Here is a 122,857-nt window from a genome sequence, read left to right on the forward strand (position 1 = left end):
CTGAACAAATTCTGAATTCCTGTTTCTTTTGGTCAAATGTCAGGCATGGGCAGCCAATTTGTGAAAGACTTGGGCCAAAGTCCTTCCCGAGACGACCCCACAAGATGGTGGAAATAATCGGCACAATGTCATTGGAATTTGTCGGCAAGATGTGAGTGACCACAACAGCTAAAGCATGATTTTGATTAAATTTTTGATAAAATGCTTTGTCAGACTAGAGGGGAGGGGAGGAATGGTCAAGAGCATGCAAATGATGACAGATGGCAGACACTTAAATGAGGTCCACATTTGGGTCATGCCCTCACTCCAAACTGTGGTGCTGACATGGCATGGCATTCTAAAAACATGATTGAGACTGCAGATCTCCATCTGTGGGTGGATGCAATGCATACTGTTCACCAATTGGGTGGCAAACACAAGTCGGTGCAGAATGTAATTCATCATATAGACAGTATTGGAAATAATTATGGAACCAGGAAAAAAGGGGTATAAAATGCAAATAACATTTGATAGAATCGTATCTCGTATATAAAAATGAAATCTTCCATAGTACAGCCAGGTGGTGATATCATCCATGGTGACTGCTTGTCATGCAAAAAATTATAAAATGCTACAACTGCAGGACAATAATAGTTTAGGCAGTGATATCATTGTAGTTTGTTGAATGTGTGGTGAATACCATGGCTCATGGGATGAAGGAAATATCACATGACAAGAGTATAGCAATCAAAGTCTTAGCTAGTGAAGGCGACTTCATGTGGCAGATTACAGCTCTACGTTACATTTCAGTAGGAGCTACCTACAAAACTCTGAGCAGGATATGCCAAACTGGTATTGTTGACAACAGAAACAGTCCAAGAAGAAAGCACAATCTCTCTAAAAGTGATGTTCCGTACCTCGTTATGTTTTGTCTACGTGATAGACAATGATCCAATAAAGAACAGGTGTTAATGGTTCTTCAAGAACAGTAAGATGAACATGAATGCAAAGTGGTTTCAATAGAAGTATAAATGGCTGAATACCAGAGCTGACTTTACCCCTCCCTTTGCCTAATGCCTGTATTTAAACCATCAAAGATACCTGCCAAAATTATTGTGGGAATAGGTGGTCCTGCTGACCAAAGACTTCTTGCACGATGCTCTTTCCTGCTTCCTGTAGTGGCATAGCCTTAGCTGCAATGTTGCCAAAAAGCATAGAGAATCCCATTGCTCATTTCAACCACCTTTGTTTATTTGCCATAGACTAATCAAGACTGTAAAATGAGATGCTCCTTCTGTTACAAGTTGATACTGTGCTAGGTTTAACAAGAAAAAGTGCAAGTAATTCGATATATTTCTAACCATGTCCAACAATTTGCACTTTCATCGAAAAATATTAATATGAGTTCCCCCACAATGAACTTTGACACAGGAGGAGACCATTAGGCTCATCAAAGCCTGCACTATTACTGTATTACCAACTTATGGTTGTCCATGCTCTAAAGAGGCAGCACGAACCATTTTTACAAGTGTTTGGTGTGACTCAACTGGGTTCAAACCGCTGACGTTCTGGACTTGGAGCAGGTGCTCTAACTATTACCCACCGAGTCTGATAAGAATAATGGGAGTTGTCAGGGACCGACTACAGATAACCTCCTATTTGCATTCTTCCTCTTTCAATCAATTATTAACCTCTGCCATCGAAGATCGGGGGTTACTGTTTTCACCCCTTTCTGTTTGTTTGTTTGTTTGTTTGTGAACAGTATTACGGAAAAACTCCTCGACGGATTTCGACGAAACTTGGGGGGGGGGATTAGATATAGTCCAAGAATCATGCCATTAGATTTTGGACTTAGTCCAAAATCCAATATGCCGCCATAGCGGCCATTTTGAAAAAAGATTTGATTTTTTTTTTTTTGCATTTCTGCATGTTCTAAGTGATTTCCAACCCCCCCCCCCCAAAAAAAATTGTTTTGCAACTTTTTTTTCAACAAAATTTCGATTTTTTTTTTTTTTTTTGCATTTTTACATGTTATAAGTGATTTCCAACAAAAAACATGCCAAAATTATAATTGCGGCTGATTTTGGAACTTCAGGTGGATATACCCACGTAAAATCAATTTCTGTCTCAAGGAATCTATTCATGACGAATGAATTGAGTATGTAAAAGTTAAAAGTAAAAGGGAAAGTTGCAAACTATAACTCTGTGAGCACTGTTGACGTCAAATTGAATGAATAGGATATCAGGTTCACTTGAGTGACCTAGCAGTATCGGCGACGGAGATTTTGCACTCTACCGAGTGCTCCCCCTCTAGTTTTCATTCTTTTTTTTATAAAACATTGCATTTTGCATGAGACAATTCAGATATTAATATACAGTGCATTAAAAAAAGAAAAGAAAAGGACTTCTTGAGGAAAATGGAAACCAAGGTGTCTCCACTATAAACCATTTTAGACAGAGCAATCTGTTTCAATCGACAGAATCCCTCTGGAATTGGTGGCCTGCTGTTGGGAAGTAAGGCTGCATGTAATGTTTTTGGCAACACAAGTTTTTTTTTAACTCCACATTCAGGAGGGACAATGCTGAATTACAGCAAAGGGATTGCATGTGTTGCACCAAGAGGAACAAAAGACTCTCAAGTCGGGTTTTTGTCAGATTTGTTTTCAGATCTTCACTCGACAATATCCGACTTCAAGACCATGAAATACAATTTCTTTTTTTTCAATTTCATAAAAACATTTATTTCCATAGTTGCCAATATAAGTACAGTAAATCAAAAATATATGAAAGTAATATTTCTGGAACTTGGTGAACTCAGAAGGATACAATCAAAATAACAGATACAGAGGCAAATATGGAGGCATATTTAGAAGCCAAGGCTTGTATATCTTGATATACAAGCTCACTATGGACAAACAATATAAATGACAAATGATAAATTGGACCAAAACTAATGAATGGCAAAGAATTAAGGAAAAATGGTCAAGAATACTGTGAATAACAATAACAAAAATAAACATATGAAAAAACAATGAAATAAAAATAAGGTGAAGAGTTGCAAGAGTGAATAACAAATTGATGTGCAAGAAAGAAAACTTTCAATAATACGAAATCAAATTTTGTTGATAAAAAGACAAACTAAACCGACCTACAGATGACTGTGCCTTTACTACTTCATTAATACTATTCCAAAGACGTGGTCCATAATAATGTATTCATTAATAGAGTATGACTCGGTCATCCCAGCAAGCAAGGAGACTGCTTCGGCAGCACCAACGCTCTGTACAGAGTATGGTCCCAATGGAATAGAGTATGATTTGCGAGTAAAAGGTAGAAAGAAGTTATCTTATGATCTCGTGAAATGAGTGTGGATGTAATGGACTGTTGTAAAGTAAGATGAAAAGCCTTGTGGAAGAAGATTATTGATATGCTTGTACATAAATATCCCTGCATGTAATTTATTAATGTCATAAAGTGTTGATGTGTTAAGTTGAGTGAAAAGAGGTGCAGTGTGGTCCCGTGGATGAGAAAGTGTACAGATCCTTCTGGCACGCTTTTAAATAATTGAGAGTGAGTGTAGTGGATTGTTACGAGAGCATGCCCAGACAATCATACAATAGTTGAGGTAAGGGATAATTAAGGTGTTATACAGGGAGAATGAAATACAAGGAGGAAGGAAAGTTCGGAATTTAGACAGTATGCCTGTGTTTCGAGAAACAATCTTAGCAGTCGATGAAATGTAATTAGTCCAGCGAAGTTTGCCATCCAAGGTCCAGCTAAGTTTGGTTTTATTGGGGTTTATCGAAAGTTTGTTTGATTTAAACCAGGATGAAATTTTAATGAGCTCACGATGAAGAGTACTGATTAAAGAGTCATAACTAGGATTGGAATCGATGATAGTTGTACCACCAAAGAGAAAAAAAAAACAGACAATAAAGAACAACAAGTATGCAGATCATTAACATATAATAGGAAGAGAAGAGGTCCAAGTGTAGATCCTTGGAGAACTACATGGCTGATAGCTCTCCATGAAGAATTGGAGTTCTCCATAAGGAATAGACAAAAATTTTAGAAAAACACAGAAGAACAGATGGGTCTGTAATTGTGAATGGTCTGTTGATTGTTACTTTTGAAAATGAGAGTAACTTTAGCAACCTTCAGGATTCAGATGAACAGGACCATTCACAGATTCAGATTAAGAGGAACAGGACCAGTAAGGAAAGATATATTGAATATGTGAGCAATAAAAGATATTACAGACTTTATTACAGAAGAACGGATTTCATAAAAGCCACAATGAGTGCACTATTGAGCTCACTGCAATCTCAATTATTTCAAAATAATTTGTTGGTACAAGGAAAAAAAGATGATGTATTTGAGTAGTGCAAATACTCCTTGAAGTGCATGTTAGTTGGTGAAATTTTATCAGCTGGTGATGCACCGATGTTAGTAAGATAAGAATTGAAGGAATTAGCAATATCCCCAGGATTGGAGCAAGCCTCCGACCCATTGGAGAAATTTTCCGTAATATCCGCTTTATTACCTTTGCCAATTTTATTAATTTCATGCCAAGTAGTCTTCATGTTATTTTTATTCATATTAAACTTATTGATGTAATTTTTTTTTTGCAAGTCAGATGGTAGCGGTTAATCACTATTATAATACCAAGCTTGCACACTAAAAACTCGGCTCGCCGTCACACGATCCCTATGAAATTGCTGTGGCACTTAGCGGACATGCCGACAATGTTTGGGAAGTCTTGTTGTTCAATAGTACCACTTGCATTTTGCACAATGTGTATTTTTGTCATTCCCCGTGTACGGTCTGTCGTCTGCTACCAGCTATGTTCTACTGCTATCCCGTGCATGTGCATGGGTATCGCTAGTAGATTATGGTAACTCTTATAATGTCACCCATTATTCTCAGAGGGATTATGAAAGAAGTGCCGATACAGCCTATTTTTGTAATTACAGGAGTTGATAATAGATTAGGTGAGCCGTGGATGATTGGTCTTTCCTCTTCCACTCCTTTCAGTAAAAAGTGGGAAATGACAATTGTAAGAGTTAATGAGAAGAGAAGGAAAAGTATCGCAAGCAGAGTTAGCTTGATGGGATTTATAGACTTCCCCCCAATCCATGGATTTGATATCTGCAGTAAAAGAACACAAATTGTGAAAGTGATACCCCTAGTGACATAACTCTTTTGGACAGAAGTAGAATTTAGAAAACATGAAGGGGTAATCTGAAATAGAGGTGAATGATCAGAAATGTCAGTATTGAGGATACCTACATAAATATAATTATTGTTGTGGGTCAGTATATTTTCAATTAGAGTCGTACTTTGAGGGGTAATGCGAGTTGGCTCTTCAATCAGCGGATTATATCCATATGAGTAAAAAGTATTAACAAAGTCGTCAGTGGGTTGATTATTAGAACAATTAAGCAAGTTGAAATTAAAATCTCCCATTAAATAACAGTTTCCTTTCTCGAGCAATAACATCATGACAAAAATCAAGACATCATTGAAAATATTCAGGATGAGAACCAGGAGCTCTACAAATGTTACCTACAATCAAATTATAGGAAAGCTCACAAGCAATTTCAATAAATACTATTTCATAGCTGTCAGAAGATGGCAATTGTTAGACAGGAAGTTTTTGCCTCACTGATTGGCTCTGGTTTAGCCAGCATTGCACTCTCTGTTCTGCTCAACAGTGATATAAATGCACACTGAGGGCATGATCCCGAGCTGAGTTAATCAAGTTAATAAAATTAGGTAACACTGTAAATTTGACTTGGGGATCCTGTTCCAAATTAATTCAGTTCAGCCAAGCATCCACAGTTGATTAATAACCCTTCAGGCTGCAGAGATATCCGCGGCCGGTGGCATCAGGATTAGAGGGTGAGTTATCCACAGCCGGGTCCAGTGACCAGCCTGTGGGCTTCATCCGCACTCGAACCCTGCCCATAATAATATAATATTGTTGCATCAATATCTCAAATAATGAGTTTGTCGCGGCAGGAGGTTAAAATCCTGTGATGTACCGAACAGGATAAACTCCTGTGGAGACGTTCCGAATTAATGGCAGGTTTGTGCGCATGGGTCGTGAGGAGCGACACGAAAACCTGAGCTCTTTTAAAACCAACGGGTTTATTCCTGAACCATAAACAAATAAAAAGAACCAGGGAATTGTGAAATCACGATGGAAGAGAAGACGGCAGGTTGGGAGGGAAGGAAGGAAACACAATTCATAAAGAATTATATACACTGATGTAAAAAGGAATCTGAAGAAACGAAGGCGCGTTACTTCAGACTCAAACACAGATGGGAAAGGGACAAAACCTGGGGACTCAGCTCTGGTGGCCGTGGGGGGGGGGCAGAGGGGAAGATGCTTGCAGAGCAGCCACGAGCAGACGATAAGGAGGGATGAGGAGTACGATGAGCAAGATGATGGGTTGCAGGTAGCAGGAAGATGAACAAGCACAGGACAGGGCAAAGGCATGCAAAACAGGATGATCCTCTTTGAAGCTCTCTTTCACTCTTTTCCTCCCTTGAGTTAGCTCTCTCAGCTTTCATTCTCCTCACCAGGTTTTTCTCCTCAGACTCGCTCAGAACTCTGTGATCCTCAGTCACACATTATCCTCAGCACTCAGCTCTTTGTCATGTTCGTCATTCTCTGCAGACCAACCGCTTCCTTCTTTGCTCCTCCCTCTCCTCTCCGGTCAACCATCCAGGCTCCTCCCTTTGGGAGGCATTCGTAGCTCCGCCCCTCTTTTCCTCTCTTTCCAAGTCTCCCGGCGCCCCCGGTAGACATTTACATGAAGGTTATATGTACAATTTGCTTCACCATAATCCCTAACTAATTATTACCATGCACCACCCCCTGCATGGTGCACATTTAAACAAGACGATTCTTAAGCTGACGTGTCCCTTCTTATTACATTGAGATGGGGCAAACTACTCGTACATGGACCATGCTACTCCATACATTTCTATCTATTCTATGGTCGTATCTAATGCCCCCCCCCCCCCGACACACACAAATGTAACACACACACACACATATATATATGTATACCAGTGGGGTGTGTTTTCACATTGTATAAGCATATGAATTGTGCTTCCCCACTGTCCATTGTCTCGCATTGCTCACCTGCATTTTTTACCCTGTGGGGTGGAAGATCCCACGGGGTCGAAACACCACTCGTGTTCTCTCTTTTCTTGTGTACAATCCATTTGAATGTCTATTTCTCCATTATTTGTGAACAGAATTCGATGAAAATTGACAGGCATATACTTGACACACATGCGCAGGCAGAAACTGAGCCCAAAGTGAGATTGCGGCCCCTCGGGCTGAGGAACGGCCCAATTTGGCCCATTTTCTTAAAATTGTTATTTATCGGTTATTAGTGGACGGAACCGAACCAAACTTGACAGGTATATTCTAGAGACCATTCCCCATGCAATAACTGAGCCCAAAGTGTGATTCCGGCCCATTGGGCCAAGAAACGTCCCTTTTGGCTCATTTTCTTAAAATTATTTTTAAAATTAAATTAAATGCGTTAGGTGATGCCCAATGCAAAATTAAGTCGCAAATGTTGATATGAAACTAGCCTCACTCTTGTGAGGTGTTCTAGTTTCTGTTTTCTGATGCGATGAAAATCTTACCAAGTTTCAAAACTATCTGTTGTTCATGTTATCGCTCACCTGAGAGTTGTATGAATGAACTCCCATGGGGTATGTTTGCAATTCGAACTTGTTTTTTCATTTCGTTAATGTGTCCGACGATTCTGTGACTTTTTTCTGGTGTACCAGCTTCGATATCCATCAGCACTCAAAATTTTTGCTTTCTACGTCACCCAGAAGGTACCGATCTTTAATATCGGTCAGTGAGTCTGGTTAGAAAGAGCTTTACATAACCATATATACTGGATGATCAAAAAAAAGGTTCATACCATTTACTCACATACAGTATGTGAGGTTGACTGTATACTGGGCGTAGTGGTGTACGCCGGTAATCCGGCTACTCGGAGGCTTGGGTTGGAGGATCGCTTGATGATGGGAGCTCTGCACTGGGCTGTGCTATGAGAGGGTGTAGGGTAGTCCAGAATCATGGCGAAACCCATTCCTTATCCCTCTGTCACAAGAGGCGACCAGGGTTGCGTCAGGAAGGGTATCCGGCGTAAAACCTGTGCCAAATCAGTATGCGGATCATAAGGGATGATCCGCTGTGGCGACCCTTAACGGGAGCAGCCGAAAGATGAACAACAACAACAACAACATGTGAGGTTGACTGTTAAACGGTGCTGAAATGTATATTTAATTTGTAATGAACATGAAGATATTAGATTATTTCAGCATGTATTTTAAGGATGCAAATGTTCAAAATGCCCACCACCAGCTTCAATGCACCCTTGAGAATGATGCGCAACAACCAACACACATGCGCACATGTTGCTGGTGAAATAGCAGCACAAGATAATTCAATATCATGCCTTAACTCTGCCAGTGTTGTTGGCTTTGTCATGTACACAGTGACCTTCATAGTACTCCACAAGTGAAAAACTAAGGGTGTTGTATCAGGAGAATGGAAAGGTACTCTACACTTCCTTTGCGTCTGACTGATCTTCCAGGTAAATGAGTATCGAAATAACCTCACAGCATGGTGATAATGCAATGGTGCTCCATATTGTTGAAATAATAATCTTCCTCGGTCGGTGTCAATCTTATCAATGCAAGACGTAATGTTTTCCTGAAACATTTGTAAGTAAGAAAGACCAGCAACAGTCCCTCAAAAGAAACAAGGAGCCGATACTCTAGGTCCCTCGCCTTTTGGGTGGTTTGAGGAATAGATCTGTGCAATGTGAAGGCTAAATCTTTCTGTGTAATATGAAAGCTAAAATAATGAAAGCTGAAATTAAGCCAAGCTCCAGAGATGGTTCAAGCCAGTGTGACCACTCCTTGGCTTTTTTTCACAAGATCTTGGCTATTCGTTGTTCACCTTGGCGTCTTGGTTTTCTATAGGTTTTCTTGGCGTATAGGTTTTCTATTATCATCGCTTCTCCGAAACCTTGTGAATTCTTGGCTTTTTTCATTGGCTCACCTTGGCATTTCTGAAAATGAGGAGTGGTCACACTGGTTCAAGCATCACACTGTTAACACCCCCCCCCAAGAACATTTTTGTAGATTGACAGCGCCATCAAATTTGAACGTCCGACCACACCATCGAGTGAGAAAAGGATTCATTGTCATCTTGCATATGTGAAGAACATTCACCGAATTCAACACGACCGATTATTTGGATCGTCTTCACTCAACGTGTGCACCAGTCTCTGTGTGTACGGCGTTTTTAGAAAACACATTAAAACTTGTAAAACTGTGGCAGCACTTGCTTCATCAGTAAGTTGATGTTCTGCGAGGTTCATCAGAGCGGCCCTTGTGCACATCTTTCACTGCACCGTCTGCCTCAAACTTATTACATACATAAGCTTGAAATGGTTACATGTGTTGGAGGCTTAATTTCAAAATCATATCTCTCATGTCTTTGCACCTCTTTAACGTTCTTCGTTTTCGAATAACATTTCAAAATCCACTGAAAGTCAAATGCGATTCCGCCATTTTGAATTTGTACCCTTATTGCAATGCGTGAATTTATGACAACACTAACACTGTTTATTTGTACTGTATTATTACACTATCCTACCGTAAGGCAATTCGCTGCATGTGTCAATATGTATGTATGTATATATGTATGTATGTACATACATCTGAAAATCGTAGAAAAAAACAGGGCTGGGCCAATCACCAAATTTTACATTCGTGTTGGTAGTACCCAGGGTCAGTTCATGGGCACAAATATAAACATCCCTCACCACCCCCCCCCCTCCTCACATGAAGGTGGTGGCAGGGTTGCCAGATTTTAAAAGTGCAATATTGTAATGGAACATCAAAATTATCGTGTTTTCAGAAAAAAAAATTATTGTACATTAAAAAGGGACCTCCTTTATGGGCCGTCGTCATTTACAACCTCATTGCAAGCATGAATACCGCAAGCTGTGAAGTTCAGAGTACTGTTCGGTGGCTTATCGCTTTCCAAGCCAGTCATTCCTTAACAACCGCTTTGCAAGCCGCTCAGCGAACGGAACAAGTGATGAAGAGAGGTGCTTCGTTATTTTAGCAAATAATGGCTGCTGTAGTCGGATTCAAAACGATACAACCAGTGAAATGTTCAGGGGCATATCCTTGAGTGTATGCTGATTATATTATTAAAATGTGCATTTCATACTTTAATTTTTACTCCACTTTTTGTCTTCAAGATTTATAAACATGCAGACCCACTGCCACTCCTCCCCCCACCCCCCAAACCATTCTCAAAATGCACCATGGTGGGGTCCAAATATAAGCTTGGCAGGGGGCTCCTCTTCCTGACTCCCCATTTGCGAGTCCCCTACCGGTTACACTAGAGGGGACTCTTGGTGTGCCCTCAGGCTGTCCGTCAGTCTGTCCGACCCACCTACCTGTGGTTTTTCAGAATTTATCCCATCAATCTTGCTTCATCCATTATTACGAAGGGTGCTCTCAATTTACAAAAGACTTTAAGTACCCTTTAATATATTTAACTGAAACGACCACACCATCAAGATGAAAGGTGTACACAGCTATATTATGATAAGTTACAGAACAAGTTCGAGTTTCAGGGTGTTTCGTCAATTTTTCAGAGTTATGCCCTTTTTAAACTTAGAAAATATCACATATTGTACATCAGTCAGTGTTCAGCTGCCCTCACTCCACCCCACTGCTTTATACCCATTGGTTGGACAGCTGGCCTGACTCCACCCCAATATAATCATGCACCGCCATTGCATGAAGCAGCACAGACCGGCAGGTGTCAGGCCTGGGTGTTCGTCCATGCCCCAGTGCAATTGGAATGATCCCAGGTATATAACCACGATGTATTATATATGCACATAAGCCGTACATATGTTTTTGCTTCATGGATGTGCATCGGGTTATTAATATAATAGCATCAAAAATACTTTGTTTGCAACATTGCTGAACAATGATTTCAGACCAGGCACTCCACCTAAGACATGCTGCTTCTGCTCACCCAACAATGGATAGCTGCCTTCATTATCAGAGAAGAGACCAAGGCCATCTTTTTGGACATATCTTGTGCTTTTGATGCAATCTGGCATCCTTCCTTGCTCTCCAAACTGTCTGCCGATGGAATCCAAGGCCAACTCCGCTTGTGGCTTCCTTACTTCCTCTACTCTCGTAGCCAACATGTGACACTCAACGGAATCCTTTCCTCTCCTCAGACCTTGACAAAATCAGAAGATGGGTCAAACTCTTGGAATATGTCTTTAAATATTGACAAATCTCACACTCTCACTATCTCTCTCCAAAAATACCATCTGAAAAATCCTCCGATCTACTTTCTTAACAATCCTCTTAAGGAAGTTCAGTTATTCAAACTCCTGGTCTCACTATCAGCCATGATCTTTCTTGGGCAAACCACATTTCAAAGTTGGCCTACAAAGCCAGCTGCAGACTGGGCATCTTCCATTGTACAAAGTCCTTCCTTGGCACACCTGAACTCGTATCCACCTACATGGCCTTCATCTGCAGCTTTATGGAGTACTGTTCTCCCCTCTGGGCTGGCTCTCCTGCCTCACATATTGCTCAGCTTGAGGCTTTGGAAACCAAGGTGTTCAAGATAATTAGAATCTCCCATGATGAAGCTGAGTCTATCACTACACCATCACAGATGGCTTGGTTGTCTCTCTGTCTTCTACTGTCTCCTTTCTGGTCTTGCACCATCTGCTCCTTCCATGCTTTATCCACCCGATGTTTCTGCAGGGTACATGCAGTCCACCATCAACCTCCTTCTAATGGAACTCCAAAAATCCAGAATCGCTGCTCACCTCTACTCATTCGTTCCAATGTGTTTCTGCCTGTTTAACCAACTTCCACATTCTCTTAAATCTCATTCTTCCATCCAGCTCCTCAAGACAGCTTGTTCACCACCATCTCAGATCATCCAAAATCCAAAACCATGATTTTTTCTGCCCTCTTTAACCCACCCCAATCTGTCCTACTTCAAAATTTCCAGTTTTCCCTCTTGAGAGATTCCTTCTGTATCCATCTTGTCCTCCCTATGCATCCTCTCCTGCCCCTAATTTCTCCCCACCCCCATTGTTTGTCCAAGTGTGCCTCTATCTTGACCTTCAACTTGGATGTTTGTGTTTTCCCCCTCTCTCAACCGTTCTTTTTATCCTGTTGTGTCCTAATCCATTCAGTGTACTAATTTTAGCTCTTCCATGAGCCTCGACTTTATATACAAAAAAAGAAACTGCGTCGGATTTTCAGAATGTCATAACAAAAGCCTAAGGAGGAGAAATTTCAGGAAACCGTTTCCAAGTGATGACATTTGTTCAAACAAAAGATCAAAAAATGTATTCCAAAGGCTTCCTGATTTAATCTACTGTGTTGTAATGAAATCAGAGTTTAAGTTTAATGGTGTCGGAGACTCATAGATCTATGAGACGAATGGAACCTGAGAAGGCAGGATAGCCATTGATGGAAATTCAGACCATGTTTGAAGGACAAATGACTTACCCGAGAAGATCAATCGAAAGATAAAGAGATGATAGGTTTTTTTTTTGTATTTCAACAAAATGTAAACTTTTTGGACATTTTATTACAGTAATTGTTAAAATTCAAATTTTGTCCTTATTTTGACAGCTTTGCAAAGGGCACAATGCAAACAGTTTCCCATTTCCTTGAAAAAATTCACAAATATTTTGTAGTTTTATGGCCAGCTCAGGTGGTGGTGTGATCAACAATGAGCAGCTTTCCTGGTCAGGGTTCAGTATAATAAAATTAGATTTTTATTTATTTATTTATCAACATTGACCCTTTATGTACTAATCCAATTCTTGTTATTCCCATGTTGTCACTTAACTTCTGAAAAGTCAAATTTCCTTGTGAATGGTTAATCCACTCCATATACCAAAGATATGTCGTGGCTTGTTCGGTCTCTGGTTTCTCTGTCTTGCTGTGTGAGTTTTAATTTGCTTTGCAAGTTTTATGGCAGACAAGCCTTTAATTTTTTTTGAGGGCAATAATACAGAAAAAAACCTTTGAGAAGATTTTCCCAAAGATAGAAGATAGCCTCTGGAGGATTGTGTGTGTGTGTGTGTGTGTGTGTGTGTGTGTGTGTGTGTGTGTGTTTCACCAGCTGTTGAGATTGTTATCAGGGGTGTTACTTTCCTTGTTGCTGACCCTCCAATCAACTGTGATCCACCTTCTTTTGTGGAAACACGGGCTGCGGTGAACCGGTTGAAATGGGATAAAGCTCGTGTGATCTGTGGGACCCATGATGAACTTCTCAAGGCTGGTGGAAATGCTGTACTCATGCCGTTGCATGCAGTTCTGTGCTCTGTCTGGAACACAGGCATCATCCCAACTGACTGCAGGATGGGCCCTGTTGTCCCTCTCTGGAAATGGAAGTGTAATCGCCAAGACTGCAACAACTACCGAGGGGTGACGCTGCTCTCAGTGCTGGGCTAGGTCTTTGCTTGGACAATTCTTGATAGGGTTCGCCACCATCTGCTTGAGCACCAGCATCCAGAGCAGTCAAGCTTTACACCAAAGAGGTCAACGATTGACCGTATCCTTGCTCTTCGTGTCCTCACCGAATGCAGATGAGAGTTTTGGCAGGGGCTGCTTGCAGCTTATGTTGATCTCTGTAAAGTGTTTGATTCAGTGAATTGGGATGCCCTCTGTAGGATTCTTGGCCTTCGTGAGGTACACCAAAACTGATCGATCTGATGTCTGAACTCTACTCTGGTACTGAGAGTGCTGTGAAGTGTGGTGGTACCATCTCTGACTTATTTCCAGTTGTTACTGGAGTTCGTCAGGGGTGTGTAATGGCTCCCACACTTTTATTCACTTGTATGGACTGGATTCTGGGGAAGATGTTGGCGAGATCAAGCTGCAGTGCATCGTTTGGAAATGTCAAGATCTCTGACCTTGATTTCGCAGATGATAGTCATCTCTGTGGAGACTCTGGATATCCTTTTGGGGGCCCTCAAAGTGCTGAATGAGGAGTCTGAGCTGCCTGGATTAAAGGTTTCCTTAGTCAAAACTAAGATCCAGGCTTTCAATGACATCTTGGGTGCTACTATCCTGTCTGTACCTGTTTGTGTTGAGGTCGTGGAGAGATTCACTTACCTTGGTAGTGATATTCATGTCTCTGCTGGCTGTGAGCCAGAGGTCAATACACGTCTGGGTCAGGCCTGGGGGGTCATCAATTCACTGGATCTTGGGGTGTAGCACTGCCGGTACCTATGCAGGAGGACGAAAGTCTGAGTCTTCAGGTCCTTGGTACTTCCAGTCTTGCTCTACGGATGTGAGACTTGGACTCCAACCAGGGATTTGGGATGGGGACTTAATTATTTTGGTACCAGGTCTCTTCGGAGAATCCTTGGCTCTTGCTGGTCAGACTGTGTCCAATGAGCAGTTGCTAATAGAGACTGAAATGAGACTTGTTACTTGCATCGTCCATGAGCATCAACTGCAGCTATATGGACATGTGGCTGATTATCCTGACGTTGGTCCTGCTCACCAGATTATCTCAGCGAGGGAGCCTCATGAGTGGAGAAGGACAATGGGCTGACCACGTGCCTCGTGGTTGGAGTAGGTTGATCAACATCTCAAGGAGATGGGGATGGGCCAGGCATTTGCCTGGGGGAATGGCCAGATGGAGGCCCCTGGAGTATCGGTGAAAGTGGACACACAAAGACGCACTGCTCCGGCACATGCTCTCATACCTGACTGGACCTGACCTGACCTGGGCTACCATGCTGGAGTCTTAGTTCGCCATTTTGTTCGGCCTGTTCAACAATGCCTTGAGTTGGAATGGATCACAATGGTTTTTTGACAATTTTTTTTTTGTATACCTTGGTTGAGGCTCGTATGAGAGCTAACACACAACTCACAGCAAGGAGGCATGAGACAAGAGGGGCGGGAGTGGAAGGGACAAAACAGTGGGGAACAGACACATTAGGTGAACTGTGGAAGGGAGAGGGATGGGGATGGGACGGGGAACATGGCAAAGAGAAGATGGACATTACAGGGACTTTCAGGAAGGAAAGCAGGAGAATTGAAGGAAGTGGGCTTGGGTGGATTATCGGGGGTAGAAAAGATCGAGGATTTGGATGGGGGAAGATAAGAGGTGGTGGTGAACAGCTGTTTTGAAAGCCTGGAGGGAAGAATGGGAAAGAATAGAGTGAGGAAGTTTATTCCAAAGGCGGGAATAAAGAGGAATGAAAGAGTGAAGATGAGCAGTGATTCGTGATTTTGGTAGTTTTACCAGAAGGGGGTTGTTGGCGGACCTTGAGCGCCCTGTGGAAATGTGGTGGGGACAAATCGCAGAGATAGCAGGAGGGGCAAGGCTGGAGAGTAGTCGGTAGAAGACAGAAAGACCACCGACCAACCTGCGGTGATTGAGTGAGAGGCCCAAAGACTCAGCTTCATTGCGGGAGATGCCGATGATCTTAAATGCCCTGGTTTCGACAGCGTGAAGCCGAGAAAGGTGGGAGGCAGGAGCACCAGCCCAGAGGGGAGAGCAGTACTCCATCAGGCTACAGACAAAAGCTTTGTAAGTGGTCAGGAGCTCAAGAGGGCCGAGGAAGGACTTAGCACGATGGAGGATTCCCAGTCGGCGACTGGCTTTTGAGGCGAGGTTGGAAATGTGACTTTCCCAGGAAAGGTCATGGCAGATAGTGAGACCCAGAAGCTTGAAAGAAAAGACTTCTTCAAGAGGATTGTTGAGAAAGTGGATGGGGGGGTTTTGTAAATGGTCCTTTCGAAGAGACATAGTGAGAGTGTGAGATTTGTCTGGATTGAAAGACATGTTCCACGTGTTGGACCAGTTTGTGATTTTATCCAGATCTGCAGTGAGCGAAGAAGCTGCTGCTTGCCGGTCTGAGGCATGACAGATGGTACGGCAGAGGGTGGAGTCGTCGGCAAAGAGAAATAGAGGATTTTCCAGAGAGTCCGAGAGATCATTGATGAAAACCAGAAAAAGAACAGGGCCCAGAACGCTACCTTGAGGAACTCCAGCCTGCACAGGAAGAGGGGATGAAAGAACTCCATTTAGGGCCACACGTTGACTGCGACGGGAGAGGAAGTCTGCGAGCCATGAGTGGAGATGGCCTTGAACAACTTTATTAGAACACATAGAACACAGAGAACAATAAAGAACACAACTTTATTATTTCCACTTTCCTCACTCATATTGGAGGAGGACCATTGGCCTCCTCCACTCACGAGGCTCCCTCACTGAGAGAATCTACATACCTACGAATCGCTGTATACATCACTTTTGTAAGTGTTATCGACTATAAATGGATGGTGTGTGTGTGTGTGTGTGTGTGTGTGTGTGTGTGTGTGTGTGTGTGTGTGTGTGTGTGTGTGTGATTGTGTGTGTTTGGACGTCCCTTTGTGTGTGTGATGCATACTTTTTGTCAATTTATTATCTTCGTCTATTCATTATTTACGCACTTTTGGAAAGTACCTTTTGAGCCTTTAGACTGCTGAGACACCTTTGCACCTTGATGACCCTTTTAGACCCCAAAGACTCCAACACCCTGTGGGGGAAAAATTTATATTAATGTATTTTAAATTGTAACAAATGGAGTTTCAGAAATGTAACTTTTATGCTGCAAATTGAATTGGCTGTCATTTCTGGCCAAAAGACTTTTGCCCGAAATGATAAGAAATGTGTTGTTCTGGAGCAGAGTGACCGAGCTGATAAATGAACCTTTGCTTAGAAAATGTACGAAGTGGCTTTTTGTCTAAAGGACACGTCTACAGTCTGGGTGAATATCCCCCAACCTCTCTCTCATGGAAGTATAAAATGTTTTGAAAGGCACATTTTCGGAGTACGAGCACGTGAGGAAGTATAGTTTCTCAGTGGCTCGTACTCCTTGGAACTGACCAAGTACCAAGTTAGAATAAAACTCTCTGATGTAATGTAGAAGTGAATTGAATCGGGTTGGTCTAACTGTTAACTAAAGTAAGAATAAAAGAAATAGAACCAAATAATATTGCAAACAAATGGGGATTTTTAAGTTCATTGTACAAGGGTGAGAAGTGTATGGTGTATAATTAGGAAATAAATTGTTTCACAAGGAAGGACTTGTGTGGAAATCAGTTTTATCAGTGTCGATAGGGTTTTTTGTAGGATTTTATAATCAAATCGGACAAACGTTAAACTCTGTCAGAAGTCAAATAGGATTCCACAATCGGCCAGTTAGAATCCTTCAGGAGGACAACGATCACAACAAGGTGGGTTAAAAAAATCCACATCAAATACCCCAAGACCCCCAAAGATCCCAAAGCCTCTCTCTCTCTCTCTCTCTCTCTCTCTCTCTCTCTCTCTCTCTCTCATTCTCTCATCTCTCTCTCCCTCTCTCTCTCTCTCTCTCTCTCTCTCTCTCTCTCTCTCTCTCTCTCTCTCTCTCTCTCTCTCTCTCTCTCTCTCTCTCTCTCTCTCTCTCTCTCTCTCTCTCTCTCTCTCTCTCTGTATCTCTCTCTCTGTATCTCTCTCTCTCTCTCTCTCTCTTTCTTTCTCTCTCTCTCTCTTTCTTTCTCTCTCTCTCTCTCTCTCTCTCTCTCTCTCTCTCTCTCTCTCTCTCTCTCTCTCTCTCTCTCTCTCTCTCTTTCTTTATCTCTCTCTGTCTCTCTCTCTCTCTCTCTCTCTCTCTCTCTCTCTCTTTCTTTCTCTCTCTCTCTCTCTCTTTTTCTCTCTGTCTTTTTCTCTCTCTTTCTCTCTTTCTCTCTCTCTCTCTTTTTCTTTCTCTCTTTCTCTCTCTCTCTCTCTCTCTCTCTCTCTCTCTCTCTCTCTCTCTCTCTCTCTCTCTCTCTCTCTCTCTCTCTCTCTGTCTGTCTGTCTGTCTGTCTGTCTGTCTGTCTCTCTGTCTCTGTCTCTGTCTCTCTCTCCCATCCTTGCTATAACACCTCCCAATACAGTGCAGTACCCTTCTCCCGCATCGCCTATCCGGGCAGTGTTCATCTCTGGATGCATATGGGCAGGGTTTGTCTCCATACAGTTTGGATCTGGACACATCCAGGTTGTATTTATGTCTGGAAGGGAGTTTGTCTATGGACTTGTCCAGATGGGACTTTGTCTCCAGGCCATGTTTATATTATGACCAGTAGAAAATGAATTTCAGACATTATTTTGTTTCCATCTTCACTGTTATTCTATGCAGAATCATTTTGATGAGACGGTAAATCGCAATTAATGCTCCACCACACGTCTGCCTTCCCTTCTTCTCACCTCACACAGTCTTGCCTCCCCCCACCCCTCCTCACTCCCCCTCCCTCCTCCCCTTCTCGCTCCCCCTCCCTCCTCCCCTTCTCGCTCCCCTCCTTCATCTCTCCTTTCCCCTCCACCTCTTCAATCTCTCTGCTCTCCTTTCCCCTCCATCTCTTCACTCTACCACTCTTTCTCCCCTCTCTCCCTCTTCACCACCCCTGTCTCCCGCTTCCCCACACCTGTCTCCCTCTACCCCACATCTCTCTCCCTCTTTACCAAGACTCTCTTCCTCCCTCTCTCCAACCCCAGTCTCCCTCGTTCACACCCATCTCCCTCCCTCTTCCCCACACCTGTCTCCCTGTTTCTGACCCTCTCTCCCTCCCTCTATCCAACCCCTATCTCCCTCTTCCCCACTGCTCTCTCCCTCTTCCCCACTCCTCTCTCCCTGTCTCCCTCTTCCCCACCACTTTTTCCCTCTTCCCCACCCCTCTCTCCCTCTTTCCCACCCTCCCTCACTCTTCCCCACCCCTCTCTCCCTCTTCACCACCCCTCTCTCCCTCTTCTCCTCCCCTCTCTCCCTCTTCTCCTCCCCTCTCTCCCTCTTCCCCAAACTCTCTCCCTCTTCCCCTCCCCTCTCTCCCTCTTCCCCACCCCTCTCTCCTTCTTCTACAACCCTCCTTCCCTCTTCCCCACCCCTCTCTCCTTCTTCTACAACCCTCCTTTCCTCTTCCCCACCCTCCCTCCCTCTTCCCCACCCCTCTCTCCCTCTTCCCCACCCCTCTATCCCTCTTCCCCTCACCTCTTTTCCTCTTCTCCAACCCTCCTTCCCTCTCCCCCATCCCTCTCTCCCTTTTCCCCACCCCTTTTTCCCTCTTCCCCACCCCTCTCTCCGTCTTCCCCAATCCTCCCTCCCTCTTCCCTACCCATCTCTCCCTGTTTCGCTCTTCCACACCCCTTTTCCCCTCTTCCCCACCCCTTTTTCCCTCTTCCCCACCCGTTTTTTCCTCTTTCCCACCCCTCCCTCCCTCTTTCCCACTCTCTCTCCCTCTTCCCCACTCTCTCTCCCTCTTTCCCAACCCTCTCTCCTTCTTCCCTACACCTCTCTCCTTCTTCCCCACCCGTCTCTCCATCTTCCCCATTCCTGCTGCCCTCTTCCACACCCCTCCCTCCCTCCCTCTTCCCCACCACTTTTTCCCTCTTCCCCACCCCTCCCTCACTCATCCCCACCCCTCTCTCCCTCTTCCCCACCCCTCTCTCCCTCTTCCCCACCCCTCTCTCCCTCTTCCCCACCCCTCCCTCCCTCTTCCCCACCCCTCCCTCCCTCTTCCCCACCCCTCCCTCTTCCACAACCCTCCCTCCCTCTTCCCCACCCCTCTCTCCCTCTTCCCCACCCCTCTCTCCCTCTTCCCCACCCCTCTCTCCCTCTTCCCCACCCTCCCTCCCTCTTCCCCACCCCTCCCTCCCTCTTCCCCACCCCTCCCTCTTCCACACCCCTCCCTCCCTCTTCCCCACAACTTTTTCCCTCTTTCCCACCCCTCTCTCACTCTTCCCCACCCTCCCTCAATCTTCCCCACCCCTCCCTCACTCTTCCCCACCCCTCGCTCACTCTCACCCACCCCTCTCTCCCTCTTCCCCACCCTCTCTCCCTTTTCCCCACACCTTTTTCCCTCTTCCCCACCCCTCTCTCCCTCTTCCACAATCCTCCCTCCCCTTCCCTACCCATCTCTCCCAGTTTCGCTCTTCCCCACCCCTTTTCCCCTCTTCCCCACCCCTTTTTCCCTCTTCCCCAACCCTTTTTTCCTCTTTCCCACCCATCCCTCCCTCTTCCCCACTCTCTCTCCCTCTTCCCCACTCCTCCCTCCCTCTTCCCCAACCCTCTCTCCTTCTTCCCCACACCTCTTTCCTTCTTCCCCACCCCTCTCTCCATCTTCCCCATTCCTCCTTCCCTCTTCCACACCCCTCCCTCCCTCTTCCCCACTACTTTTTCCCTCTTCCCCACCCCTCCCTCACTCTTCCTCACCCCTCTCTCCCTCTTTCCCACCACTCTCTCTCCCTCTTCCCCACCCCTCTCTCGATCTTCCCCTCCCCTCTCTCCCTCTTCCCCACCCCTCCCTCCCTCTTCCTCTTCCCCACCCCTCCCTCCCTCTTCCCCACCCCTCTCTCCCTCTCTCCAACCCCTCTCTCCCTCTTCCCCCACCCCCTTTTTCCCTCTTCTCCACCCCTCTCTCCCTCTTCCCCCACCCCTTTTTCCCTCTTCTCCACTTCTCTCTCCCTCTTCCCCCACCCTTTTTCCCTCTTCTCCACCCCTCTCTCCATCTTACCCACTCCTCCCTCCATCTTCTCCACCCTCTCTCCCTCTTTCTCACCCCTCCCTCGCTCTTCCCCACCCCTCTCTCCCTCTTCCCCACCCCTCTTTCCCTCTTCCCCACCCCTCTCTCCCTCTTCCCCACCCCTCTCTCCCTCTTTCCCACCCTCTCTCCCTCTTTTCCACCCCTCTCTCGATCTTCCCCACTCTCTCTCCCTCTTCCCCACCCCTTTTTCCCTCTTCCCCACCCCTCTCTCCCTCTTCCCCACCCCTCTCTCCCTCTTCCCCACCCCTCTCTCCCTCTTCCCCACCCGTCTCTCCCTCTTCCCCACCCCTCTCTCCCTCTTCCCCACCCCTCTCTCCCTCTTTCCCACCCCTCTATCCCTCTTTCCCACCCCTCTCTAGATCTTCCCCACCCTCTCTCCCTCTTCCCCACCCCTTTTTCCCTCTTTCCCACCGCTCTCTCGCTCTTTCCCACCCCTCTCTCCCTCTTTCCCACCCCCTCTCCCTCTACCTCACCCCTCTCTCCCTCTTCCCCACTCCTCTTTCCCTCTTCCCAACCCCTCTCTCCATCTTCTTCACCCCTCTCTCCCTCTTTCTCACCCCTCCCTCACTCTTCCCCAACCCTCTCTCCCTCTTCCGCACCCCTTTTTCCCTCTTCCCCACCCCTCTCTCCCTCTTTCCCACCCCTCTCTCGATCTTACCCACCCCTTATTCCCTCTTCCCCACCCCTTATTCCCTCTTCCCCACCCCTTTTCCCCTCTTCCCCACCCCTCGCTCACTCTTCCCCACCCCTCTCTCCCTCTTCCCCACCCTCTCTCTCTTCACCACTCTCTCGATCTTCCCCACCCCTCTCTCCCTCTTCCCCACACCTCTCCCACTCTTCCCCACACCTCCCCCTCTTCCCGACCCCTCTCTCCCTCTTCCTCACCCCTCTCTCCCTCTTCCCCACCCCTTCCTCCTTCTTCACCACCCCTCTCTCCCTTTTCCCCACCCCTCTCTCCCTCTTCTACAACCCTCCTTCCCTCTTCCCCACTCCTCTCTCCCTCTTCCCCACCACTTTTTCTCTCTTCCCCACCCCTCTCTCCCTCTTCCACACTCCTCTCTCGATCTTCCCCACCCCTCTCTCCCTCTTCCCCACCCCTCCCCTCCTCTTCCCCACACCTCTCCCTCTTCACCTCCCCTCTTTCCCTCTTCCCCACTCCTCTCTCCCTCTTCTCCAACCCTCCTTCCCTCTTCCCCACCCCTCTCTCCCTCTTCCCCACCCCTCTCTCCAGCTTCCCCACCCTCCCTCCCTCTTCCCCATTCCTCCCTCCCTCTTCCCTACCCCTCTCTCCCTGTCTCCCTCTCCCCCTCCCCTCTTTCCCTCTTCCCCACCCCTCTCTCCAGCTTCCCCACCCCTCCCTCCCTCTTCCATATTCCTCCCTCCTTCTTCCCTACCCCTCTCTCCCTATCTCCCTCTTCCCCTCCCCTCTTTCCCTCTTCCCCTCCCCTCTTTCCCTCTTCCCCACCCCTCTTTCCCTCTTCCCCACCCCTCTCTCCAGCTTCCCCACCCCTCCCTCCCTCTTCCCCATTCCTCCCTCCCTCTTCCCTACCCCTCTCTCCCTGTCTCCCTCTTCCCCTCCCTCTTTCCCTCTTCCCCACCCCTCTCTCCAGCTTCCCCACCCCTCCCTCCCTCTTCCATATTCCTCCCTCCTTCTTCCCTACCCCCTCTCTCCCTGTCTCCCTCTTCCCCTCCCCTCTTTCCCTCTTCCCCACCCCCTCTCTCCAGCTTCCCCACCCCTCCCTCCCTCTTCCATATTCCTCCCTCCTTCTTCCCTACCCCTCTCTCCCTGTCTCCCTCTTCCCCTCCCCTCTTTCCCTCTTCCCCCCCCCTCTCTCCCTCTTCCCCACCCCTCTTTCCCTCTTCCCCACCCCTCTCTCCCTCTTCCCCCCTCTTTTTCTTCCTCCCCCCTTTGGTATTACCATCAGCGAAGAAACGTGTGATATTTGCTCGTAATCTATAAAACAGAGACACACCTTCCTTTGATATTCCACTCCTTCTTGCTCTTCTGAAACCTGCTTGCTCAATGGGAATTTTTTACATAATGAACCTTTCTATCCCTTCAGTGTCGAGTAATTTTTTGAAATACTGTATGTTGATGGCATGTGAAATCAAGGCAATGGTTTGGTTGCTTGAACAATGTCTTGCATCCCCTTTCTTTGTCAATGGTATGCAGACCAATTGCTTCCATATTTTAGGCCATACAATCCTGCTCCAATTCTCTATGCAGATAGCTGTTGAAATTTTGATTGCCTCCTCCCCAACTACCTTAAATCTTTAAATAGCAGAATGAAAGTACCTTATTTGGCTTGTCCTAACAGTATTTTTTTTGTGTACAAAATCCAATGATTTAAATTGCTGTTACAAGGTCAGTATGAAAATAGAACACTTCTACAATGAAGGTAACCAAAATAAGAGGGTTGGCAGGATAGCCTCGAGGTATGTTCACTTGCCTATTACCTGTCGAGCCTGGGTTTCAATCTCCACCTGGCTGGAATCTGTCACTGTTTTGCATTCAAGGTGAGGCATTGTTGTGTGTGCAGTCTATCGGAAGGTAGTTAAAACGGAGGACCCTTATGTCAGCACTATTGGTTGGTAAAAATTAAAGATCCCTTGGCATATTTTGTGAAGAGTAGGCAAGTTATCGGTGATACCCTGGCAAAAATTATAAATTCCTCCCTAAAATGCATGTAGCAAGTGGTCTCGTCTTAATGGAGGTTCCTTGATCACAGGTTACATTGCTTGCTGTCTCAGAGTGTGGTTGCTGTCTGGGCAGCAGCTTTTACACCATAAACAAATTTACTAAGCATTTTTTTTATTTTATTGTGAAGGGCAACCAATTCTAATTCCAACAAAATATGATGTATAAATTAACATGGAAAGACAGCTATGCTTGGTCAAGATCATGACAATACAAGAGGAAATAATTGTGTGGTCCCTTTCTAGTTGAAAGGCATCAGGTATAAAAAAAAAAAAAAAACGTATTCAACTTCGTGTGAACAACACTATAATTTTTCAATCTCATTTGCAGAATGGAATTGGTGTGTTCTTTGAAAGAGGTGACACCGACAATAGATTCAGTTGTATAATTTGTTTCAACATATGGGAAAATAAAACTTAGCAAGAATAGCTCCAACTCGATTAGCAAATGAACTGGGCACAAGATCATTCGATAACAGTGAGAACAGTAGAAAATGAGGACAAAAATTAACTGGAATGGCAATCCGAAGAGAGCACACACCTCCACCAAGTGAACAGTTTATGGTTTGTGTCCACTGATGGGCCGGATCTGGATCCAGACCCGAACCAAAATCGAATACGCTTGTTCTTGTCACCTAATTAACTCACGTACCTCGTTTTTTTTCATAATCCATCCACAACTTTTTGAAATATCATGCTACATATTATGGTTTTTGGCCCATCTCTCAATGATGAAGAATCCCCTAAAAAAAAAAAATATTATCGTATCCGGATTTTGATATTCACCAAAATCGAATAACTTCTACCTTGATAGATTACCCGACGTGCCCACCAAATTTCGTCTGAAAAGGTGCACAACTTTTGGAGATATCCTGTTCACAGCCAAACAGACAGGGATGAAAACATAACCTCCATCCACCTTCGGTGGTGCAGCCGTGGAGGTAATAACACCAACAGAATATTGATGAATTGAGCTTTGTGAAAACAGAGGCAGTGATGCCATGATGTGAATTGTTGAAACAAAGCAAAGAAGTCTGATGATCAAAACGGTCTGTTTATTTATTTTTTGAGATGAAACTGGTTTTACACTTGGTTACATTGACCCTTGGCCAAAATAAAATTCATTAGGACAGCGTAAAAATAGTTAACTTCAATTGTCAAGAGTAAATCGAAACGAAGAGGTGACAAGGGAGGTTTGATTGTATGCATGGCATGTTCCTTGCTGGCAGTGTCAACATTCTGGCTCACCTTCCATATCGAGGGAGACCACGCTTTCACTGATGGATCATGCAGAAAGATGTGGATTGCTTCGTCGTTTGGATTTAAGTGGGATTGGAAGTAATTTATTCAGCCTTCAGTCCTGCTGTTTCTTTGTCATCCTGGCCATCTAGTTTGCATATGTAATTTGCTATTATGTGCAAAACCATTTTCTGTATACCAACCAGCCTTTCCTCCACTGAATCACATTCCTGACAAATGTCTGTCCTTGAATCGACCTTATCTACAAACACCTTTCACTATACACTTTCTTCATGATATATACTGTGCCGATAGCATTATTACAGCTGAACCTCTCGTCTTTTGTTCAGCCTGGATGGCAAATAATTTATGCTTAATAATCTACCAGATCTCCGAACTTTCTGGTGATTCAACAAATGTCAAAGCAAAAGGATCAGAATAGAAGGATAACCTGTCTGATAACGTGCTTGCAATTAAGCTGTCTCGTCTATGTATGGTTGCTAACTGAATGGGTTGGGTGTTAAATTTGGTGTCTCATCTTCAGGTGTGAGTTGATAGACATTAAATATCCCAGGATGTCATTTGTGAAGAGGAATCCAGTTGTCTCTGGCACCCTGAACAAATTACAAATTTCTGCTCTGACCTACAGGGGTCATTGCATCAGGGGCACAGCCACGCTGCTAGAAAATGATGCTACCTGCAGCCATGTGCTGCATACAAAATAATAACACAGCAGGGTCAGCCCTAACTTAAAAGTACCAGCGTAATGATTAGAGCATCCACTACGAGTCTGGGAGGTCAGTCGTTCGAACCCCAGCTGAGTCATACCAAAGACTTTAAAAATGGTTCGTGCTGCTTCCTTTCTGGATGCTCGGCATAAAAAAAAAATAGGGCATGGACAAACAACCATAAGTTGGTAATAATAGTGCTGTTTTTTTTTAATGGGACTAATGGACTCCTCCTGCTCAAAGTTCCGTGCAAGGGAACTCATATTATTCTCATACAGAGCAAACAGAGAGTGCTGAATTTCAGTGTGAGCCATCCTTTGAATCCTGTTGTTGTCAAGCCCATTGTCCCATCTGAATTTTTGCTGTGTTTGTTAAAGATCCTATGACATCTGTTGCCAGACTATAGGGCATTGTGTGTGAGTTCCTGGCCAAATTCCTTTCCTTTGGTCACTGTATGATTATCGCTGCATGAGTTGGAGTGGAGGGTAGAGGTGGTATTGTGATCTCCATATATGGTAGAACCAGGGATGGCTAGCTTTATTTTCAATGTTATATGGACATGTTTATTGTCAATTTCCTAATGACTTGGGAAGGCCCAAAGTGGTGGAAATGACTTGAAGCTCGAGAACCACTGAATGAAGCTCGAGAACCGGTTAACTGAATGATTCTGCAGTTCTACAGGATGGTATTTGTGGTTGGGCGCTATTCGTTTGCTCGCTTTGTCCGGCTGTGCCTTCCAGTTGTTTCCGTCCCTGTTGGTGGTGTATGATGTGTGAGGGTGTCTCCGATCTCCACAGCGGAACGACACTCTCTGCTCTTTGCATGCTGTGCTTTTGGTGTCCGTCTGTGTCGTCTGTTTGGTGTCGTATCTGGGGCTCGGGTCTTGCCAGAGTCGTGTGCAGACAAGAGAGGTGACATGGTTTTGGCTTCGCTGCTGAGCAAGAAAGGGAGGTATGGGTGGGTCAGGTTGGGATGCATCCTCACTGATATGCTGCATAATGGAATACCTATGATGGTTGCCAGGGGTGAAGCTGGGACGAATCTTTGTCAAACTTTCACCCACATCCAACACACACACAATTCTTCCCCCACACCCAACACACTCAAAAATTCCCCATCACCTCACCCACCCAGAGCCTCACCCTGCCGCTGCAAAGTCTCCTCCCACCATCCTGCACCATCCCAATGTCTCCTCCTCGCTATCTCTAATTGTGTGGACCTCAAGCATCTGAGGTCTCCACCCTAACCTGACAGATCTCTCAATCCAGGCTGCTACCAACAAACCAGACATCATCTGTTTCACAGAATCTTTCCTCTCACAGGACTTCTCTGACTCCTTAGTGTCTCTCCCCAGTGATCGTCTAATCCAATTTGATAGGCCTGAACCACAGCCTGGTGGCGGAGTTGCATTTTACATCAATAATTCAATTTCTCGCTGCCCTTGCACTGATCTTACACCTCCAAACCCCCAGGAGTACCTCTGGCTGCGACTTGCCCTCTGCTCCTTCCTCTTGTTCAACTGTGTGTTGCATCATCATCCTAACAGTGATGACTCCATCTACATTTCTCTCTCAGACAACATGGACAAACTTATAACCACTCATCCCAACTCTCCTTTCCTCATATGTGGCGAATTTAATTGTCACCATGCAACTTGGCTGGGTGTCGGTACCTCTCTCAGCAGCCATGACACTTCAGCAAAGGACTTCTGTGACTCAGTGGGACTGACTCGATCCTGTGACTCCATGGGACTGACTCGATCTGTAAACTTTCCAACTCAGATTTCTCCCAATGACAATTCCTCCCTTATGGACTTGGTGATGACTAACTTTCCAGCTCATGTCTCATGCTCTTCCTCTGATCCAATTGGTTCATCTGATCATTTGCTTGTAAAAGTCAACATCTCTGGCTATTCTCATGGAGCTGCCTGAATGCCAACAAGTCCAGCATTTCACTCAAGCAGATTGGCAGGGACTGGAAGCAGCCATCTCTCTTCAGGACTGGTCTCCCACATCTACTGCTCCTGATGTTGATTCAGCCTGGGAATTCTTCCACAGAATCTTGCTCTCTCTCATGCACAGATCCATCCCATCTCATCTTCAACTAGAAGGGCACTCCGTAGAACGCATACCTCCGCCACGTGATACCTGATCCACGAGAACATATCGGGCCCGATACATTTTTGAAATATCATGCTATCTAGTACGACATCGTTTTTGGCCCTTTCTCTCAATGGTGAAGAATCACTTTTAAAATTAAATAATTCTCGTATCCAGATCCGGATTCAGATCTTCACCACAAATCAAATCAATTCGTCCTCGTCACACACCGAACTTGACTCCATAGTCAGGAGGCCCAATGCAGAATAGTGTACGACCCTGCTGATTCCGTGTTAGAATAGTGCAACAGGTGTAAATTGACTGTCCAGACACACAGAAACGTGAATCAACTTGTTGCCAACTCTGGATATGGATAGCATGGCTGCCATGACAGTTTACAAAATGGTCGCCATTAAATACACTTTTCGTCATATTTCAGCCGCAAATTGACATGAAATTACAAAATTAGGGTCGATTTCCATGTTTTTGAGCATGCCTGAGCTGATGGGAGTATAGAAAAAAACATTGCTCCATCCATTTTCTAAAAATAATATGACTTGTTTTTCACTATATTATTTTTAAAGAAATGTATAGGCTCGAATTAGAATGTCTGATTATACAAACCACAATCAATGAATTTTACAACTTTGCTATAAAATGAACCTAAACTACATAACTGTGTGTTTTTCTGTTACCCAGGACTAACTGAAAAATGAAAGCCGCAAGATTTCTCACAGGGGGTTCAAGGGATCGAGAAGAAGAAGAGCATGTAGACTGGAATAAATGCTTTATTTGCCAGGACAGTTCAAAAACTAACAAGTCAACGCCACTTCGAAAGACTACAATCGTTGGTGTGAAAACTGTAGCTGAATGTTGCAAAGAAAGAGAGAAATATAATGACGCTAAATATGTTGACTCATTCTCAAGAATCAGAAAATATTCTGTACCGGAGCACGTCGAAAAGATTCAATGGCACAAATTCTGCTATAGTGACTTTACTCACGCACAAAAATAGACAGACTGAAGTCAAGGATTCAGCCACAATCTGTGACTTACGCAGAAGAGATACCCACAACATCAGGTTCCTCAGAGAAATACCATGTCCCAAAGTCACTAAGATCCGCGCACAGCGCTATGGATTGGTCAAAATGCGCTTTCTGCCAGACTGACATTCCTGGAAAAGCTGGTGTCCTGACAAATGTTGAATTTGATCACACATCATCCAGGATGCTTAGTTTGGCCCAATTTGACCCCACCATGCGTCACAGGTTTGCAGGTGTTTCAGACTTGATGGCAGCTGAAGGTAAATATCACCTCAAGTGTTATGTTTCTTTTTGCAGAAAGTATAAAAAGGAGAGTGGAGAGAAAAACCAGTCTCCTGAAAGCATCTGTTTCAGAAATGTGATGAACCAGCTTGAGAAAGAGCTGCAGAAGGGACATGTGTTTACCCTGAAAAACATCTGGGAACACTACAGCATGCTGTTATTGAATGATTTTGGAATTGAGGCTGGAGCCTACAAAAGCTACAATTTCAAGCAGAAAGTGGAGGTTCACTTTGGTAGTGACAAGGTGACATTCGTGCAGCCATTGGATGTCACAAAACCCCTCATAGTTGCGTCCTCAACTGTGACAAAGTTTGCCATGAGAACCGCCGTGAATGATTTATCTGAAGAAGGTGAAAGTTCTGAAGAAGATGAATTGGCCCAGTGCAGTCTGCCTCATCATGAGAACGAAATCCTTAGCTGGATCTTCAGAGTGGGCATAAAGATTTACAGTGACGTAAAACACTCTCCAGGGCATAGCATTATCGGTGGACTGAACACAGAAAATGCAGAGCGAATTGTACCTGAAACCCTGTACATGCTTGTAAAGCTTCTTTGTGGTGGTGACAGCACTGACAAGATGGACAATGAAGAAGCGGATGAGACAGATACCAAGAACAAAGTTCTGAGCATCTGCCAAGACATTATTCATGTGGCTTCAGGACACTGATGTCCTCATTCTCCTTGTTGCCTATCAGCCGCATCTCAGTCCCTTTCTCTGGATGAATGCAGGGACACCCAAAAAGCAACACTACATTCCCATTGACTCCATCAATATCCCAGATTCGCAGAGGGAGTCACTTCTGGCATTTCATGCAGTGACAGGTTCAGACAGCACAAGCCAGTTTGCTGGAATTGCGAAGCGCTCTGCATGGGCTGTCTTTCAAAACAACTCCCACCTGTTAAATAACCTAGGCAAAGAGGAAATTCCTGATGAGAGTGTGATTGCAGATGCTGAGTCATTTGTCTGCAGGCTTTATGACCCTCATGGCCAAGATAACTCAATTCAGCGAGTAAGATGTGATCTGTTTCTCAGTCTGACCAAAGCTATTGAGAATCTGCCTCCAACTCGCGATGCTCTGATTCTACACATCAAGCGAGCGCACTACCAGACTTTTGTGTGGAGAAGAGCCTTGGAATCTGAACCACATCTACCTGCACCTGAGAACTGTGGGTGGGAACAGGTCGTCAAAGATGGCAACGAGACATTTCAGCCGCGACTCATGACTGCACAGCCTATTACTGCTTACTGTGTAGAACTGACGACATGCAAATGCTGTGGGTCATGCTCAACTCGACGGTGCAAATGTACACGGAATGGACTGCCTTGCACGAAAGCATGTGGATGCAAAGCCCTTTGTAGGAACCCGTTCAGTGTACAAGCCGATCAATAGCTCTGAAAATTGTACTTGGGTGTTCTCACAACACTTTTCTCTTCTGCAAAGCAACGTAATTTTGTGTTAGAAAGAATCTGACAGCTGTTGAAATAACATTTGACTGACTATAAACCCATCTCCATCAATAGTGCTAAACATTTTCTTTTTCACATTTGTTGCTCGTATGTGCATTTTCAATTTCGTCTTTAAGTTGTCAATTATGTGAAAAGTTGTGATCCAGTACAAAAATAAAGCACAAAATAGTGTTCCTCGTGTCAGATTACATAGTATTTCACATTCATGACAAATTCTGGCTAGTACAATTTGCAGTAAGAAAAAGACTAAATCTGATGGTGGCCATTTTGATTACTGTCATGGCGGCCATAATATTCAGATGCAGACTTGGCAACAAGTGGAACGAGACTTGGTCATGCCTAGACTCTTCAAAAACACCAGTTGCACCATTCTAACATGAAATCAGCAGCGAACCTATTTTCTAGGCTAGCTACAGATTTTGGCTTCGAGACTACCAAAGTTTCCTCCGGATCCGTCCACAACTTTTTGAGATATCCTGCACACAAATAGACAAACAGAGACAAACAGACAGAAATGGGTGAAAACACAACCTCCTTCACTTTTGGTGGCAGAGGTAATTGTCCTACTCTTATTCCCCTCCCATGGTACACTGAATTCTGTGGTGAGGAGGTTGCTCTGAAACAACTGGCCTTCTCTTACTGGAAGGCAAATGCAACCAAAGGCAATCTCTGCGTTCCAAAAAGTCCACAATAAGTCTTTGTCCACTCTCAGGAAAGCCAGAAAATAACATCTGTCCAACCTCAAGAATGAAATTTCAAATTTGTCTCACTCCTCTAAAATCAAGCATCGCCTTGATAAGTCTGTCTCTGGGGTATGCTCCCCTTCATCCCTTCCCTCTCTTCAAATGGCTCCACAGCTGACTGCTCGTGAGAAGGCTGAATGCATCAGTTCTGTGTTTGCTTTAAAATCTTGTGTCCCCAACACCTCACTCTTGTTTCCCTTCACTGTTGTTCCCAACTGCTACTGGACTCTGTCTTTTGCACATGAAAAGGTGGAAAAGGTTCTTTCACTCCTCGACTCTTATTGTGCTCCTGGACCAGATGGCATCAGCTCACGTGTCCTAAAAACCTGCAATGTTGCTCTTGCTCATCCTCTCTCTCTCTCTCTCTCTCTCTCTCTCTCTCTCTCTCTCTCTCTCTCTCTCTCTCTCTCTCTCTCTCTCTGCTCTTTTCACACTGTCATTTGTGCTAGGTCATCTCCTATCTGCTTGAAAATCTGATGTCACTGCACTACGTAAAAAAAGGTCCAAAACTGATCCCCTTAACTACAGATATATCAGCTTACTTCCAATCATCAGCAAGGTCATGGAATCCATCATCGCAGTTTGTATAAAATCTTTCCTTTTCTCCAACAACCTCATATCAGATCATGAATTTGGTTTCAGACCAGGTCACTCCACCTTGGACATGCTTATACTCACCCATGAATGGATGGAGGCCCTCAATGTCAGAAATGAGATCAGGGCTGTCTCTCTGGACATATCTCGTGCTTTTGATACAGTCTGGCGTCCTGCCTTGTTCTTCAAACTGTCTGCCTATGGCATCCAAGGTCAACTCCACACATGGCTTTCTGACTTCTTCGACTGTTGTAGCCAACGTGTGGCACTCAAAGGAATCCTGTCATCTCCTCTCCCTGTCATGACTGGAGAGCCCCAAGGCAGTGTTCTGGCCCCAGTCCTATTCCTGATCTTCATAAATGATCTCTCTGACTCTGGAAAATCCTCTTTCTGTAGATATTTTCTGATGACTCCACCCTCTGCCGTGACATCCCTCATCTTTCAGAAGGGCATGCTGTAGCCTCTTCCCTCTCTTCAACCTTGAAAAGAAATCAAAAACTGGTCAAACACCTGGAATGTGTCTTTCAATCGTAACAAATATCACACTCTCATTATCTCTCTCCAAATGGACCATCTGACAAATTTATCTACTTTCTTAACAATCCTCTTAAGGAAGTTCAATCATTGAAACTCCTGGGTGTTGCTATCAGCCATGATCTTTTTTGGGGGGCAAACCGCATTTCAACGTTGGCCTTCAAAGCCAGTTGCTGACTGGGCATCCTCTGTCATACAAATTCCTTCCTCGGCAAACCTGAACTCCTATCCACCCACAAGGCTTTCATCCGCAGCTTTATGGCGAAGGCTGTCCCTTCTCGGCTGGCTCCCCTGCCTCACGTGTTGCTCCGCGTGATTCTCTGGAATCCAAGGCCTTTAAGATTATTGGATTCTCCCAACATGAATCTCCGTCGATGGGTACATCATTTTGCCATCACAGACAGGTTGGTGGTCTCTGTCTTCTACCACCTTCTTTCTGGTCTTGCACCCTTTCAGTGATTTGTGTCGACCCCCCCCCACCCCCACCCAGGAATCTGTGGGGTGCACATGGTCCACAAGCAACCCCGCTCTAGTGAAACTCCCAAGATGCACAATCACTGCTCTCCTCCACTCATTTGTTCCTCTTTTTTCCCTCCTGTCGAACCAACTTCCACATTCTCTTCAATCTCACTCTTCCCTCTAGGTCTGAGACAGGATCGCCAGCCCAGAGGGAAGAGCAGTACTCCATCAAGCTGTGGATGAAGGCCTCATGGGGTGGATGGGAGTTCAGGTGTGCCAAGGAAGGACTTTGTACGTCGCAAGATGCCCAGTCGGTGACTGGCTTTAGAGGCCAACTTTGACATGTCGTTTGCCCAAGAAAGGTTATGGCTGATCGTGAGACCCAGGAGTTTGAATGACTGAACTTCCTGTGGAAGATTGTTGAGAAAGTAGATAGGAGGGGATTGCCATACGGTCCTTTTGGAGAGAGATAATGAGTGTGAGATTCGGCATGATTGGAAGACATATTCCAAGTGGTTAATCAGTTTGTGTTTTTTGTCAAGGACTGATGAGAGGGAAGAGGCAGCTCTCTGCCTCTCTGAAGGATGAGGGATGTCACGGCAGACAGTAGAGTCATCATAAAATAGATGAAGGGGTTTTTTTTCCTTCTAGATTGTCAAAGAGATCATTGATGAAGATTATGAATAGCACTGGACCCAAAACACTGCATTAGGGCAGTCCATCCTTGACGGTGAGAGAGGATGAGTGGATCCCATTTGGGGTGGTGGCTCGGAGAATAGAGGAAGTCAGTAAGACGTGTGGAGGTGGTTGTGGATGCCATAGGCAGAGAATTTCGAGAGTAAGCAGTTTGCCCGACTATCAAATGCTCGAGATATCTACAGAGAGACTTCTTGATCTGATGTATAACATTGAAGACCTCCGTCCATTGTTGGGAGAGCATAATCAGCATGCACAGGGTAGCGTGAGCAGGTCTGAATCTGAACTGATTGTTTGAGATTAGACCATTATAGAAAAGGAAGGATTTGATGTTGACTGTGATGATGGATTCCTGACCTTGCTGATGGGAAGTAAGCTGACAAGTCTGTAGTTAAGTCGATCAGTTTTTGCACCATGTTTTAGTCATGTAGTTATGTTGGTTGACTTCCAAACAGATGGTAGATGACTAAACGAAAGGGTGAACAGAGCCAAATTGTCGGATGAACAGAGCAGACAGAGAATGTGCAAGGGTAGCAGAGCAGGTTTTAGGATACGTGTGCCGATGCCACCCGAGCCAGTTGCAGAATCAGAGTTGAGGGTTGTGTGGCTAAAAAAAATTAATTTGGCTAAAATTAAATCACACTGCAATTTGTTTGTGATATTTGCCCGTCTCACGTGTGTTTTACTGTGATTACCAACTAACTTTTGGAATCCTGATATTACAACATTGTATCATACCTCGGCATATCTTTGGTTGCGGAGGTGGTGGTAGTGGGGAGAATTTCATTGATCTGGAATCCCCACATCATACCACATGATCGTACTGTAATGTTTCCAATTATGAGAGCACAATTCAATGCTTCGGCCTTCATTGAAATATTAAACCTTCTGTTTCTCCAACCATGTTACAATCCTACTCTAGTATTTGTATGAATCAAAAAAACGTTTAGAGAGAAAAAAAACATACATGTGTTTGGCCTTTTTCTAGCCCATGTTTTATCACCACCCAGCTTGTAGGATTGAAAATGGCACAATGTTGCATGAGTCACGCCTCGTACATATAGAGGTCATGCATTCAAATAACTCTGAAACTTCAAAACTTATTTGGTCTTTCATCTGCATCAAACTTCTTTCCTACTAAAAAACAGAGCATTGAGAAGTTTCAAATTTGCTTGTGGATTTGAGGATTGTCTTGCCTGCTGTGAGAGAAAAAAAAACAGACATAGGATTATGTATGCCGTCAGCCAAACCAACGTGTCGTGTCGTGTCGCTTTTAAGTACTTTGCAATCTGTTGTATTGCAGAAGTGGTCCATATTAAGGTGGGGGGAGTTTATGCTAAGAAAAGTGGCAAATATTGAGAGGTACCAGAAGATTGAGTGAAAAAGGTACTTCCTTGTCTGAATTTCTTAGTGTATGCAGTCGGACTATATATATATATATATATATATATATATATATATATATATATATATATATATATATATATATATATATATATATATATATATATGTATGAAGATAGAAGGTCTATTGGCAGAAGAAAAATCAAAGTGAGCATTTGTCCAATGATAGATATTGATTTGAAAGGGACACTCAAGTGTTCTTTACAATGTCAAGACTCATATAAAAGTAATGTTAACTGCAGCGTTTTCTAGTGCTGGAAAGGAATACCATGAGAAAAATAAATTTCTTCTTTAAGCCAAAATGTTCATCAACTTAAACACTTAGGAGGTTTGTCAAACTCTTGTGCATGTATAAACTTGGACAACCCTGTCATATATAAAGTTTTTAGAGTTACTTGGACAACCCTGTCGTACATAAAATGTTAACTTTGTGCTTCACAAGCAGGGTGTCACATCAACGAGTGTAGCATCCTTCAGAGAGATGTTAAGTCGTGGGTGTCTCATCCGCTTCCCCTTACGATGCTTTGAGAAAGGACAAAGGCAAAGTTGTCCCAGAACTTTGGTCAAATTCCCAATTTGTACCTGAACACGTACAGCACCTTGCGGCAGAGTGACAAACTTTCCAGGGTTGGTCCTCAGCTTGTCCTGGTCATCCTGCTCCGCTCCATAATGAGGATGGGCTCGAGACTGGCTTTGAGGATAATAATTGAGCAAAACAGACAAACAGACAAAGAGGCCATTGTGTAAGAGAAGGTAGATAGGAATGTCCTCCTTTAGTCCTGATTCTTGTTGCTGGCTTTGCAATGACTCCCATGAAATCTGGGGGTGAATAGCATCAATGTTTACGTACTGATCTTCTTAGTCGAGTCTCAAGGATGGTGCTGTGAGTAGCCTTTGTCAAAAGCAATTGTCAATTCGTCAAAAGCAAGAAGCCTATTGTTTTTGAGGTCAAAAGGTCAAAGGTTTCTATGGAACTTGTCAGATTTCTAAAATCCTCAATTTTCATCAAATTAACTTGAAATTTGAAGAGAATGAATATTTCAGCTCACTGAATTCAACCACCGGTTATTTTTGAAGTTAACATAGACCAAAAGGTCAACATAGACCAAAGGTCAACAACTTAGGTGGAATTTCTGAAATCCTCAATTTTCATCCCATTGACTGGAAATTTGAATAGCATTTGCATAGCAGGTCACCGAACTCAACAATCCAGTATTTTTGAGGTCAACATAAGCCAAAAGGTCAACAAAGGCCAAAAAGTCGACAGTCATTTCTAAAAGTTAATTTTCATCCATTTGTTTTGAAATTTGAAGAGGATTTGTGTATTTTGTCAATGAATTCAACCACCAATTAGTTTTATGGATTTAGAAAGTATGATGCTGAACATCACATCTTTCTTGTTAGTTTGTTTGGTTGTGAACAAAATATCTCAAAAGATTATGGATGGATTTGGGAAAATTTTGTGGAGAGCTTGCGTACATGTGACAAGGATGAAATGATTCGATTTTGTTGAGGATCTGAATCTGGATTCAGATCCGAGAATTTTAAGTGATTTTTTTTTTTACCATTGAGAGAGGGATACAACAACATATAGGAGGATATCTCAAAAAGTTGTGGACATATATGGACAAAACTTAGTGGGCAGGGTGGGTATATAACATGGACGAAATTATTCGATTTTGGTGAAGATCCAAATCTCGATCCAGATCCGAGAATTAAAAAAAAAAATGATTTGTCACCATTGAGTGATAGGGCTAAAATGACATGTAGCATGATATCTCAAAAAGTTGTGCACGGATTCTGGCAAAACTTGGTGGAGGAGTTGGTTGTGTGAGAAGAACAAGCCGATTAAGTTTTAGTTCAGGTCCGAATCCCGATCTGGCCGATCAGTGGGATACAAAACGTTAACTAATCAGCCTGACGGACGTATGCTCTCCACTGAGTGCCCTTCAGTTTGAAATGGTTTCATGAGATGGTGTAAATCAAATAATACTGCCATTTTGTCTGGTTCTCGATATGCCCCAATGCTGAGAGCACGAGCACCAAATTTAATTTGTTGAGATTGCGTAAAATGGCACAATATTTTTGGCCAATACTGCTAAAATGGAGGTTGATGCAATTGGCAAGAAGGCAATTTGTGTTCTACAGCGTTGAAGTAGATAATTCAATTGAAATAAAATAAAGTTTTTAAAGACTGTATAAAACAGACAAAACAAACATTTTTTTGGAAGTTTACCGCGATCGATGCACCATCTTTTACACCACCTTAAACGAGTTATTTGCGCTTCTTGTTGGGTGGTCGCTAGACTACCGTTATTCTCAGGTTTTCCGTCTGTCTGTTTGTTTGTATGTAATGGACAGCTCTGGAGGCCATAGGAGTCAACCGATTTTGATGAAACTTGACTGGTAGGTTCATACCAGGATCTAGTTGCATTCTTTTGAGCACCGTTGCTATGGACGCCACCGTTGCACAGCAATGGGACTTTGAAATTTTTGAAAAAAATCCGGATTTTTTTTTTTTTCGAAAATCAAAAATCAGCTTCTGCGCTTTTATGTGCACTATAATCAACCTCTTTGTCAAAATTTTTTAGCCCGATCCGTCAAAAACTGTATGACTAGTATGCAATTATATAGCGACCACCCATGTCGCCTACCGGCTTGTTTGTGTCCTTTATGACGTCCCGACAAACAATAAGTTTCCTGATTGGAATTATTTAATTTTGTTTGACATACAGGCAGACAGAATAAAAAAAATATTACGTTTCTCCTCTGTACGCAAGCGCGATTGGGACGAGATTCCGTACTATTTGCCAAATTCAGAGCCAAAGTACTGCTGAATTACAGGTTCATGTTCTGATTCGTGCTCTCAGTGTTCAAAATGAAATTTAGTAATTCTCTGATCATATATGGATGTCTGCAGACAAACACACCAACAAATTGAACCAAAATGCTGAACCCTATTTTTTCGTTTCCCATGCGGGGTTAAAAAACATCCTCATCACAGAGACAAGTCACGAGTTGTCATGATTTATTACATAAGTACTAATATTTCTTTTAATAGCCTCCAATTTTTCCCACCTTCATGTGGAATCTTCCGGGGAATGTTATTTGCCCAAGTCTTTCACAAACTGGCTGCCCAGACTTAAGGTTTGACTGAAGGTGACCGGAATTTGCAAAAGACACTGTGGTTCATTAACGTCCACCCAAGACTAGTGCTCGCAGACCCCTCCTCCAGCTTAGCATGCATCCGAGGCATGGTACACACAATGATTAATTGTCCTGTATGCAAAACAGAAGGATGACAGTTTATGGCTGGGTCGAGATTCAAACCGAGGTATGAGAGCTCAGAGGTTGAGTGCGCATACCCCTGGGCTATCCTGCCAGTTCATATGTTGAAGTAAACAAATCAGCAATAAGTTTTTCGACTGAGCATTCAACTTCTCTGAACTCGAGCCACATGTAATAGTTCTCAGTGGAAAATTATATCATAACTGCCAAGCTTTGTCTCATTTTCTACTTTATATTGTCAACACGAGAAAGGAGAAAGGGGAATTGGAAGGGTAAAAGGTTCTCTTCGGCAGTGCCATTCTCCATTTATACTGTATTGGAATGGACATAATTTCAACTTCCCCTTCCCAAAAGCAATTTTCATATTTTTCATCACGATTTTCTCCAACCCGACAATTGCAAGGCACTATTTGAGTGATGGAGTGAGAAATTGTAAAATAACCAAAAGGCAAATTTTGAAACTTCACCAGCATCCCATTTGCAGTATTACACAGCATAGCTATATTGTACGACAATATATAATTTTAGAGGAAAAGGGGGGGGGCATGTTTTTATTATTCTCATAAATATTATGGATTTTTTGATGTCTCCCCTCATTCCACCCATCCACACCATTGTGCCCCTTCCTTTCCATTACTGCATTTTCTTCTCAACCTCTTTTCCCTTCTCTTTCCATTTTTCCCACATTTTTTTTTTAAACAAATATTACAAACACAGTACTCTCTGGCTGAATGTTACAGAGGTAGCACACTTTCTGTATACTTTTGAGGTGTCTGGTCTGGATTTGATTCTAATCCTGACTATAAACTGACATATTGGCAAATCACATATATGGCATTGCATCACAATATGTGCCATCACTCAGAAGGGCATTAATCCAGGTCCGAGCATTAATTGGTGGAAGGTAAAGATTAAAGATCCCGAGTTCAAGATTCTCGAAGAGTCGGTGAGTTATTGCTGGCACTCTGAACAATTATCAAATCCCTGCTCTGACCATGTCTCATCGAATGTCAGGCTGGCCACCTGATTTGTCAAAGGCTTGGGCCAACCCACCCTCCCTCCCCACTTCTCTTCAGATAAGTGCATAATAAGGATTAATTGTGGCCATGAAAAAAGTAGTTGTAGTAGTAGTAGTGGTCATAGTGTGCAGATATGCAACGATGATATGCAAATAGTGGGTATGGTTACATACCGGTAATTGTTTTAAGATATGTAATTTGTACATTTTTTTCATCAGTATTCCAAATATCTATCTATAATTCCAGCAATCTCTGTGCGTCTGTCTGTCTGTCTGTCTGTCTGTGACCGCTGTTTCTCGACAACCACTGGTCCGATCTAATTGAAATTTGCCAGGTATATTTCTGGGGACCTGAGCACGTGCCTTTTTAAGGTTTGGTATTAATCGGACAAGTGGTTCCCAAGTTATGGCCATTTATTTACCAAAACCAATGACAGGACACGGTGCTATGACGTCACAATTGACGTCACAATTTTTTTTGTTTTGTTTTTTTTTGCACGTACGGGCACGTACTAGTAATACAAAAGAGTTCATCGAACACCTTACCCCATATTGTCATGAGCAACAAACACATGGGTTGGGACTATGAGCGGCAAATTTGATTGGTCATGATGACGTAAATTGCTGTAATCTTTTATCCGAGTACTGTTAAATGAATGGAAGGGTTTTGAAAGTGCCAAGATTTTGAAATTTGTGTTCTCCAGTGTTCAAGTATATAATTCAATCGAAATAAAATAAGTATATTAAAGGTCGTAGAAAAATTGTTTTCCAGAAGTTTACCACTGTTGATGAAGCATTTTTTACACCACCTTATTTAACACGTTACAAGAAGTGAACCAATTGCTTAACCGCACTTTTCCCTTTGTGTACACAGGGTAATAAACCGGATTATTGCCTCCACTCAATGACAACCTGCTCCACAAGGCAGAGGGAGGAGACCAAAGATCTATTTGAACAACTAGTAACTAATTATTGAGATTTAACTGGGATATAAACTTCCATAATTTAATGATACTAGTGCGTGCCGAGTACGTGCATGGTCGTACATGTGTGCCCATATGTGCGTGTCCTGTCCTGTCATTGGTTTGATAAATAAATGGCCATAACTTGGAAAACAGCTGAAAGGGATGAAGAAGAACGATATCAAACCTTGAAAAGGCACATACTCAGGTCCTCAGCGTCAATTGTGACGTCATATCAAACGGAGAAGAAGAACTGCGACGTCAATTGTGATGTCATAGCACCGTGTCCTGTTTTTGGTTTGGTAAATAAATGGCCATAACTTGGGAACCACTTGTCCGATTAATATCAAACCTTGAAAAGGAACATCCTCGGGTCCCCAGCAATATTCCTAGCAAGTTTCAATTAGATCGGACGAGTGGTTGGCGAGAAACAGCGGTCACAGACAGACAGACAGACACACAGAGATTGCTGGAATTATAGATAGATTAACTGAAAGAGCAGCAACATCACAAAATGCATCTCAATGATGCTGATCATCCTGCAGCTGCTTGACCCTGTAACTTCGTGTCACAAGGTAAAGCTTTTAATCCAACCTCCATGCAAATTTTATAGAAATTGAATTCTGTTCTGTTCTTGCATATGGCAGATTGACTGCCGGGTAGCTATCATTTCTTGGAGCGCAGCTGTGCCGCTGTAGCTGTGTCCCTCCACCAGTACACTGGTACTCATTTCACTGACCTCGGAAAGATGACAGGCTGAGTCACCCCCACCTGGTGTTAATAATGCAGCAGCCAACGGGGCTCAAACTCAGGACCCTAAGATCCTAAGCGACCTGAACCACTAAGCCAACACCAGGCTTGAAATTGAATTTATATAATGTAGCAACTGTATCAGCAGCAAAATGCTGCAATGCAGCAGCATGGTCCAATAGGCTTCTAATTTTAAGAAACTATGCCACATTTCCTCTGGATGCATAAACAGCGGGATCTCCAGGCCACCCTGTGCATTGCAGACAATCATTTGCACAGCCACAGGTTTAAACACAGGCCATTCTAGGCCACAAATAACCACCCACCAGCAGGATTTGAGACGACCAGAGCAAAAACACAAAGTCGACTGGGATCATGCAGAACACAAAGTTATTGCTAACAGTCAGGGCACTATTTTGACTCTAAGGATAGCGAACAAACAGCACACAGCCCAAGGGAGCAAATAAATGGCAGGCTTCCTCCATTTATTAAAATGTTTCTTTTCTCACCACTGATTTGAATTTTTCCCAGCTCATCTTGCAACTTGTTTGGCATGATGTCAACAAAGTCGTTATATCTGCAGCTATACTGTGTTCCCTTACGACAGCATCTTACCTGTCGGATACGGTGTTTAAATATTCTTCGCTCGGAGATGTTGAACATCGTCTCACCACACCCTTTGTAGCTTATGGAGATACTATTTCGTTTAGGATTCAGTCCCTGACAATCAAACCTGAAACTTGTAAAATAAAACGTCCATGGTTTCAAAGCTAAGCCATTACGAGGATGACTTAGAAGAAGCAGCAGTGGAGCACTTTCCATGCTGTGCCAAGAATAGCCTTGTGGACAACATGACGTCGTCCAACCTCTTGGTAAGCCATTGTCAAATTGGGACCAAATTCAGAATCTCATTTATACAACAGTAGTTAAAAAAAAAAAAAAAAAACTAATATATAAAATCAGCATGTTGCATTTTTGAAGAAACATTGAATTTTTACAAACGATTTCTAATTTTTGTTTTGGATGTGCTTGTTAAAGTAAAAACATTACAATGGATCAAGCATCCAGAAAGTGATAAAAAAATTTGAAGACAATTAAATATTTTTATTGTCATCCAGTGGTTTGAATCGACGCGTTGCCTCAAACTGACCATAATGATCAACCGTTTTGGGATCCTCCGTACTCGGTTAAATGTCCAAGGCCTGATACCATACCGATTGGTAGGGATTTTAGTGGTCTTAACGATCTTAAACCACGGCTATCTAAGGGTCCTGAGTTAAAATCCCACTCAGCTGTTGAATTAATACCAGGTGGGGTTGACTCTGCCTGTCAACCTTCCGAGGTCGGCAAAATGAGTTCCAGCTTGCTGGTCTCCTGTATCGGAGTGGTGACCCGTCTAGGACTGTGTACAATAGCCAAGGAGACTGCTTAGGCAGCACCAACGCTCTGCACAGAGAATGGTCCCAACAGATGGATGGAATGATCTTAGGGTCTAACGGGGTCTACAGGAACTTTGGGAGGTTTGAAGGGTTATTATAGGGTCTATAAAGTCGTAGGTTCTTAAGTGTCTCGGGGTTCTAAAGATTCTAAGGGTTCTGAAGGATCTTTGGGGTATAAAGGGTCAAAGGGTCTACTTGGTCCATAAGGTCAATGGATATAAGTGCTCTAAAAGTTCTAAAGGTTTCAAACAAGGTCTATTGGGTCTAAAAGTCAAAGAGACAAGGGATCTAAAGGGTGTTAAGGTCTTCAGGAGTTAAAGGGGGTATGAAGATATTAAAAGGTCTAAAGGAGTCTCAAAGGTCAATGGGGTATGAAAAATGTAAGAGCTCAAAAGGTCTAAAATAATGTCTAAAAGGTATGCTCCAATAGTCCGTAATTAATAGACTTGATTAATAGACATAGTCAAGGTCCAATAATAAGTAATTAATAGACATACGGACGAACTCACGTTCAAAGAGTATGTATTTAATAGACATACTCACATGTCGTCCAAGGCTTCATCTTGGCGAGGGTTCACCATTATTCATGGTTTTTCATTTTTGTATAAGTAGATGTCGAGTGAATCGGATGAAAATTGACGTTTTATGTAACCTTGATCTTTGACCTTTTAACTTAATGACCTCTTACACAAAAGTCTTCCAGCTTGTCACTACCTCCACCATACCAGGTGGTTAAGTTTCATGGAGATCAATGGAAAAATGTGACCTGTAGGCGATTGACATACAAACCACCAGACAGAGTAACAGACGAGACCAACTAAGATAATTGTGAATCTTCTTCGCGAGTAATGATGTGACCACCTACCAAACATAAACCCTTACCCACTATCATGCATATGCATCAATGAAGCAACAATCAATCTGGAATTCCTTAAATACCTCCGCCTTCGGGCCCACTGACACACTACAGGGGACAGGCATTAGACTATTAGAGACTGACGAGACAAGAAATGTCAGGCTGTGCTGGTATGGAAGAGCTGGTAATAAGCAGGGCGACAGACTCGTTGTGTCGCCTCCAGGCCCAGTTCGAGTGCCGGCGCAGGGATCAAAGGAAAGGAGGAGGAGGAGGAGGAGGAGGAGGAGGAGAGGCATGGCTTGTTGGGTGGGGGTGTGACATCATGCAGTAACTTTGCAGATTTTTCACCCTCCTTTGGAGACTGTTCCCAGCATTGCCAATCTCCCCCCACCCCCTGGCTGTGCGCACTTTTATCTTTGCCACCAAGCACACGGCGCTGAGGTACCATGCCACTCCTTTCTCGCTCACCATTGGCTTGAAGGCCTGTTTGATGGGTGGGGGACTGCCCATCACCTAGTTGTCATTTGATGGTCCCTCCTCCTCTCGTCTTGAGCCATCTGAGGCCTTATTTTTCCAACCAGCGAGAGCCTCAAGGCTCAACAAAGCACTTTTAAAAGAACATTAATGACAGACTAGCAGGGGTACCCGGCATTGCCTGGTGCTGTTCTCATGCTGTTGGCATTGTGAAGGAATCAAATTTTGTTTTTTTTCTATTTTTTGTGGGGGGCCTACAACACTTCCTTACACCCACTATGGAACAGGGTCAGGGATCATTTAATGTTACCTTTCACATAGCTACAAAGGCTAAGCACTTTAGAGTGATAAAGAAAATCCCCAAAAAGGCAACTTCTTTTTCAAAATTTTCAAAAAAACTTTTTGCCAAAAACACTCGCCGGTACTTGCTGATGAACGAACCTCTGAAAATTTGACCAAGATCCGGTTGTCTATCTCTGAGGAAATGGGGGCATACAGACACACAAACAGACAGACAAACATCTCTCTTATTGTATCGCCAAGGCATTTTTACCCGTCGCTTTGCTGACGGATTTAATAAAAAGACAGCTCGGTGCTTCACGAACATTCTGCTCAATGCACTATAATTTGCCTGAGTTCATCTTCCATGTGCTGCTTGGAAATCAGCTGACATCTTCATCAACCATCCTTGCCTGTTGTATATATATATTTTGTATAGTGCGAGCAAAAACGACTTCCACTTCACTACGAAGCACTGCGCTGGATGCTTTGGTTTGAACCTCCACTTAAAATGAGTGAAATTAACATTTTGAAACTTCTAAATTAAACAGTTTGAAAAGAAGGAATCATCAGGAGGAACCTGGATAGGATTCAGGTGTCAGCCACTACTCCACAACCCTCAAACCCATCCAGGCGCAGCCAAATGAGCCTTACAGAAAAATTTCTGCAAGAATTCTCTTCTCCTGAGAGAGATAACGAGAGGAATAGAGAGTAAAAGAGATGAAAGAGAAGAAAAAGCCAGATTAAGAATGAATGAAGAGAATGATGAACCAGAGAGTTGGTGTCAAAGCCACCCAATGCTCACCTGTTTATACATTTATCGTTTTTAAAAGACTAGTCTAATAATATTTTTTATAAAGCATTGCAGTGAAGTCTGATCCAAATAATTTTAAAGCAATATATGTATTTGTATATTGTAATCAGAAAACTAGTACACATATTAAATGAATGGCAAGCGTCTAGTGTAAACAGGCGAGCATTGGGTGGCTTTGACACCATCTTAGGTTGAAATTAAATATATATATATTTTTAATAATTTGTTAATTTCAACTTCACTACACCAATAGTATACCCCAAAGGAACCTCCATGCCAAATATCAGCATCCTCGTACACATATTAAATGAATGGCAAGCTTCTAAAAAATAACTTGCACCAAAAACTTTAACGTTGATGTGCTACAAAAAAGTTAAGTTCAAAACAGGTCAAACAATTAAAACATTTGAAATTCTTTTTTAATTTCAACTTCACTCCATCAATAATACACCCCAAAGGAACCTCCTTTTCAAATATCAACATCCGAGTACACATTAATGAATGGCAAGCTTCTAAATAACTTGCACCAAAAACTTTAACATTTTCACGCTCACGCTGACGCTGATGCTGATGCTCACGCTGACGCTGACGCTCATGCTCACGCCGGGGGTATCGCTATAGCTCTCTGTTCTTCGAACAGGCAAGCTGAAAAAATGAAAAAGAGAATTATGAGGAAAAGAAAATGAATAAAGAATTGTGAAAATACAAAATGAGAAAGAAGTGTGAAAGCAACAAAGAACAAAGATGTTGGGAAGAACCCGGACAGATATATTTCAGCAGATACTCCCCAGGCTCGAACACAGCAACCTGTACAAGAGGTCCATCAGTGGGGAAGCACACTCTGCAAGGCATCAGGATATGGTAGAAACAAAATGAAATGGAAGACCAAGAAGGAACCCAAGGAAGTAAAGAGCAAACACGGAGTCATCAGGACGAACCTAGATTGGAGAAACCTTACTTAGGAAACATGCATAATTTGGTTGGATTTGGTTAAGTAGTATTTTATTTTCGTTTTTGAAGGCAGACATGGATATTTTTGGATATTTTGGATATCAGCAAATGGATATTTTTGAAGCATATATAAATACACAATTTCAATTTTTAAGTGCAGAGTACAGAGGGTAAAACAGTAAATAAAAGTTTCATAGGGATGGCGGTTTTAAGACGCAGACACTGGGGATATGGAGACGTCATCTGTCGAGACATATTATAAGCGACACATTTCTAATATCACGATGAATCACTTCATGCTGACTCAAGACATTCATTAAGGAAATATATGCTCCATATGAAGCATGATTAACCCTCTAGGAGCCATTTCCGCAACAATACATTATAAAACATCATAACAAGTATTATAGGTGGAGATTACGATTAATCTCATGTTAATGTTAACGTCTTGTATTTTTTTTAATCTCATGAAATAGTCGCACGGTACGGTATTGCAAAAATATTCCATAAAATTGAAGTCTGTAATGGACATTTAGCTAAATTATGCTTGTAGTACAACACTCTTTAAGGACTCATCACACCTACAGGATTCACGAATGACAGATTCCACAATTGTGAAAGACATAAAAGTTAAATGAAAACTTGGAGAACAAGGGTGCACGATGGTATGTGAAAAGAAAGTAGAAACATACAATACGAGGGCATTTGACCCATTTCACCTTTGTCAAGTTGACATCTCATTTAATTGATATATCTGTTCACTCTTAAATGGTAATGAACCGAACACCAGCATTGCACGTGTTTCACACTACATGTGCTACCATACCCGATCAGTAAACATCCCCCAATTGGATAGGGGAAGGCTTATCGTTGTTGTAGGGTTTGTTTCTACAATTAGTGCCCCCTATTTTTAGCTCACCTGGAACGTAGTTTTGGAGAGCTTATGGAATGGCGTGTCGTCTTTCCGTCCGTCCGTCCGTCCACAAATACTTGCAACTACTCTGAAACTATACGTACGATTTTAATGAAACTTGACCACAACCTTCATCACCCATGATGTACCAAAGTTTGTTCATGGCATGAAAATATTTGGGCCCTAACAGGGTCTACGGGTGTTTCCCTCCAAAATAGCTATTTGCTTTCGTCTCCGAACACATGCAATTTCGATGAAACTTGACCACAACCTTCATCACACACGATGTACCAAAGTTTGTTCATACCATTAAAAAAAATCTGGGTCGAGCGGGGTCTATGGGGGGTTGCCCCCCAAAATCGGTATTTGATTTATTCTTAGAAACTACACACACAATTCCGATGAAACTTGATGACAACCTTCATCACCTGTGATGTACCAAAGTTTGTTCACACGATTGAAAAAAAAAATCGGGTACTCAGTGGGTCTACCAGGGGGGGGGGTCACCCCCCAAGAGGTATTTGCTGTCTTATAAGAAACTAAACACACACACAATTCTGATGAAACTTTACCACCACCTTCATCACCCATGATGTACCAAAGATTGTTCACAACATAAAAAAAAATCGGGTTCGGAGAGGTTACATCCGATTGGCCCCAAAATATGCATTTGCTTTCTTCTCAGAAACAACACACATTTGCTCTAACATTGGTTCATTGGTACATTTTTCTGATTCTGTCCCACGTTGACTTCCTCCTTGGTATCATTATTCTTCCAGGTTAGTGCCCAGGGGTATTGCCCCTATTTTTTGATGTTACATCAGAGTATATTAGACACCTAGGAGTACTAAACCACCTTTAGGGTTTTTTTTTTCTTTTTCTCTTTTCCTGCACTCCACATTTCTGGACTTTCGGAATGAAATTTTTCACCAATAATGTGAATATAAAGTTGCAGTGTTGACATAATTTTGACCATATTTTAAGGTCATGACCAAAGTATAGATATTGCAACATTTTTCACCATAACTCAACTGAGGTTTGTATGATCGGAATGAAATTACCCTCTCTAGAGAGCCGAGAGCAAGGACCAGTTACACTTGATTTGCATCATTCCCCTCCGAGTTAAAGATCAAGATCTTACACCCCAAGGATGCAAAACCACCATTTAGGTTTTTCTTCCTTTTTTTCTGCCAATACCTGAGCTGTATCTCCTTTCCAGCTGGCACTTTCGGAATAACATTTTGCATCAATAATTGGAATTAAAAGTTTTCGCAGTTGACATAATTTTTTGACCTTGACCGAATTTTAAAGTCATGACCCAATTATAGACATTTTGACATTTCTCACCATAACTCAACTAGTATTTTGTCCAATCGAAACAAAATTTCACTCAGCCTAGAGTAAGGTGCATTTATGCTTAATTTACATCATACTACAAGTTTAAGGTCAAGGTGAAATGGCGGTCTGAAAAAAAATACAATTTTTGTTATCGGAGTCTCGGAATCTCAAAGGAATCCCAAAGACAGCCTGGCCTAACAACATGTTCTTGCATCATAATAGTGCACCTGCACTGAAGTTGTGCACCTGCTATTTGAAGTGTCCTCGACCTACTTTCTTTTGGATTGTGACTGAGTGAACCAAAAACACTTTTTTGATCATAACTTGAATAATTTTCCTCCGATTTTCACAAGGTTGAGTTTTTTTGGATAAATTTTAGATAGGGACACATTTTGTTAAGTTCCACTCTGTCCCTAAATGTTGAGGGTCAAGATCATATTACTGGCCAAAAAAAAAAAGAGCCATCATTGGATCGCTGTCCAAGGGTAAGTCAGGGGCGATCGCCAAGGTTAAGCCTCCCCTGGGGAGGCTCACCCTTGGCAATCGCTATGTGATCACAAATATATAGTTATTTATTCAATTAATAAATAAAAAAACAAGATATGTCTGATATTTCACTTATATTTTCCATCCCACTTATTATCAGCTATGGCCTACTCTCTTGTAAAATATGTGATCAGTTCTTCTTTGATTGAATATTCTACAGCCACGTGCCTGGCTGTACACAATATGAGTGATTGATTACTTAGCATTCTCTCAGAAAGTGTATGTTCCACACTGTAACACCTCTTGGTTTGCACAGCACCAGAACAGTAGTTTTGTCGCATTAGACTCCAGAACCAGTTATCAAAGCAGAATCACAGAATTTGAAATCAGGTATCTCAGATATCTCAATGTTTTGTGTATTGATATATGCAAACATTGAGTTGTGCAGATATCTTTTTCCCTTCTCTTTTTACTCTGCCATAAGAGTATGCAGCATGCCCTTAGTTTATGTCCTTGTTAACTAAGATAAGATCAAATGAGTTCAAAATTCCGATAAAAAGGCCCTTTAGGTATAGCTTCCAGACAGGAAACCAGGGGAAAACCAACCATTCGTGAGCTGGACCTTGATTCCAAAAAATATTTTCTGCCAAAATAGAACAGCTTTGCATTGCCACTGCTTAAACAAATATTGCTCTGCTGAAAGGCAAGTTTTGGTTGATTTTTTTGAGGGGAAATGGAGGTAAGGAAAGAAAATTATCACCAAAGAAAGGGAATAAAGTGATAAGGAAAGAAATAAAGGATGGATAGAATTGGTTGTAAATGAGGGTGTAAACGCCATCAATGAGGACACGGTCCGCAACCGAACCTTAAAAATTAGACGTGTATATTTTACATTTATGTAACTAAATAACAAACGAGCCAAATAAATAAATGATAAATAACTTTTGTAGAAAGGTAAAAGGTAGACAAATAAACAAGTAAAAAAAAAGACATAAAATGTCAGAGCCCCCGTTGTTTTAGTAATTTTGCTGTCCGGAGTTAAAGGGCGAGCACACATTTATTTATAACTAAAATGGCCACCAGTCTACTATTCGGCCATCTTTGATCAGATCTCAAAATAAAGTGTGGTGCACTTTTGTACCATCCTGTCCTGTACTTGTGCCAAGTTTGAACAAAATTGGACAATGCTTATCTGAAAAATTGTTCGGGACACATTTAAGTAACAAAATGCCTACCAGTCGGCCATCTTCAATCTGATCTTGAAAAATAAATGAGGTCCTTATGTGAGCCATCACTCTTTATCGGCATGCAAAGTTTGAACAAGATCGGTAAATGCATGTCCTGGAAATGGTTGAGGACGTGCTCGACACCAAGTTTTTTTTTTTTAATTTCTTTTTTTTTAACCACTTAAATGCCCACCAGTCAACTATCTTGGATCATATTGTGAAACAAAATGATTTGCTTCTGTATAACATCATTTGCTGTTTTTGTGGCATGTATGAGTAAAATCGGTCCATACATGTCCGAGATATGTTTGCGCATGCACACACATGCACACACAGACACGAAAATCGAGATCGAATCCATAAGCCCCGGGTTCGGACAAAGTTCAACGGGGGATAATAATTCAATATGGTATGTTGGTGGTGGAGATGGTAAAGTGTGCATATAAATCTATACCAATAAGTGTGTGTGTGTGTGTGTGTGTGTGTGTGTGTGTGTGTGTGTGTGTGTGTGTGTGTGTGTGTGTGTGTGTGTGTGTGTGTGTGTGTGTGTGTGTGTCAGTCAGTGTGTCTACTCCATAACTCCAAGACCATTAAACTTAACAGCCTGAAACTTTGCCTCCATACTCAGGGAATTCCAAGGAAGTTCATGAGTGAAAAGTGGATGTTTGGGTTAATTAAAACACTTCTTTTGAAGATAAGTAACACCCTTATTTAAATATATCCTTCATCAGGTGATCCTCAGCCACCTCACTGTCTGGGGTCTTGAGGCGTTTCCTGGGTAACCTCGCTGAGGTCTAAAGCTGCCATATTTTTTGACGTGCTTAACTTTACCTTGACTTAGAACAGGCCGCAACGATTTCTGAACAATAAAGTTTCTGTTTTTTTTTTCACTGTCCTCATTCATATTATTGAATGCCTGTTCATCATAGCTATGAATCGCTAGGCACATTGCAATGCTTATAAAAGCCCAGACACCAGCGTTCATGGGTTTATTTCATTTCTGCCCATGGGATAACGTCGAGAATCTCTTGCACAAAGAAGAATTACAAAATTTAATCTCAACATTTGAATTCAGCAGTAATACCGACACTGGAAAAGTGTTCATTTGTCCAATTAGGGCATTGCTTGGGTGTTTCCCGGTGCATAATTTTATCGACGACAATTGGTAATCGCTTGCCAAGCCAGGCATTCCGTTGTAGTGCTTGTTTGAATGCTTAAGCCACTTACCAAGCTGTACAGTTCGTGTCAGTCGATAGTGGTAGAGTTTGTATCCCAATTGAGATTTACAGTCAACAGTTACTATAAGGTAGAGGTATGTATGCAGCAGACAGACATGGTATACATGGGTAGATTTGGATCTGTACAGACTCTCCGTGGGTGTGTGGACATGCCATGCCTGTTACGGGTGCCGTGGTGTCAAAGTTTGATCCCGTATCTTATGGAGGTTCTCTCAGGTTTTCCTTTGTCCTCACAACTGTTTCTAAAGAATTTGGTTGTCAGGTTTGCTTTACGAAGGTTATATGTTTCTCTTTATGAGTTTCAAAGCAAAATATATTTGATAACACCCGATTTCTGAGCTGTTTTTCTGTATTAACTTGTTTTCTAAATTGCAGAGCCAAATTTTTTTTCCACCCGTCACACACAGGCATTTAGAAGGATTAATGTTGGTGAACATCTCCCTGAAACGTCTATATAAATGCAACGTTCATTTTCGGTGAAAGCTACTCTAGGTTTCTGGGATGTGTACAGTAAGTACTGCAGTTGGTAATCACACCGACTCCAACCTGCCGATTCCCGAAAAATTGTCGATATCGGCCAAGCACATTTATGTGTTTGTGTGTGTGTGTGTGTGTGTGTGTGTGTGTGTGTGTGTGTGTGTGTGTATGTGTGTGTGTGTGTGTGTGTGTGTGTTTGTGTGTGTGTGTGTGTGTGTGTGTGTGTGTGTGTGTGTGTGTGTGTGTATGTGTGTGTGTGTGTGTGTGTTGTTCATAAAGCATAATGTATTATTGCTGCTAACTCCCCTACCCACATACCTCTCTCTCCTTGTCCCATCCTTGCTCTACCCTCTCCCAATACAGTGCGGCACCCTCCTCCCACACACCTCTCTCTCTCTCTCTCTCTGGACATAGCTGGATGGTGGTTATCTCCATAGTGTCTGGATGGTGGTTTTGTGGCGGGGTTTGTCTCCAGATGAGTCCGGGTGGTACTTGTCGCTGGACATGTCCTGGTGGTGTTTATGTCCGGATGGGAGTTTGTCTCCAGACGTGTCCAAGCGGTGTTTGTTTCCGAACATGTCCGGGTGGTGTTTATGTCTGGACGGGAGTTTGTCTTCAGACGTGTCCGAGCGGTGTTTGTCTCCGGAGAGCTTGGCTCCAGACGTGTCTGGGGATTATTTATGTCCGGATGGGAGTTTATCTCCGGACATGTCGGGGCAGTATTTATGTCTGGATAGGAGTTTGTCTCTGGACGTATCTGAGCTGTGTTTGTCTCAGGACATGTCCGGAAGGGAGTTTGTCTCCAGAGAGCTTGGTTCTGGACGCATCTGGGTGGTATTTGCAGTATGTCTGGATGTGTCTCTGTGGTGTTTGTCTCCGGACTGTGTTTATCTCCGGACATGTCCGGGCAGTGTTTGTCTCTGGGTGGTATATATATATATATATATATATATATATATATATATATATATATATATATATATATATATATATATATATATATATATATATATAGTATGACCAGTAGAAAATGGATTTCAGTCATTATTTTGTTTCCATCTTCACTGTTATTCCATATCAGAATCATTTTGTTAAGACAGTATGAATCGTAATTAATGCTCCACCCCACGTCTGCCTTCCCTTCCCCCACCCATCCTCGCTCCCCCTCCCTCCTCTCTTTCCCCCTGCCCCTCTCAGTTGATCCCGTCAGCGAAGGCGATGGTTGGTATTTGCTAGTAAATAAATAATTGACTGACAGTAAATAAATAATCCAAAGATTGTGCTGGTTGTTGTTGTAGTAAAGTGTGTATAAAAAAGTAAGTTAAGGTTGTATGTCAGTAAACGAGAAGGTAGGGTTCATATGTATTAAAAAAATAATTCAAAGTGGTACTGTATGTAGGTATGTAGTGGTGATGGCAAAGTGTATGTGAATAAATAAATGATCCAACGTTGTGTGTTGGTATTGGAGATTGTCAAGTCTATACGAATAAATATTTAATCCAAAATTGTGTGTCGGTCGTGGAGATGGTAAAGTGTATATAAATATATAATGGTTCCCAAAAGCACATACAATCCTGTAATATTCTCTCCCGTAAAACGATTTCCAAAATTTCCATCATTTGGAAATATAACCGTCTCATGACTTTCAATTTATGAGATTCATTTTTACAAGTATCAAAAAGTCATTCATTTTATGAGAATAGTGTGAGAGTTGCATTCATTCCCCTTATCAAAAAAAATACTTTTTTTTGATCATGGTATTCAGCTTCGTGAATTTGACTATGTTGAAAAAAAAAACCGATTGTGTTCATAATTTTTCGCCGTGGATACAACCGATGAACGGTTCGACTTGAGCCAAGAGTCTTCGCCAATTACAGTAATTTTAATCTCTAATTCTCCAATCTACTGTATGAGGGAAACTATTCCAAATCGATTGATCAATAGTTGGCAAATAGAAAGGGATATTTGACCCATTACATATTTGGCAGTAGGAAATCTCCTGAAAAATGTGCTCTGCATACAAACGACAATGTTGGCTTTTGTGACATTGATTTCAGGGTCTTGGAGGAGCTTCCACCTAAGTCACATGCAAAACAAGTACATTAGTTGATCGTTTACTTTAGGAGGACATCAGCAAACCAAACAAACATCATGTGCCAGCATTAGTTGGCTTATGAGCCTGAGTTCCAAGTTTTATGACTTTTGAGCCAACAGGACAGACTATATGACTATTAGGTATCTCTCAGCTAGACATTCTTACATTCACTGCCACTCTTTGCTTCCTATCACTAATCCAGTTTCCAATCCAGTTAGATACTCCATCAGCCACTCCGCAAGTCATCGCCTCATCGAAAGCCTTTTGAAAAGTCAACATGTACAACATCCATTGCACTTACATTGTTCCTCCAGTTAGGAACTGCCTCACCGAACTCCAATAAATTTGTTAAACATGATCTCTTTTTTTTTTTTTGTGAATCTGTGCTGACTGCCTTTAATTCTTTGTATTTATTTCAATGGTTCTTCATCTGACCCCTAATTAACATGTCCAACATCTTCCCCACAAATTTAAACTAACAGGTCTAACGTTCCCTAATTCCTCTCTGGATCCTTTCATAAATATTGGTATTACATTTGATACTCTTCAATCCCCCGGTGCATGTCCTGATTCTTGTGAGCTATCAAAGATATCCGTTAACATCTTGCTTATCTGCTCTGCCACCTACCTCAAAACTCCCAGGTATATATATATTATCTGGTCCCAGAGCTTTATCGACTCAGAGCATCCCTCGCTGCTTCTTCACTTCCTCCACTCTTTCCTGGATGTCCTCTAAAACCACTTCCACACTCCAAGATAGATTCTCTCAGGTATTTGTAATTCCCCAAACTGTTCCTGTATAAATGATGAAGGAAAACTATTGAATAAGGTTGTCATGTCATTTTCCTCATGGACCAAGATTTTAAAGGGTTTTTATTCCTCTGCTGATGAAGTCGCCCGCCAGAGGCATTATGTTTTCTGGTTGTCCGTCTGTCAATCTGTGTGTCCGTGTGTCTGTCCATGCTAATTTTATCTGTTTTCTCTGCAACCGCTTATCCAATTGACACAAATTTTTCACCAGGGTGCGACTATTCATGGATAATGTTTTAATGATAAGTAAGACGTCATAGTTCACGTGGTGTGGCAGCCATGTTGGAAAAAAGGAAAAACTTTGGACCTCAATCTCTGAAACCGCTCCATGGGGGAAAAAATTGAAACTTGACACATGTCAAGTACTCCCCATGGGAAACGAGCGTGATTCATGGTTTTGGAGTTATGTAGGAGGCGCAATGACACACGCACACACACACACACACACACACACACACACACACACACACACACACACACAGACACAGACACAGACACAGACAGACACACACACAGACACACACACAGACACACACACACACACACACACACACACAGACACACACACGCACACACACACACATCACTCTTTACTTCCCTGCTCAAGACCCCTCGTCTCTTTCTACCTCTGCATTCATACTTCACTGGATTGTACTTCATCTGTACACTGAACATTTGCTCCTTGAGGGTTATCCATTATCTGATGCAAACTGCTCTCTTGCTAGCTTCTCACAATCCAAAGCACCTAACTCTCTCCTCATACCCTCAAAGTTTCCTTTCTGTAATCTAATAACCTTACTCTTCTATGAAGAACTCAAACTCATTAGTCAGCATGCTTGTATAGTGTATCCACTACATTGTGGTCACCTGTACCAAAATGCTCTCCTGCCTCCACCTCCTCCACAATATTGGGATCATTTAAATACTCCGCTCTCCTGCCTCCACCTCCTTCACCATACAAGTCTAATAATGCACTCCTTCCTCCTCGTGGGATTATCTACAAACTGGGTGAAAAGCAATCCTGGACTAGATCTCAGAAATCCTCATCTTCTCTGCCCTTTCCCTGTTCCTGGACCCAATCTATCCCTGGCAAGTTAAAATCCCCCTTTATCAATACTCTTCCCTTAACAATTGCCCTTTTGAATTCTTCATGATTCCATCTTTCCTGCTCTAGCACCACTTTAGGAGCCCTATCAAATATCTTACGAGTATCTTATAATTCCTACAATATCTAATCTCGATATACACAGAATCCTCTCCATTAATTCCCTCCTTAATGTCATCCCTTTTTCTCAAAACAATCTTTAAACACAATTTATTGTTCCTGCAGCTGCAACATATTGTTACAAATTTGGGAATTCGATTGCGCACAACATTCAGGTTCCTTTATTCAGCTATGTCGATAAGTGCTTGTTTCCGAGATAGCTCACCTTCCATTGCTTAAATGTTCAGAAATCGATTAGATGCGCTGCGGATCGATTTAATAGTTAGGGAACGAACAATGGAGACATCCCTCCCCCTCTTCTGCGAAGAGGAAGAACAATCCTGCTGTCCCGTGACTCATGACTCAACAACTCCCTCCCACCCGTGGTTGAGCGGGGGGGGGGGGTATGGAGCACGAGGGAAGGGCGGGAGAAGTATAAGGACGAGATCCTTTTTTTTGTTCTTGGTCAGTAAGCTTTTTGCTTCAGCAGAGAGTAGTCGTTCAGCAGACCTTCGGGTCCTGTTTGGCTTGGGTTAGGGTTGAGGCCTTCGGAAGCTTTTTGCTTCGGCTGGCTCAGTGAGCTTCGGCTGAGGCCTGACTCGGGAGGAGGCTTTTTGGAGGCTCTTTGCTTTGACGGTTCCGTGAGCTTCGGCTTCTGCTTGGCTCGGGAGAGCTTTTTGCTTCAAGCTGCCCTGTTTGTTATCCTGCTCGGCTCGAGCTGCGAGTGGTGGCTTCTTCTTCTTGGTTCGTGGAGCTCTTTGTTCTCCATTTTGGTTCCTGGCTTGGTGCGACTCATTAACCTCTTCGTGGAGGTGGTTCCTCGGGGAAGCGACCCATCGACAGGAAGGTTCGGCGCTTCGTCTCACCAGCACGTGTTGAGAAGCGCGGGAGGTGGTTCCTCGGGGAATCGACGCATCGACGGGATGGATCGGCGCCTCGTCTCACCAGCACATGTTGAGAAGTGCAGGAGGTGGTTTCTCGGGGAAGTGACGCATCGACGGGATGGATCGGCGCCTCGTCTCACCAGCACGTTTTGAGAAGCATGGGAGGATTCGCGGGAGCTCGGGAAGGATCGCGCCTAACGGCGATTGGATCCAGCTCACTCTCTCTGGAGCCCGGGTCCAAACAACTTGAAGACCACACGAGGTGGAGAGGTTCGAGATAGGTTCTGGGTTTCAGCTCACCTGTCCTCCGAGTTGGAGCTGGTTATTAAAGGCCTCTGCCACCATTTCTTGGGTGTGTGTGTGTGTGTGTGTGCGTCCATGTGTCTGTGGGCCCGTCTAATAAGTAGGAACTGCTGTTAAGTGCAAGTGACTGTACATAATAAGTAGACGGTTGTAGTTCTTTTGTCGTGCTTTTGTTGCTTGTATAGGTGCATACGTGTTTTGCCTTGTTTAATAGCATATGTGCTTTATTATAATAAATGTCCTTGTGTGAATGTAAACCTGTTCATTGCGTCCATTCCCTCATTGAACTGCCCCATCTTGCACTCGGAATATAGTTGGTTTTTAAATAACCGATAAATATAATCGGGTCCGGCGAGGTCTGGCGATAATACCCGCTTGGTTATCCCAGAACGAAATAGACCGCTTAACCGGTTCGTGTCCAAGCAGGCCTTCGCCGAGGTACAGTCCCTCGGTAGGTTACCCACGCGGGTACTTAGGTATATCGATATTCGGCGATTGACTATTTCGCGCGAGTAGAATACGGACTGTGCCGTGGTAGGATTAAAAACCCTCCCGTGACTGGTTTCTGGCGTTGTTCCAGAAAGTCACGACTGGATTGTCCGTTCGGTGGGCGAAGCGACCGCTATTGGTTAGACGCGGTCGTTCGAACGCCGGCGGGTGCAAATCTACAACAATATAACCCATACATTATTGTACTTGTTATTTGTAAGTTAGACAACTTTGTTCTAATTTAATGATGAGGAAAAAATAAAAAGAGCTTTAGTTAGGCTGCAGAGTGTTGCCAGGGTATAAAGATTACATTGGATCCGAGAATGAACAATCTATATTAAGGTAGATGGACATGTACACACACACACACACACACACACACACACACACACACACACACACACACACACACACACACACACACACACACACACACACACACACACACACACACACACACACACACACACACACACACACACACACACACACACACTACAATCACCTCTCAATGGCTCCAATTTATCCCATCTTGTGAGGATCAGCTTGGGAAGGTTTATGTTCCAAATCTTTCACGAACAAGCTGGCCAGGCCTGTCGTTTGGCTTGAATCAGGTCATGAACTTGGAGTGTGGCCCGGATGCCAGTGATAACTCCATGACTTTCCACAAAAGTAGATGATGATGAGAAGTCCTGTAGAAACAGAATACAGTCAAAGAGGAATAAATAGATAATTTGCCTTTCAAGGAATAAGTTATTGGAAATTCGATTACGGACCAACATTCAACCGATGATCAGATCGACGTAGTTCCAATAGAATGTCCACTGTGTGGCCAATTTTGGTCCAACATAGCTTGGTCTGGTGTGTCCGGTGACATGCATATTCCACCAAAAAACAGTTCTACGGTATATTGAGCAAATTTATTGAAAGTAATGAATTTTTTTTTAATGTTTGCCCCCACCATCTTGTTAGCAATCTCAGGAGGTCACCACATTTTTCACAAGGAAACGTTGCTCGGATGAGGCGGTATAATCAAAACACCTCGTTTGAAGCAATATAGTGTTAGTGTATCTCGCCTTGTCAAAATCATAGATTTTTCACAGAGGGTCAAACAAGATAATTGAGTAGAATTGGTTTCCATAAAAAAAAAGAGACGAGAAAATCACTCCACGGTAACGGTAGCTACGTCATTTCTGCCTATGCATTTATTGATGGGAATCTGCCGTGTCAAAAAAAAATAATCACTTTGCTGCCAAATTTCAAAAACACAAACCTCTCTCATGCATTATAGAACTGCATAAGAATGTCATTTTCATATCCTATGCCCTTTATTGCAGCACACTGCATACATCTTTTGCATCGCAGCGAATTGCTCGACGAAATAATGCGTCAAATTTTACTTTATTAAACTGCTTAAAGCCCTGCGTTGTAAATTATTTGTTCATGTTACAACTCCAGCATTCCTGATCTTTTCTTGTAACTGCAATTCCAACCAAATAGGTACAAAAATTGTCAAAATGTATTTAAAAACCATCTCCTTCTATGAATACTACGACTACACAGCCCCAATTATTTCTTCCTTTTTGTGGAGTTGGAACGTTTTTGACCAAAGCTTTTTCATGAACCGGCTGACCAGGAATGTATTTAAAAAAAAAAACCACATTCTACTCCGATTACAGCCCCAATTATTCCTTCCTTTGTTGTGGAGTTGTCCAGGGAACGTTTTAAATCCAAGCCTTTCATGAACTGGCTGACCAGAACCTAATGTTTTGACTTAAGGTGGTAGGAATTTGTTCAGGGTGGTGGCGATAGCTCGCCTTCTCCTTGCAAAACACACTGTGGGATCTTTAACATCTAACAACTAATGCTGGCAGACGGATGCACTGGCTTAGCAACAAACCGCCGGACTGCACATTTATTGATGCGCAACACTCAGCTTACAGTTTGTAGCTGGGTCGAGATTTGAACCCATGCGAGACAGCTCAGAGGCGAGTGGGAATACCTCTGAGCTATCCTGCTCACCACGTATTTAGATTACATTGCACAAGGTCCAAATTAATAATTTCCACGAAGGAGTACATGACACGAAAACAGATGCAGCAACAAGCCCGTTATTCAGATACAGTATTCGTTATCTCCAAACTGCAATAGTGTAGTTGGAAGGCATTTTAGGAAAATGCTGCAGCTTGTGTGCACAGGAATAAATCTTGATGTTTGAGCAGTCTCCCTCGATGACATTGTTGGTTGAACAAATCGTGTGAAGTTGATTCTCTGCCTTGTTATTTGCTTCGGTTTAAACATCTCATCTGCACAAATACTGAAATATTACAAACAATATGCACATATTAAATGATTTTGCTCCTTGCTCTGTCACTGGATCACAATAGCAAAATATATCGGTGAACATATATATATATATATATATATATATATATATATATATATATATATATATATATATATATATATATATATATATATATATGCCTGGTGTTGGCTTAATGGTTAGTGTGGTGAGCTTGGAATCCAAGGATCCTGAGTAGTTCAAATTCCACTCGACTGTTGAATTAATACCAGGTGGGGTTGACTGCCTGTTATCCTTCCGAGGTCAGCAAAATGAGTGCCAGCTTGCTGGTCTCCTGTGTCGGAGTGGCGACCCATCCAGGATTGTGCCCAATAGCCAAGGAGACTGCTTAAACAGCACCAACACTCTTCACAGAGTATGGTCCCAATGGATGGATAGATTTATGCTTCGGAATACATTTGTAAAAGCTCCCCTTCTGGGATCGGGGGAGGCTTAGAGCTGTTGCGGGGTTTCTTTCTACAATTTTAATGGTACTCCAGAGTTTCTTAGACCCCCTTGGAATACTAAACCACCATGTAGAAAATTATTTTTTTCTTGCACTCCCAACAATCCCAATATCTGAGCTTATCAGTTTATATGCCTGGAGTTGGCTTCATGGTTTGGGTGGTGGGCTTAGGATCCTAGAATCCTGAGTTCAAATCCTGCTCAGCTGTTGAATTAATACCAGATGGGGTTGACTCTGCCTGTCATCCTTCCGAAGTTGGCAAAATGAGTGCCAGCTTGATGGTATACTGTGTCAGAGTGGTGACCTCTCCTGGATTGTGCCCAATAGCCAAGGAGACTGCTTAGGCAGCACCAACGCTCTGCACAGATAATGGTCCTGACAGATGGATGGATCAATTTCTGAGCTGTATCTCAGAGGTGGTTGGGACTTTCAAAATGAAATTCAACAATTCCATGAATATAAAATGGGTGGAGTTGACATAATTTGTTTTGACCTTGACCTTAATTTAATGCCATGACCTAATTATAGACATTTAAACATTTTCACCAGAACTCGACCAAGGTTTGTCTGATCAGAACGAAATTTCCTTCCAGAGATAACCCGGAGAAAGGTGCATTTACACTTAATTTATATCATACCATTCCGGGTTAAAGGTCAAGGTCTTAGTCCCCTAGAACTACTAAACCACCATTTAGGTTTTTCTCACTTTTATTCTGCCAGTGTCCGAGCTTTATCTCAGATCCAGCGAGGACTTTCTGAACGACATTTTGCATCAATAATGTATATAGAAAGTATGCAGGGTTGACAATTTATTGACCTTGACCTAATTGTTAAGGTCATGACCCAATTATGGACATTTTAACATTTTTCACCAAAACTCGACTCAGGTTTGTCCGATCGGAACAGAATTGCCCTAGCGTAAGGTGCATTTACATTTAATTTACATAATACCACTCCAAGTTAAAGGCTAAGGTCACATGGCAGTCTGAAAAAAAATCACGTGTTTTTTGTCCGCTCAATTTTGCCAATCCAGAATCTTAGACCACTTGGCCTTCCAAGATATTCTTGCATCATAATATTGCACCTGCACTGAAGTTGTACACCTGATATTTGATTAGTGTCCTTTATCTACATATTTTTTTGGATTGACCTAATGAACAAAAAACACCTTTTGATTATCACTTGAATAATTTTTCTCTGATTTTCATGATATTGGGTTATATGGATAGACTGTATATGGGGACACATTTTCCTTATTTTCACTCTATCCATAAATGCTGAAGGTCAAGGTCATATGGCTGTCCCAACAAAATATGCCATCAATTGGATTGTGAGCCAGGGGAAAGTGGCAAGGGTAAGCCGCAGGAGGCTTACTCTTGGCGATCGCTTTGTGATCATAGATATCTCGTAAATGTGCTGCACAAAGTTTCAATGCCATTGAGTCCTGTTTCTCAGTAGTTCGTAAATTTTGTTGTTAATATATTACTTTTCCATCACCAGGCAAATGGCAAATAGTTTTGTGTTTTCCATTTGAATTTCTTCCTCTGCATCAGGATCACCGTTTATTCTGTATGTAAGCTCATTAAGCCTTCTTTCGGTAAATTAAATCAGACTTTGTGACATTGCGGTTAGAGGGTCTGTTCTGAGTCCAGTCCATCAGCGGTTCGATTCTGACACTGATTGAGCCATACCGAAGACTTTAATAGTGGTCTGTGTTTCTCCTTCACGTGATGTTCAGCATTTAGAGGACAGAGCACAGAAAAACTCAGTGATTTCCATGTCGTGGGGGAGATTTGTCTTTAATCGCCTTGCTGACTACAGAGGGAAAGGTGACGTGCCATATCAAGATGCTGTCACCAGCACCCAGAGTGCTCTGGGAAGTTGCATCACTTCCCGAAAGGTTGTATTTGTCTGAATTTTAAAAAGGTCAAGTCTAGTGTTTTTAATGTCTCTGTCTGTAGGTGTGTGTGATTTATGTGACGGCTCTTCCATGACCCGAAATGACCCAAGACCCTGTAAAAAAAAAAAACAATTCATTGCAAAATTACTTTTTAATACAATCGAGATCTGGGCAAAGGTACCGAAGCCACTCAATTGCGAGGTATTTTATATTTTTCCTTGTGAATAAGTCATCATGGTTACTAACAGGAAAACAGATAGCATCCGATCAGATTTTGATTTGCTGGTGATCTGATTCTCAAGGGAAGAAATGTGTGTCCTAGCAAATTATGAATTGCTCGGCACACTGCAGTTTTACATATTTTCCAACGTTATTACTGAAACAAATATGCATTATGAAACAATAAATCATCACATGATTTCCTGTAATATTTTGAGATTCCAATTATTCATTCTATGCGCACACTTGACTAAACGTGAATATTTTAATTTGGATGGTTGTGAGTATCTTATTCATGGGACTATTTGGCAATTATTCTCTATAAATACTCGTAAGATGCGTCTTATAATGAGACGGTAATAAAAACAATTTCTGCATTTTGCGTTTTCTGATATTTTAAAAGGTTTTCTATTTTTAAATTTTGTAAGTGTATAATACAAAGCAACATTGTCTTACAGAATGCGGCATTGAAAGGTTTGTTCATTTTAATCTATTTTAGCCAGGTAAACCATTATTGCTTATTTGAATACAAAACAGGTGTCCCATCTATCAAAGGTAATTCCATTCAAAAAATTCCGATCACTTTTGTTGTTTTTTTTTTTTTTAAGTTGTTTGCACATTTAGTGACCTGCTTTTTCAAAGAAACTTCACCAAGACGAACATTGGCAAACATGGGGAATGCCCGTAAACCTGAATTGTATCATGTCCTGCTTTTTCTGGGTGGAGCGGTGGGAAGAAGGGTGGAGGTCAAGGTTGTTTCACAAAGTGGTTACGGGGGAGGTGGTTGACCCAACATTACATAGTGTTGTGGAGGGGGGACAGGGAAGGGGCAGGTGTCTGAGATTGCCAAAAATGTGTTCAGTTTATTAAGGTATAATATATGAACGTCCCATCATAATTTGTAACGAAGGTATTTTTAGGTGTAAATTATGGCTCCCCACTACCGTGCTTTGAAATAACAATGCCAGATGGTGCAATAATTGGTGAGCATTTTGTGTGGACTGATATTGTTGTACAAGTTAATGCTGTGACAGTTGTGAACACTGAGCATTGATAGTTATCATTCTTTCTGCGTGTAAGGGCATTGAGTGCACAATAATCTGGATACTCCTCACTCCTGCTTTCAGCACCCACAATCTCATTGGTCTCATTGGTAAGCAGCGCAGTGCTGTAGCCTGTAGCTGCAATTTCATGCAATAAAAATTGCCTCTCTCGGTCATTCTTTGGGCATTGTAAACAACAGGGGCTGTTATCAGCCTCTAAATATTTTCGACCAGTATTGAGCAAGATCTGCTGTTTCTGCCACTAGGCGTGTGGGCACCAGTGCACTATAGCCCATTTGGTCATTCAGGACATGGCAAGGGCATTCACTAGCAATACCAATTGCAGTAAACATCCTTATAGCTGTGATTAAAAAAAAAATACTTTGTATACACTGTCACTTGTATGAGAGCTAACACACATAATGTACAACAAGGGGAGCATGAGACAAGAGGGGTGGGAGAGGGAAGGAAAAAAAACAGTGGGGAACAGAGACATGAGGAGATCTGTGGAAGGGAGACGGATGGGATGGGATACACAAGGTAAACAGGATGGACACTACAGGGACTTTCAGGTCCTTACACGACATGGACTTTCGGGAAGGAAAGCGGGGAATTTGAAGGAGGTGGGATTGGGGTGGATTAATGGGGGAAGAAAAGATCGAGGTTTTGGAATGGGGAAGTTAAGAGATGGTGGTAAACAGCTGTTTTGAAGACGTGGAGGGAAGAGTGGGATTGAAGAGTGTGTTGGAGTTTGTTCCAAAGGTGGGAAAAAGAGGAATGAAAGAGTGAAGGTGAGCAGTGATTCTTGATTTTGGTAGTTTTACCAGAAGGGGGTTTCTGGCAGACCTTGATTGCCCTGCGGAAATATGAGGGGGACATATCGCAGACAGAGCAGGGGGGCGAGACCGGAGAGGAGACGGAAGAAGACAAAAGACCGACCTTCCTTCCTGCAGTAAGAGAGTGAGAGATCAAAAGACTCGGCTCAACATCGGAGATACCATTGATTCTAAATGCCTTGGTTGATACAGCATGAAGCTGAAAAAAGTGAGAAGTGGGAGCACCAGCCCAGAGGGGAGAGCAGCACTCTATCAGGCTGTGGATGAAAGCTTTGTATATGGTCAGGAGCTCAGGTTTGTCAAGGAAGGACTTTGTGCAACGGAGGATTCCCAGTCGGTGACTGGCTTTGGAGGCCAGCTTGGAAATGTGGCTTTCCTCGGAAAGATCATGACAGATAGTGAGACCCAGAAGCTTGAATGAAAAAAAACTTCTTCAAGAGGATTGTTGAGAAAGTAGATGATGGGGTTTTCTAGACGGTCCTTTCAGAGAGACATGGTGAGAGTGTGAGATTTGTCAGGGTTGAAAGACATGTTCCACATGTTGGACCAGCTTGGGATTTTATCCAGATCTGCAGAGAGTGAAGATTAGCCAGTCTTGTTTTGCTGTTTGAGCCCTTTGTGGGTGTTCAAAGCAGGAGTGAGGAGTTCTCAGATTATTGAGCTTGGGATGTCTGTGCAATCATAGAAGTTGCATTGATTGATTTAAAGTTCATAATGACATTGCTCTTTGTAGATATTAAGTGATGCCTTCTATTTTCTGTGTCTATCATGTTATCTCCACCGTTATGTTAGGGGATAGGAAGGGTGGGGAGAACACTTTATTGTCATCAGATTATTGAAAATCCATGATAATTGCCAATCTTAAGATCATAAATCTCATTTAATTTTTTTAACTAGAGCTGAACTAATCCTCAAACTCATCTCAAAAGGGATGACAAATGGCAAGCAGCCAAGACCATCACTTCACATAGGCAGATAAAAATCAGAGTAATCTCATAAAGATTGTGATTAACGTTGACTCAGACGCACGCACTACCTTCTGCCTATTAAACTCTCTCCTTGCAGTTGAAATCATCAGTAGCAGTGTTGAGTAAACTCTGGATAGCAAAACAACACTACTATGACAGCAGGAAAGTTAAGGATATCTCCAAACCTGTGAAGTAATGTAGATTTTGTCACAGTAGGGAGAAAGGCCAAAGAAGACAGGATGGTGGTCTCGCTGTCTTTGACTGCTTCCTGCCTGGTCGTGCATCCTCTGCTCTTTTTATGCTCTGTCCCCTCCCCCACCCCATCCTCCCGAACCACTTCTCCCTCTACCACCCAGGTTTCTCCAGGGCACATGTGATCAGCCAGCAACCCCATCCTGGTAAAAAATCCCAAAATCTATAAACACTGCTCACCTCTTCATACATTCCATATTTTCCCCACTTGTGGAACCAACTTCCACATTCCTTTTAATCTCATTCTTCCCTCTAGATCTTCAAAACAGCTGTGCACCATCATCACCCATCAAAAAGCATTATCTTTCATACATCTGTTAACCTGCCCCAAGCCCACCTCATTCCAATTTTTCCTCCCCGAGAATTTGCTTCTGTGTCTGTCTTGTCAACCAATTGTGGACCTCCCTCCCCCCAGCCCTCATTCTTCCCCACATTCCTTATTGATACCACTCTCCATCTATTTTGTCACCCAACCCTCATGTTGGTGTGTTTGCCCCCTCTTTCTTTCTTTCTTTCTTTCTTTCTTTCTTTCTCTCTCTTTCTCTTTCTCTTTCTTTGTTCCTTTAGTTTTGTTACGTTCTGATCCATTCTTTGTTTTAGCTCCTCCACGAGCCTCAACAAAAAACAAAAATGAAGCAATGTGTCTGCCAGTAGAATGACTCACAAACAAGAGTACACAAACCACTTGTACATTCTACCATATCAGCTACCACCACTGCTGTTTATAAATCACTAGGCCAATGGACTCCCCCCCCCCTCCATCAAAACCCCAAATATTAATTAGATTGAAATGCACAGGGTTGGCTTAATGAACTGTTGAAATGTGTACTTCGCACTTGCATAATAATCTGTGCTGTTTCTCAAAATAATTTTGCATCCTGAGGATTTGTACTCACCAGGCTTCCAATAGGGGTGAGATTAAAAAAAACAAAACATGTATTTCTTGTTTTGCAGGGTGGATTGTCAAAGTGCTAGTACGACGCGAAATGCAACTTGTAAAATTGAAATGTGAAAAGCACCGAGCGGTTCAAATTCGACCTGGAATTTTGTTAATAAAAGCACGATAATGTGTGTAGATTAATAATTTTCTGAGTAAATTTGTCTTTATGGAGTTGGTAACCACATTGGTAGCACCAATCTGTTTTGTACAGTTTGACAGGTAAGGTGGTGGGAGTGTGGGGACAAAATAGTTTTGAGGATAAAGAATCATTGGCGTATCGACGCAAAAGCCGCATTCTCTATGACTAACATCTAGAACACTCAAGCTAAATATTATTTTTTGTAATAGTGGGACCGGAACGGATCAATAACATATTTACTTTCCTGTACAATGAAATCTATTCTTTCATAACAAGAAGTTTCCAATGAAGATAATAAATAACCATGTACCATTAACTGAATTCCAAGCAGTTTCTGATAATAATCATCATGCGCATCATTTTCTTTTTAATTACTGCCATTGCTTAAAACGAAATGTTTAACGGTTAGTTTTAAAAACAATAAATAATACTGAAATATGAGGGTGAAAAAACATGATCCCATCTTAATATCTCCAAAACATTTTTTTCCTTATCTGTACTCACAAATTTAATTGATATTCCATTCCATTGAAGTCTAGTTCTTACAGAATGTATTGCTGAGTGTGACAAATATTGTTAATGAGTTCATTGCATTGCGCAGTCACATCTTTAACCCACCTAAACCACTAAAATGCTTTACCACCTCTATGGTTGCAAAGAAATGCTCGAATTACACGAATTTCCTCCTCATTTTATGATACCATTTCACGCACTACCTTTGCAGCTTCAGTGATGGTTATGTGCTGATTCTGGTGTCTAACATTCTTCGTTGTACCATTAAACCATAGTTGAGCTCATAATATTTAATGAGATCTGTATTACTGTGAAGGGCCAATTCTAAAAATTATTGGTCCTTGCTGTGAAATTCTGTTATAATCCATTTATTGCAGAATCTACATACTCAAGTACTGTGTTACTAAAGTACAAGGATATCTAAAAAATAAAATTTGTCGTCCGTCTGTCTGTATGTTCGCATTTTTTTGCAAAGACCGCTGGACCGACAACCATCACGTTTGGCACGCAGACCAAGTCAGACACACGGATTGTCCACAGAGTATTTTCATCCACCACCTCAGCCTTTAAAGACCCCAAAGACCCTTAATACCCTTTATATCCCAAAGACACAAAAGACACTTTTGACCCCAAAAACACCAAAAGACCCCAAAGACCCCAAAGACCCCAAAGACCCCAAAAAAAAAAGACCCTCAAAATCTTTAAGACCCCAAAGACTCTTTAATACTCTGAACTCCAAAGACACGCAAGACCCCAAAAACCCTTAAGACCACAAAGACCCTTAAGAACTCAGGGGTAATGGTTGATTGGGGATTGTGGAGGGAGGAGGGTGGAGGAGAGTGGTGGGTACCCTGAAAGTTTTTGTCTCCGAGGTCAAATCCTCTTGGTGGAGTTGATGATGATACATACACACTATAAATAGATGGTGGTTCATTTGACTTGTATATATCTGTGTTGATATAATTGATAATTATTTTAAGGTTCTCTTATGGTCACTGCCGGGCAATGGCAACAGGTGTTTGATTCACCGCTCAAATCGCCAGTTGTACATATACCGGTAGCTGGGTAGAGATGGTGTAACAGTTTTTGAGCAAGGGCTGTTCCTCTGCTTCAACGTGTGGATGGCATCCCTCTCTCAATTGTGGTGGATATCCACAAGATGTCATCATCTTGTACTGTACAAGCACCAAAGACGCATCGACTCCGCACATTTGTGGAAAATGGGAAATATTTACCGTTTGAGTCAAATCGTACGGCGATGTAACACAGAGGCAGTACGAATATGATGATCTACCTCCTGATACGCTGTCATGGCTAATCTGAAGAAGAAGATTTCGACTTTTAATTGCAAATTTACCTAATTTTCCAGTGTATAAACCGCACATTTTTATCGGCAAAAAGAGGTAAAAGTTGGGTGTGTGGTTAATACATGGGTATAGAAAAAACAATCAGTCTAAAAACGATCAAAGCTGAATTTAAATTTATTACAAATGAACACTTTTGTAGCAGTTGGAACTGCTGTAAGCTCAATTCCACTGTTTGAATTTTAAAAATCAGTTCAGGTTAAGAGTTTGTACAGCATTGCATTAACCGTGTGCGAAAATTAAATGTCATGCTCTGAAACACCCGGAGACACCCATAGTTTGTGTGTGGAGCGTATATAGAGCCTCGCGGCTCTGAAAACATCAATAAACACAAAAGAAGAAGAAGGACACTGGTCTCACATCAAAAGAAGAATTATTCACAATAGCTAGATTCCAATAACGGAGCACCCACCTCAAATCGTATGTCATGTTCCAGAGGAAGACACTGCCAAAAGACAAGTTTCCAGCCGGCATCATTGTTCGTGTGCAGCAGAAGGGGTGGATAGATGAGGGACTTGTAGTGGTGACTATCTTTTTTTATTGTACATGCATCATTTTCTCTATGAAGATCCAATGCGGACAGAATTAATCCAACAAGCTCGTTTCTTACATGCTAACGCTATGCTAGCAAACAATGGACAGCGGGTCATGGTTTAAAACTAGGAACAACCAATCATCCCCGAGTACTTTTCTATACGAGGGCAGGAAGTGGATTTAAAAAGGAAGAATAAGAACAATAATCTCACGAGAGTGAGAAGCCAAGTAAGACGGTGAAGCTTTTCGAAGTACCAGTGCTGCTCAGTTCTTTTGGCTTCCTTTGGTTCTCTTTGTTCTTCCTGGTTCTCTTCGTTTTCCCTCATTTCTATCAGCGGTTCCTAACTTCCTTCCTGCGGATCACTCGTGTTGACCAGACAAACTTTCTTACTTTGCAGGCCTTTGCATTTGACCCAGGTTGAGAGGAACATTAGCTGCATCTCGGTGGAACCACCAGAGACGAGCTTTCCTATTTCCCAGACTTGGTATTTTCATCAGTTGAAAATCAACATTTCGTGACATGTTTCCCGCCAGAATTTTCGACCTGGATTCTGAGGAGCCATTGGCCACATGCATGTTGGTTGAACTTTCACCATGACTCCCATCGCTACGTTGGCTGAGCAACATGGTGACTGGGAGACTGCCGGCTTTCATCGGGCGGATGAGAAAGGTCGACCTTCCGATGATCTGCTGCTGGTTCATCAAGGTGTTGGAGGAGATATCACCGGACATCATCAAGCTTGGGTTAGCTGAAAATCTTCATCAAACCCAAACAGCCCTTTTCAGGGCCACAAATCCATAAGAAATATGTATGATACCGGTACAAATCTCTTTTCTTCCTGTTTCTAGGACCAAAAAAAAAAATCCTCTTCATAACATTAAAAAAATAAGAAAGGAAAATAAAAACTTCTTGGTATCCTCTCGTCTCTCTCTTCAGCTTTTTCAAAATGAGAATAAGATTGTTCGATGAAGTTAAGCAGACATGGGAGTAAGCATGTTGACTCCTCCGTCACTTTTTTCGATGCAAAGTTAATGAACAAATGTATTTAGATCTAGATCAGAAAATATAATGATCAATATATTCATTTATTTTGAGGGTGAAAAGCAGGGATTTGGTGAATACACGGCCATGGTTTCCACACCGGACAATACAGCACTTTATAATTCGGAAATCAGAAAAAGACAAATCATATCTATTTTGTAGGGCATCAAGGGATTGATTACTGTTGAAGTGGGCTGAGCATTTGGGTTCTCCTTAAGACTCCAAAGACCCATTTTACCTTTCATCCTTTAGACCCCTTCACTCTTTATACCTTTTCTACCCTTTAGGCACTGAGAACCTTAAGACCCTTTAGACCCCTTAGACATTAAAACCATACAGATTTTGACCACTTACACCCTTCAGATAGATTAGACTGCTTGGACCCTTGACCATGGAGACGTTACACCACTTGGACCTTTTTAGATCCTTTTTACATGTTTGAGATTAGACCTTTTCAATCCCTCAGACATTAACTGGTATTGGAACGTATGCTTTAGACGATGTTTAACCTTTTAAGCGCACATCACACAAACGTATTAGATAGTCTTCTTGCAAAACACAGACTGTACTTTTTTTTTAGCAAGTGATGTGCAAACTCGACCCACCCAGAAGGTGGGAACTCTGCTATCTAATATACAAAGAAGAAAGTTTGTTACTTGCAAAATCGAAGATTTTTCAAGTATATTGGTCAGTCGGTTTTGTTATTCTGTCTGTCTGTATGTCTGTCAATTGGGCCAAAAAAAAAATGTTGCATTGGCGTAACGGGTCACTGAAAAATAGGGTAGGTAGGTAGGGATTTTTTTTTAAATAAATCCCTCCCAAAATCTCCCTCGGCTCGAGTACCCCCCCTTTTTGTCGGCGACCCCCCCCCCCCACTCAAAAAAAAAACTAGTACAGTGAACCTTGCCTAAATCGAACTTGTATAAGTCGAATAATCGCCTAAGTCAAAGATCTTATCAAGTTCTCTTCTCTTTATATTCTTTTGTTTTTACACCTTTAAATCTAAGCTATTTCTTCAGTCCTAACAGATTCGACTTAGACAAGGTTGACTGTAGTTTTTCAACAGCCAGTGGCGTACTGTCGTACATGGTAGACAAAGCATTGGAGGGGCAGAGCATTGTTCACGAACAACACTCTGCCCCTCCAATGCTTTGTCTACTGAATACGACGGTACACCACTGACAACAGCTCTAAGATGTGTAAATTCTATCGTCAGATGCCAGGAAATCCCATATGAAGACCCTTTAAATATTTTTTTTTGTATGATGTATGATGCTATTGAACAATTGGTCCTTTGCATTTAGTCCCTGTGCCTGTGGCATGCCAGAACTACAATTCTTTTTCAGTCCCGAAAGATCAAATCTTCCTCGCCTTGCGCCTGCAGCCATGAGGATTTCAAAGGCATTCTTGGGCAGCTCAGCCTCAGACGTAGATGCCGAATCATCACTGAGCCTGTGGCTGAAGTAACCCACGACGAAGCGATAACCGAAGTCGTCTAAGATAGACACCTTTTCCGCCGCCAAAACGTCCGAAAAGGACCCTCCATCACTGCTAGACGCTTGCACGGAGGAAAGTATTGGAGCAGTGTCACAATTTACGTCTGCAATTCCCTGAATGATATCTCCAAGCCTCGCATCTTTGTCGCATTTTCGTAAGACGCTGAACAGTTTTTTAGGCCCAAGCATGCCAGTAATCTTGATAGAGTACGCGGCCATGTTGGAAACAACAGACGACGTACTGATCGAGCGAGGCGCAATATCTCTCCCTCGTACAGATGATATGCAGAGCCATTTCGCACGCACACACACACACACACACACACACACACACACACACACACACACACACACACACACACACACACACACACACACACACACACACACACACACACACACACACACACACACACACACACACACACACACACGAGGCGAGCTAAACTATGACATATGCATAGCGCAGCGTGCAGCGGGTTCTGTCCGAAACACTTCCGGGTTTTTGCGATCGCGATCGCAATCAACAAGATACTTGATATCGATTAAAAAAAAAAACCGTAGGGTTGGCGGAATTTTTAGGGTCGGGCGGGTTACGCCAATGCAACATTTTTTTTTTTTTGGCCTTGCCTACAGGTCACAATTTAAAACCCAATTGCACGAAACTTTACCAGGTTGTGGAGGTTGTCTCAATTGAGAAGCCGATTGATTTTGAGGTCAAAGGACATCTTGAGGTCAAATTTCTAAAATCATCAATTTTCTACTGAAAAATTGTCAATTTACATCCCATTAACTTGAAAGTTGAACAGGATTTGCAAAGTGCATCACTGGATTGGGAAAGGAACTATTTTTGAGGTGAAAGGGTCAAAGGTCAGCTCAACGTCAAACTTATAAAATCAGCAAATTTCATCTGAAAAATAATCAATTTTCATCCGATTGACCTGAGATTTGATTGAGATTGTCAATTCTCATCTTAATGAAATATACAATTTGATGTATCCATGGCAACCTTTTAAGAGGTTGATGGATCTTGCAAGTATTGTGCTCTGCATGATGTCTTTTTCTTGTTTGTTTGTGCATTTGGACCCTGCAGGAACCAGTGCGGCCAATCTTTGCATGGCCTCGTCTTTAACCCAGAGGAAGGTCGATGGCTGTGTTTGGATGAAAAAATAAAACGACGGATAAAACCTGGTAATTTGGCCTTCAGGCCTCGATCGGGTCTTGTGCTTATACACTGTCTGAGTTTTCTCTGGGAGCAATTGAGTAAAATGTTTTGTGAAGATCGTATGTTGAGGTTGTAGTGATTTGTTGTCAACAGCACATTTAATTATTAGAGTATTTCATTGAATTTCCCTGGGCAATGCCTGGTACTTCAGCTCGTGCAATGATATTGTTGTGGATTTGGAAAGCTATCGCACTCAACATTCAGGTCCTTTAGCTCAGTTATATTGGTAAGTACAGGTTGCCAGTTAGGGTCCCGACCCTGGTCTAATGGGTAATTAAATGTTCCTGCGCTGTGAAGTTGTTTTAATAGTTAGATTTTCTTTTAGTTCTTTTTTACACCACCAACTACATCATCGACTCCACCGCCGATCGCACCGCATCGCCCTTGCCTTCGCTTCACTCCAAGTGATGTCACCACTCCACCGTGGCCGATCGGTGGGAAGCCGGCGTCTTCTGCGCTCCGCCTCCGACCCGGCACCGTCTCCATTAACTACGCGGTCTGAGGAGAGGCCGTAGGCGGAGCCACTAATGCCCCCCCCCCCCCGCTGCAGACTCCACCCAAGGGAGCGAGTGCCCGGCCCACCGCGCGCCTGTCCAATCGGGTGTGGACGAGGAGTCACATGGGGCCTCTGGTCCAATGGGAGGGCGAGTGGGGAGGAGCGAAGGTTCGTTGAGCGGGTGGGGGGAGATAAGGTGTGTTCTGAGGAGGGGAAGGTGGTTCCTGAGTCGGCTGGGTTTTTCCTACGTATGAGGATTTATAAAAGAGTGTGCATGAAAGCACAGTTCTGAGGAGATTCGTCGTCGTTCATTCCCTGCTTGTTTCTCCCGTTTTTCTTCTCTGCCCGACTCATCACCTTGGCTTCTGGGGCGACCTCATCCTGGCCCCAGAGCTTCGCGTTGTCGCCTTCCACCTGGCTGGGATGGCAACATCAGTCTCACGGCCAGGGGACGTCCAGTTGCACGCTCGTGGCCAGGTCAGCTACCCTGAACCTCAGCCCGACTGTCCTCCAGGCTGGAGGTCCCATTAAAGACCCAGGGGTCCATTTCTGTGTGTGTGTGTGTGTGTTTCTGTGTGTGCCCCGTCTAATAAGGCCTAAGTCACATTTGCCACGGCGGCCGTGGGGTCTCCAAAATCTACGGCCACTAGCAATTATATGGCGGCCGCAGTATTTCCACAGTCACACAATGTAGCAGTCACATATGTTTTTATTTTTTGGGGAGCCGCACGGCGTATTTATAAATTATGGAGACCGAAAACAGGGGGTGCCGTACGGTCTTTGATTTTATGCCGTACGGTGACCTGAGGGCGTTCCTGTGGCAGCCATAGAATTTTCAAGGCAGACGCAAGGCGACCACAGGGGGACCGCAAGGCAACCGCAAGGCGACCACAGCGGGACCGCAAGGTGACCACAGGGGGACCGCAGGGGACCCTAAGACGAACGTCCGGCCAGACGGATGGTAACGAGTGGGTTCTTTTTTTTTTTTTTTACCAGTTCTTTTGTTTTGGCTTGTGGAATTGCTTCAGCGAACGTAGAAATAAAAACAGTTATAACTCCATGTTATAATTCCACGGCGACCTTACGGCCTGTAAAATATAGCCAAACGGCGTAGGGCCACCCTGAGGCCACCGCAGAAACTCTGCGGCCGCCGCACGTTTCTGTCTATTCAGAGGGCGTATGGCTGCTGTGTCCTCGCCGTAGAGCAAATGTGACTTAGGCCTAAGTAGTGAACAGTATAAGTGCCTGTGCTGTATATTATTTGCCTTGCTTATTATTCGGTATAGATCTGCTCTTGTGTGCTTCCCTCATTCCCTGCTTATTATTTGCAATAAAAACCCCAATTGTTAAATGTACTCAACTCGTTGTGTCGTTTCCTTCATTGGCCGAACATGTCGTGCATGTGAAGGATTAGTGGACCATTGCCAGGGTCCCAAAATAATCGGGCTGGCGGAATTTGGCGATATCACCACTCGGCTACGCACATGGGACGGGCCACTTAAGCGGCTCGCTTCCGTACGAATTCCGCCGAGGGTGAAGTACCCTGGTAGCTGGATCACATGGGTACTTAGGTAAGTTGAAGTTGGCAATTAAACCTACCCCACGTGATCTCCCCATTGGCGTATTTCGGTCCTAAAACTACCAGGACCCGTCGACCCGGGCTTACCCGGGCCGGCGATCTGTAAATTCTGGGCGATCGAGCCAAGACGGCCCCACTGCTTCATCGAGGGTCGTGCTCGGGGCGACGCGCCGGCTGGAAACCTCAACAATATATAAGGAACAATTGCGCAGGAAAAGGCCATTCGGCCCATCATGACTCTGCTGCACCAACCCCTGAAATCTTGGCAAATCCACAAACACGCTTCCTGCAATTCCTGCAATATCCCTGCACCTTTCTCTCTCCAAGGCATCTAGGTATCTATCTATTTCCAATTTAAACCGATCCACTCTTACTCCTGCCACTACCTTTCCAGGGTCACTATTCCATGCATTGACTACTCTCTAAGTGAAAGACCCCTGTCTTAATACTATCATAACTCCAATCTTCTTTACTTTCAGTCGATAGCCCACCTGGTCCTATCACTGTTTCTTCTGCTGAAAAACTTGTCTGCAATTAATTTGTCTTTCACTTTCTTTATCTTAAATATCTCTCATAGATAATGTCGTAATCGCCTGCTTTCTAATGTATAAAGTCCTTTCTCCTTAAGCCATTCCTCATAGCTTAGTCAAGCTCGGCTCGGGATCAATGTAGTTGCCCTCCGCTCTCCATGACTATGCGATACACTTTGTGTGGTAGCTATTTGGCCTTCCTCAGATGTTGTGACCAACATTATGCACAATATTCCACATGAGGCCTCACTAAATTTCTGTACAGTGTAAACACCACCTCTTTTGATTTATAATTGACCCCACTACGCAGTGGCCTTGGCATCAGTGGGGGGAATTGCTGCCAAATTTTACATCTCAGCAGGGAAGCATCGATCGCATGTTCATTTGGCCAGATGTTACCCTTATTGCTCCCAACCATGAACCACCTTGGCTGGGGTAAAATATATCTATTATGGAATGAGGACATTAATTTTGCTGTCTATCTAAATTTTCTATGGTTGAACAATGTAAAGAGGTATTATGTAGCATTATTTATGCGGCAAATGCGGCAAACAAATTCAACTTTGAACTGACCTTGACATGAAATCTTTGCACCTTTTCCATATTCTGGAAAAGCTGTCAATCATCCATGAGTAAGCAACTCTTGATGCAAGATCTTTTTCTATAGCAAGCAATGCCAGCCCACAAAGTCATTCTCCAGTCATTGCGGAGCGAAGATGGTTCTTGATAAGTTTGTCCCTGCTGAATGATTGCTCAGCTGTAGCAGGAGCTGAATAAATTGATCGTGTTCCTACGATGCGATACAGTCTTGTAAGACTGGTATAAGTGCAATAAAATGTGTTCTTGATGATGAATTTCAAGATGCCTTGTGTATTTGTTGTTTCAATACTATCAGTATCACTCCCTTGTTGGTACAGTCTTCAAAAGCTTTTGTATTTAGTCAGGAGTTTGTGCACTTTTACTCCGCCGAAGGGAAAGGCCCGCCATTCACTTTTATTCAGGGTAGATCAAATACCATTTCAGGAATTTTATTTATTACTAGCAGGGACTTATGTAACATTTGCACAATGTAAAATGTGACTTCAAGTCCTCAATCCTCCCCTCCCTCCCACCCACAAACCCCAAGTCATCAACCCCCACCCCCTCCCAACCATAAGTCCTCACCTTCCCCTTCCAACCCTCAGGCATTAATCCCTTCCCCACTACAAGCCTTCAACCTCCTGCATAACCTCCATGATAAAATTCCTGCTTGAGAGAATGCCACAGCGTTATTTGGCCAGTGTATAGACAAGAGACCGCTGCCTTTATCGCTGAGGCCTATCTTCACAATTCCTGTGATGCCTATTGGCTCAAAATACTTTTAACTCTTGCTTTGGTCGTTTTACACTGAAGGGAAGACGTATAGGGAAGGCATCTCGATTCTGAAAATGATGGCTCCTAAGATATATTTGGCTTCGCATGGCAGTGAGCACCAAAATGGTGGCCATATGATTTTTCAGGTTGAAAATGTAGGTGGCATCAGGCGAACTGTCCAAACAATGGGTGGGATGGAATGTTACACACAAACACAAACAAACGTATTACAAGTCTGAAGATGGCGATGGTTCATGAGCAATGTACACGGTTTGCCTTTTTTATTTTTTGACCTTCGAGGGGACGCCACGGGCAAACTGGCGGGAATCGGGAAAAATGTGAATGATGAAAGTTGTAGTACACGAAGAGCACAACTTGCATACCAACTTTCATTCGAAACGGTTGAAAACCCTAGGAGCTCGATGCCCAATTTATTGATTTTTTTGACATTTTCTAAGTTCGTAACCTTGTGACCTTGACCTTGGGACGAAAATGAAAAATCGAGCTCCGTGGGGCTATGCAGGTGCCATTGGGCTAACCAAATACCGATACCCCTGCCAGAGTCAACAAACCCCCTCGGAGAAGATGTAAGTTGAACCCGGCTACCCCATAAAAACACATGTTTTTTGGGCGTGGCTCCGCCCATAATGGGCGCAGCACGCTCATTCTCAGGAGAACACAACTAGATCATGATACAAACCTCGCACCCTAATTTTATCAGGATCGGATCAAAACCCATGGAGCTATGCTCAGGACAGACAGACAGACAGACACACACCCATAACGAATATAGTGGTCACTCACTGACTCGTGAACCAATTATATCGATTTATTTTAACGTTAGGGCCAAACTGCAGATGTGTGTCTGTTAGTGCTAAAATGTATTGTAAGTACCACAGCAGCTTTAATCTATATGTTGGTAAAACTTGCACAACAAAAAACTCAGTTCATAAATCTTGAAATATGAGCTCATCGTTGCCTTGCTTCTTCTGGAATAAATCTGCCAAACTACTCTGTCACAATTTCTTTGGTGGGTGACTTGTTTCAATGAACTCCATGATTGTTGATTGTGCTCACAGTCCACACCCACATTGTGCGACGTGCTTTATTTTTTACTTGACACATGATGTGATGTGCTTGAAATGGAGATGTGCATGTGTAATTTATTGGATGCTTTACATTTACGAAATACCAAAACATTCTAAGTTATATAGATGACAGCGAGATTTTTAAAATAATAATTCAGTAATAGTAATTGTAGTTACAAAACGAGAAGGGCACTCGGTAGACTGCATACCTCCACCATGCATTGCCTAATCCAGTAGAACATAGGGGGCCAATAAGTTTTCGAAATATAATGCTACTTATCATTTTTGACGCTATCTCGAAATGGTGAAGAATCACTTCAGAAATTAAATAATTCTCGAATCCGGATCTGGATTCGGATCTTCAGCAAAATTGAATCAATTTGTCCTTGTCACACACCCAAACTGTCCGTTATGTTTTATCCGAATTCGTCCACAACTTTTTGAGATATCATGTTGTATATCCTTTTTGACGCAATCTCTCAATGGTGAAGAATCACTTGTCAGAATCTCATGTCAGGAAGGAAAAAAAAAAAATCTCATGTCAGAATAGCTGTACACACAATGCCACAACAGAGTTCGTAATGTTAACCAAAGGCACATCTACAAAAACTTTGACATCCAAGTTCCAGAAAATTCGTGGGAACATTAACCAAAAGCATGGACTGAAAACATAGAAGTACCGCTCACGTACGACCTCATGATTCCATCGAGCGTGAACATCGAAAACAAAGCATTGCGTGCCAGACATCACACTTCGGTAGAAAACAGAGAGTAGAAGGCATTGCTGATTGACATGTTAGTACCAGTGATTTTGGACGAAACAATGCAGAAATCCAGAAAATAACCAGATACCAAGATCTCAAGAATGAAGTGAAAATATCCTGGAAACTGAAGAATGCCAAGGTTGTACCAGTGATAGTTGGAGCTACAGGAGTGATGACAAAGAACCTCACAGATATATTAAAAACCATCCCTGGGAATATTACTACAAGCTAACTTCAGTTGGAAGCTGTAAAGGGCTCAGCGAAGATCCTGAAGAGAGTCCTCGGCACAAAACTTTGAGAACAGAAAACTTCACAGCTTGGTCCGTGGATCGTGACCCCTACCGAAATGAAGGTGGATACTTTGAGCCCACCCTGGGAGGACTCCATTCTACTTTTGAAACCCCTTCATGGAGATAACAACCAACAACACACACACACACACACACACACACACACACACACACACACACACACACACACACACACACACACACACACACACACACACACACACACACACACACACACACACACACACACACACACACACACACACACACATCGCCTTTTCTTGGTATAGCTTTATGGATGCTTTCCAATGGTTCTGTGATTTTTCCCAATGTATCGGCTTTGATGTCTGCCAGCACACAAATTGCTCTGCTTCCTCATTATCTTGGGTCACTCACCTGCATTTATTTTTTCATTTATTTATATTTTCATTTACTGATGCTTTCCAATGGTTTTGTGCCCCCCCCTCCCCCCATGTATCGGCTTGGATGTCTGTTGGCACACAGAATTACCATGCTTGCCCTTTGCCTTGGGTCGTTTTCTGATGGTTCCTGTGATTTTTCCTGGTCTATCGCCTTTGATGTCCATCGGAACGCAAAAATTTCAGCTTTCGACGTCACCCGGAAGGTACCGTTCTTCAATATCATTCAGTGAGTCAGTCGTTGGAACGAGCTTTATACGTTAGATATGCGATTACAAAATTGTACAACTGAATTTTTGAACTCCTTTTTCAGAACTTGGATTTCGTTAAATAGCCCAGTTTACCTTTCAGCGGCTCATCAGATGACAATGGCTCGAAGTAGATTGAACCTCTCTTCGAGTAAGAAAGATTCTCGCAGCTACAACAGTCCTCCATGAACATGATCTATTATAAGACGCACGACGCCCATCATCTTCTCAGCCAAGGCTGAGATCATCCTCCTTTTGCTGCCTAATGGGTGTGAAAGTTGCACCTCAACCGGAGACGTCATGCCTGCGGGTTGCTTGAGAATTATTATCTCAAGGTGGAAAGCAGAGGAACATTATGAGGTAATCATTTTATTCAGGTACCTCGGGGTCATGAGTTTAATCAACGTCTTACCTTTAGTAATTACAATTTTAATAAGAAACACGTAAGTCGACACACCACCCTAAAAGTGTGACTTTATTGTGGATTTAGAAAGCATAAAAAAAGTGATGATGCCTCCGCTAAATGGCTGAAATTTGTTTGTCAGCTCATGTGTTGGCCTGCTTACGTCGCACTGATTTTAGGAATAATGTGTGCTCAGACGCAACATCGGATGTACAATCCATCAATCAACACAACGGTGACAGATATCGGATATGGCCGAGCGAACTCTCATGCTATTGCCGTGGTGATGACAATCGGAGAGTGCCTTGTTACGTACAATGTAATATCAGTTTCATCATTACTGTTCTGAACCCTATAATGTTAAATATTCTCATTATGTGTTGTATTCTATGCGGGTTTCGTGTTGATTAGATGCCATCCTGGAACCCGTCGCAGAAAATGAAATTCCCTTTGCATGTATAGCTCGCACACAATTTGATGTTGTTGCCTTGTGAAAATGGACTATAAAATGGCCACAGGGCAACACCACGGAACACTGCCCAAAAGGGAGAGCCTCATATGTGTTTCTGTAAATGTACGGCAAGGTGTCTGGCCTGCAATGGGAAGCATCGTGCGTTGCAGTTGTAAAGGTTGGGGGTTAAAATCCAATTGGATGGTCGTCTTGTTTCAGGATTTGGATTCTAAGCATCTTGAAACCATCGTTGTCCCCAAATAATTGCTAAGTTGCTTCTGGGCTGTGACAAAGAACCCAGTTGGCTCATTGTTGGCATTCATGGAGGGAGTAATCTGTCCGCTCAGCCCGGTTGAGCCTTCAGGTGGTGCTTGTTCACCCTTGTGGTCGATTGCACTCGGGGCGAATTCCCATGGCCAATGAAGTATACCTTGAGAAATACAACATCGATTACGTCATCATAACCAAATAATAAAATAGCTTTTTAAACAGAAAAAATGTCACGGAAGGGTGTTTTATACTTTAGTTCATTAGTTGAGTGGTTCTGATTGCAAAGCATATACGTCCACAAATGAGACATTTATTTATTATGTATGGGGAGAATTTTTTTAGCCCCTTCCATATGATCCATATGACCCCCCCCCCCCCCACAATGACAACTAGAACACTGGCCTTATTGGCATTGTCAGCTCAGTCGTGTTGCGATTTCATCCCACATTCAACAGATTACAATGTAAAGGATAAATCAAGTGAGTCAACGTACAACCCTCCGCCTGGCTGGCAGCATAGCACGGAGGTGGTATGCCCACTTGTCTCTGAGCTTTTTCAACTTGTTGGGTTTGAATCTTGGCTCAGCAATCGACTGTCATCCTCATGTTTCTCAGGCAAGCCGAGGCATCAATGTGTGTGTTTGTCCCTTGGATGGGACTTCGGACTGGGTGTCCCATCTGCCGGCATTAGTTGTTGATGTTAAAGACCCCAGTGCCCTTCACGAAGAGTAGACGAATGATCACATCCTGAACGATTACAGATTTCCGCATTCTCAGGCGAGTATCTCACATGGGAGAGGCGACTCGTCCAGGATTTTTACCCCTCGTGAAAGAAACCGTCTCCCGGCAGATTTGTACACTTGAAGGCGTGAGAGGAATAAACAACCAGAGCCCTGGTTGCATAAAATTCCCCCATCCTTCAGGAAAGATTCCCCCGAAGGTACACCATGATTCCTTCGCGAAGGATTTCCTTAAGGTTGATGAAATCCTTAGGAGCCTTTACTATGCTTGGCAACCAAATAGATTACGGACCAAATAGATTACAGATAGGAAGAGGTGTCTGAAAGCAGGATGGCGGTGAAACGATCTCCAAACTGGCTTCAGGAAGACTCAGAAGCACAAAAGAGACTATATATTTTATAGTTGTCTGATGTGTGTTATTGAAGTACTTTTATGCTTAATTATTATTATAAATAGTGCATAATTGTAAGAATCCCTCGATTTGGGTAAGATCTTGGTCCACAGGGCACATCGGGACTCCCCGGGTTGATAAAGGGCCCGCATGTCTCTCTATGACGTGGGATTGATGAGTTATGGACCTCGTAGCATGCCGCAATCAATCTATTTATTATATAAGCAATTGATATTTTTCCCTGATGTCACCATCAATATCAATTGAATTGGTATCTAAATAGCCTGAACACAAAGTAACAAATTTTCGCACCATGAAGATACCACTACACAAGCAGCACGGACTAACAACTCGTTCAGCTGCAGCTCCAGTACCTGCACCAGAACACCTTTACATCGGTCCAGATTTCACGTGTTAAATACCGTGGGATTGTCAGTTCGATAGTTTTAAATAAATTATTTAAAACATATTTTTGTGGAAATGACTCCTGGGGGATCAGAGATCCTTGCTATAATTCCAGTTATTCCTTAGTACGTGTTTTAGATCAGGGTCGTACAATCATAGACATCAAGCGGGTTGAGGTTTGAATAGACTCTGAAATCATGTTTGCAACATCTTATGTGGTGATAATCGTCCTCTTTATGACTAATATTCATGAAGAGCACAACTTGGAAATTGAAAGGTTAGTGTTTAAGGATGGGGGGAGTGCTCCCTTGAGTTGTAGGAAGGTTTTAAGGAAGGTTTTAAGGAAAAACAAACGAGTGCCACCTAAATCATCCACGTATCAGAGAACTAAAATATGAAGCTTGATAAACAAGACTGAACGTGACAACATTGGAAACTAGAATGGCACTCGGTAGAGTGCACACCTCCACCAGGCTGAACAGCTTACGTTTCGTATCCACCTGAAAGGCTGGATCTGGATCCGGACAGGAACCAAAATCGAATTGGCCTGTTCTTGTCATCTGACCAACTCATCCACCTAGTTTTGTCATAATCCGTCCACACCTTTTGAAATAACATGCTGTATATAGTCTTGGCCCCATATCTGCATGGTTAAGAATCACTTAAAATAAAAATATATATGTAGTATCTGGATCCAGATCTTCACCAAAATCAAATCAATTCTTCATTGTCACACACACCCCACCTCTTCCCCAAAATTTGTTTGAATCAGTCCATTAGCTTTTGAGATATCCTGCGTGCAGACAAACAAACAAACAAGAAAAATACATCATACAGAACACGCTACTTGCAAAATCCACCCCCTCTCCATCAAATTGTCCATTTCATTAAGATTAAAATTGACAATCTCAATCAAAGCTCAGGTCAATTGGATGAAAATTGATTCTTTTTCAGATTGAAATTGATAATTTTAGAAGTTTGACCTTGAGTTGACCTTTTGACTTCAAAAATAGGTGGTTTCCATATTCAGTGATGCACTATGCAATTTCTGCTTAATTCTCAGGTTAATCAGATGAAAAAAATGATGATTTTTCAGATAAATTTGATGATTTTAGTCGTTTAACCTAGAGTTGACCTATGACCTATGACCTTTTGACCTCAAAAATAGTTGCTTTCCCAATACAGTGATGGACTGTGCAAATCCTGTTTAGCTTTCAAGTTAATCGGATGTAAGTTGATGATTTTTCAGTTGAAAATTAATGATTTTAGAAGTTTGACCTTTGACCTTATGATCTCAAAAATAGTTGGTTTCCCAATTCAGTGATGCACTGTGCAATTGCTGTTTAATTGATAAGTCAATCAGATGAAAATTGATGATTTTTCGGATTTCAATTTATGGTTTTAGAAGTATGACCTTGAGTTGACCTTTAACCTATTGATCTCAAAAATAGTTGGGTTCCCAATTCAGTGATGTGTTTAATACTGGGTGCTTGAGGCCTATCCTTGAGGCTTGAGGCTTGAGGCCTACCCTTTGTTCCCCAATGTGTACGATCGTGTTTATTTGTTTTTTTCTCCCCATTATCTTCAATTTCTATCTTTCCCACTTTCTTAACGTCCCCCATCCCTCCCAACTAATCACTCTATTTCTCATCTTAAATCAAAAAAAAAACAAAAAAAAACGCCACCTTTGTCCGATTATTCTTCTTCTTCTTTTTCATCTCCTCTTCTTCCTCGATTTTTTTTTTCTACAACATTTCCATGACCTAATCTGTTGAAAACTCTTAAACATTAATAATAATAACAAAAATGATCTCTTATAATGCTTCATCTTCCTCTTTCACACATGTATTCGGATTTGGATCGGATCAGATCAAATCGATCACACATGTATTCGGATCGAATCCTCTTTTGTCTGCTCTTTACTGTATCAGAATGCACTACTTTTCTGCTATTTAAACAGACTGCTCTCATTTTGACCTCTCCTTCATACCTTGCCTAAAAAATCCAACTGTTACAGTGTTTCTTCTCTCCATTCTCTGAATTCGCCTTTATTGCATCCCTCAAGAAATGTGTTTAATCGCATAACTGACCTAAAACTTAAAAAAAAACCCAGTTTGCTATGAATGTTCACTTTCCATCAACCATTCTTTTTTTTCGAACTTCAGTGCCAACTCACTCCTCTCACCCCTCACTTTCAAAGCAACCACCCCACTCTTCTCCCTCCAAGCCATCCTCTCACCGCTCTTAAAAACTCCCCTCTCTCCTTTCGCCCACAATTCATCCCCCTCACTCATCCTTCCCAAAGTTGCTCCCCCTCCCATCCACAAAGCTGCCTCCTTCCACTGCCCTCTCACGTCCATCTATTCACTCCACCTCAAATCCTCAACTGCCTTCTTCCCCCTCTCTTGTCCCCCCTCTCCCCCAGCACCACAGAGCCTTTTCTCCTCCACATTTGCCCCCCTCCCATAGCTATTCTGCAATCTGCCACACTCTTTCAACAACAGTCCTTACCCCCCCCTCATCCCTTGTCCTACCCTTCCCCTACCCCCATCCCCTGCACCTAAAGCCTCCTCCCCTCCCTCTTCATTAAAAGTAAGGACCTCAAATATCCGGGGCCTTCGCTCAAACCTTTCAGATATTTCCATTCAGGTTGCCACTGCAAAACCAGACATAATCTGCCTAACAGAAACTTTCCTCCCCCAAGATGTGTCTGACTCCCAAGTATCTCTCCCCGGTTACTCCCTCCTCTGGAATGACAGACCTGAGGCTTGTCCTGGTTGGAGGAGTTGCTCTCTTCATCAAAGACTCTATTCCTCACTCTCCATGCACTGCCCTCACTCCCCCACACCCCCAGGAATACCTCTGGCTACGGCTTCCCCTCCACTCCCACCTCATCTTTATATGTGTACTGTACCGTCCACCTAACAGTGATGACTCCATCTACACCTTACTATCCGAATACATGGACCAACTTCTATCTTCTCATCCAAACTCTCTCTTCCTCATATGTGGCGACTTCAATTGTCATCATGCCAGTTGGCTAGGTGTGGGTACCTCTCTCACCTGTCATGGCACCTCAGCAAAAGTTTTCTGCGACTCATTGGGACTGACTCAATCAGTCAAATTCCTGACATGGATCTCAAGCAATGGTACTCCATCTCTTCTGGATCTGATTTTGACAAATTTCCCTGACAATATCTGCTGTTCTGTCTCCGCTCAAATCGGTTCTTCTGACCACGTCCTTGTCAAAGTGGACATCTCTCTGGCTGTTATCAGAGAACCACCTCACCGCCGTCGAGTCTGGCATTTCACTCAAGCCGACGGGCAGTGTCTCCAAGCAGCCATCAAACCTATAGACTGGTCTCCTATCTCTACTTTCTCCAACATCAACTCATCCTGGGAATTCTTTCAAAGAAACTAACCCTCATGCACAGATTTATCCCCTCTCATCTTCAGTTGTCCTACCCTTCCTCCCGCCCTTGGTTCACTGAAGCTTGTGGCGAGGCAGTTGTCCTGAAGCAACTTTTCTTTGCCTCATGGAAAGAAAACCCAACTGAGGGCAATCTCAGTTCCTTCCATAAAGCTCGGAGCAAGTGTATATCTACCCTCAGGAGAGCCAGAAAACAACATCTTTCTCATCTCAAGTCTGAACTCTCAAACCTCTCTCCCTCCTCAAAATCCTGGTTGTGTCTAATCAAATCTGTTTCTGGTGTATGTTCCCCCTCCATCCCCTCCCTCACCTCAAATGGCAGCACTGCTGATACCGCACGTGAAAAGGCTGAATGCCTAAACTCGGTGTTTGCAGTTAAATCTTGTGTCCAAAACCCATCCCTTTCCCTACCCACCTTACCCAGTTGCACCCAACTGTCCCTGGACTCTGTGTCCTTTTCTCCTGACAAGGTGGAGAGCTTGCTGTCAAACCTCGACTCAGATTCTGCAACCGGTCCAGACGGCATCAGCCCACGTGAGTAGGGTAAGAATACTGATTCTGGCTCACTTTTCCCCATTTAAATGAATGGGGGATTTTCAGCAATCCAGATTTTTTTTCCCTAAAATAAACCCCCTTTTTATCCCAAGGTATATTTATTTGTCTCCCCTTTTAACCTGGAGGTTGAACCTCATTGAATTGAACACCTGGGGGTTGAACAGCTCACTCATTGAACCTATAAAGATTTGTTCATTCTCAAATTCCTTCAATAGTTTAATTTTCTTTGCACAATAATCCCCATCTAAAATATTGACAAACAAAACATTTGAATCTTTATATTTTTGAAGATACCCTTTTGTGCCATTACGAAATGATAAACTTCTCTTAATGCTCTCATCTGGCCACCTCCTGAGCCACATATCATTTTGAGATTATAGTAAATTGTTTTTTCATTGTTCAATTGATAACCATCAAAGTTTTCAGTCCATTCAAGGATATTCATTTTTTTCTTTACATCCTCTAACTTACTAGTTTTTAAATTAATTCGCTTATTTGTTTTATTTACCTTTGTTTTAGTTATTTTTTCAATAAGACTTATTTGATATTTTTCACATTCATTATGTTTTCCATTTATATACCAAGACTGAGATTTTCTCCACTCTTTAGTTTGATTAATACTTGGTTTAACCATTTATATATTGTGAAAAAACGCGGCGGTAGCCCTTAAAAAACCCAAACCCATCTTCCCATCGTTAAAACACAATCTATTCTATTCACTCTATCATACAATATCCATATGGAACACAATCTATTCCATTATCTAAAATAAATCTCTTATCATCAAAGGCTCCTAATGCCTTTTTATTTACTTCTTCACTATATATGTTATGTTTATAACTTCTTATTGTATTCATTTTCCTATATTCTTCTTTCTTATTCATCAAACAATTATAATAATTTCTAAAAGTTATTGATTTCTTTATTACATATTTCTTTATTCCCTTTAACCTCTTATCAATCTGTTCACCATACTTATAAGCATATGCCTTTGCTCTCAATCCAATAAACTCACTCATTACTTTTCCACCCAACTCATCCTTAAACTTACCAATAACCTTTTCATTCTTTTTGGAAAATAACTCACTCTTCTTGCTGAAATTACTTGTATCATATACTCCAATATTTTTCTTCATATCTTCATAAACATCATCAGTTTTTATATCTAGGATAAAACTATCAGTGTCCATATACAACAATGAAACATTTTCACCATACTCTTTCTTTAAGTCATTATACAAATAATCATACATCAATATCTTTGATAAATCAAGAACTGCTGTTCCAATATAAATTGGTTTATCCATTACAATACTTTCCTTTTTCATATGAATTGCAGAAAAGTTCTCTGAAAAAACCTCTTCTCTCTCAAAACTTGGTTTATTTATCAATCTCGAAGCTTCTTTCCAAGATGTTGCGAATCTAATGTTTTGCCTGTTTCTAACATTTTCCATAGTCTTTCCAAATACAGCATTATTCATTAATTTATAAAAGTCCCCTTCAAATTTTACTTTTGTATTTGCTCTCATATCTGTATTGAATTGAATATACTTTTTCACCCAAGGACTTTGTTTAAATTTTAAAACTCTATGAATTTTAGCTACTCTCAATACTTCTCTCAAAAACTGTTTTAAGCTTCTCTGATGTAAAACATATCCCTCTTTATCATAGAATGTTGTTAATAACTTTTCTGTTGATTTGCCTTTAATATTAAAACTTTTATGATAATCACTGAACCATTCTTTCTTTGGGGTTTCTTTCTCACATGCAAAGGAAGGTCTTTATGCTTATTATGAAGAACACTCGGGTACCTCAAATCAACTTCAAAATAATAACCTTCTTCTTCGTCATTCAATTCCTCTTGAGAAGAAATAACAATATTCATCAAAGCCTTTTCATAATCCTTTTCTTCCACCCACTCTAATTTACCATAAGGCAGAGATTGAGACATTGCCCATCCATACAAATTATTAGCATCAAAATACATCAAATAATTACCATCTTTTTCACTATCATAATTTGGGAGATATTTATTATTTGCTTTCGCATATCTTTTTGAACATACTTGTGATATTCCACCTCTCTTGGACTTCTCAATCATCAAAAGCATATCAACATCACTGATTAAATCTATTTCTTGTTTTGTCATTTTCAACATTGCACTCCAAGCTAAACCAGGAGCTGTGAAATAGTGGGCAGGGTCTAATCCATTACAATTTTTATTATGACAGAGTGTTCTAAAAGCCTCAAACACATCAGTTAACAATAAAACATCTGTTTTTAGATATAAATCATGATATTCTCCAAGGTTCTTTATCTTAAATATTTTCCATATTTCTTGTGCGTGTTTATATTCCTTATCACTTATCTCTTCTTCATAAAGGTTATTATAGAAACTTTCTTTGAAGGAAGTTGTGTTTCTTTAAATCTCATAAATGAATCCATATAATCATAAGGATAAATTCCCTTACTTGTAAGAATTTTCTCTTTACTTTGAATTTCATTCCTTGTTTGAATTTCCTCTCTCGTAAGAATTCCTTCTTTAATCAGAATTTCATCTTTAATCTGAATTTCCTCTTTAGTTAGAATTTCATTCATTGTTCGAATTTTCTTTATAATTAGAATTTCATCTTCAGTTAGAATTTCTTCATTAATTAGAGTTTCCTCTTTACTTTGAATTCTCTCTTTAATCTGAATTTCCTCTTTAGTGAGAATTTCCTCTTTTGGAAAGAATGAATTAAGATTTGGAAAAGAGTCCGTGGAGCTTAGATTTGATGCGAGGTAGGCTAGTGGTGTTCCCATAAACTTGTAAGAATCTAGAAACCTAGTACGAGTTAAAGGTTTTGTGAATATCATTTTTGAAAATGAAATATACTTTTGACTTGTGTTTGTTATGGCAGAAATATTCCCTGGTGTTTTTGAAAGTTCATTTATAAATAGATGTGTATCATAGTTGGCGCTGTTGTGAAGAAAGACTGGAATAAAAGAAGGTAATTTATAATTAAGATTACAACAGGAATGAGCGGGACCTCTATATTTACCAGTAAGATGACAATGGTCTCTAACTTTAGACTCCTTAATTTCCCCCTCACAAATATGACAGATATTGTTCATTCTAAATTCTAATTTTTCTTCTTTGGTTAATTTAATCGGTTCATTTGTTTCTTTCATTAATTTAGTGAGTCTTATACAATCCTTTTCTAATCGTTTTACAAACTCTTGTGAAGCATTTTTTCCACGATAATGTTCAAGTTTGTTATACTTTTCTCCAACAGATGATTTGATATAATAACAGAAACCACAAGGAATATGTTTTTGATATTTATTTGTATATGGTTCTTTTGGATTAGGAGAAGCAGTATTTATCTTTTTAAGGATACATTCAAAATCAGCGTATATCACAAATGGGTGCATGATAGATTTATTATAATCTTCAAAATAAATCTTTTCACCAGGTTTAGGCATTGTAATTACAGCTGATTTATGATTACTACAATATTTTGAATGTTGTTCTAATCGTTCTTTGTATGAAATGAATTAAGACATCATTTACAAGGATATATTTTGTTTGCTGTTCTGAATACCTGAGAAGAGATTAATCTTGATAAATTATTGATGTATGTGTAATGTGAATTCTTTCCAACACTAAAATATAAAAGGTCAATGTGTGTTTCTTCATTTTTATAGTTGTTTGAAATTTTTAATATTTGAACTTTGTTTGTATCCGTTAATCCATATACATTAATAGAAAGATTATTCTTTTTCTCAAATTTAGGAATATCTGTTAGTGGCATTGGGAATTTAAAATCTTTAATGTCCAAGGTATTCTCATATTTCATATATTGTTTTACTCTTTCTGAATTACATTTTGGTGGATGAAAGTGAGCAAGAACAGACCAGAGAAAACATTTATTATCATTGTTCTTAATATTAACAACTGCCTTCTTTCGTTTTATTTCTTTGGTAATTCAATATAAGAAGAAGCTTTAAGAGGGTTTGATTTTAGAATGTGTATATCTAAAAAGATGATTTTTTTAATATTGAATCCACTTCCTACCACTGTATTATCAACATCCTCCTCTTGTCTTGATAGTTCTTCATAAACCCCACTATTCAAAAAATCTTGAAATGATGTTATAAAATGAAGACCTGTTCTCATATAAGGAGTATGTTCTTCATCTTGTCTTTTCATATTCATTTTCACTCCCATATAAAACTTTAAAGTTTTCATTTCTTTTAATGTCTTTTTAATAAATTTTTTCAACATCGGGTTTCACTATTTCAATTGATTCAGCTATTGATGATGGACCGGGTTCTCCAAATTGAAAAATCCTTATTTTTATATGCCCTTTAAATGCCCCATCAGTGTTTTCAATATAATAGTCTCCCTTTACTTTAAACTCATTTTTCTTGTGTTTTTGTGATTGAAGATGTTTATTATAACTACTCTTCAAAACATCCTTTGAACAGATATCACAATGTTTTCTTTCCAACTCAAGAGGAGATATTTGATGAAATAGATTAAATGTGTGTTTGTTGGTTCGGAGGTGTTTTCTATAATGTTTATATTCGTGATTACAAACATCGCAGTACGTTGTATTCACCATATTTATAGAATAAAACTTTGCTTAAACTAAAATTTTCTTGATGAAAATTTCGTTTAATTTATAGGTGAATCTGTGCTTAAAAACATTTTATCCTCCAACTTTTTCACTTAATAAATACAATGTTTCAAGACACAAAAGACAAGTTTCAATCAATCTCTTCATCTGTTAAAGATACTGAGAAATATGTCAAGGATGTAAAATTGAACAAAGATAAATATAACAACTATTGGATAAAAACTATTATGGTAAATAATATGAGTTCTTCAATTTCCTTCAGTGGAAGGGCTTTTAGTATACCTGGTAGAACATCAATTAAAGTATCTCTAACAAAAGTTTCTCCTCTCCTTCTAGTAATATATTCAAAACTAGAAAAAGCAATGAAACAAGAAAAAGTATCAAAGAACAAAAACCTTATGGATGAAGCTTTAGAAAGAAAAGATAAGACCATCTGTAATATGCAAGGAGAAATTTGTATTTTTTTTCAACAACCCTAAAGATGTTAATCCTGATGAAATAAAGGATGTTAATATATCAGGTAAAATGACATTTCGTTCAATAGTAGTTAACGATAATTTTAAAATTACCTTTAATATAAAAAATGTTGTCGTTGAATCTGATAATGAAAAAAAGTATATCGATATCGATGGTAATATACAACTGAAAGTATAGATGAATTTCAGTTTAAGTAAAGTTTTACTTTATAAATATGCTAGACTTTCCTGATTCTTCATATGACAAATTTGAGAATTGTCCTGCGTGTGAAAGAGGGGGATTAAACACAGAGTCAAAAGCCTATAAACAATGTATATTCTGTGATTATCTTCTAATTAATGATAATAAAAAATATAAAAAGGAAAATAATTCTTTTAGATTTACACCAAAAATGAATTACTTTACAAGATTGATTAGAGAAATGAATGTAAAGTATGAGGGTGATAACACACCTTTCCTTACAAGGGAAGAAACTGAACGTATAAGAGAAATGTTCAAAGGATTGTTGTTATATATTATTCATGGATGTAATTTTCAGGGAAATATCAACACAAGATATTGTATAAATAAAATAATGGATTATCTTGAAATTAAACCTGAACTTAGGATAAAATATAGAGTTTCTAAAAAAAGCCAATAATAAATTAAATAACTTGTTTTCTAAATATATAAATGAATGATTTTTTACCTATTTGGGAAAATAAGATAAAATTTAACAACCATAAAAATCTCCCAAATTCATTAAGATGTCTCATAGTTGGTTCAAGTGGATGTGGAAAAACCTGCTTACTTTTAAAAATGCTCCTCACTCCCAACTTTTTAGATTATGATAATTTAATAATTTTCACAAAGTCGAGTTTTCAACCAGAGTATCAACTACTCTCACAAGGTTTTAATGCTGGTCTTCAAAAGAAGATATAATCGGTTTATTTAAATGTCAAAAAAACCTAAATGATTATAACATTGAAGATATAATTCAACTATTTTGTGATACACAGAGATGTAAAAAGAAATCAAATCCTATAACTTGTATTCTTAGTGATAATACGGATGATATACCGTCTCCCCAAGATTTGGATAAATCAAAAAAGAACCTCGTTATCTTTGATGATTGTGTTAATGAGAGAAACCAAACGGTAATGGACAGCTACTACACAAGAGGGAGACATTCTTCTTGTAATTGTATTTATCTTAGTCAATCGTACTTTCAACTTCCTCGTCATTCCATCAGAAACAATGCTAATACTTTTATTTTATTCAAGTTAAATTCAATAGATATCAATAATTTTTGGAGAGATAATTGTTCTACATTATGTAGTAAAAAGAAATTTGAGGATTACATGAAGCACACGACTGAAAAATATAAATATATTGTTGTGAAACAAGATGAGATATTAAGGGATATATTTTTTGTTTTATAAACAATTACATATATAAATGACAACTATTATTATAAATCTTGTGGGTAAATCTGCTTCTGGAAACATCTTTCATTTTTTCTTGGGAAGTTTTTAAAAGTGGTTTAAAAAATTTCTCTTGTTTTCTTTCAAATGCTTCTTCGCCCGTTAGTTTCTGTCTGCGTTTCTTCTTTATGTCTTCCTGTTGTTTTACAACTTTTGAAACCAACTCTTGATGTTCCTTAAATCTTCTTGCTCTTTCTTTTGTATCCATTTATTTATTGTAAAATATCATTTAATGAATTGCAAAGATTAACAGGGAAATTTTCCTTTTCTTCATCATTCAAGTAGATGTGTTCAAATAAATCCTTTTCTTTAAATATTTCATCAAATTCTTTATTAACATTAATGCGAGTTGTAATTTCTTCTTCACTAATACTTGCATCTCTGCTTTTCATACGTTTGCGTTGAGTTTCTTCATCAACATCAAAACCGAATGATAAAATCTTCACCCCGCTCAGATATTTAATAATTTGTCTCGTTCCTTCTGGATTAGTTTCTAATATCCCAACACCACCAGATTTTAGTTTCCTTAACTCACTCTTACAATGTGAATATTTTGTTGTACCAAGAGAAACCTCCTCAAATATTTGTCCTTCATTCCTCAATCGCATATGTTCCTCCACTGAAATATAGTGATAATCTTCACCTTTTACTTCTCCAGGTCTTATTGCTCTAGTTGTTGTTGATACAATGCGTATCACGGGGTGTTTTTTAAGTAAATTTACAATATTCTCATTTGTACTACATAAGAACCTTGATTTATGAAAGTTGTTTCCAGAAGCAGATTTACCCACAAGATTTATAATAATAGTTGTCATTTATATATGTAATTGTTTATAAAACAAAAAATATATCCCTTAATATCTCATCTTGTTTCACAACAATATATTTATATTTTTCAGTCGTGTGCTTCATGTAATCCTCAAATTTCTTTTTACTACATAATGTAGAACAATTATCTCTCCAAAAATTATTGATATCTATTGAATTTAACTTGAATAAAATAAAAGTATTAGCATTGTTTCTGATGGAACGACGAGGAAGTTGAAAGTACGATTGACTAAGATAAATACAATTACAAGAAGAATGTCTCCCTCTTGTGTAGTAGCTGTCCATTACCGTTTGGTTTCTATCATTAACACAATCATCAAAGATAACGAGGTTCTTTTTTGATTTATCCAAATCTTGGGGAGACGGTATATCATCCGTATTATCACTAAGAATACAAGTTATAGGATTTGATTTCTTTTTACATCTCTGTGTATCACAAAATAGTTGAATTATATCTTCAATGTTATAATCATTTAGGTTTTTTTGACGTTTAAATAAACCGATTATATCTTCTTTTTGAAGACCAGCATTAAAACCTTGTGAGAGTAGTTGATACTCTGGTTGAAAACTCGACTTTGTGAAAATTATTAAATTATCATAATCTAAAAAGTTGGGAGTGAGGAGCATTTTTAAAAGTAAGCAGGTTTTTCCACATCCACTTGAACCAACTATGAGACATCTTAATGAATTTGGGAGATTTTTATGGTTGTTAAATTTTATCTTATTTTCCCAAATAGGTAAAAAATCATTCATTTATATATTTAGAAAACAAGTTATTTAATTTATTATTGGCTTTTTAGAAACTCTATATTTTATCCTAAGTTCAGGTTTAATTTCAAGATAATCCATTATTTTATTTATACAATATCTTGTGTTGATATTTCCCTGAAAATTACATCCATGAATAATATATAACAACAATCCTTTGAACATTTCTCTTATACGTTCAGTTTCTTCCCTTGTAAGGAAAGGTGTGTTATCACCCTCATACTTTACATTCATTTCTCTAATCAATCTTGTAAAGTAATTCATTTTTGGTGTAAATCTAAAAGAATTATTTTCCTTTTTATATTTTTTATTATCATTAATTAGAAGATAATCACAGAATATACATTGTTTATAGGCTTTTGACTCTGTGTTTAATCCCCCTCTTTCACACGCAGGACAATTCTCAAATTTGTCATATGAAGAATCAGGAAAGTCTAGCATATTTATAAAGTAAAACTTTACTTAAACTGAAATTCATCTATACTTTCAGTTGTATATTACCATCGATATCGATATACTTTTTCATTATCAGATTCAACGACAACATTTTTTATATTAAAGGTAATTTTAAAATTATCGTTAACTACTATTGAACGAAATGTCATTTCACCTGATATATTAACATCCTTTATTTCATCAGGATTTACATCTTTAGGGTTGTTGAAAAAAATACAAATTTCTCCTTGCATATTACAGATGGTCTTATCTTTTCTTTCTAAAGCTTCATCCATAAGGTTTTTGTTCTTTGATACTTTTTCTTGTTTCATTGCTTTTTCTAGTTTTGAATATATTACTAGAAGGAGAGGAGAAACTTTTGTTAGAGATACTTTAATTGATGTTCTACCAGGTATACTAAAAGCCCTTCCACTGAAGGAAATTGAAGAACTCATATTATTTACCATAATAGTTTTTATCCAATAGTTGTTATATTTATCTTTGTTCAATTTTACATCCTTGACATATTTCTCAGTATCTTTAACAGATGAAGAGATTGATTGAAACTTGTCTTTTGTGTCTTGAAACATTGTATTTATTAAGTGAAAAAGTTGGAGGATAAAATGTTTTTAAGCACAGATTCACCTATAAATTAAACGAAATTTTCATCAAGAAAATTTTAGTTTAAGCAAAGTTTTATTCTATAAATATGGTGAATACAACGTACTGCGATGTTTGTAATCACGAATATAAACATTATAGAAAACACCTCCGAACCAACAAACACACATTTAATCTATTTCATCAAATATCTCCTCTTGAGTTGGAAAGAAAACATTGTGATATCTGTTCAAAGGATGTTTTGAAGAGTAGTTATAATAAACATCTTCAATCACAAAAACACAAGAAAAATGAGTTTAAAGTAAAGGGAGACTATTATATTGAAAACACTGATGGGGCATTTAAAGGGCATATAAAAATAAGGATTTTTCAATTTGGAGAACCCGGTCCATCATCAATAGCTGAATCAATTGAAATAGTGAAACCCGATGTTGAAAAATTTATTAAAAAGACATTAAAAGAAATGAAAACTTTAAAGTTTTATATGGGAGTGAAAATGAATATGAAAAGACAAGATGAAGAACATACTCCTTATATGAGAACAGGTCTTCATTTTATAACATCATTTCAAGATTTTTTGAATAGTGGGGTTTATGAAGAACTATCAAGACAAGAGGAGGATGTTGATAATACAGTGGTAGGAAGTGGATTCAATATTAAAAAAATCATCTTTTTAGATATACACATTCTAAAATCAAACCCTCTTAAAGCTTCTTCTTATATTGAATTACCAAAAGAAATAAAACGAAAGAAGGCAGTTGTTAATATTAAGAACAATGATAATAAATGTTTTCTCTGGTCTGTTCTTGCTCACTTTCATCCACCAAAATGTAATTCAGAAAGAGTAAAACAATATATGAAATATGAGAATACCTTGGACATTAAAGATTTTAAATTCCCAATGCCACTAACAGATATTCCTAAATTTGAGAAAAAGAATAATCTTTCTATTAATGTATATGGATTAACGGATACAAACAAAGTTCAAATATTAAAAATTTCAAACAACTATAAAAATGAAGAAACACACATTGACCTTTTATATTTTAGTGTTGGAAAGAATTCACATTACACATACATCAATAATTTATCAAGATTAATCTCTTCTCAGGTATTCAGAACAGCAAACAAAATATATCCTTGTAAACGATGTCTTAATTCATTTCATACAAAAGAACGATTAGAACAACATTCAAAATATTGTAGTAATCATAAATCAGCTGTAATTACAATGCCTAAACCTGGTGAAAAGATTTATTTTGAAGATTATAATAAATCTATCATGCACCCATTTGTGATATACGCTGATTTTGAATGTATCCTTAAAAAGATAAATACTGCTTCTCCTAATCCAAAAGAACCATATACAAATAAATATCAAAAACATATTCCTTGTGGTTTCTGTTATTATATCAAATCATCTGTTGGAGAAAAGTATAACAAACTTGAACATTATCGTGGAAAAAATGCTTCACAAGAGTTTGTAAAACGATTAGAAAAGGATTGTATAAGACTCACTAAATTAATGAAAGAAACAAATGAACCGATTAAATTAACCAAAGAAGAAAAATTAGAATTTAGAATGAACAATATCTGTCATATTTGTGAGGGGGAAATTAAGGAGTCTAAAGTTAGAGACCATTGTCATCTTACTGGTAAATATAGAGGTCCCGCTCATTCCTGTTGTAATCTTAATTATAAATTACCTTCTTTTATTCCAGTCTTTCTTCACAACAGCGCCAACTATGATACACATCTATTTATAAATGAACTTTCAAAAACACCAGGGAATATTTCTGCCATAACAAACACAAGTCAAAAGTATATTTCATTTTCAAAAATGATATTCACAAAACCTTAAACTCGTACTAGGTTTCTAGATTCTTACAACTTTATGGGAACACCACTAGCCTACCTCGCATCAAATCTAAGCTCCACGGACTCTTTTCCAAATCTTAATTCATTCTTTCCAAAAGAGGAAATTCTCACTAAAGAGGAAATTCAGATTAAAGAGAGAATTCAAAGTAAAGAGGAAACTCTAATTAATGAAGAAATTCTAACTGAAGATGAAATTCTAATTATAAAGAAAATTCGAACAATGAATGAAATTCTAACTAAAGAGGAAATTCAGATTAAAGATGAAATTCTGATTAAAGAAGGAATTCTTACGAGAGAGGAAATTCAAACAAGGAATGAAATTCAAAGTATAGAGAAAATTCTTACAAGTAAGGGAATTTATCCTTATGATTATATGGATTCATTTATGAGATTTAAAGAAACACAACTTCCTTCAAAAGAAAGTTTCTATAATAACCTTTATGAAGAAGAGATAAGTGATAAGGAATATAAACACGCACAAGAAATATGGAAAATATTTAAGATAAAGAACCTTGGAGAATATCATGATTTATATCTAAAAACAGATGTTTTATTGTTAACTGATGTGTTTGAGGCTTTTAGAACACTCTGTCATAATAAAAATTGTAATGGATTAGACCCTGCCCACTATTTCACAGCTCCTGGTTTAGCTTGGAGTGCAATGTTGAAAATGACAAAACAAGAAATAGATTTAATCAGTGATGTTGATATGCTTTTGATGATTGAGAAGTCCAAGAGAGGTGGAATATCACAAGTATGTTCAAAAAGATATGCGAAAGCAAATAATAAATATCTCCCAAATTATGATAGTGAAAAAGATAGTAATTATTTGATGTATTTTGATGCTAATAATTTGTATGGATGGGCAATGTCTCAATCTCTGCCTTATGGTAAATTAGAGTGGGTGGAAGAAAAGGATTATGAAAAGGCTTTGATGAATATTGTTATTTCTTCTCAAGAGGAATTGAATGACGAAGAAGAAGGTTATTATTTTGAAGTTGATTTGAGGTACCCGAGTGTTCTTCATAATAAGCATAAAGACCTTCCTTTTGCATGTGAGAAAGAAACCCCAAAGAAAGAATGGTTCAGTGATTATCATAAAAGTTTTAATATTAAAGGCAAATCAACAGAAAAGTTATTAACAACATTCTATGATAAAGAGGGATATGTTTTACATCAGAGAAGCTTAAAACAGTTTTTGAGAGAAGTATTGAGAGTAGCTAAAATTCATAGAGTTTTAAAATTTAAACAAAGTCCTTGGGTGAAAAAGTATATTCAATTCAATACAGATATGAGAGCAAATACAAAAGTAAAATTTGAAGGGGACTTTTATAAATTAATGAATAATGCTGTATTTGGAAAGACTATGGAAAATGTTAGAAACAGGCAAAACATTAGATTCGCAACATCTTGGAAAGAAGCTTCGAGATTGATAAATAAACCAAGTTTTGAGAGAGAAGAGGTTTTTTCAGAGAACTTTTCTGCAATTCATATGAAAAAGGAAAGTATTGTAATGGATAAACCAATTTATATTGGAACAGCAGTTCTTGATTTATCAAAGATATTGATGTATGATTATTTGTATAATGACTTAAAGAAAGAGTATGGTGAAAATGTTTCATTGTTGTATATGGACACTGATAGTTTTATCCTAGATATAAAAACTGATGATGTTTATGAAGATATGAAGAAAAATATTGGAGTATATGATACAAGTAATTTCAGCAAGAAGAGTGAGTTATTTTCCAAAAAGAATGAAAAGGTTATTGGTAAGTTTAAGGATGAGTTGGGTGGAAAAGTAATGAGTGAGTTTATTGGATTGAGAGCAAAGGCATATGCTTATAAGTATGGTGAACAGATTGATAAGAGGTTAAAGGGAATAAAGAAATATGTAATAAAGAAATCAATAACTTTTAGAAATTATTATAATTGTTTGATGAATAAGAAAGAAGAATATAGGAAAATGAATACAATAAGAAGTTATAAACATAACATATATAGTGAAGAAGTAAATAAAAAGGCATTAGGAGCCTTTGATGATAAGAGATTTATTTTAGATAATGGAATAGATTGTGTTCCATATGGATATTGTATGATAGAGTGAATAGAATAGATTGTGTTTTAACGATGGGAAGATGGGTTAGGGTTTTTTAAGGGCTACCGCCGCGTTTTTTCACAATATATATATATGGTTAAACCAAGTATTAATCAAACTAAAGAGTGGAGAAAATCTCAGTCTTGGTATATAAATGGAAAACATAATGAATGTGAAAAATATCAAATAAGTCTTATTGAAAAAATAACTAAAACAAAGGTAAATAAAACAAATAAGCGAATTAATTTAAAAACTAGTAAGTTAGAGGATGTAAAGAAAAAATGAATATCCTTGAATGGACTGAAAACTTTGATGGTTATCAATTGAACAATGAAAAAACAATTTACTATAATCTCAAAATGATATGTGGCTCAGGAGGTGGCCAGATGAGAGCATTAAGAGAAGTTTATCATTTCGTAATGGCACAAAAGGGGTATCTTCAAAAATATAAAGATTCAAATGTTTTGTTTGTCAATATTTTAGATGGGGATTATTGTGCAAAGAAAATTAAACTATTGAAGGAATTTGAGAATGAACAAATCTTTATAGGTTCAATGAGTGAGCTGTTCAACCCCCAGGTGTTCAATTCAATGAGGTTCAACCTCCAGGTTAAAAGGGGAGACAAATAAATATACCTTGGGATAAAAAGGGGGTTTATTTTAGGGAAAAAAAATCTGGATTGCTGAAAATCCCCCATTCATTTACATGGGGAAAAGTGAGCCAGAATCAGTATTCTTACCCTACTCACGTGTCCTCAAGGCCTGCTCTTCTGCTCTTGCTCACCCTCTCTCTGTTCTATTCACCCTCTCATTTGCTCAAGGCCATCTGCCATCTGCTTGGAAATCAGAAAACATCACTGCCCTGCATAAAAAGGTACAAAAACAGATCTCTGCAACTACAGACCAATAAGCCTTCTTCCATTCATCAGCAAGGTTATGGAATCCATCATCGCTTCAGACATCAAATCCTTCCTCTTCTCCAATGGCTTGATTTCTGATCATCAATTTGGTTTCAGACCAGGTCACTCGACCCTGGATATGTTGCTTCTGCTCTCCCAACAATGGATGGAGGTCCTCAATGCCAGACAGGAAATCCGAGCCGTATCCCTGGACATATCACGTGCTTTTGACACAGTGTGGCACCCTGCACTACTCATCAAACTCTCTTCCCATGGTATCCAAGGCCATCTCCACTCATGGCTCGCAGACTTCCTCTCCTGTCGCAGTCACCGTGTGGCCCTAAATGGAGTTCCTTCATCCCCCATTCCTGTCCAGGCTGGAGTTCCTCAAGGTAGCGTTCTGGGCCCTGTTCTTTTTCTGGTTTTCAGCAATGATCTCTCCGACTCTCTGGAAAATCTTCTATATCTCTTTGCTGATGACTCCACCCTCTGCCGTACCATCTGTCATCCCTCAGACCGGCAAGCAGCAGCTTGTTCGCTCACAAGCTGGTCCAACACGTGGAACATGTCCTTCAATCCGGGCAAATCTCACGCTCTCACTATGTCTCTTCAAAAGGACTATTTAGAAACCCCCCCCATCCACTTTCTCAACAATCCTCTGTAAGAAGTCCTTTCTTTCAAGCTTCTGGGTCTCACTATCTGCCATGAGCTTTCCTGGGAAAGCCACATTTCAAACCTCGCCTCCAAAGCCAGTCGCCGACTGGGAATCCTCCGTCGTGCAAAGTCCTTCCTCGGCCCACCTGAGCTCCTCACCACTTACAAAGCTTTTGTCTGCAGCCTGATGGAGTGCTGCTCTCCCCTCTGGGCTGCTGCTCTTGCCTCCCACCTTTCTCCGCTTCACGCTGTAGAAACCAGGGCATTTAGGATCATCGGTATCTCCCGCAATGAGGCAGAGTCTTTGGGCCTCTCACTCAATCACCGTAGGTTGGTCGGTGGTCTTTCTGTCTTCTACCGTCTCCTCTCCAGCCTCGCCCTCTGCTCTCTCTGTGATTTGTCCCCACGACATTTCCGCAGGGCGCTCAAGGTCCGCCAACAACCCCCTTCTGGTAAAACTACCAAAATCACGAATCACTGCTCACCTTCACTCTTTCATTCCTCTTTTTCCCCGCCTTTGGAATAAAATCCCTCACTCTATTGTTTCGCATTCTTCCCTCCAGGCCTTCAAAACAGCTGTTCACCACCACCTCTTATCATCCCCCATTTAAATCCTCGATCTTTTCTACCCCCGGTAATCCACCCAATTCCCTGCTTTCCTTCCTGAAAGTCCCTGTAATGTCCATCTTCTATTCCCCATGTTCCCCATCCCATCCCTCTCCCTTCCACAGATCTCCTAATGTCTCTGTTCCCCACTGTTTTGTCCTTCCCACTCCCTCCCCTCCTGTCTCATGCCCCCCTTGATGTGTGTTTTGTGTTAGCTCTCATACGAGCCTCTACAAGGTATACCAAAAAAAAAAGGAGTCTGAGGAGTCCAAAGAGTCTTAAAAGGTCGAAAGGGGTTGAAAGCTCTGCTGTTGACATTTCCCCTTTCTCCTATTGTTCATTTTATGTTCTAGATCATCCACGAGCTTCGACTGTGCATACAAAGGAAAAATAAAGAAGGGTCCAAATGTGTTGAAAGGGTCAAGGGATCGAAGCAGTTTCAAGGGTTAAAGGTTCTGAAAAGGTATAAGGGGTATGTTCCAACAGTCTTTTCAGGTCCAAAGCATCTCAAAGGTTCTATTGAATCTTAGAGGTCTAATGGGTCTAATGGGGTCTGTTGAATCATCATAGTCTAACAGGGTCTATATGGCCTTAGCGAACAAAGGGGTCTATTAGGGTCTATAGGGTCTTCGGGTTCCAAAAGGTCTTAGGGGTCAAAGGTTTCTAAAGGGTCTATGGGATATATACATCATAGGGGTCTAAGAGTTCTAACAGGGTCGAACCAGACTGGTTTGTCTGGTTCAAACCAGACCAACCCATATACTTGTGAATCTTCGATTTCGGACGTAACAAACTAGAACGCCGCTAGGTAGATTGTATACCTCCGGCAAGCTGAACAGTTTACCTGTTGCATCCCTCTGATATACCGGATGCGGATCTTCACCAAAATCTACTAAATTTGTCCTTTTCACACACCCAACCTGCACACCAAGTTTCATTTGAATCCGTCCATAACGTTTTGAGATATCGGGCTCACAGTCAGTCACAAATAGACAGACAGGGGTGAAAGCAATAACCTCCATCCACCTTCAGTGGCAGAGGCAACGAGAGAAGGAAAAGCCACACGTCCACCAAGCTCAGACCTGGAACTGCCTTCACATTGACATGCAGACCAAAAATGCCATGAAAAAGGGAGTTATTGAAATTTTTTTGAAGAATAGACTGCTCCAACTTGATATAGCATGACCTCAATGGGTTGAAATCCACACTCACATGCTCAGTTCTTTGTGGTATATGTCACATGAAGCTGCCTGTGTTTTTTTTTTACCCAGGTCTTTCAAGAACCGGCTGAACAGGCCTGATGTTTGATTGAAGAAGATAGGAATTTGTAATTTGTTCAGGGTGCCATGACATCTCTCCGAGTCTTCACGAAGGACACCGTGGGATCTTGAACGTACACTACGTATAACGCCAGCAGACGAGATGCCATCACATGGACGGCACACACATTGATGAATCACTGAGCTTGCGAAACATCAGGATGATAGTCTTCTCATATCTGGACTACCAACCAACATTCAAACCCATGCGAGACAGATTACAGGTGAGTATGAACACCTGCCAGCTATTCTGCCAACCTTGAAGCTCTACTTACTCCAGTACAGAAGATTATTTACTCAATTAATTTTTATGTTTGGTTGAAAAAGGAATTTTTGAGCGAATGTTTTCCAAGAGTTCGTACGGAATTCTCGAAAGACAATGAGGCACAATTGACTCGGTGAATGTTAGCCGCCAGTCGAAGCAACATTGTTTGATTTCCATTATTTCCATGTTCTCAAAGTGAACGGTGAACGAATAAGGCGTGATTTACGGAGCGGATCAAATTGTGCGTGTGTGCTCATGAATGATGCTCCTCACGGAAAGTAACGTCTGTTGGGCAATTATCACAATGGACCACGTCTCCAAGAACGCCAACATCTCAAACACCTCCCACTGACGTCGGCGACGCAAATTGAGGCGTGAGGCGTCATTGGGCGTGGGAAAGAGCGAGATCAGCGGATCGTTACGTGCCAGATACATCTTCAGTAGTTCAGTGGAAACGATGAGCCTTCATACGATTATGGAAGCATCTGCCTGCGTGGCGTTCGATAGGATGAGCAGCCAGAGTACTGATCTCCAGCAGGCAATGGTGTGACCTTCAGAAAAAGGAGATCCAACAAATAAACAATTTATCCGAAATAAATATGCACTTATCGTGACGTCCCGTGAAGACCAGTAAAATTGTCTCTCTGTGTGCTGTGCTTTTGCTTGGCAGGATGGTCCAGGAAGCTGTGCACCCACCAACAAGCTGTCTATCCTAGGTTTGAATCTCGACCCAGCGATAAACTGTCATTTTGGTGTTTCACAGACAGGGTGTTTCATCAATGTAAGTGCCATCCTTCGGATGGACGTTAAACGGAACGTCGTGTCTGCCGGCATTAATTGCGATGAGTAGGCGAGCTACAGCCTGCAACATGGCCAAGTTCCAAATTCTTGTGCTTAGCAACAGAGGGCATTGTATCAGCAGCACAGCCAAACCCTCAGCCAACGATGCTACCCCGCAGCCTTGTGTTGCACATGAATGAAGAAGAGGAAGTTTGAAATCAACTTTTAAAATGATTATTGTACAATTAATCATGTTGGGGGTGGGGGAGTGGAAGCAGTGGAAGCTGTAAGGTCTTACAATATATATGTATATATATATATATATATATATATATATATATATATATATATATATATATATATATATATATATATGTATATATATATATATATATATATATATATATATATATATATATATATATATATATATATATATATATATATATATATTAGGAAACCCTCACATATTGTGGGAGTGAGGTTCCTGGAAAATGCCGTGAGAGTTAAAACCACGAATGTGGAAACCAAGGGCAAATGGAAAGAGGGGGGTTCAGTTCCTGGACTTTGAGAAAATATCGAAAAAGATCGACAGCAGCGAGAAATAAACACATTGCAATTGAAATAAACATGCAAATATATATATATATATATATATATATATATATATATATATATATATATATATATATATGTATGTATGTATGTATGTGTGTGTGTGTGTATAAGACCAATAATCCTCCAGAGGGCATCCTGATTCACGGAATTAAATGCTTTACTGAGATCAACATAAGCTGCGAGCAGCCGCTACCAAAACTCTCGACTGCGTTTGGTGAGGAACCGAAGAGCAAGGATACGGTCAATCGTTGACCTCTTTGGTGTAAAGCCTGACTGCTCTGGATGCTGGTGCTCAAGCAGATGGTGGCGAACCCTATCAAGAATTATCCGAGCAAAGGCCTTGCCCGGCACTGAAAGCAGCGTCACCCCTCGGTAGTTGTTGCAGTCTTGGCGATCACACTTCCATTTCCAGAGAGGGACAACAAGGCCCCTCTTAAAGTCAGTTGGGATGATGCCTGTGTCCTAGACAGAGCACAGAACTGCATGCAATGGTACGAGTGCAGCATTTCCACCAGCCTTGAGAAGTTCAGCATGGATGCCACAGATCTCTGGAGCTTTACACCATTTCAAATGATTCACCGTAACCTGTGTATCCACAAAAGAAGGTGGACCACAGTTGATTGGAGGGTCAGCAACAGGGATTGTAACACCCCTGAAATCCAACTCGACAGCAGGTGGATCAGCCTGGTACAACCGCTCAAAGTAACTGGCACAGAGGGGCCTTCACTTTGGACTCCTCTGTCAAGATCCCACCACCATTCTAACTGCAGTACACCGAGGGACGGGCTTGGATGAACGCAATTCGTAAATTCCCCGATAAGCAGGATGAGAATCACCTGACCACACATGATGCTCTACCCCCTCACAGATTCCTTGCACATAGGCCTCCTTGTCCACCCTCAGTGCACGTGCAGTTTTACACCTCAGCTCCCTGAACAGCTCAGCTTTGCCATTCAGCCTGGCCCTGCAACTCTGGGAAATGGTATCCAGTGTCCCTTGAGAGATAAAATTCTTTTTTGCCATCTGGTGAGTTACAAGACATTTACCGGCAACATCAAGAACGGTGGTCTTGAAGGCACTCCACAACTCCTTAGGATCCCCCAAAGCACCCAGATCCCCCAAATCTCCACTCAGCCAGTTCACAAACTCCTCAGCTGCCCTCTCATCCTTGAGCTTGCCAACTGCCAGCCTAAACTGGGATGGTACCATTCTCCTGGATTTAAGGTGTAACTTAAGAGTTGCTACAACAAGCCGGTGGTCAGTATTGAGGAACTGAGCACTCCGGTAGAGCCTGCAGTTCTGGATCATCCTCCAACGACCGTCAATGAGGACATGGTCAATCTCCTTTGCCACACCGCCAGCGTTGGAATACCACGTCCAGCAATGAACTTGTAGGTGCTGAAACCATGAACCAGCCACCCCAAGTCCATGACTTCTTGTAAAGTGAAGGAACGTGGTGCTACGCTGGTTCACAGTTCCAGAACCATGGGGACCAACACACGTCTCATAACCATCCCTATCAGTTCCATTCGATGCATTGAAATCCTCCAAGACAAGAAGTGTATCTCGTCTGGGGCACTGATCAACCACAGACTCGAGCGTGGCGTAGAATGTGTCCTTCACGGTGAGATCACTCGCCTCAGTCGGAGCATATACAGAGACCAGGGAAATGACACCCAAGGAGTGACGAATCTTTAGTCTCATCATACTCTCATTGACCGGTGTTACCTCAATTATCATTGGAGTCAGCTTATTGGACACAGCAACAGCAACTCCCTGGGCATGTTAACCATCAGAGCGAACAGCCCAATAGAAGGTGTAAACATCCGCCATGATCTCGCTGCCATCCGGTCTCCGAACCTCAGAGAGTGCTGCAATCCCGATGTCCAAAGGCTTGAGCTCAGATGATAACAGAGACAGGTGATCATCCTCTCTTTGGGATAGTTCATTCCAGGCACCCACCCGAAGGGACCGCCTCAGGTTAACCCAAGGAGACCGCCGTCTGGTGGACGACACCTCAGCACCACTCCGGCACACTCTCCCGCAATCTGACCCGAGAATGTTACCCCGTGGTTTCCCTCCTATCATCAAAATTTGGTGGTCCCGAAGGCTTTGCCCCAATCCTGTCATCTGGTGAGCTGCCCTGTGAAGGGAAGCTGCACAGGATGTACTCCCACGGAGTGGTTTTTCAGATTTTTTTTTAATGCTTCTGGAATGTTTTGCGGAATGAAGGGTTTTACTGTGGCCGGAGTGCAAATCCTGCCACCAACCTCCTAATAAGAAGTCGCCCAACTGCAGGAGGATGTCCGCAGACACAGTCGGACACTATATGTGGATGGCCATTGGCTCACAAGGAGATCCTCCGCCCTTTGGATCTCCATATATCATTTCCTGTTCGATGATGATTCATTATTAAATTTAAATCAAATCCTCTTTGCTGGTCGAATGACTTCAATTAACGGTGCGTGAGAAACAACAAAAGGCTGGTAATGAGAGGTAATCGTGCAAGAGGACGCAAACAATTACTCATCGCAGCTCAAAAATCTTGATTGGCCAAAATGATATACTGCGATAATGAAATCGGAACGCAATCGGTTGCTTCCGATTGCTCGTAACCTGTGATTGTATAACCCATGATATTGGAGGGTTTACTTTTATAATATGGATAATATGTCACGTATAATATCTGTATACTCACAGTTCACGGATGTCTGCCACATGTACTGTATACGCTGCCACCACCGATTGCCAATTTCCATTGGTGAGTCTCTTCGACTGAGCAGTCTTTCCTGATCCTGAAGCACCCATCTTCGGAAGCACAGACATCGGTATGCATCATGGGAGAGGGATGGTCGACAAAACTTTGAAGATGATTGGTGTTGGAGCTGAAAGCTTTGGGCAAAAGGGGCATTACATGGTGTGAACAAAGTGGGTGAAAGTTTTGTTATGAAAACGACACTGTCGACCGATTGTTAAGCTGTGGTCAGTCTTTGGATTAAGACAGAGTGTCGCCTTGCTGTGAGATTGACCTTGCGAGTTTGGCATAAAAAGGCGAGGCAAGGAGCGATCGAGAGAAGCAAGGAGAAGGCAAGAAGAAGAAGGAAAGAAACGAGAAAAATCGAAGGATGGAGAAACCGATGCGATTTGGTGGTGATCTTGGAGGTGACCCAGATATCCAGCTTGAGCAGCATACAGAGTTTTGGAATGGTGGAGTGCTGGGCACAGTGGGGTGACAGGCAGGGACAGTCTCGTGAGATTTTGCACTGCGCACACGGTGACCACTGATCCGGCGTACACCTTCACTCCTGCTGGCCGATCGGTTGTGTTCACGGAGAGCCAACACAGCACGCACCAAGGTCGTCCCTCCCGCCACCTCGCACCTCCGTGCGGTTCCGCTTGAGACGTGGTGAGATCCATACTGCATGAGCATTCCTGCGGGGCTCACATGCTCTACACTCATCGCTGACTGCCAATCTGCAAGGTTCGTTTCTGCACGACCATTCATGTTCAAATTTGTTTCATCGACACGGAAAAAGGTTCACAGATCTGCATGCTTGTTTAATACGGCAAGAGGTTTAATTGCATGTTCGAACAGTGCAAGATCTTAATGTTGGTTCACGGCACGAACCCTGGTTAAAGGGGGTGTGTTAACTTGTGAATGTAAAGTTGCCTTTGTCAATTGCATTCTTACTGATCTACATTGGCGCACGTTAACAGTGGGTTTGAAATAAAGTCATTTTCAAAATTCCTTCTGATGTACGTCGCTGGTTCACCTGGTTGGTTCTCAATTGATTGAGAAGTTTAACGTGACCGTTTATGTTGTCTGCCCTGATATCCTTTGGAACTCTCAAGGAACACTCGTTTCGAGGTTGTGACGGCGGCACGGAACATTCGGGCGGAAATACCCATCATCATTGAACAGCACAGACACCGCGGACAAAAATGGGCAATGAATGCTTTTTACCACTTAATCACAATCAAGTTTTTTACCTCCACCACCGAAGGTGAAAGAGGTTATGTTTTCACCCCCTCTCTGTCTGTCTGTTTGTTTGTGTGCAGGATATCTCAAAAAGTTGCAGACAGATCCAGATGAAATTTTGTGGACAGGTTTGGTGTGTGACAAGGACGAAATGATTCGATTTTGGTGAAGATCCGGATCCGGATCCGACTACGAGGATTTTTTTAAAGTGATTCTTCACCACTCAGAGAATGGGCCAAAATGATACATAGCACGATATCGCAAAAAAGTTGTAGAGAGATTCGGATGAAACTTGGTGGACATGTTGGGTGTGGGACAAGGAAGAATTGTTTCAATATTGGTGAAGATCTGAATCCAGATCCAGATCCGATAATTTTTTAATTTTCAAAGTGATTCTTCACTATTGAGAGATAGGACCAAAAAAAGATAGGGATTCTTCCAAGGCCATCTCCACCCATGGCTCGCGCAGACTTCCTCTCTTGTCGCAGCCAACTTGTGGCCCTAAATGGAGTTCTTTCATCCCCTCTTCCTGTCCAGGCTGGAGTTCCTCAAGGTAGCGTTCTGGGCCCTGTTCTTTTTCTGGTTTTCATCAGTGATCTCTCCGACTCTCTGGAAAATCCTCTTTATCACTTTGCTGATGAATCCACCCTATGTCATACCAAATGTCATCCCTCAGACCGGCAAGCAGCAGCTTCTTCGCTCTTGACAGATCTGGATAAAATCACAAACTGGTCCAACACGTGGAACATGTCTTTCAATTCTGACAAATCTCACGCTCTCACTGTGTCTCTCCAAAAGGACCGTTTAGAACCCCCCTCCCACCCTATCTACTTTATCAACAATCCTCTGGAGGAAGTCCTTTCATTCAAGCTTCTGAGTCTCACTATCTGCCATGATTTTTCCTGGGAAAGACACATTTCAAATCTCGCCCCCAAAGCCAGTCGCCGACTGGGAATCCTCCCTCGTGCAAAGTCCATCATCGCCCACCTGAACTCCTGACCATATCCAAAGCTTTTGTCCACAGCCTGATGGAGTACTGCTCTCCCCTCAGGGCTGGTGCTCCTGCCTCTCACCTTTATCGGCTTCACGCTGCGGAAACCAAGGCATTTCGGATCATTGGCATCTCCTGCAATGAGGCTGAGTCTTTGGGCCTCTCACTTTCTCACCGCAGGCAGGTCGGTGGTTTTTCTGTCTTCTACTGTCTCTTCACCACTCTCGCCCCCCCCCCCCCACGTTCTTTCTGCGATATGTCCCCACCATATTTCCACCGGGCGCCCAACATCTGCCAACAACCCCCTTCTGGTAAAACCACCAAAATCAAGAATCACTGCTCACCTTCACTCTTTCATTCCTCTTTTTTCCCGCTTTTGGAATAAACTCCCTCACTCTATTCTTTCCCATTCTTCCCTCCAGGCCTTCAAAACAGCTGTTCATCATCACCTGTTATCATCCCCCATCCAAATTCTCCGTTAATCTTTTCTACCTCCGTTAATCCACAACAAACTCACCTTCTTCAAATTCCCTGCTTTCCTTCTTGAAAGTCCCTGTAATGTCCATCTTGTATTCCCCATGTTCCCCGTCCCATCCCTCTCCCTTCCACAGATCTCCTAATGTCTCTGTTCCCCACTGTTTTGTCCTTCCCTCTCCCACCTCTGTTGTCTCATGCCCCCCCCCCCCTTGCTGTGTGTTGTGTGTTAGCTCTCATGCGAGCCTCGACAATGTATACAAAAAAAAATCCAAAAATAATGATTTACAGAATGATATTTCAAAAATGTGTTGGGCCTGATTTGTTCTCGGTGATCAGGTGTTACGTGGCAGAGGTATGCGCTCTACTGAGTGCCCTTCTATTTTTTAATTATTCGTACGCAGATTATGGCTGCTTGGCTGTAACTTTTTCTGGGGGCGTGGCTGTGCTGCTGATGCAATTCCCCTTGTTACCAGAACACGTACTCATTCGCCGACCTCAGAATAATAACAGGCTGAGTCAACCCTACCTGGTGTTAAGTCAACAGACTGAAAGGCGCTTGAACTCAGGATCTTCAGCCAGCCACCCTATCCATTAAACTAACGCCAGACTTACACGATGTTGGTATCGAGTGATGTTGGTAAGCCCATCGACGCTCTTTCGTCACAGGCCGACCAGGTTTCTTGTATGTTACGGGTTTGGCTTGTTTCTTACTTTTCCCATACGTCATTTGTGTGCGTGCCGTGTCCCACTGTCATGTCCGTGAGGTGTCGATGTTCTTCCCCAGTGGATGGAGGATTGTCGAGGGGGGAGGAGTGGGGGAAGGGGGTGTGTGAGGGTGTTGGGTATTGTCGGGGTGATTATTGATAATGGAAGGGGGTAGGTGTGTGATGGCGGTAGGTGTTGTCGGGGTGATGATTGGTGGTGGACTGTGGACGGGTGGGAGGATGGTTATTGAGGTGGGGGGGGGACCCTAAAAGTTTTAGCCTCCTTGGTCAAATCCTAACAGAGGAGTCGATACATGACACATACATACTTTCTCTCCACGATAAATAAATGGTGGTCCATTTGATTTTTAGAAATTTATTTTGATAATAGATAATTATGTTCATTTGCTCTTGTGGAAACTTCCAGGCAATGGCAACAGGTGTTTGATTCATTGCTCAAATCGCCCATGTGAATGTGCGGGTAGCTGGGTAGAGATGGTGTTCCAGTTTCAAACGACTGCCGTTTCTTCCACCTAATCGTGGGTATGGCATCCTCTCTCAATCTTGGTGGATAACCACAAGATCTTGCTATCTCTGTTGTTTCATAATGAGCTCTGTAAAATGTTCTGAGCACTAAAGCGAACATTTTGAAGGCCTGATCCACACTCAGATAGCTCGGACAAACCTCATCCAATTTCTGGCAAACTTTGTGTGTTTCAGCCATTGGTGTAGCTGTGGAGCATGAAAAGATCTCGGTTTGTGTTACTATACAAGCACCAAGGACGCATCGACTCGGCATATTTGTGGGAAATCGAAAATTATTCACCCTTTGTATTAAATCGTATTGCGATGTCACCCATATACAGCGCAGATCAGGGGACCTACTTCCAGGTGGCTGTCACGGATAACCTGAATAATAATAAGAAGATTTAAACTTTTAAGTGCAAAATTACCTTCTTTATAATTCGGAAATTCAGAAAATGACCCATTATATCCATATTGTTAGGGTATTGAGGGATAGATTAGCATTGAGGTGGTTTGAGTATTTGGGTTCTTCGTTACCCAATTTGAGGTTGCCACTCTTGTTTAAATACTGAAAATAAATTATGCTAAGATGACTATTTGACTTACAGATTCCATCCGAGCAATGGCAAGTGCAAAGTGCCCGCACTAGTGGAAGTGTCACTTGAGAACCCACATTCAGCACATACGTAAAAGGCCTAGTCAGCATTCATACGCCATCTTGAAAGTCCCATATTGATGGTGAAAAATGCATTTTTGACGGGCCTGTTCTCTCTCTCTCTCTCTCTCTCTCTCTCTCTCTCTCTCTCTCTCTCTCTTTCTCTCTCTCTCTCTCTCATTCTCTTCCTCTCTCTCTCTCTCTCTCTCTCTCTCTCTCTCTCTCTCTCTCTCTCTCTCTCTCTGTATCTCTCTGTATCTCTCTGTATCTCTCTCTGTATCTCTCTCTGTATCTCTCTCTGTACCTCTCTCTGTACCTCTCTCTGTATATCTCTCTCTGTATCTCTCTCTGTATATCTCTCTGTATCTCTCTCTGTATCTCTCTCTCTCTGTATCTCTCTCTCTCTGTATCTCTCTCTCTCTCTCTGTATCTCTCTCTCTCTCTCTGTATCTCTCTCTCTATGTATCTCTCTCTGTATCCCTCTCTGTATCTCTCTCTGTATCTCTCTCTGTATCTCTCTCTGTATCTCTCTCTGTATCTCTCTCTGTATCTCTCTCTGTATCTCTCTCTGTATCTCTCTCTGTATCTCTCTCTCTCTCTCTCTCTCTCTCTCTCTCTCTCTCTCTCTCTCTCTCTCTCTCTCTCTCTCTCTCTCTCTCTCTCTCTCAACAACAGGGGGAGAGGAGGTTTTTGTTTGTTTTTGAAACCAACAAAGTTAGATCTTATACTCGAGTGCACGTTGTCCCAGGACCACTAAATGTCATCTTCACGAAGATGAACTGCTTCCCAAGCTCAAGTGTATAACATCGTTATCTTTTCAAACATGTATCACTTACCGATGCTGGCCATATGGTTCCATCGTCTCAACGCAGCCATGCCTTATTGTGCCTTTGGATTAATGATTCATTTTTCTCCTTCCTCTAGTCAACCTTGTTGTGACGGGTTAATCTACTCATTATGTGGTTGTTATACAGAGGCTGTGAAGCATATTTTTTCGATGTACGCTCTTATGCAGTTTTTTTCCTTTGTTCTCTTTCCCCCCCCCACTTTGTTCTCTTTTATATTTCCTTTGTTCTCTTACTTTTTTGAGCTATTTTATAACTCGCTTTCTTGTTCGTCTAATTGTTTTCACTTGTTTTCTAAACTCTTACTAGATGGACGTCTTTCTCGATGAGGGTTTTTCTTTTTTGTTAATCTATATTTTGTTTCGTATTCATGGCGTTGTACTGATTTTGAAGTTTGTATTATGTGGTGAATTGTCAGATAATACAGCAGGCAGTGCTGGATTAACCATTAGGCAGACAAGGCATGTGCCTTAGGGCCAGCCAAAAATTCTGGCCAAAAATTATTTTCCCATTAAATATTTGTCTTTTTTTGTATTAAATATTTTGTTCTTGAATCAGTTCATCTTTTGTCTGGGGTCCATTTCCATGAGCCCAAGATCTAATTTAAAATTTTCAGGCCATTCTCTAAAATTTCAAAATGTGCCTTCGGGCCAGCCGAGGCTTAATCCGGCACTGACAGCAGGGGTGAGTATTTTGGGTGCTGTTTTGTGTATCAGATCAAGAACAACAACAAAATAACACAACACAACTGCAACTAGAAGGCATCTCAAAATGCAAAGCCCATCTGTGTCTGCTTTGTACTCAAACTAAACTTGACGAAAACGACAGTTAAAAAACACATTTGTACATTTTATTAATTTGTGTTCTCCATATTCTCTAATGGATCCAAGTGTCTTGAGTTTAAGTCCCTCTAACCGTTGAATTAACACCAGGTGGGTTGATCCAGCCTGGCATCCTTCCAAGGTTGGCGAAATGAGTACCAGTGTACTTTGGTAATAACCATTTGGGGTAACCTGCGTCAAAGTGGTGACCCATCTGGGATTGTAATCCTTGACAATGAAACTGCCTTAGCAGCCCTATGGACCTCTACAGCGTGAAAATAATGGTATTATTATTATTATTATTATTATTATCATGGTCATTATTATATTCTCATCATAAAGAATTGTTGAAGATTTAATAACAAAAGCTCAAATGGTAAAAATGTTATGGCCTGCATGGATTGACAAACATAGACACACACAGACAGACAGACAAACAGACAGACAGGCAGACACACACACAATTGCAAGGACATGGGCTAGCAACATGATGCCACCCAATGCGCATGTTCTCTGGTGTTTTGGAGATTGTTGGATTATATAGAGAGTGAGTTATGGTCACAATACCAGAACTGGACTTCTGTTTCCAGTTACCTGGTTGTGGTTGCTCCAAGGATTGTGCTTCCAAAAAGCTAAGTATTCGTACTGGATTTGTCCGTGCTGCCATCGATGTTATGTTCTCTGTTTGTGTTGATAGTTCTTCGTTTTAAGTGCTCACTCCCTTGCATTATTTTTTGATCCTCTATTTCAGGCTCAGATAGTTTTGGATCCACCCTTCCCCCCCCAAAAATGTTTCCCATTCACATGATGTGTCTCCAATATGTCTGCCACATTATCTGTCACCGTTACTTTAATTCCTTCCTCATAACCTTCTGATTAATATTAAAAAAAATTTAAATGACAAATAACCTTTCTTCTTCCTCCTGTCCTCCACTTCGTCTTCCTCCCCTCAATCACCATCAATTTAAACAGCAATTTTATTATGTTCAATCCTCCTGGAACATGCTTCCAAATACATTCCACCCCTCTCTCTATCTCTGAATGACTCGTATTTACTCGTGCCTCATCCACCATTGTGTTCATATAGCACTGTCTTTCTTTGTGCCTTTAATCATTATTGCCATCCCAGTGATGATGTCTCTTTTTATCTTTCCACCCTTGGAATTCCTAAATCCAACCCTTTTTGTACTGGGACTATGATGACAAACTCTCGCATGTTAGTACCCTCACTCACCCCCGCACCTCCCCCTCATCTTCACACCTGGATTTTCCTCTACCTTTTCTCAGCGCCCCTCTTCGCTTCCTTCACTTCTCACATCATGATTGCTTCCCTGGCGTCTCAGCCCCTCTCTTCTCCCTTTTCGTCCCAGCCCTTTCTGCTTTACAATTATCCTTGCCCCTTTCGGCTTTACCAATGTCCCACCCCATTTATCCTTAGCAATGTCCTACTCCTCACATGGTAGAATATTTTATTCTCATGTTCTGGGCATTTTCAAGAGCCTGGTGTAGGCGCAGTGGTTCTGGCAGCGGCTTGGGATCCAAAAGGTCCAGAGTTCAAGCCCCGTTGGACCACTGAATTAATACACCAGGGGGTTGACTCAGCCTGTCATCCTTCCGAGGTCGGCGAAATGAGTACCAGTATACTGGGCCGGTGTATACCCCGGTTAAAATAGGTGTACCATATCCCTGCGTCGTAAGAGGCGACCAGGGTTGCGTCAGGAAGGGCATCCGGCGTAAAACATGTGCCAAATCACTATGCGGATCATACGGATGATCCGCTGTGGCGACCCTGAACGGGAGCAGCCGAAAGAAGAAGAAGAAGATGTTCTGGGCATTTCCAATTACCACTGAATGCTGGATGTATAAGACACTTAAACATTTTCCCCTGCGATAGCTGTTACTTCGCCTGGATAGTGCTTCCCGTCATAATCGACAACAACCCAATCCCCGATCACACGACATTCTGCCACTTCATCAGTGCATGATATTATCCCATTCACAGCAGATTATGCCTTTTGGGAATCAGTTCTTATTTCCAATTCATTTTTTGTAAAGCTTCACAATACCCTTATCGCAGCATTGCATCCAATGTACATATTTTGCTGATGCCTGGTACCTCTTGGACATCAGACCAGGGGTTTTGTCTCTCATTTGAATCATCAATCAAAGATTTTGTCTGCAGCCTGATGGAATACTGCTCTCCCCGCTGGGCTGGTGCTTCTGCCTCTCACCTTTCTCAGCTTCATGCGTGGAAACCAAAGCATTTCGGATCATTGGTATCTCCCGCGATGAGGCTGAGTCGTTGGGCCTCTCACTCTCTCACCGCAGGCAGGTCGGTGGTCTTCCTGTCTTCTACCGTCTCCTCTCCGGTCTCGCCCCCCCTCCCGCTCTCTCTGCGATTTGTCCCCCCATATTTCCGCAAGGCACTCAAGGTCTGCCAGGAACCCCCTTCTGGTAAAATTACCAAAATCACGAATCACTGCTCACCTTCACTCTTTCATTCATCATTTTTCCCACCTTTAGAATCCCCTCCAGGTCTTCAAAAGAGCTGTTCACCACCATCTCTTATCTTCCCCCATCCAAAACCACGATCTTTTCTACCCCCATTAATCCACCCCAAACCCACCTCCTTCAAATTCCCTGCTTTCCTTCCCGAAAGTCCCTGTCGTGTAAGGTCCTGAAAGTCCCTGTAATGTCCATCTTGTATACCCCATGTTCCCCGTCCCATTCCTCTCCCTTCCACAGATCTCCTAATGTCTCTGTTCCCCACTGTTTTGTCCTTCCCAGTCCCTCCCCTCTTGTCTCCTGCCCCCCTTCTTGTGCGTTGTGTGTTCGCTCTCATACGAGCCTTGATAAGGTACACAATTTTTTTGCAGTCTGTGAGATATGGAGTACTGAGATATTTGGCATCAATTCAGTTGCCACCTTGACAAAGTCTGTGGAATTTTGCACCAAAAACCACTGAATGTGTAGTTTCCGAGTAGTGGGGCAACTTAGCTAAATATAGCATAACAATTGTGCATTTTATGAGGAAAGCACCAAATTTGGCACACTAGTAGCCTAACATAATTTATTATGAACAGATTTGGATATTGGGCCATCTCAAAATTTTTGATGGCAGTGGAAAATGGCTGCCACAGCCATCAGCGGCTGAATGTGAGATGGCCCAATATCGAAATCTGTTCATAATATGTTAGGCTACCAGTCTGCCAAATTTGGTGCTTTCCTCACAAAATGCACAATTGTTATGCTAAGTTGCCCCACTAAAGCAGAATAAATCAAATGGTCGTGATTAATTCATAAGCGAAGTGTTCCAAAATCTAGGCATTCCTTAATTGCAGTCACGTTTCAATGTATAAATAAAATAAAATCCAAATGCATATTAAAATATACTCGCTCCGTTTCCTAGAGACACTCCCTTGATCAGTGTCAGCCATCTTCGAAATCTTACAGAACACGTGCTTCGTCGTTCATCTGCTTGGTGACACCACCTTTCTAAAAACAACTTAGGAATTTGAAAAGGTGCGATTTGGTGTGGGAGATATGGAGTAGTGACAATGAATCATTCGGGTTTTTTTTTGTGCCTTGGATGATTTTGTCTATCTTTCGTTCAATTTACTCAATGCAATCAGAGAATGAACAGACGTATAATACACGTCACAAAAAAGTATAACACACGGAACACATTTTGTGATGATGTCGATCTTGGATTTTGTCAAATTGTGAAAAAAATATATTTATGCTGAAATCATTAACCACCACCACATTATTTGATTCTGTATTTAAGTTAAACATAACACAAACATCACAGAAATACATACTTTTATTGTATGACCCTTCTGTAATATAATTCTCTGAATGTAACAAACGTTACATTACAAAATCAAACCCAGAATCTAATATCCCATTTAAAATGGTTATTTGATGTGTCGGTTTCTAATAAAATAAAAAAAAATATTCAATGAAAGTGACCGATACAACTTATCAAATATATCTCTCTTGTTTAGGTTATGAATTAAGAAAATAGGAGACAAAGTTGTCTCAGGATTGTAACACACATAACATGGAATCTGCCAATGAATTGACTGGAGAGGATTGTAGATCAAAGGTTTGGAGAGAGAGAGAGAGAGAGAGAGAGAGAGAGAGAGAGAGAGAGAGAGAGAGAGAGAGAGAGAGAGAGAGAGAGAGAGAGAGAGAGAGAGAGAGAGAGAGAGAGAGAGAGAGAGAGATAGAGATAGAGATAGAGATAGAGATAGAGATAGATTGTGAAGTTAGATGAGATGCAGTATGGATTCATATAAGGAAGTTGAACGGTGGATGAGATTTTCATCACGAGACAGATTCAGGAAAGATGCTACAAGGAAATAAGAAGCTTAAATTAAGAAGTAATGGACAATCATAGAGATAGAGAAGGCGTTTGATCGGATCTTAACAGACGCAGTGCTGAGAAAGAAGGGTGTACCAGAGAAATGTGTTTGGACGTGATAGAAATGTATTTGTGAGCCAGCTCTATGGTAAGGATAGTGAATGGAGACTCGTAACATTTTAGACTCCTTAGAGTGAAGGTTTGTCTCCACTATGGTTCTGCACCTAACCTCTTCCTTTTTTTGTTGTTGTTAATTAACTTGCTGAGTGACAACATCAGAGAGAGAGAGAGAACTGTGGGAGCTCCAGGTCACAAGCAGCTTTGTAATAACAGCAGAGTCAAAGGGAAGAGTTGCAGAGAAGAGTCGAAATAGCAAGAGAGTTTAGAGAGGCAGGGATTGAAGATTAATGCTGGAAACATAGAGGTTATGGTGTGTCGCAAGACCGTGACAGAGAGGGTTAAAATTGTAGATCGAAGAGGTGAAGAGATGAAACAAGTGGACGAATCCAAAATACGTTGGCTCAGCACTAAAGGAAGAAAGAGGTTGTGAAGCAGTCGTCCAACACAGAGTGGAGGCAACACGGATAAGGTGGAAGGAGTTCAGTGGTGTCGGCTGTGATGGAAGGATACTGAGAAAATTGAACGTAAGAATGTACAAGGCAGTGATCAGGCTGGTTATAATGTATGGTGCAGAAACATGGCCTTTCAGTTAAGGGAAGAGGAGATGCGAGAGGACAGAGTTGAGAATGCTTCTGCAGAGTCAAAAAGCATCACTAAGCGAGCGCGTGAGGAATGAGGAGATATGCAACAGTTGCACGTGTTACAGAGAAGAATAGCAGGGCTAGGATGCAGTGATTTGGGCACACGATGAGGAACCAATCAACAAAATATGGAATGAGCCACTTCGAGCCAAAATATCATGAGGATTACAGATTACCGTGGAGGGATGTAGAGGAAAGAGATTTGAAGAACAAGGGATTGAGATTGAGAGAAGATACAGAAGACAGAGTAAAATTGAGAAGGAACATCCGAGTAGCCGACTCCCGACTGTTGCGATGTATAATAAATACAGAAGAAGAAGAAACAGCATTTGAAAGCCTTGGTCTTTTATTGATTATTTATTTATTTCAGAATAATCTAGGTTCTGTCTCAAGGCGATGGAAGAATTTGTCTAGTCACTGTGTTTCCTGTGAATGGAGTTTTTATTTTGAGAAGGAAGTGTGGGGACTGAATTCCGGCTATAGTTTTCTTCTCAAACTTTTTGTTCAAAGGGAGCCAGTCCATGTGTGATTGAATACATGGTGATGTTTTTATTCCGTTATACTCTGTTGGTGTTTAGAAAGACATGAATCGGTGATTCTGATTCCGGCACGGAGCTGGGAGTTGTAAGAATTTGTTTGAAAGAAAGTCTCACCGTTTGCAAAGATTATAGAGTTTGTTTTTCTGTTTGACATTCTTTAAAAGATTAATTTGTTGAAGAATTCTATTGCTTCCTTCATGAAGAAGCACTCTGATAACACTTGTTTATGGAATAGATTAGAGCCCATTAAAATTACTCTGCTCCTTTAAAAAGGTTGCTTAAAAAAGATATATTGACATTTTTTTGATGGATATGGAATACTGATGGTGCTAAGTATGAGTATTAGTTAGGTGCTGCTAAATGTTAGTTTTACTTTTGATATGTTCCTACATAGATGAAACAATTTGTTTTACAACAGCTAACCAGTTCTTTCAGACATGGCTATTCAATTTATTGAATGGTGGCTCTTTAGAATCCTTCTCTGAAGACGTAATGGAGGACGATGTTGCCTTGGGAGGTTTTTCTGGGTCTTCTTGGCCTTTTCTTGTCTTGTGCATCAAATACCGATGGACATTGAAGCTGATACACCAGGAAAAACATCACACAACCATTGGAAAGCATCCGTAAATGAAAATATAAACTAGAAGGGCACTCGGTCGAGCGCATACGTCCGCCACGTAATGCCTGATCCAGAACATATCGGGCCCAAAACATTTTTGAAATATCATGCCATACAGTACGATATGGTTTTTGGCCCAATCTCTCAATGGTGGAAAAAAAATATTTAGAAAATCACTTTCAAAATTAAATAATTCTCGTATCCAGATCCGGATTCGAATTTTCACCAAAATAGAATAAATTTGTCCTTGCGATACAGAATATATCGTGCTATATATCATTTTTAGCCTGATCACTCAATTGTTGAAGTCACTTAAAAAATATCAGATCCGGATCCGGATCTGTATCTTCATCAAAATGGAAGCAATTCTTCTTTGTCACACACCCAACCTGTCCACCAAGTTTCATCCGAATCCGTGCACAACTTTTGAAATATCGTGCTATATATCATTTTTGGCCCAATTGCTCAATGGTGAAGAATCACTTAAAAACAATCAGATCGGAAATTGGATCGGGTTCTTCACCAAAATTGAAAAAAATCTTCTATGTCACACACCAAGTGTACCAATGGGTACACCAAGTTTCATCCGAATCCGTCCACAACTTTTTGAGATATGCTGCACACAAACAGACAAACAAACAGACAAACAGACAGAAAGGGGTGAAAACATAAACTCCTTCAGGTTTGGTGGTGGAGGTAACAGATGAAAAAAAAAATCATGCAGGTGAGCGACTCGAGACAATGGGGAAGCATGGTAATTCCGCATGTCGATGGACATTGAAGCTGATACACCGGGAAAAATCGCAGAACCGGCGGACAGCATCCGTAAATGAAAATATATAAATGAAAAACACAAATGCATGTGAGCATCCCGAGACAATGGGGAAGCACAGTCAGTTATTGCTTACAATGTGTAAGCATACCCTGCGAGTACATACATATATATATATATATATATATATATATATATATATATATATATATATATATATATATATTGTTGCGAATTCGTGCCCGCTGGCGTGCGAGCTGCCACGTAACTCAAATCGCGGCACGTCGCCCACCGGACGGACAATTCTGTCGTGACCCTCTCGGACTAACGCCGGGAACTAGTCACGGGTGGGCCTTTCGGCCTCACCACAATCGTGCCAATCGGCCCCCCGCGTGGGATAGGGTTGTTCGCCAAATTCGACCTACCTAAGTACACACACGGAGGGTAGACCGGGCGATCGCACCTCGCCGCAGGTCGACTCCGGACACGGGCCACTTTAGGCGACCCGTTCCGTACTATCGGGATAACCGAGCGGTGTTATCGTCATCCTCGACGGTTCCGATTAATTATCGGGCGTATTTAGCCCACTACCAACCCTTTACGTGAAGTAAGATGGAGATTCAATTAAAGAAAAGACGAAGCGAAACGGGAAAAACAGTTCAACATGAGGCACATTTATTCCGCGGCACACGGAAAGCACACATATACAATTACAACAATTATGCACCAAAAGCAATTGCAACAAAAGAAGCACAACAATGCAGATCTACTACCGACTACGCGAGCACACGACAACACTTACACAGTTTTACTTTACAGACGGCGCCGACAACACATATACTCAAAAGCAAAAGAAAAGGGACACCCTCAACGACAAGGGGACAGACGGGCCTGTGGGCGCGAGACCGGGTGGAGCCTACCCGTCTTGTGATGAGCCGCAAATGTGGCGGCGGTGCCCCAACTCCGCGCTCCTCCACGGGTTTCGTTGGCACTGCTTGGAATGGGTTGGGACCGGGGCCCCCTTTCCGCACTATCTCAGCGCGGGGGGGGGGGAAGGGGGGAATTGTTGATGCTCTGGGGAAAGAGGATAGCTGGCTTGCTTGGGTCCCGCGACAAGCGACTCCACTGCGACCTCGACCGCGCTCCCGGCTTCCTCTCTCTGCAGCTCCCCGACAGACTCCGAACCCCGGCAGACTGACTCTCCTCCAGACCCATCTTGACTGCTGCTGCCACACTCCGCCGCCGCCACACCTCTCCAACTCGCCCGAGCCCAAAACTCCGCCGCTGCCACACTTCTCCAACTCGCCTGAGCCCAAAAACTGACTGAATTCGCCCCGCGCTCGGCGCTTTATAATACGGCAGGAGAACCCATATGCAAATTTCCGGATCAGGATGAGCTCGGGGGCGGAGCCACGCTCGCCCATTGGATGGAGAAAAAGGGGCGTGAATCTCCCCTGATCCTCGAATTTGCATATATCGATTCTCCTCCGACATGCCTGGAGGCGGGGCCAAATCGCCCCGTGCTTGCTGATTGGATGGATCAGAAGTGGGCGTGTATCATTCCTGATTCGACTTCTCCTCGGAAAGGCCGCTTTTTGCACCCGCGGCTCGGCGCGCGTCCCACACGAGGCCAGGACAGCCTGACGCTCGGCGTTCACAAGTGGTGCGGGAATGGCCGCAGAAGGAGAGGCGAAGGTGGTGGAGGGTCTACAGTGGCGGTCCCTGGCCACGGTGACACTTGGAATGGCGGTGATGCGATGGTTGCGGGATGGTGTGCTGTGAAGGTAAAGGTCGTGGCTGTTGGCGGCGTTGTTGTTGTTGTGAAGCGGTGTTGCGGTTGGTGGTTGTTGTGTGATGGCGGTTGAGACGTGGTTGGCTCAAAATAAAGATAGAACAGAAAATTGGCTATCTTAAAGGGTCGCAGCCCAAATGAATCACATTTATTCCCTCTAAACAATGGGCTTGGGTCCAAGCCCATTGTTTAGAGGGAATAAATGTGATGTACTTACACATGTACTTACAGAGATATCTCACCTCCAGGACCTGAATGGTGGTTTGCGAATTTCCTCAACCACAACAATATATATATATATATATATATATATATATATATATATATATATATATATATATATATATATATATATATATATATATATATATATATATACATACATACATATACGAGGCAGCAGGGCACAAATCGAGTCTGATCACAGCACTTTCTGCACGACCTGGCACAAAAAGTGTCGCCTTTATGTATACGTTGTCCTGATGAGCCCACAACAAGGGCAAAATCTAAATTGACATCTCTGCTTTCATCTATTTGTGTCCAAAGGCTATAATCTCAGTCTGCAGAGGGTTCAGTACCATACGGATGCCTCCGAGTTTGGAGGTGATGTGTTGGTATAATTTATGTGCCTGAAGTCTGCGTCGTGTCATGGAGTCAGTGTGCTTCTTCCGTTGAATTTAATGTTCTTGGCTGCAAACCTCTTAACTGGTGATCATCAGGGTCGAGACAATGTGCTCGCATAGCAGGAGACGTTGAGAATCTGTGGAAAGACTTGAAGATTACTTTACACCGACGCTTCCCATCCAACTTGATAGAGCTTGAGCAAATCTGCAAGAAAAATGGGAGGAAATCCCCAACTCCAGATGTGCAAAGCTGAAACAACCAAGAAGACTCAAAGTTGTAATCGCTGCCAAAGGTGCTTCAACAAACTATTGACTCAGGGGTTTAAACTTCTTGACACCACATTTCTACTTTTCATTTTCAATTAATTTTATATATATATATATATATATATATATATATATATATATATATATATATATATATATATAT

At 41.6% G+C, this 122,857-nt stretch overlaps 2 long non-coding RNA genes across 4 annotated transcripts; one reads left to right on the plus strand and one right to left on the minus strand.

Moving 5' to 3' along the window:
• Positions 1-44,964: 44,964 nt before the first annotated feature.
• Positions 44,965-112,171, minus strand: LOC147024195 (uncharacterized). Of its 2 annotated transcripts, none has more exons than XR_015058807.1 (3): positions 112,126-112,171; positions 57,444-57,630; positions 44,965-45,169 (listed from the first exon to the last, which is right to left on the minus strand). It is a non-coding gene; the product is annotated as an uncharacterized LOC147024195 (long non-coding RNA). The 2 variants fall into 2 exon arrangements; XR_015058808.1 differs by lacking the exon at positions 112,126-112,171 and adding an exon at positions 64,900-64,970.
• On the plus strand, positions 72,087-79,691 carry LOC147024196 (uncharacterized). 2 transcript variants are annotated; one of them, XR_015058810.1, is made up of 4 exons: positions 72,087-72,185; positions 78,824-78,944; positions 79,052-79,346; positions 79,586-79,691. It is a non-coding gene; the product is annotated as an uncharacterized LOC147024196 (long non-coding RNA). The 2 variants fall into 2 exon arrangements; XR_015058809.1 differs by lacking the exon at positions 79,586-79,691 and having other exon boundaries at positions 79,052-79,453.
• Positions 112,172-122,857: the final 10,686 nt, after the last annotated feature.

This window comes from Eptatretus burgeri, chromosome 6, assembly GCF_056783735.1.
Source record: "Eptatretus burgeri isolate ZD-2024b chromosome 6, Ebu_testis_v1, whole genome shotgun sequence".
NCBI classification, from domain to species: domain Eukaryota; kingdom Metazoa; phylum Chordata; class Myxini; order Myxiniformes; family Myxinidae; genus Eptatretus; species Eptatretus burgeri.